This window comes from Pungitius pungitius, chromosome 10 (genome assembly GCF_949316345.1).
Source record: "Pungitius pungitius chromosome 10, fPunPun2.1, whole genome shotgun sequence".
Lineage (NCBI taxonomy): Eukaryota > Metazoa > Chordata > Actinopteri > Perciformes > Gasterosteidae > Pungitius > Pungitius pungitius.
This window is the reverse complement of record NC_084909.1, coordinates 14,933,039-15,077,217: the sequence shown is the minus strand read 5'-3', so window position 1 is coordinate 15,077,217 and position 144,179 is coordinate 14,933,039. Positions and strand designations below refer to the sequence as shown.

Genomic DNA, 144,179 nt, shown 5'->3' with positions numbered 1-144,179 from the left:
CAGAGTTCTTCGTCAGAAGGCAGCTCTCCGTTTTTTCTTGGAGGGGTGGTTTAACCGCAGCAGGCTGCTAGTGAATACGCTGAGGCGCTAGGAGATACGCAGCACGCTGTTTGATGAACCCAAAGAAAAAATGAAAAAAATGAAAATACACAATAGTGGAAAACCCCAGTGCAAATTAACAGCTGATGAGAGCAAACCATTGATTGAGAAAGAAGTGCAGATGCAGCCACTCTGGTGCCCTTTAATATCACCCTCTACAGAGCTCACAGCTCTGTTCCCTTGACAACAGACATCAATCCCATGTACCCATAATGCACTGATGCACGACCCTTCGGAGGGTCAGTTGGATTGGCAGGCATGCTAAGTCCCACTCACCCCTCTGTCCATAGCTCGGTGGTCTTTTGACAGAGATTTGTGAGAATTAGGGGAAAATGACTATTTCCTCACCACTCAAACAGAGTTTGAAATTAAAATTTTGCACTCTTGACAGTGGTTTCCTTCCAACTGGACTTCAGGAACTCTTTGAAAGGAGGTGGGTGGTGGTGAGGAAATATGGTTTGTGCGATGTGTAGGAGGGGGTTAAGCTCTGCTAAGTTGGATGGTTGAGCAGGGTTTGAGGGGGGGTTAGGGTTGAGCAGGGTTTAAGGTGGAGATAGGGGGTCACAAGGTGCCACTGGGCTGACAATTTACTTGGCACATTTCCAGCAGATTAAGGGGTAGATGTTGGCTTTTGATTATGTGAGGCAAAGCCAGGTGTAGAGAGTGTTGAAAGGCCTTACATCGCACGCACACACACATACGTATATACTAAGACTAAGCAGAATAGAATGATTGTAGTTTACGCACACAATATAAGCTGAGAGAAAACCTTGTGTGTGTGCATTGTTTCCTGGATGAATAACTGCCTGTGAACTACTAGACTAACGTGAAAAAATAATTCTGATTCTGTCTGAAATTAGTTGATACCATCAGAAATGTGTTAATTTTTTTTTATGCGTGTTTGTGAAGTGGCCTGAACTGACTGACTGGACCATCACCAAAAAAGGCAGCTATATAAATTACGTAATAAAAATGAAGATTGAATACAAAAAAGATGTATGTTAGGATAGATTTGAGTGAATTAGTAAAGTAGACCAGAGAAGTAAAATTGTGCATAATGTTGAAAATGAAAATGTAATCAGGCACATAATATAGATGTTATTGTGTCCGATGGAGTCTATTAGCACAAATCTTCATTTGGACTCATCAGACAATGGGAAGAATGTTAAATACTTAATTGTTAATGTGTCTTAGTCTCACTCACATACAAATCAAGACATTTTTCCACACAAGACAATAGTGGCCTGTCCTCACATACACATGCATGCACACCTACACACACTCTGAACAATAGATCCACTATGGCACAGTGTACACCTCACACTGGAGAAATAGGACTCCTGTCTAGGTTTCATTCCTGATGACAAAGAGATCAGCAGGCCATTGAAAACAAAAAGAGACAATGTGTGCGGTTATATACATTCACACTTTGTACACACACACACACACACTTGAATTTGTCAGATACAAGACAAGCCCTGTGTTGTGTGGCCGATCATCTGTCAGCCCTAAGGACTCTGGGAACAGTAGGAGATAGCGTTTTGGGAAAGCATCCAACACCCATTGAAGAGGATAATAGGAAAGTATGGATGTGTGCTTATCTCATGAGTATTTATGAGATTAAAGGGAATTTTAGTTAATGAATTGAATTTGCGCTGAGGGGAAAGCATTGACAGTAATCAACCTGACTCTATAATTGACATTTCTGTCTTATTCGTAGCACACACACACAAACACACAGATGCTGAAATTCAAACATATAGGCCCATAGGGGAGTTACTAGCGCACACACACACGCTCATGTGCACACACAGCTCATCGGAAAGCGCACTGCGCATGACGGACAGACATACACTCGCTCACTCTCAGACTGCACTCAGCAAAATAAAAATCTCATTATGCTCATGAACCAGAAGGTATGAGAGCAGTCTCTCATCTCAACCCATGGCCCAGAATATTAAAAGACTTTCTGCTTCTCTACAATTCCCCGGCTCCCCCGTCTCTCTCTGCATACATATGACTGCATCTCTCCATTTCCACACTTGCTCGCCTTTGGGATCAAACGTACTTATGGTTACCCCAGGGGCCCGGAGTGGAAATGAATTACAATTATAGCCCTCTTTTTCTCAGTCTCTTCTTAGTTTTACTTGCTTTCATGTTTCATGTTGTACTGAAACACTGAAATTGAGTATCTATCATCCCTTTATCTGTCCATCTATTCATCCATCCATAGTTGACAATTTTTGTGCGTTAGTGAGGCGACAGTTAGGGGAGGGAGACATTGATCTTATAATGACAGTCAGGCTCTATGATCTCAGCCAGACCACCCCACCCCCTTACACCCATTGAGCAGTCTGAGCTACGGTCAGTCCCCATAGCAACCAAAGTGTATGTGTATGCAACCGTGTGTGTGGGGGGGAGGACATGTCTGCACTGTTGTATTCATACTCCTCCTCTTCTACCTTCATCAGTGGCTCTTCTCTACTCTCTCTACATCACCTAAGGTTCCTGTGCTTAAGAAACCTTGTTACCACTAAGCCCACAGGAACAGAGCTGGGACACAAAGCTATTTTACATAGTGGTGGTGACATGATGCAAAGTGGCCAGATTTATATTTCCCTTTTATTGGGAAAGCGATAACTAAACTTGTACACTACACTAACAGCCAGTAATTTTCCTTCCTTGGTTTATGTGGACGAGCTCAAGAACAAGTTGGGTCTAGGGTATGGGTGGCGCAATGCTTGCTCTTTGATGGACGGAGGATTCAGTGAATTTTATACTCTGACCAATTACATAATAATTTGAATTTTTCTTCAATCAAATGCAAGTTTACGAGATATTTTGAAGCCAACTCTAAATTCACTAGGTTCTTCAGAAGTACAAAACCAGAAAAATGTTCATAAATCTCATATTTACAGTTATCTCATGAGTTACCGGCCTGTTATTCTAGTGTAGGCCTGATGATTTTGAGGGATTTTGTTAGACTACCGAAATGAAAAAGTTCACGAAATCAGCAAAGAACAACAGAAAATCACCTACACAGGGCCACACAGACAACACTGAACTGGACTATGCCACCAGAATAGAGAGGTTCAATAAAATTGGAGATGCATTGCCCGCCAAAAATATTTCAGGGCATCATCCAGTTCCTTAGAACTAACCAAATGATTTGGTCAACCATCCAATAGTTGTTGAGACATTTCACACTGGACCAAATGGACAAAAGCTGCTAACCAACCAACCAAATAGCAACGTTTCTTTGTTCTTTGCCCATCTATTCCCAAAAGTCCTTCACCCACTCTGTCCTCACAGCACAGCCCTGGTGCCCAGTGTACGGAATTGGCTCCCTGTTCTTTTTGGAGGATCAAGAGCCACTTTGTTTCCCTCGGTCGGGACACGGCAGGATTTTCATCTTCCAGGGGACTGGGGCAGATCGCCTTGCAGGGGCTGAGAGGAATCCTGGCACACAAAGGGGATCTTTGTCAAAAGAGACCCTTATCTGTGCACCAGCATCAACTTACTACTACGGGACAGAACCACTCATAGAAACCCCCCCTTTACACTTTAACCACACACACAAGGAAACATGATCAATACGACCGCACACATGCACTGTGAGACTCAAGTACCAAAGCATTGACATACACACATACAGCATGTATGTACCGTATTAAATATGTCTGTTATTGGCAGTCACAAATATTGCACAAATTAGGTATATATTATTAGACAAGACTTATAAACATGATATAGCAGGCTACACAGAAAGCCGTATTAAACAAGTTAAAGCCTATTGTTATACTGCACAAACAATAATTCCTCTCCAGGGTTCATCCGCCTGCACACATTACACCCACACAACCATACCTCTTCAGATGAATGTATATCACCTCACATCTGCATTATTTTCCTGCTTATTGTTATGCTTTGTTTTTAAGTTCATGTCGGTATTGCACCAACACCAGAGAATGTTAATAATTTCCCTGGAGTCTAATGGCACGTTTCCACCGAGCGCTACAGTACGGGTCGGGTCGGTACACTTTTATTTGTGTCTCCACTGCCAAAAATCCGAACCGTACCGTACCACTTTTTGGGTACCCTTCCGTTGGGGTACCTGGCCCAGTTGTTTGGTACTAAAGGGTGGAGCTAGACTCACTGTAGAATGTTTATTGGTTGAAAGAGTGTCGTCATTTCCGCCTGCCGCAAGGGGAAAGACAACACATGAAGCGCCATTTTTAAACTACAACAGCATTTACTTTAACAGCCACATATCGAGAAGCAAGAACAGGATCAGCTGTATGTCCTCCATTGTTGTTTGCGGTCGCGCGATCGAATGACGTCAATCTACTTTCCGTCCAATACCGCGCCTATCAAGTGACGTTACCACTACTTTCTGGAATACACCACGCCTATCAAGTAAGGGTACTGTTGGCGGTGGAAACGCTCGCCAAATCATAGTTAACAGACCTGACCCGTACCGTAACGCGCCATAAGTTGCAATCTGTACTCAAAATAAACTATTGTTAAAAAAAATATATATTGTTTGATCATATTGACTATGGCGGTTTAGACTACAGCCAGCTAATAAAGGTTCCCTCTCAGGGAACTCGAGCTGCGTGGAGACGCTGTGGGAATGCCCCTGCGTGACTGCGTCATGAAGCACGTGTGAAATCTAACCAATGGCGAGCTGGTACGTCATAGGCGGGCGACGCCCGGACCAGGAAGCTATAAAGGGACCCAAAGGGCAAGCCCATTCATCTCTGTGCCTTCATCAAGTGCGTGTGAGGTTAACTATGGCTGAGTTGCAACGATTTGTCCAGCTCCCCCTTGCACCCGATTTATTACGAGCAGGGACTCTCACACTTTGTGTGTCGTCTGCTTGGGTCTGGAGCACGCTCAGCTAGCCCTCGAGGGGGCTGGCTGTGGAGATTGCGAGCGCCTTTCTTGGCGCACGCGTCTCTCTCGTCGATCCCTCTTTGAGGAGGACGGCTCGATGAGGCGCGTTCCTCGCGGCTTCCGGTCCCGCTCGTGCCGAGGCAGAGCGCCGGTTGTGGGGATCGCAGGTGGACCTCATGGAGGGTCTCGGGACGGCCGAGGCACTTTTCCGTCCCTTTGCCGGGGGATCCAAGATCTCGTACCAGGTGTCGGGGGCATGCGCGGCAGGTTCCTCCTATCTGGACGGGCCACAGCTCTCACGGTTTTCCAGCTCCGAGGAATTGGACGTGGTGAGCGTGGAGGCAGCGGAGGTCGAGGACGCGGATCCTCATTCCCCCCCTGCCGCCGCCTAGGAGCTGCGGCGTGAGGTGTCGGCGTCCTGGGGGAAGCCGGTGTCCGGTTGCGTTTACAACCCGCGTACGGCTTTGTATTCGTCACTAGCTGAGGCTAAACGACATGGCTATGTGAGCATGCCGGTCGTGGAGGGGGCCCTGAAGGGCCACTCATCCCCTGCTGCCGTGTCGTTTAGGACACCGGTGTTGCCCACCAAGCCCCTGAGGACTACCACGGCGCTGGTGGGAAAAGCTTATTCGGTGGCAGGGCAGGCGGCTTCCTGCCTGCATACGAGGGCGCTTGTCCAGGCGTATCAGGCGGAGCTGCTTGCCGAAGTGGCCGAGGGGAAGGAGCTAACGCTTGAGGTAGTATGTGAGCTGCGGCACACAGCTGACCTCGCGTTACGAGCCACGGCCAGGTCGCTCCATGGGAGCCCTGGTAGCCACTGAGAGGCACCTGTGGCATAGCCATTCCAGCCTCAAGTCCTTCCTCCTTGATGCCCCTCTCTCCCCGTCATCCCTCTTTGGGGGTGCTATTAGCACGGTCGCGGAAAAGCTCCACGCAGAGAGACGACAGGCTGCGGCGCTCGATGTATTCCGCCGCCAAGAAGGTTTCGTCCAAACGGCCCTGACGCCATAGCTACCAGGGCCCAGAGGGTGATCTCCACCGGGGGGGGGGGTCAGGGTTTCACCGCACTATCCGGTGCTCCCACCCCCCCGGTACTCTCTAGGAGTCAGGCTGCTGTCCGTTTTTGGGGACAAAGCTTACCAGTACCGGGTTCTTCCATTTGGCCTAGCCCGCTTACCCCGTACGTTTACCAAGTGCGTGGATGCAGCTCTGGCACCACTGCGTCTCCAGGGCATCCGCATCTTGAACTACATCGACGACTGGTTGATTTTAGCGCCATCTGAGCGGCCCAACATCGAGATGTTGTGCTCGCCCACATCAACCGTCTGGGGCGGAGACTCAACGCCAGGAAGAGTGTACTGTCCCCATTGCAAAGGACCACCTTTCTGGGCATGATTTGGGATTCGACCATGATGCGGGAACGTCTGTATCCCGCTCGAGTAGCTTTGATCCTCTCTGCAGTCAAGCATGCCAAGCTAGGCCAGCCACTCACTGTGAAACAGTTTCAGAGACTGTTTGGTCTGCTGGCAGCGGCATCCAACATGGTCCCTTGCGGCCTGTTGCACTTGAGACCGTTGCAGTGGTGGCTCAGAGCCAAGGGGTTCTCCCTGAGGGGTTCGTCAGGACGGCGTCAGTCTACTGTTAGTAGCTCTGTTCTAACCGGCCCGAGTATGGTTCGTGGACCTTATATCGCTCCTCGCAGATCCTCCCTTGGAGATTCCCATCAGGGCGGACTTACTGTTACAGGGGGGCCCGCCTCTTAGAATCCGGTCTCTCGACCAAGGTCGTGGAGACCATCCTCCACTCCAGAGCCCCCGCTACAAGGAAGGTGTATGCCGGTAGGTGGAGGGTCTTTGCCACTTGGTGTGGGGAACGACAGCTAGACCTAGTTAACTTCCTGGTCGGTTCAGTATTGGAGTTCTCGCAGGAACGATTCTCCACAGGTTTATCCCCGTCTACTATCAAAGTATATGTGGCGGCCCTGTCGGCAACTCCTGCCCCGCTGGTATCCCGCTTCTTTTGTGGCACCCTGAGGCTGAGGCCAGCAGCCAGCACAAGAGTACCGTCCTGGGACCTGGCCGTCGTACTAGAAGGTCTCTCCGGTGCTCCGCTCGCAGAGGTCGCAGTGAAGTACGAGGCTCTTAAGACCCTCTTCCTGCTTGCTATTTCTTCCCTCAAAAGAATTGGAGATATGCAAGCCCTCTTGGTGGCCCCCTCGTGCTTGGAGTTTTCACCCGGCATGGTGAAGGCGTTTTTACTTCCTTCCCCCGGCTATCTTCCTAAGGCTCCGTCCACCACGGTCGGGCCTATTGTGCTGCAGGCGTTCTGTCCTCCTCCGTTCCTGACGTCGGACCAAGCAAAGCTCAACCTCCTCTGCGCAGTTAGGGCCTTAGACTCCTACGTCCGCAGGACCGTCCTGTGTAGACTTTCCAAACAGTTTTTTGTATGTTTCCGACCACCCAATACTGGGGGCCCTAAGCAGAGGATGAGCAAGTGGGTGGTTGAGGCCATCTCACTTGCCTACGTATCGGCTGTTGAGCTTGCACCTTTGGCTGTCCCAGCCCATTCTACCAGGGGTATCGCGACTTCTAAAGCCCTTTTGTCGGGTAAAGTGTCGCTGCACGACGTTTGTGAGGTTTTATTGTCTAGATCTTAACTCCACGCCTGGAGCGCAGGTGCTCTCGTCTGAGTGTGCGCCCTGACTTCACACTACGGTCACTGGCTCATATGGCGGAGTGGGTATTGGCGTTCCCACAGCGTTTCCACGCAGCTCGAGTTCCCTGAGAGCGAATGTCTCTGGTTACGTTTGCCCTTTATAACTTCCTGGTCCTGCCATCGCCCACCTATGACGTACTTGCTCGCCATTGGTTAGATTTCACACGTGCTTCATTACGCGGTCACGCAGGGGCATTCCCACAGCGTTTCCACGCAGTGTCTCGTTCCCTTCAGGGAACTAAGGTTACATACGTAACCGGATACATTTTCACCTTTGCAATCCTGCTCATTGTGAAACTTAATTGTATTCTTAATCTGGCCCCTTGCCAGATCGCAGTCTCCCGCAGACAGGACATTCAAGAAATCCGACCGGTGCAGGAAGTGAACTTTTGAGTGTTTCTAACAATTCTGTTTTACAATACAGTAAATTGATACGCTAACATAGCCTAAAATCCGAAAAAAACATTTCCCATTACCTTGAACCAGCTACTAGCCACTAGCTGGTAGGCATGAGCATAAAAGGTTGCCATGGCTAAGCAGCAAAAAATACAGAGAGGAGCCTTAGCCCGATGCCCAAAAACATCACCAACCAACATCACCAGGATGAAATTCAATACCATTGTGCGGCACCAAGGAGATTTACTTTTGATTCAAACCAAATTTAGATTTATAAACAAAGCAAAAAAATGTGAGTAAGAATTGAGCACCACTGGTCTCAATAGGAAACTAGAAGTCTCCGTACACATGCACATATATAGCTCTCCAGGATTGGGTTTTATAGTATAAAACCTTGTTATGTGAGTGGGAGAGGGCAACAAGCCCATGTAGGTGTGTACATGCTCTAGCCTGAACCCACAAACACATGTGAGACTGTTCAATGGAATGATTCAGGGGACGTTAGACCTCTGTACAGAAGTTCCTCTCAGCATTAAGAAATTAAAATAATTACTCTTTCCGTATTGTCCCTCTGAGCCCTGTTGATTAGAGGTAAGAATACTTCAAGTTCTGGTTGGAGGAATTTTAGTGATATTTTAGAGCTGAATACCCAATGTTCTCAAAAATTATCCTGTTTTAGCAGATTGATTGGTGGATTATTTTACATTACATGTCATTTAGCTGACGTTTTTATCCAAAGCGACTTACAATAAGTGAATTTCCACAGAGATACAAACTCAGAAGAACAAGTAACAAGAAAGTACAATTTTCATCAAAGCAGTTTCAAAACATGTTATAGAAAAGTGCCATTATAAGTACAATTTAAGTGCTATGATTTGTTAGTGCTACGGTTTGCTAGTTTTTTAGTCAAGGTAGAGTCTAAAGAGGTGTGTCTTGAGTTTTCGGCGGAAGATGTAGAGGCTCTCTTCAGTCCTGATGTCATCAGAGAGCTCATTCCACCATCTGGGAGCTAGGAGAGCAAAGAATTTTGTATCTTGTTCACTCTGAGCCTGAATATTGAATATTTACTAAGTTTATGTAGCAGTAAATCGCTGAAACAAGGATGTTGATAGAGGATGTATGGTAAAAGTACTGGATTCTTCTTTAAATCAAATAGGATTATGGTTAGACTTTCCTAATGGGACTGGAGGGGAAATGACCATCTACTGTGAAGTATTCAAGTAGATTGCTCTTTTGTGAGTATTTGTGTGAGTGTACATTGTTGGACCAATTCAGTAAATTGGCATTTAATTGATTTTGCACAGAGCACACATTTTGGCCGGGATAAACACACTTCTTTGTCTGCCAGCGTCCGAGAAGACAGAGCACAGATAGTCAACTTGAGGTCCATTTGTTCACTTGCACAGTGACTCAAGTTGAGGAAAAACAATCAAGGTACTGATGGCTAATTCAAATGATTTTATTTTGTGTAGCCCAAAATTGCAAACTACAAATATTTCTCAGAGGGCTTTGCAGGACGTGCAGCTTGGTGTGGGTATTTTAGAGAGTGCCAGGCCTTACACTGTTTTTTTTCTAACCAACGACCAAGCCTGTATGTCCACTGTAATGGTACGGGGGGCCCTTATGGCCAGCTAGGGTGGAGCAGTGCATGCGAGTTGACCAATGAAGGCAAAAAAAGGTTTATTCTGTCCTAGCATAGCCAACTCCGGTATGGTGTTTCCCATCAAAACGCCATACCATAAAATATCCAAATACACAACTTAAAGTCATAAAATAATTATGCAAAATATCTCAATGGATCAAATCAGAGTTGTTATACAGTTGTCAAGGCGGGGAGGGTTGCTGGTGCGCAGGGAGACAGGGTTGCACAGAGTTTTGAAGGTTTTCAAGGTGCTCTTTATTCCAAAGGAACAGAAACGAGACGTGCTCCAACAACGGGTAAAACTCAACATAGACAATGACCCGACCAGGGACAACAGGCACACAGGGCTTGAATACACTAGGGAGGTGCAGGTGATTGGACACATGTGGAAACAATCAGGCAATTACAGGACAAGGCAGGAAGTGAAGCTAACCCAGGGAAACAAGAGACATGAAACTGCAAAATAAAACAGGAAGGAGAACCAAACCGTGACAACAGTCAAACATCTTTTTAAAGCAGATGAAGAGGAGCAGCTGTAGTTTTTGGTGCTGCTGAACTTTACAATGACAGCTGTATATCTCATTTGTATTCATATTGGATGGAAGAAACACAAAATGTTACTGAGGTGAACGTTTAATTCAGGGCTGTTGTATTACATCACACTACATTAGCTTTATAATGGTTTCGTAAAAGAGCACCTTGAGTACAGTAACTATTATATAACAATTACACAGTTAATATTTTACTGGATAGTAATACATTCTTGTTATTCAAACATCAAGAGGCTAATAATCAGTGTGGCAGTCCTCCTACTATGAGGGACGATGAGGGACATTATTCAGAATACCCTCTCACACACACTAGTGAAATGTGCTCATGTACACAACTGAAATACTCTTGCATCATATTGTGGAATATAACGGTTCAGTGGTGAACACGGGCATGACAATTAAAAAAGGTCTTCCTTTCAACTGAAGGAAACCGTAAGTCCACACCAGGGAGTGCATGTGCTCTTACTGGATTTGAGCTAGTACTTCAACCACAATGCATGTTCACCTGACTTGAGGTGAAAGGCAATGAAGAGGATATTGTACGTTTTTGATGATGATGGTGATGTGAGTAATCTTCGAGGATCATTGTTTAGATGCTTCCGCAACTTGCTTCATGAACATGAGGCCAGACAAGGATCCAGTGATGTGATCAACAATTTGATATCCCCAACAATTTTGACTGGCAATCCAGGTCGGCCCCGATACAGCCTAGCCGCCGAACAGATTGCTCACTGTGTATCCATTGGTATGACATGGCAGAGATTTGTATCGTGCTTTGGAATCAGTCGAAGAATCCTATACTGACACAGACAAACTCTGGGAGTTGGGCCATTAAGATTTGCAATTTTGTTAAATCGAGCCCTGGATAGCTTTGTGACTGATATACTACAGAACACTCAAAATGCAGGTGAAGCATATGTTCTTGGAAGCCTGAGATCACGTGGCTTAAGGGTTCAGTGTTGGCGCGTCAGACAGAGCCTCGATCGAGTGGATATCATCGGTCAGTCATTCAGACCACCGGTTCTCAACTGGTCTGGCTCCGGGACCCACCATCACCCCTCAATGACAAGCCGCGACCCAAATCGAGTGACATTATCAACTTCTCAAATTTATTCAAAATCAAGTTCATAAGCTGAATTTCATATTTTATATTCCGGATGTTTAATTATCCTAAAAACTGTCTCCTCCATATCAGAATGGTTTGACCCAACCTGGCACAGCTGCTAAAAAACACCGGCAACCCACCAGTTGAGAATCACTGATTTAGACCCCGTCATGCCATATGCCGAAGGGTTTATAGTGTTCAGGCCCCCAACCAATTATGGTAAGTTGACTTATAATATTTTTATTGATAATACAAAACGGTTACATCTCCCAACAGGCATTTTGACAACCAACCACAAGTTAATTAGACGGCGGATGGTCTTTCGTGGCTGTGTCGGTGGCTTTAGCCGGACCCTTATATACGGTGCTTATCTAATAACAGAGCCTCAAGTGTCTTGTCAATATTTTAGGGAGGAGTAGTGAACTTTGGTTTGCCCTTACGGGTCAGATGTGATCACGGTATGGAAAATATACGTGTTGCCCACTTTATGTTAGAAAGAAGAGGACTGAACAGTCATAGTTTAATTACAGGGGTTTCGGTACACAACAAAAGGATTGAGAGACTATGGGCAGAATTGAATGTAGCTTAAGCGCAAGTTCAGTCAGGAAGACAACCAGTCTGACTCTGTTTGCCTCCTGTAATTTCTCTATATCAGCTGTTTGGTTACTAAAATGTGCATGCCCCCAATCAGATTCTACACACTGTTTCCTGAAGCCAATCACGTTGTTGCCGTCAAACTTTTAAAAGTGTTCTCCTCTCTGTTGGCTGTCAGCCCAGCATGTAGCTGAGACCCTCCTCCACCCCAATCACCTCCAGTTGGCATCATTGTTGTTCCTGGTTCGTCATCAGGTTGCTGCTATTCCTTACACCACCACCAGTGTCTGGACTGCAGGGGGATTAGGCCTATTGGACCTCAGTAGCCCTGCCTTCGGGGATAGTACGTCATGATGGAGTCCAATTGCCAAAGACCTTGCACAGTTCATATTTTATGCTTGTGTAATAAATTATTGTTTTACTATTAAATGAGTCTCTCCTGATTGAAATAGAGTTGTATCTAGACACTTTATTAATATTTTTTACTTCACGGAGGAACAGGGTATACTGGATTCATTGAATGAACTACATCTATTTTGTCTGCATTATGTTTATTTACCAAGAATTGTAAGGGCAGTAACAGTATTTATCAACCAGTGGAACAACCACGGCCTGTCCACACAAGGGGGGGGGCGACTCCTCTTCAGCTGTGGCATACAGGGGTCATAAACAATGTAGGAACCCATCCCATTATAAATGACATTTTATATGACAATAACTACTATGGCATTGATGAAGAAGGGCCATTACCTGAACTTCAAACCAATAATAATATTAGAATTTTGATGTAGCCATTAATGAGACTACGATGAACAGTATTCAACAAGTGAATCCACTTGAAAACGATGTTAACCATGGAATAGATGTTTTCTTCTCTTCTGCATTTCCTTTTATAATATTGTTATGTAGGGTTTTTTTAAAACATTGTTTTGTTTACTTCACTTGTGCGGTTTTCTCAGTGAATTACAAGACAGTTATGTTAAAGTTTTAATATTGTTTTATTAAAACGAAATGAACAAAAACATTTGTTCAAAACATTTTTCAAAATGACAGAGACAAGCGCAGACTTGTGAATAGTGGTGGAATTCAAACTATAGAAAGTGAGCATTCAGCAATGAGCAGACTGGGATATATTGGTACTCCCTCAAACAGCAAGAGAATATTGTAATGTAACCTACTTGTAATGCAAGAACTTTAAACTACCAACTGACCTTTTTGACTTTTTCCAAAAGTGCTATGTCTTCTAGCACTGGTTTTGCTGAACCATCAACCAGAAGAGAAAATACTGTTGGTGAGAGGAAGTTTGGTAGCGTACCACCATGTACCAAGCTTACAGCAATGGCTCTGCCAGCTGTGTAGTACCGGTCCTCTCTTCTTCTCGCTTCAAAACAACAGGATAAAAGGAAATGTAATATTGATTAATACATAACTACCACATAAAATCATGGATTTCATTGTGCTATTAAATAAATTGTAAATTAGTTTCAAAGCTAAAAGTTCTATGTGAAAAAAATCTCCATAAATTAATATGATCATTACCAGAGGTGGAAAGTAACTAATTACATTTACTCGCGTTACTGTAATTGAGTAGTATTTTTGTGTACTTCTACTTTTTAAAGTTTTTTTTAAATCTGTATACGAAGCGCTAAATCGGAAGTACGTAGATTTTCACAGTAAGAATTGACGCAACCGTCTGTAATGACAGCGGTTACCAGGGTAACAAGAGGAGAAAAGTTCATTAACGGGTATAAATAGACAGTATGTGTTAGCAGCAGTAGTTGACTACACTCGCTGCTCTTGGCTCTGATATTTATTGTCCACGTATTGTTTTGCTTCATTGAGCAGAGCAGAGACAGTTTAAGGAGATCGCAGAGTAAACGGTCCGCCACTGGAGTGCACACGTCCCGACGTCATGTCAGCGACGCCACCCCCCCGTCAGTTTTTTTTAACCACACTAGAGTCCCGCACCCCACCCAGCTGTTAAAAAAGTAACTCAGTAACTTTTGCTCTGAGTACATTTTTAATGAGCTACTTTTTACTTTTACTTGAGTACATTTTTAGAATGGTAACTTTACTTGTACTTCAGTCAAATTTTACTTAAGTAACAGTACTTTTACTTGAGTACAACATTTTGTTACTCTTTCCACCTCTGATCATTACCAGCACTGTCAAGAAATGCTGAAATGCTTTCCTAATTTCATAATACCTTCCACTAAACAAAGCAGAACCACAGTCAAAGCAACATGAATGAAGCAACATTCCAAGATGGCGCCGCTATATCTGGCTTGCCACTTGCTCCTCTGTTTTTTCATGTTTGTTTTTGCTACTGTCTCGCCGATATATGCGATTTATGATCGCACAACACTGCTGGATTTGTATTTTTCAACTAATCGCCTCCTGAACGCCCAGTCCTTCAAACCACCACCGCCACTGTTGACATTTATTCCTTCTTTCCTGAGACGCATTGTCTGTCTGCTAGCAGGCAGTAAGCGCCGCAGAGGCGGAGTACATGTCAAGCTCAGGACTCACCTGGATTCTCCTGTGTTGCTGTGGAGTGGTGTCCGGCCGGGACCTGGCAGTGCTGAGGGGCTGGTTGGCTCCGACGCTGACGTTCCACTTCCGTGTTTCCGCCCAGGGAAGCCTCCGTCTGGTTCCTCGTGTGACATCGTCGCCTGTCAACTCGACTTTGTTCCGCATGGCACTTTGCCACACCAGATCGCTCAACAATAAGACATTTGTCCTCAATGATGTCATCTCATCTCACAATCTGAATTTGTTTTTCCTCACCGAAACCTAGCTTCCCCCAGGTGAAGTCAGTGCCTTCTCAGAACTCCTCCCCCCTGGCTACCTGTTCCTAAACACCCCGCGACAAACGGGTGGGGGCGGGGGGATAGCTACCGCACACAGACAGTCTCTGACGTGCCGCCAGCTGTCCGCTAGAGGGTATTCCAGCTTTGAGTTACAAGCATTTGTGCTCACACTGCCCTGTCCTATTCTATGTGCAGTAATATACCGGCCACCCAAATTGAATAGGGATTTTTTAAATGAGTTTTCAGAGTTTCTGACTGAGTTTTTGGCAAAGTTTGACAATATTGTGGTCACTTTAACATTCATGTCTGCTGTCCTTCTGAAAAACCTGCTAATGATTTTAAGGCACTTTTGTATTCACTGGATCTGGTCCGGTCCATATCCTGTCCCACTCATAGGTTAGGGCACACTCTTGACCTTATTATCTGCTGTGGGGTGACTGTGTCAACTTGTGAGGTCCTGGATTTTCCAATCTTCGACCACTTTCTTACACGGTTTGACATCCGGGTGTCCTCCTGCACCCACGTCCAATGTTCTCCATCGTCGTCGCTTCATTACCTCATCCACAGTAGATGACTTTGCTGCTGCCTTTTCTGTTTCTGATCTCGCCTCTATTTCTGATTTGTCATCGCCTCTATGTCCTGACCTTTTCCTCTCCTCCTTCCACACCATCTGCTCCCAGATTATGGATTCTGTTGCGCCCTACAAAGTAAAGATGACCAATGGTCCTTTGATCCCCTGGCTCAATGATACAACGTGGACCCTCAGGCGCGTCAGTGTAGGCAGGCTGAGCGAAAATGGAAGAAGGAAAGGCTGCAGGTGTCATTGGAGATGTTCAGAGACGGTCTTGCCACCTATCAGAGAGCAATGAAGGAAGCTAAAGGACAGTACCTCTCCAATCTCATCAATACCAATAGCCACCGCCCTGGAATCGTGTTCAACACCACTAACTCTGTCATAAATCCAATGTCTGTTGCTTTGAATGATGTATCTAATAGTACATGCAATGCATTCAAAGAATATTTTATGGACAAAGTTTTGTCTGTTAGGCAAACCATCACACAACCCTCTACTGCTGCCGTGTTCTTCCAAGAGCTGAAAAGTGTGCTGGAGACCTTGGATGTAGTTACTCTTGCGGATCTCAAAATGGCTGTCCATGAGCTGAAGCCTACCACCTGCCCTCTGGACGCTGTTCCTGCTAGGATTCTGAAAGAGGGTATTGACATCATAGGTCCCTTCCTTGTCTCCTTCATGAATTGCTGTCTCAGTTTGGGAACTGTTCCAACTGCTCTCAAACATGCCATTGTTAGACCGCTGCTCAAGAAACCCAACCTTGATCCTCTCATAGAGTCCAACTTCCGCCCAATATCTCACCTGCCACTTCTGTCTAAATTGATGGAGAAGCTTTTTTTCTCCCAGCTTCAGTCTCACCTCAAACTGCATGACATTGGTGATACATTTCAGTCTGGTTTCAGGTCTTGACACAGCACCGAATCAGCATTACTGAGGGTCCATAACGACATTCTAGGAGCCCTAGATAGTAAAAGCTCTGTTGTTTTGGTGTTATTGGACCTGACCGCTGCATTTGACACCGTATATCATGCCATCCTCATCTCCCGTCTTCAACATGTGCGGTGCTAAATTGGTTCTTTTCATATCTCACAAACAGAACTTTTTCGGTAATGCTCAATGACTTATACTCCTCGACTGCCTCTCTGTTATCCGGTGTGCCTCAAGGATCCGTTCTTGGGCCTATTCTTTTCTCACTTTATATGCTGCCACTTGGTCAACTCATCTCAAATCACAACGTTCAGTTTCACTTCTACGCAGACGACCTTCAGATCTACCTTCCTGTGATTATGAACAATCGTTATGAACAATCGTTCTGCGCTGGACCCTCTCCAAAACTGCCTCCGGGACATCAAACAGTGGCTTTCCCAGAATTTCCTTAATTTGCATGAAGGAAAGACAGAGTACATTCTGTTCAGCCCAGACTCAACAAACGTGCCCCCAGTTTTGGTCGTCTGACAGCTCAGTTCGCACCCACTGTGCGTAACCTGGGTGTTATATTTGGGATGGAATTTCGACAAACAAATCAGTGCAGTTGTGAGGGCAAGGTTTTTCCAGCTAAGGCTATTAAGCAAGGTCAAACCATTCTTGTCCCGAGCTGACCTTGAGAAAGCTATTCATGCCTTCATCAGCTCGAGGTTAGACTACTGCAATGCACTCTACACTGGAATCAGTCAATCACTCATTAATCGACTTCAACTAGTACAAAACGCTGCAGCACGTCTTCTCACCAACACCTCGAAACGCTCACACATCACTCCGGTTCTCCGCTTGCTCCACTGGCTCAGGATGGAGTATAAGGTCCTGCTTTTTGTGTTCAAGGTCATCCATGGCTTGGCCCCCACCTACCTCACCGAATTAGTAACTGTTTACAGTCCAACCAGAACTCTACGCTCCTCTGAACACACCACTTTGGTTACTCCCAAGTTTTAGTACAAAAAGTATGGAGGCCGGTCTTTTGCCATCCAGGGACCTAAGCTATGGAACGCACTTCCAGCTCACCTGCAAAGCATAACGGTGTTAAGTGTTTTTAAATCACAGTTGAAAACACATCTATTCAGACAAGCTTTTAATACGTAGCCTCCGACTGGACTGCTATTGTTATTTTTATTTTTATGTATATCTGAGGTTTTATTTACTGTTTTGTTGTTTTAACTGGAAAGCGCCTTGTGCACCTTTTGGCTGTTTGTAATAAGGTTTGTAATAATAATGATTGCACTTGTTAACCTGTGTTTGTTTTTTTTAAATGTTCTATGAAACGATTTTTATATTAATTACAAAGTAAGAAAAAAAGTCTTTACGTGACATCCTCTGGAATGTGCTCACCAAAACCATCTCTGATGCGTTCGATAACAGTCTGTTGGTCAAAGGCACTGAGGATGTGGCCATGTTTGTGTAACCATAACGTTGTCTGCACACTATTCCCCATGATGGATCGGGAAGCAATATTACGTCCTTGTTGAAATGGTCATGCTGCTGTGAACGAGCTCTGAAAAGAATGTAACTGTTAAGACTAAATGAAAACAGCCAGTGCTCATTAAGTTATGCTACCATGGATCAATACAATTCAGAGATCACAGTCGTAGTACAAACTTGTATAGACAATAGATATTTTAATGACGTCCAGTTTGACAAGCGCAAAATACTAACCATCACTCCTTATAGACCCTCCTCTGGCTGTGAACCAACCTTCCAGCTGCCTAACGTAATATATTTCCTCTCGTTTTCCCGCAAGGATTTTAAAGAGCACTTTTTCATATTTTGGCAGCCAATGAAAGAAAATATAACGTGAGGCAGCAGGAGTTCACAGTCCATGCCAGAAGGGGTTGATTATGGGTGACGATCTGTTAATACATTAGATTGATGTATGTATAAAATGGCAGTTGTATTTAATCAGTGGCCAACAATTATTGACAAACGAAACTCTCATCCGAGAGTTTAAATCCGATCCATTTCAAAATCGGGCAACTTGATCCTGACAACCGTGGGTTCAGAAGTTATTAAAATCAAGAGTTTTCATAAAACTACCCGGGGCGTGATGTTGCGTCGAGTTTGGACAATATTTGACAATTTTCTTAAAAAATATTAAATGTTATATCTCCAAGGAACATTGATATTTTTGGCTAAAAATGTTTATTCATGATGCTTGTGTAGGCCTATGAGTATTCCGATGCAGTGATTTTCTAAAAAGTAGAGCGCCACCTATTGGCTTAGGTCAATGCAAAGTTTCTACATTTAGAAGTCCATCTCCTAGCCGTTTAATCTGATTCACTTCAAATATGGGAATACAAGCCGTAAGACTGTGATGATAGGTCACTGTGAATATTGGGAGCTTTGTTGCCGTGACAACATTATTTTTGCATGAAAGTTCAAGCACATCTTCTGAGCCTTGGCAAACTCCAAAACTCTTGAAAAGCTCTGTGAGTGTCCTAGGTGATGACCTTTACAGACCCGATGTGGAGTTTTGGATAAAAAGTGAAAAATTGCCTGCATAGCACCCCCTGGAAGTTTTCGACGAAACAGCGCCGGCACCGCCTTTGACCTACTTAGAGTACGGTGATTTTTTGACAAATGTATTACAGGGAGACTTAATAAAGTCTCTGAGGACTATGCTCTAAAAGAAACAGGAAGTCAGTCATAATTTTTTTAGTGTGAATATTCCCTGTATTTTTTGCAAAGAGGCGTAAACCCTTTTTGTGTTGACTCATTTATACAGACGCACTCTGGAGAACGAGACAAGTGTTGCTGTGATACTTGCTCTTCAGACTCTACCTTAATTTTACAGGAATACATATTTTCGTTATTGTGGTCATCGTGGCCGAGACCCGTAACAATTACTCTGCGATCTCCATCAACTGTCTCTGCTACATTTCATTTACTTTTTGCAACTCGGCTATACCCTAGTGTTGGTGGATTCCGTTTATGAAACCACAGACTCAGGTTTGAATACCAGCCCCAAGAGTGATTTATTTTGTCTCTTTAGTCTCTTTTTGACCGCTGCCCCCCCGACATGCAAGGAGAGGCGAAGGCCGGTTCATCGCTGCTCGCAGCTTTAATTATATTTACATTCGAAATGCATTAAGCTGCTAAAGGCGCCATATTTCCATCAAGAGTCAGTGACCAAAACAAAGCTAAAAAAACAAAGTGCAAGTTGGTGTTTGCATGAAAATATACACTCACCGGCCACTTTATTAGGTACCCCATGCTAGTAACGGGTTGGACCCCCATTTGCCTTCAGAACTGCCTCAATTCTTCGTGGCATAGATTCAACAAGGTGCTGGAAGCATTCCTCAGGGAGTTTGGTCCATATTGACATGATGGCATCACACAGTTGCCGCAGATTTGTCGGCTGCACATCCATGATGCGAATCTCCCCTTCCACCACATCCCAAAGATGCTCTATTGGATTGAGATCTGGTGATTGTGGAGGCCATTTGAGTATAGCGAACTCATTGTCATGTTCAAGAAACCAGTCTGAGATGATTCCAGCTTTATGACATGGCGCATTATCCTGCTGAAAGTAGCCATCAGAAGTTGGGTACATTGTGGTCATAAAGGGATGGACATGGTCAGCAACAATACTCAGGTAGGCTGTGGCGTTGCAACGATGCTCAATTGGTACCAAGGGGCCCAAAGAGTGCCAAGAAAATATTCCCCACACCATGACACCACCACCACCAGCCTGAACCGTTGATACAAGGCAGGATGGATCCATGCTTTCATGTTGTAGACGCCAAATTCTGACCCTACCATCCGAATGTCGCAGCAGAAATCGAGACTCATCAGACCAGGCAACGTTTTTCCAATCTTCTATTGTCCAATTTCGATGAGCTTGTGCAAATTGTAGCCTCAGTTTCCTGTTCTTAGCTGAAAGGAGTGGCACCCGGTGTGGTCTTCTGCTGCTGTAGCCCATCTGCCTCAAAGTTTGACGTACTGTGCGTTCAGAGATGCTCTTATGCCCACCTTGGTTGTAACGGGTGGTTATTTGAGTCACTGTTGCCCTTCTATCAGCTCGAACCAGTCTGGCCATTCTCCTCTGGCATCAACAAGGCATTTCCGCCCACAGAACTGCCGCTCACTGGATGTTTTTTCTTTTTCGGACCATTCTCTGTAAACCCTAGAGATGGTTGTGCGTGAAAATCCCAGTAGATTAGCAGTTTCTGAAATACTCAGACCAGCCCTTCTGGCACCAACAATCATGCCACGTTCAAAGTCACTCAAATCACCTTTCTTCCCCATACTGATGCTCGGTTTGAACGGCAGGAGATTGTCTTGACAATGTCTACATGCCTAAATGAACTGAGTTGCCGCCATGTGATTGGCTGCTTAGAAATTAAGTATTAACGAGCAGTTGGACAGGTGTATCTAATAAAGTGGCCGGTGAGTGTAATTCTATTAACATAACTTTTGCTAACAAATTAGTCACATCAATTTCTTTTTCGTACCCCAAAATGAAAAAGATTAATGAAGAAGGTTTATACAACAATTAAACCTCAGAGAATCCACAACTTATATTTTTGTTCACTTTTAAGGCTCTCAAGCAGAAAGCTTTAAAAACTGTGACGAGTCGGCCGATTTGAGCAATCGAGCACCATGGAGACCGGCCGCACCCCAATCACGGGTGGATTGTTAACAGCTGGTGACAATTAAGAGCACCACACTTAAGCGGCAGGCTGAGGGCTGGAGCACTTAGCGGCTGAACAGCCGCAAGTTTCACTCAAGAATTGACAGGGACCATACCATAGCAAAAACAGTGAGTCAATAATGGATTTCCATTTGTCAGAGGCAATGACAATCTCTGTCATTGTCTCTGTGTCTGCTTGTTGGGTGAATAACTAACCCCTTTCTAACATGTTAGCTACAGAATGTTAGTTAATAATATGTACATGTTCAACTACAACTGGCACGACTTTCACTAGTAATGGAATAATTTTAAATGGTGCTGTAACAATTCATAGTTATTCCACCAATGGATGTTTGCTAAGGGTCTCGTGGTTAACATAAGCATAAGCTGCTGACTTCTCCATAGCAGAGATGACTGTTTCATTTCACAACTTGAGGGCCCCACAGATTAATTTTCAAAAAAATATATAATTTAAGTGTCATCACCACTGTCTTGTGCACAGAATCTGGACTCACTCTGTACCAAACTCAGTTGTGTTGGATCTCTTTCTCTCTCTGGGCTTCTGAGAGTTGAAGACAGAGTGGGTCTTTGACTGGGGGGGTGGGGGGTTGAAGCTATCACTGCTTGCTGCACAGGCCCGGCTTTGTTTTCTTCCTCCTACTCTCTTCCCGCTCACTTTGCCAGGTTTCCCATTGCTCATGGAATTTACGAAAAATTGAGAAATAAGATGTGTAAATCAAGAGAGAAAATCTGGAAAGTTCTGGAGAGGTCCGAGGCCACAGTGGGAATCCAAGTAGTAACTTCTGCCCTCTCTTTTCGACATCACTTCTAACAAACCATACCGCGTCCATGAGACTTTTTTCAGTTATTTCAGTACACAATAAAACTGGCCCGTTAACAATCCAAGGTGGATGAATCAATGGCCGATAACACAAAAAGCTGAACTAGCATCCTTTCCCAATGGATGAAGAAAGATGACGTCCACGTCACATCTTCCAAAAGAAACAATCATCATTTAATATACAGTATGTCAAGTATATGCAGCGTAGGCTGGTTGGATTGGTAATCAAACGTAACCCTTTCACCCAGGAGGCCGTTGTTAATGTCCTGTGTAAAACTGAGGGAGTCTCGCGCTGGCGCAGGTCCAGTCTTTATATCAACAAAGTCACCTGTTACCCCGGATGACCCGCCCGGCATGTATAAGTGCCGGTGTCATCCTGAGATCAATCCTATTTCATCTTCTCTACCTGTGTCTCTTGAACAAGCTATTACTCTAAAATTGAGTCGTATTTTGGTTTTTCGCGGGTGACCATTAGCCGAGGCTGCGGACCACTCGGCTAATGGTCTACTAGCCGGGGCGTGATGTTGCTCTCTATCGAGAGAGTGGAACCCTGTTCCAACCCGGGGGCTACGTCCAATCCTAGACCTGAGGGGACTCAACAAGTTCCTGAAGGTGTTACTTGTTTCACATGCCGAGCTTCGGACTGTTTCGAAAGGAGAATCAGGAAATGTTTATTTCCATCATATGTCAGACATACATGGAATTTGACTTGGGGGTTGGTGCATGACGAAATTCAATTCAATTAATTTTATTTTGTATAGCCCAAAATCGCAAATTACAAATTTGCCTCAAAGGGCTTTACAGTCTGTACACATGCAACATCCTCTGTCCCGAAAACCCTCACATCGCTACAGGAAAAACTCCCCAAAATATGAAAAAACCTTTCAATGGGGAAAAAAGGGAAGAAACCTTAGGGAGAAGGTCAGAGGAAGGATCCCTCTCCCGGGATGGACAGACTGCAATGGATGTCATGTGTACAGAATCAACCATGTAAAAGATGTACAATACATTCAATTCCTCTAACAGAAATGATACAAGCAATTGCAAGAAGTGTACGGCAGGACCACTGCAGGGACAACCACCATCAACAGAGGCTTCTGTGGGGAGAGAGAGTAGAAAAATGTTGGTTTATGACAGTAATATGAATCATATTTAAAGTAATGATAATGGCAGCAGCAGCAGGTGTCAGCAGAGCCATGCCAGAAGTCAGAACCAGGGTCCGCACGAAACTACGATCCACGGAGACCTGCTAGGCGAGAAAGCACAAAGAACTCCCGGAAAGAAGTTGAATTAGTGATGTACATTAATAAAACATGGATGATTGTGGAAGGAGAGAGTGAGAGTGTGAGCGTGAGAGAGGGGCTCGGTGTGTCCTAAAGAAGTCCCCCGGCAGTCTAAGCCTAGAGCAGCTTAACTAAGGGCTGGTCCAGGCTAACCTGAGCCAGCCCTAACTATAAGCAATATCAAAGAGGAACGTTTTAAGCTTTATCTTAAATGAACTGACCGAGTCTGCCCCCCGGACTGAAAGTGGAAGCTGGTTCCACAAAAGAGGAGCTTGATAACTGAAGGCTCTGGCCCCCATCCTACTTTTTAAAACTCTAGGAACCACAAGTAGCCCAGCATCTACGGAGCGCAGATGCCTTGTAGGGCAATACGGTGTAACAAGCTCTTTAAGATAAGACTGTGCCTCACCAGCAAGTGCCTTGTAGGTGAGGAGAAGTACCTTAAATTCTATTCTTGATTTAACAGGAAGCCAGTGCAGAGAAGTTAATGCAGGAGTTATATGATCCCATTTCTTACTTCTTGTTAATACACGTGCTGCAGCATTCTGAATCAGCTGGAGAGGTTTAAGCGATTTACAAGAGCAGCCTGATAACAAAGAATTACAGTAATCCAGTCTAGAAGTAACAAATGCATGAACTAGTTTTTCTGCATCACTTTGAGACAGGAAGTTCCTGATTTTCGATATATTACGTAGATGAAAAAAGGCAGTCCTTGAAGTCTTCTTTATATGAGAGTTGAAGGACATATCCTGGTCAAAGAGAACTCCAAGATTTCTGACGGTGCTGTTGGATACCAGAGCAATTCCATCCATAGAGACTGTAAAACATGACAGCGGAATTCGAAGGCGCTCTGGGGCTATCATAATAACTTCGTTTTTTTCCCGAGTTTAGCATCAGGAAGTTGCAGGTCATCCAAGTTTTGATGTCTCCAAGACAATCCTAAAGTCTAACAAGCTGGTTGATGTCTTCTGGCTTGATCGATAGATACAGTTGAGTATCGTCTGCATAACAATGGAAGTTTATGTGGCGTTTTCTGATAACGTTGCTGTTACGGGCGGTCGGACACCACCCTTAACATAAAGGAGAGACGCACACAAATTAGCTCGCATCAAACTTTATCTAGGGGTATTTTATTAAATATAATACATATTAACGGACGTTTACTAATGACCCAAAACAAGTCAATAGGTGCGGAACGTTCTCCACTGCCGGGTTGGCGGCTGAACGGAAATCTTAATCAAAAGCACGGTGTGGCTTCGACTCTCGAGGGTTCCCCGTGCAAATGGTCCAGGGAGCCTTTTGTAGCCCTGACACAGGCTCCGCTCAGGTGTGTCTCATCTGTAAATCAACACACACCCACACGCACTCAAACGCATGTAGCAACAAGCACCAGAGCTGGGGGACGTAACAGTCGCCCAAAGGAAGCATATACAGGGTAAATAGAATCGGTCCAAGCTAAGAACCTTGTGGGACTCCGTGACCAACATAAACAAGATTTAAACCAGCTGAGTGCAGTTCCTTTGATGCCAATCAAGTGTTCTAGTCTCTGCAGCAGGATACAGTGATCGATGGTGTCAAATGCAGCACTGAGGTCCAGCAAGACAAGAGACAAGTCCTTGGTCCGATGCAAGTAGAAGATCATTTGTAATTTTCACCAGTGCCGTTTCTGTGCTATGATGCACTCGAAATCCTGACTGGAAATCCTCGAACAAAGCATTGTTTTGTAGAACGTCACATAACTGATTTGTGACAGATTTCTCAATGATCTTAGCGAGGAATGGAAGATTAGAGATAGGTCTGTAGTTAGCCAACACCTCTGGAGCTAGAGTAGGTTTCTTAAGAAGAGGTTTAATTACAGCTACCTTGAAGGACTGTGGTACATGTCCTGTCAACAAAGAGATTCATAATATCCAGTAGGAATGTGCTAATTAACGGAAAGACTTCCTTAAGCAGCTTAGTTGGAATCGGATCCAAGAGACAAGTGGAAGAGTTGGATTTCAAAATTGTAGAAGTCAGTTCATCAAGGTTGATGGAAGAGAAACCATCCAAGTAGGTATCAGGGCCCACGGCTGCGTCCAAAGTTCCTACATCCGAGGACGGGTCGGCTCCGGTTGGGGGTAGTAGACCATCAATTTTCTCTTTGATAGTCAGAATCTTATTATTGAAGAAGTTCATAAAGTCGTTACTACTGAGGTCCACAGGAATACACGGCTCGACAGCGCTGTGACTCTGTCAGTCTGGCTACAGTGCTGAAGAGAAACCTGGAGTTTTTTTTTTTTTTTCTCGATTAATGTGAAATCGTTATGCGTTACGGAGAGCCTTCTTATATGTTTTAACGCTGTCTTGCCAAGTTAGCCTAGATCCTTCTGATTTGGTGGAACGCCATAACCGTTCAAGTTTCAGCACAGTTTGCTTTAAGTTCCGGGTTTGAGGGTTATACCAAGGGGCGAACTTCCTTCTTGTTGCCATTCTTCTTTTGAGGGGAGCAATACCATCCAGCGCCATTCTCAAAGAGCCTGTGGCAGTATCAACAAGATGGTCGATTTGTGACGGACTGAAGTTTTCACAGGAGACTTCTGATATCTTGAGACAGGACACAGGACACAGAACTTAGAGCAGAGGGAATGTCTTCTTTAAATGAGGCTACAGCGAGGAGATTCCAATAGTAGAAATTCAAAGGTTATCAGACAATGGTCCGACAGGAGAGGGTTCTGTGGAAAGATTGTTAAATGTTCTATCACAATACCATACACAAGAACCAAGTCGAGCGTGTGGTAAAACAATGAGTTGGTTTGTTTACACTCTGACAGAAGCCAATTGATTCCAGCAAAGAGAGAAATGAAGTACAAAGGCTGTCGTTATCGACATCCACATGTACATCGACATCCACATGTTAAAATCACCTTGTCCGTTTTAAGGACCAAACTCGTTAAGAACTGTGAAAATTCACATAAAAATTTGGAATAAGGACCTGGGGCCCTGTACACTATTACAAAGAGAACCGGCTGAATTATTTTCCAGGTTGGTTGTGAAAGACTTAAAGTCAGGCTTTCAAAAGATTTATAATCCAGTTTGGGTTTAAGGTTCATTAAAAGGCAGGAGTCATAAATAGCTGCCACTCCACCCCCTCGGCCTGTGCCGGAAGACAGTACAATAATGGACAACAGACAACGTAGTGTAGCAATAAGATGAAAATATAATAAAATATATGCTATGGGATAGTACGCTAAAGCTATAAGAAAAAAAGATCAAATTTGAAATAAAGATAAAGTGCACCAGCTAAACAGAAAGTGACAAAGTGTATGTGCATGTAATGAGTGAGAGTCAGTCAGGAGGGGACCCGGGCTCTGTTGATGAACCCGACTGCCGAAGGGAAGAAACTGTTAGTGTGGCGGGAGATCTTAGTCCTGATGGACCTCATTCTCTTGCCGGATGGAAGGGGCACAAACAGTTTATGTCCGGGGTGAGTGGGGTCGGCTACAATCTTTCTAGCCCGCTTCAAAGTCCTGAAAGCAAACAAGTCCTGGAGATACGGCAGATTGCAGCCAATCACCCTCTCTGCAAGACCGGATGACACGCTGCAACCTGCCCTTGTCCTTGGCTGTGGCTGCAGCGTACCACACGGTGATCGAGGAGCAGAGGATGGACTAGATGATGGCCGTGTAGAAGTGCACCATCATCGTCTTTGGCAGGGTGAATTTCTTCAGCTGCCGCAGGAAGAACAGCCTCTGCTGAGCCTTTTTGGTTATGGAGCTGATGTTCAGCTCCCACTTGAGGCCCTGGGTGATGATGGAGCCCAGGAAATGGACTGAATCCACATTGGTGACGGGGGAGTCACACTGTCTTCACGGTGTTGAGCTCCAGGTTGTTCTGGCTGCACCACTTCACTAGGTGGTCAGACTCCCACCTGTAGGCGGACTCATCCCCACCAGAGATCAGTCAAATGAGGGAATCGTCATCGACAAACTTCAGAAGCTTGACGGACTGGTCACTGGAGGTGCAGCTGTTGGTGTACAGGGAGAAGAGCAGAGGGGAAAGAACGCAGCCTTGGGGGGAACTGGTGCTGATGGACCGAGAGGGGTCAAAGAGTGGTTCAGTGAGGGTCTTCAGGTGGGACAGGACTAGCCATTCAAAGGACTTAATGACGACAGAGGTCAGGGCGACTGCCCTGTAGTCATTCAGTCCTGTGATCCTGGGCTTCTTGGGAACAGGGATGATGGTGGAGGCCTTGAAATAGGCTGGAACTTGGCATGTCAACAAGGAGGTGTTGAAGATGGCAGCTGGTCAGCACAATGCTTCAGGGTGTGGGGCGAGACTAAGTCCAGACCGGCTGCTTTACGGGAGTTCTGTTATTTAAAGAGCCGGTTAACGTCTCTCTCCAGGACAGAGAGGGACGGTGGGGGAGGGGAGGGTGGTGGAGTTGTGGGGGATGGAGTCAGGACATTGTCTTTCAAATCTGCAGTAGAACTCATTCATCAGGCAGGGGTCATTCATGGAATGGGAGGGTTTTGGCTTGTAGGTGTTTAAAGCCTCTCCAAACTGAAGCAGTCATTTGATGAGAACCTGTATTTTGACTACAAGTCTTGTCTTCTCCCTGATTCTTCTGCAGTCGTAGTTTTCTGAGTTCCACTGTGAATCAGGGTTTGTTTGTTGTTATAACTTACCCTGGTGCATGATGACACAGCTTTCCTCACAGAAGGCGATGTAGGAAGTTACAGCCTCTGTGAAGTCATCCAGATTGTCAGAAGCAGTCCTGAAAACATCCCAGTCTGTGCAGTCCAAACGCGCCTGGAGATCCTCTAGCGCCTCGCTGATCCACTTCTTGCCCTCACCACAGGTTTGCAGAGCTTAAGTTTCTGCCTATATGCAGGAATCAGGTGGACTGTGACGCGGTCGGAGTGTCCCAGCGCAGCACGAGGGACAGCGTGATAAGCCCTGCTTACTGTAGTGTATCAGTGATTCAGCGTGTTCTCCTCTCTAGTCGAGCATTTAAATAAACTGTTTGAATTTCGAAAGTTCATGGTGGAGGTTTCCTTTGTTAAAGTCCCCAAAGACAAAGAGTCCAGGTTGATCCGCTCCACACGCCGTATCTGGTCAGCGAGTGTCTGCTGTGCCTCCTGCACGTTGCCCGCCGGCGGCATGTAAACACCAACCAGGATGAATGAAGTGAACTCATGGGGGGAGTAGAAGGGTTTGCAGTTGATGATAAAAGATTCCAGAGCAGGAGAACAGTGTTGCGGGATCACTGTTACATCGTTGAAGTAGAAGCAGATTCCTCCACCCTTCATCTTGCTGGACAGCTCTGTGCCGCGGTCCGCTCTGAGCAGCTTGGAAGCCCGCCAGCTGGAGCCCGGAGTCCGGTATCGATCCGCAGAGCCAGGTCTCCGTGAAGCACAAATGGAAGATGAAGAAAAGTCTCTGTTTCTTTTCACCAGCAGCTGAAGTTTGTCCAGTTTGTTGCACAGTGAGCGCATGTTGGAGAGAAAGATGCCTGGCAGCGGTGTGTGAGAACCACGCTTGCGGAGTCACACTAACGAGCCGGCCCGTTTTCCTCTCCTCCGGTGTCTCACACCGTGATTAAAGGTGAGCGCACCTTTGACTAGAATGTCCAGTAATTCCACAGAGGAGAGAAGAAAAGTTGGAAATAACTCCACTGGAGTTGTTCCACTGATGTTCCAGAGCTCATCTCTGGTGAAAGAGCTCCGGGAATTGCAACAGGAAAACCAATTTACGACAAAAAAAAAAAAAATAAAGAGCACCGAAACACTGAGGCAGCCAGCTGCGGCGCCATCTTGGATAATTTTCTCACGTCATGTATGTAGTTACATACATAACTTTCGCCTTATGTCAATCCCTACTGACCCCCAGAGTTCTTAGTCACTCGGAATCCTGTGAACTCGCGAGAAGATTATCTTGCACTGATCTCAGGATGACACCGGAACTTAAACATGCCGGGCGGGTTATCTAGGGTCACAGGTGACTTTGTTGGTATGAAGAGTCGACCTGCGCAAGCACGAGACAGTGTGATAATCTAGCTTGTTTTCACAATATTACCATGTGAGCAGTTAGAATGAAATTGTGTTGGTGGGATTTGGTCACAATTAACTAGTCTGTGTATGTGTGTGTGTGTGTGTGTGTGTGTGTGTGTGTGTGTGTGTGTGTGTGTGTGTGTGAATGAAGGAACATTTCACCTAGTAATTGTGTGGCTTAATTCATAGGAGCTCTAGAGCTCAATGGAAGAATTCATTTTCGGCTGCTATTCTTTTCCTTACACATTTTAGTAATACAAAAATAACGTAGTAACATAATAACCTATTCTTTTAAATACTTTTGACAACTGCACAGCTACTGTACTTTCACATACACCCCGTGCTCATCTGTTATAAGTAATACATCTTGTTTCTCCCCGGGCTGATTTCAGTACCAATATCAGACTAATAGAGAGAGTACACATAGGCTACCTTTACGTGTAGCATTGCTTTCACTGTCAGTGCATGCTTTTTGTTAGTAATTATCAAAAAAACAGGGTGATGACATCACTGTGACTGAGTTTTTTTGGCATGAGGAATAGATCCACAATTATCAAGACTTGTAGTAACGCGTAAATTGACTTTGACGTGTAAAATTGGTGAACTGCCCCTTTTACAGTGCCGTAGCGAGAGTGCCTGAGACATAAATCAGCCAGAGGATTAATCTCAACTCCTCCTGTCCCAACCTGCATACATTATTATGAAAAAACCTTTGGCCTATAGGTAAGTAGCTATTGTGATAAGTCATGAGAGCTGTAAGGTTAGTATCATCTATCTCTCTTCCTGTACCTCGGTGTGTCTCTCCCGACTCCTCTTCGATGCATACTATGTATTTTAATGTATGTTGCACCTACCAGAGAGCCTTTTGAAATTATACTGAAATCATCATTTCAAAAATATAATTTTTGAATTTCATATTTGAACAGGGTTGTACTAGGCTAATGTCTGCAAAAGCTGCCACCATGTGAAATGGTATTTTTTTCTGGGAATTTTCTTGTCTTTGTTTTCTAGAGGTGGTACACAACATATATATAGTGTAGTCTTAAGAAGTCGGGATCATGAGGTGGGGCGTGCGTGCACAAATCAAGATGAAAAAGTAAAGGATTCTAACTGAAAATTAATTCCAACAAAACATCACCCCAAAAAAATAAACAGTATCTTCAGTTTACTTCTGGTTCATTGTCTTTAACAAAACATTGAAAACCCGCGCTTTTCTCCACACTCCTGTCCTTTTGTTCTTTCCCACACGCCAGCTACCCTCAGGGTAATCAGCCTCATCTCTTCCAGCTGGGCGCAGCCTTCGGCACGGCCGCCCTGCTACGGGAATGGTAGTTCATTCTCCAGATGCCATGGTGGAGTGTAGTCCCTGCTGCAACCACTTAAAGGGGATGTACCTCCCATTAATGACACTCCCTCACATGACATTATAATATGTTTTTTGGGATGAGTCTTATTTTCCTTGCTACTATTAACACGAGGGCAATGTTCTTGTTGGACTGAATTACAGCTTGTGAAATGACTGATCTCCTCTGGGGAAGCAATGCCAAAATATGCAATAGATATTACTGTAATCTATTGAAGGAGACATATCCTGCTCATTTGAAGACTCATACTTAACAGGTCCACATGCTTTGATGTTAAAAAAGCATATAATTTCTCCTGTACCGCCCTGTCTGAAACGTTCTGTTTTAGTGCCTGTCTCTTTAAGACCCCCCCATCCAAACCAGACCAATCTTAGCCCAGGTTAGGAATAAAGTTTGTTTCAAACATTTTTTTGCAAACCCCTCCCGGGACATAGTCTTCATTTATGAATTGATGTGGGATGTGGTGGTAGGCGTGCTAAGGCCATGTGAGGGAGACATCCATTTGGTGTGATGACGTTCCGGAACATCCAAACGGGTTGTATTGATTGGTATTTATTCATTACTGGAATCGGTGGGCCTTTGGGGGTTGGTAGACATGCCAGAAAGCCACATTAACGTGTAGAAGTGTCACACATTTGTCCACATCATAGTTTATTTTCATCTTCACTGCTTGGTATCTAACTCTCCTGTCATTTCAGATACTCCCACATCGTCAGATCATTACCCTCACCTGATTCTGCTTGCCCTCACCTGCAGCACCTCCCCTCTTCAGCCACTCACTATTTTAGCCTGTCACATTCTGTTGTTCCCTGCCAGATTGTCTTGTGTGTTTTGCCAAGTTTTCCCGCGTTTCCATAGTTAGCCTGATTTACCTCTGTTCTGACCTTGCCTGCCTTTCAACCTCGGATTACCTGCCTGCTCCCTTTCGGATTTGTTTGCCTCCCTGATCGCCATCCCTGGTTCAGACTCCTGCCTGCCCTCATCTACGCATCCCCTGCCTGCCCCTCTGGGATTGTTTGCCAGCTGACTGATCCCCCTGCTATGACCTTGCCTGAACTATTGATTAAAGCTACCAGTCTCCCCAACGTTGTTTGAGTTGTGCTTTTGGGTTCCATCGAACACCGGTACCAGTAACCGTTAGAAGACAACTTATCAAAGTGGAATTCTCATTTTCTCCACACCCTTTTAAAGAAACACATGCACAATCTACTGTACATTTTTTTGTATACTTTTGTTTTGGATAGTCACATTAGTCATAGCTTTTTCTTTAACATAATTTTGGCTGAACTAGTATTTGTATTAAGAACAATCAGACTCTTCCATTTTAGGTATTCATCACATACTAAAATACCGAAGACAAATACAGTGTCTAAATTAACTAAATTAGAATCCAAAAAAATCAGGCTTTTTGTCAATGTTCTGTTCTCCAAGCATATCTTGTTAACATCACCGTCAGACTAATATTTAGGTACCAACGTAATAAAAGATAGGGATGCATCAACAAGGCATTTTCATGGGAGAAAATGCCTTGTTGATGCTAGAAGTCGGAGGAGAATGGGCCGACTGATTCAAGCTGATAGAAGAGCAATTTTGACTGAAATTTTGTCTGATGAGTCTCGATTTCTGTTGAGACATTCAGATGGTAGAGTCAGAATTTTGGCATAAGCAGAATGAGAACATGCATCATGCATTGTTACCACTGTGCAGGCTGCTGGTGGTGGTGTAATGGTGTAGTGGATGTTTTCTTGGCACACTTTAGGCCCCTTAGTGCCAATTGGGCATCGTTTAAATGCAACGGCCTACCTGAGCATTGTTTCTGACCATGTCCTTCCCTTTATGGCCACCATGTACCCATCCTCTGATGTCTACTTCCAGCAGACTAATGCACCATGTCACAAAGCTCGAATCATTTCAAATTGGTTTTTTGAACATGACAATGAGTTCACTGTACTTAAAAGGCCCCCACAGTCACCAGATCTCAACCCAATAGACTATCTTTGGGATGTGTTGGAACGGGAGCCCTGGATGTGCATCCCACAAAACTCCATCAACTGCAAGATGCTATCCTATCAATATGGGCCAACATTTCTAAAGAATGCTTACAGCACCTTGTTGATCTGAATGAAAGATCATTAGCGCACTGGTACAGCTCTTCTCCCGGGTGGGATTCCCAGAGGAAATCCTCACCGACCAGGGGACGAATTTCACAATGAAACAGCTTCATCATCAGCTGGGCATCACTACTATCCGGACAACACCATACCACCCACAAACCGATGGGTTGGTAGAACGATTTAATCAAACCCTGAAAAACATGCTGCGCAAATTTGTCAGTGATACTGGGAAAGATTGGGATAAGTGGTTGCCATTTTTTCACACGGACCATTTGGATATTTTGTCTCTGAGAACCTCAAAACAGGCAAATAACTAGTCTGAAAAAATATGGAAAAATATTTCAATTGATTTGACAAAACCCCATTCTCTAGCGGGTTACAATACTACACTTTAGTTTCCCTTTAACTGTTTCTGAGAGCTGCCATCACTGTGTAAATCCTCAAACTGCACAACTCTACTAACACGCAGTGAAACTTTTTTCATGATTTTAGCTCGTTAGCATGTTAGCTTGTTTTGGTTGCTGGTGTTGCCACTAGAGAAAATACGAGCGGCTAAACCAACTTTGCAATAAATCATTTTCTGAACATTTTTCCAAAACCAAAAACCTTTCAAACAGACACAGCTCCTCTCTTGGGCACAAGTTGTGTTGGTGTAGCAAAATTGTTGGGCTGTCTTGGCTGACACACATTTTCAATCTTGAATGGGGGTGGGGATTGGTGCTAAGGTCGGTGGTTCCCATTTTCATAAAGGGGAAAGACTGTGCTCGTCCTATCAGGGTATCACACTGCTCAGCATTCCATGGAAAGCTTATGCTAGGGCAGGGGTGTCAAACTGATTTCAGGTTCGGGCCAGATGATCAAATGTGGGCCAGGCCATTAAAATCATAGGGAGGGGTGCCGTGAACAATCCGGTCAACCTGATTCCTGATATCAATTAATCTATAACAGATCAGTTTTTCTTCAACCATAGCTGAAGAGAAAGACTGTTTGTAAAATTCTTTATCAGTCTTCAACGTTTAGCCCAATGCTTGTCTACTCAAAAAAAGCTCCAAGGAATGGTCAAAGTTAACAGTGTCTTCCCATGAACTAGTTACGAAAGAATATAGTGATTTTGCATGTCAAATTTAACTGGGGCTACAAATCATCGTAACTTATATGATGAGAATGGGACAACGTAGCTAGTTAGACATTCGTCCCTCACCGCTACGTTGGCTAAACACACAAATGACCTCTACAGAAATTAGACAGCAGATTCATTAGATATGCAGCTCACCCCTCTCCAGAAAAACCCTTAGACTACCAGAGACAAGGAACATAGACAGAAGATAATTGTAACATGTAAAAAAGTCTTAACTCATTGGGTTCATTTGGAAGAAAAGTATTACGACTATATAGCGGGTGAAATAAGTATTGAACACGTCACCATTTTCTCAGTAAATATATTTCCAAAGGAGCTATTGACATGAGATTTTCAAGTAATACATACATACATGTATTACTCCTTTGGTGTTCAATACCTATTTCACCCGCTGTATGAGTTGTATTGTACACTATTAGTGATATCCAAGGGAAATGACAAAAGGAAAATGGGACAGTTTGGCCCAAAATTATGAAAAAACTTTCTGTCTGCTGCTATAATAATCTCGAAAAATGTGTCCTTTTGTTAAGAGAACAATCTGGTAGAGGTTTGGAGTCATACTATAATAATTCTAAAAGAGCGGTGGCTGATGGAAAATGTTCTGGGTAAAACAATCAAATTAATTTCAGCAAACATCATTGTGATTTAATTCAAAACAATTATGGGATCAAAAACTCTACTTTGCAGTTAATCATTATTCCAAAATGGAAAAAACCTGTGAATAACACTTTTACAATTTTATTTTGATCACCCTCATAGGCAGTATAATATATAAATATCAAATAATAATCAGAATGGTATAATACTGTATGTACTAGTAGTCCTCTCGTCTGCTTGTATGGCAAAAAAATCTTTAATTCCCCCAGAATATCATAAATATCATTTTTATTTAACCAGCTATTGGCTACAGTGCAATCTTGAGATATCCCCTGACAGGACGTGCGCATAACAAGCAGGGATGTGCAGGAAAAGCATATATTTTGCGGAAGTTGAATCATCCTGAAAGTGCTTTTAATTTCAGGAAAAAACCCCAAAATGTAATTTGTGCAGTGTGCCAATCTTTATTTTGTCTTAACATACATGATGATGACACCCAGATTGTTCAAATAGACTTTATGGTTGCAGAGATGTAACCTTTTTTTTATCAGTGCAACTCTTGAGCAGTGGCCTAAAGAACGGCTTTGTTCTAAATGGTGAGGATCGCATTAGAAGTAGTAGGAGAGGAAGCTGTAGCAAAAGGGATATGATTATGATTGTGAAAAGGGTAGCATTAGGTTCTTTTAAAGAGATGAGTTTTGAGCCTTGTATGATAAAACGAGGAGTGGCTCTGCAGTGCTGACTGGGGTAAGAAGGTAAATCGACTTTGGAAATGAAGGGGGGAAGTGATCAGGAGAAGCAGCAGAGTGAAAGTTAAGTAGTTGAATAGCATTCCTTCTTCCTCCATGCTGTGAGATCATCCTCTCCGTTTCTCTCCAAGGAGATGGAGATTAGTTTTGGAATGCTGATGGGACAAGGAGGTAATTCAGAGACTTTACATGCCAATCCAATATATTTTCCTTCCCAAACCGCAATGAGGTGGTCAAAATTAATTTCACAAACATAGGTTCATAGGCACTAGCAGCTTACGGATTCTCTAAATAAAGTCTTAACATTCACACTGCCATTATATTTCAAATTGTCCTCCTCTCCTTCTGATATGCAATGGTTCTGTTATAATCACCCAGTAGGTCAACAAACACACTTTTCTTGATTAATTCAATTCAATTCATTTTATTTTGTATAGCCAAAAATCGCAAATTACAAATTTGCCTCAGAGGGCTGAACAGTCTGTACACATGCAACATCCTCTGTCCCGAGACCCTCACATCGGCACAGGAAAAACTCCCCAAAATATGAAAAAACCCTTCAATGGGGAAAAAAGGGAAGAAACCTTAGGGAGAACGTCTGAGGAGGGATCCCTCTCCCGGGAAGGACAGACTGCAATGGATGTCATGTGTACAGAATCAACAATGTAAAAGATGTACAATACATTCAATTTCTCTAACAGAAATGATACAAGTAATTGCAAGTAGCAGAACAAGTGTACGGCAGTGTCACTGCAGGGACAACCACCATCAGGTCGAACCACCATCCACAGAGGCTTCTGTGGGGAGGGAGAGCAGAAAGATGTTGGTTTATGATGACAGTAATATGAATCATATTTAAAGTAATGATGATGGCAGCAGCAGGTGTCAGCAGAGCCATGCCAGGAGTCAGAACCGGGGTCCGCACGAAACTATGATCCACGGAGACCTGCTAGGCGAGAAAGCACAAAGAACTCCCGGAAAGAAGCTTAATTGATGTACATTAATAAAACATGGATGATTGTGTAAGGAGAGAGTGTGAGAGTGAGAGAGGGGCTCGGTGTGTCCTAAGAAGTCCCCCGGCAGTCTAAGCCTAAGATTAATTGGCAGTCAGTATGTTTTTTGTCATGAATACTTGTCACAGAACACAGCTATGATATCAGTTAAACTTTTGGAACATGGCTGATGAAATCAATGAATTAGTTAAACAAAATGTAGCCCTCCTTTTGACCTTGACAAAGGCAGGACATAGCTATTCTACTCGTCCTTTTCTTACCTCTGTTCTTTGGTTGCACCCCCATTGGGTGAATGTCCAAATATGCAGCCTTTTTTCACTGAAAGTGATTAAGGATGAAAAAGAACGAAAGTTACACACAGTTCTATGGATCCTGATGACCACCAGAGCTCTTGGTCACTTGGAATCCTGTGAACGTGCAAGAAGTTTCCGTAGTACTGAACTCAGGATGATACTAGAACTTATAGAGAACAGAGATCCTCCAAGGTCACAGGTGACTTTGTTGGTATAAAGACCTGTGTTAGACAGAAGATAATCCAGTGTTAAGTACAGCCTTTGGCGGCCATCTAGCATTCACAGAACTGAAGTTACATACGTAACTTTAGTGTGTGTCTCACCACTCGGACAGGCTCAGAGCACAGCGAATTTCAAACAGCAGTGGCTCCTCAGGTCCATTATGATGGGACTGACATGGTTCTAATGAAGCTGCTGTAACTCTGGGAACAAAGCTGAGCCGGTTCTGTAGAAGAGAGTCTCCTGATACCAGGATGACTGACAGCTCCCGGGTAGTCATAGACAGCGGGAGCAGGGGATTCCAGCACTGATGCACCCTTGATTTGTTTGATGGTGTGTTTATTTGAAACCTCACAATAATATCAAAGTCCCAGTCTCAGTTATAAAACCACAATGTTTAGAATAACTATTGGTGCATATTTTTAAAAGTATATTTTACCTCCAAAGGTTTCACGCGGGTAGATTACGTTTTTTTTCTGTTGTTGTTCCATGGTGCGCAAATAATCCAGTTTGTCTCCAGAAACCACAGCTATGTCATCCAGCTTGTTTTTCTTTAGTAACTCTTTCTACTTCATGAATAGTTCATTTCGATCACACATTCAGTAACTGTAAACATAGGTGTGTGTAATGACTGACATCACTATTATCACCTTGGAAGGCTCCTCTACGTAGAGTGTCACAATGTTGTATGATAAAATCTGAAAATAAATAGAGGATGATTTTGGGTTGTATCTTGAGATTAAAATGGCAGCAACCTGAAAGGATGACAGAGAAAATGTAATTACAGGCTGGGTATAGGTAAAGCCAGATTAAGCGTCATGGTGAGAGGATTAAGGGATTTTAAAGCTTCGTCTTTTGTTCTTTTTTCTACTCATAATACTGCAAGCCATAAACGCTAACACCTTCCATTCATCCACACAAAGGAGAGGGGTGGAGATGGCTGGCTGTCTGTACAATACAAGCAAAGAGCAAAAGGTAAGGGAGACTCTCCATGCCAGGAATAGAAACACATTTTTGTGTGTTGATTAGCTGAAGGTGTTGGCTGTATTTGCATTCCTTTGCAGCAGCTCAACAAGTTTGCCACCACCCAAACATTCATGAGTAAGAACAGTGGTGTCTGTTAATGCCCAGCATCTTGATACTGTAACTGTAACTTCCGGTTTGATGGGGTTAGACATTGCTATACACAGTGCCATCTATCTCCTAGGAGAGCACACCCACAGGCGGAATCCATACTCCTCGATGAGTCACTCAAGACTCAGGTTTCTGTGTGGATTATCTTCCTGTTGTAATCATTCAGTGCACACATATGACAAACAAGGAAGAAATTCACATTTCACAAGAATCCCTTCTCATTCCCGGTGGCTTGTTCAATGACACCCTTTAGCATTACATTTCACACATCACACACATCCTATGTGAATCACTTGTGTCATTATTTGACATTCAGAGCAACTAGTGTTAGAAAATAAAAGACTGTAGGGCCACCGGGAGATAAGGTTGTAGCCTACGGGATAAAAAAACACAGGACATTCACCCACTATTCATGTCCAGTGTGACACGCCCGTTACGCAACAGAGGTTATCATTTTCAACCCAAACCACAATCTTTTCCTAAGATCATTGTAGCAGAGGCGACTCCTCTGCGCGGATTCCCAAAGGAGTGACACACAGACACCAGGCAGGTTTTCGCTCGCTCCTCGGCCTCGCCCCTGAGCGTCGGGTTCAGAACCTCTCCTCCAGTCCTGCTCACTGATTTTAAAACACAGGCTGAGGCTCCTCAGCTGTGCTCGTTAGCGGCCGGCACAGTTCCCTGAACCCCTCCCGCCAGTTCCCCCCCCCCTCTGCAGCTGAGCTAATCACACCCCACCACCACATACCCCCACCGCCCGACTTAGGCCGGGGAGCCCCCCCCCCTCTCCTTTTGAGGGCGGGAGAGGAAGTCGGCCACGACCATCTGCGTCCCGGGCCTATGGATCACCTTGAAGTTAAAAGGCTGTAAAGCTAGATGCCACAGAGTGATCCGAGCGTTGGTATCCTTCATGCGGTGGAGCCACTGCAGCGGAGCGTGATCCGAGCAGAGGATGAATGAGCGTCCCAGGAGGTAGTACCGCAGGGAGTCGACCGCCCACCGGATGGCCAGGCACTCCTTTTCTACAGTGCTGTACCTGGCCTCTCTCTCAGATAACGTCCGGCTGATGTAGAGGACCGGGCGGTCCACCCCCTGCACCTGCTGGGACAAAACGGCCCCCAGCCCTCTGCTCGACGCATCAGTCTGCAAGATAAAAGGGAGAGAAAAGTCAGGTGTATGGAGAAGTGGTTCCCCGCAGAGAGCCTGTTTTACCCCCTCAACCGCCCATTGGCACCGCTCGGTCTACTGGACCGGATCTGAGGCACCTTTCCGGGTTAGGTCAGTTAAGGGGCTGGTCAGCTCCGCAAAGCCCGGGATGAACCTCCTGTAGTACCCTGCCAGCCCCAGAAACTGCCTCACCTCTTTTTTAGTCTTGGGACGTGGGCAGGCCGCAATAGCCGCGGTCTTGTCTACCTGAGGGCGGACCTGCCCACCCCCCAAGTAGTACCCCAGATACCGTACCTCCCTATGCCCAACTGCACACTTCCCCGGGTTGGCGGTGAGCCCGGCCTGCCTCAGGGATTCCAGCACCGCGCCCACCTGCCACACATGCTCCGCCCAGGTGGTGCTGTGTATGATCACATCATCCAGGTAGGCAGCAGCATATGCAGCATGCGGACGAAGCACCCGGTCAATGAGGCGTTGGAAGGTGGCCGGGGCCCCGAACAACCCAAAGGTAAGCATGGCGAATTGGTATAACCCAAACGGAGTGGAGAAAGCCGTCCCTTGGACTCTGGCGATAAGGGAATCTCCCAGTAGCCCTTGGTTAATTCCAGTGTCGTAAAAAAATGTGCGGTGCCCAATCGGTCCAGGAGTTCGTCGACCCGGGGCATCGGGTAGGCATCGAAGCGTGACACGTCATTCACCCTGCGATAGTCCACACAGAACCGCACAGACCCATCCTTCTTAGCGACCAGGACGATGGGGCTGCACCAGGCGCTGTTGGACCCCCATCTCCAGCATCGCCGCTAATTCTCGCTGAACAATTTTTCTCTTGTGTTCAGGTAACCTGTAGGGCCGTGTTCGCACTGTCACGCCTGGGGACGTCTTGATGTGGTGCGCTATGAGGTCCTCGCAACCTGGCAGGAGGGAGAACACATCGCTAAACTGATTTTGCAACCGGGCTAAGTCTGCTTTCTGGGTCGCAGAGAGATGGGCATCGAAATTGAGCCGGGTCGGATCGGTGGACTTTGGGACCTCGGGCCCCAGCTCCTCTCTCTCAGCTACTGCGGACACCAGTGAAACAGACTCCGCCTCCCTGCATCGTTTGAGGAGGTTGAGGTGGTAGATCTGTGTAGCTCCGCCCCGGTCAGATCGCACCACCTCATAGTCGATGTCCCCCACCCGCCGTGTGACCTCGAAGGGCCCTTGCCACCTGGCGAGGAGTTTTGAGCTGGAGGAAGGAAGCAATACAAGTACTTTTTCTCCCGGTGTAAATTGTCTCAGCTTTGCTCCTCTGTTGTACAGCCGTTGTTGACGCTCCTGGGCCTCGAGCAAATTCTCACGTGACAACTCACCCAGTGTGTGGAGTTTGGCTCGCAGGTCCAGGACGTATTGAATCTCGTTCTTACTGGGGCTCGGACCCTCCTCCCAGTGTTCCTTAAGCAGGTCGACCACCCCCAGTACGTTAGCTTTTATTGTAGCGTTGCAGGTTGTCCTCGCTCGCTCCTCGGCCTCGCCCCTGAGCGTCGGGTTCAGAACCCCTCCTCCAGTCCTGCTCACTGATTTTAAAACACAGGAGAGACAATCAGGCTGATGCTCCTCAGCTGGGCTCGTTAGCGGCCGGCACCGTTCCCTGAACCCCTCCCCCCAGTTCCCTCCCCCCCTCTGCAGCTGAGCTAATCACACCCCACCACGACAATCATGTCGTTAGTTGGAAATATGAACGTGTTTGACACAATGGATGCTGCTGAGGAACGTCAAATCCAACGTCCATCTTGAATCACACTGGACTCTTCTTCAATGATCATGACTGATGAATGGTGTGTTGGTAAAACAGTTTTCAGAGGTTCTTTTTACTTTTTTCTTACCCAAAAGGATATGTAAAGTATGTCAACACACAGGTCTGCATTCAGTGCAGCCTCCTTTCTAAACATAATCAGCATAGACAAAAGAATCTTCTGGTTAAGACTCTGCTTCTGCAGAATGTTAAATTACAGACGTCTTGAGAGGCTAACGGCCTAAAAACCTGACTACTCCCCAATGTTAAATCCTTCAGCTTTCTCAAAGCGAAAAAAAACATTTAACACCCCAAACGCCTAGTTGCATCTTAGCAGCAAGCAAGGGAGATAAAACCAAAACGTTAAATAGGACGTTGCCTCCCACCCCTGCTTTTCCTCTTTCTCATTAAAGTGTGTGAGTGAGACGCGATGAAGCAACAGACCACCATGAGGGAGCGATGGGAGCCTTGCTATTGGTTTTCTCTTTCTGTTTTCTGCTTTTGTTTTCAACGGGTTCTCAGGCAGTATTTTCTTCTGATGAACACACAATAACTGAATTGCAGTGGGGTGGTGATGTTTTCAATTTCAGCTGCAGCAGAGGGCTTTGAAGACAATCTGGTTAGAAGTGATGAATTCATAGCCAGGGGCTTTAATATATCTAATATTGGTGATGTGGCAAAGAAAAGTGTGTAGAGTATTCAATAGGAATGAAAAAAAAGAAAAAGATGGTGAGATCTTTCTCGTTTTTCTCTCCATTAAGAATGTTTAACAGCAAATTTTAGCCATAATGTGTCTCCCAGGACTAACTAGATAGCTTTTTACGTTCATGGCCTCATAGTTTGGATGTACTGAATATCAAAACACTGACATTGCAACAAAAACAGGAATACAATGAAACGATCTCTAACAAATAAAGTGTATGCAGGGCTGGACTGGTAATCTGGCATAACAGGCAAATGCCCGGTGGGCGGTCGATAGGCCTATACAATATTTTTATTTTTTATTTTTTGCTTTCGACCGGCCCATAAAGCAGGGACAGCGGCCCATTGGTTCATTTTCTATACTGACACTGGGCTGGCCCAATCATCTCCTAGCAGGCTCCACCCCTCCTTCTCCGTGTGTCAGTCAGATGCATTCAGTGGCTCAGAGCCAGAAAGAAATGTGTGGATTAGGATGGAGAAACAAAAAGGTAAGAGCTAGGGGGGTGCGGGGAAATTGCGGGCCAAAAAAAATAAAAAATCTAGAGGTTGATGTCTCAACATGTTCAAAAATAACTGACATGTTTAGTGCTGTAGCTTCAGTTTCCAAAACTACTACAGTACCTGATGACATGTTGCAGAAACAGCAGGTGATCATAGCACATGGAAGAGGAGAGGTGCCATAGCAATAGCCATAGCCATAGCGGTGCTTGCGGCTCGCAGGCAGCAGAGGAGAAGGTGCAGCAGGTGCCTGAGTCTGACAGTGAAGTCAAGGAGGGACAGAGTGAGCAGGAGAGTGAAATTGAAACGGTAAGCAAGCATGGTAGCTACATGAACAGGGAGGGAGTGTTATTCAGGGCGGGTGCATGAGGATAGTGTGTGTGGGCCTGGCTGGGGCTGGGCCACAACGAAGATGATGTTGATTTAACAGTTACCTAAATTAATGAATATTATAATAAGGCAACAAACATAATCGCCGGTCGTTGCTATTATAAAGTCTGAGTGTCAGGTTGTCATTTGTCAAATTGTCACTTAAAGGTTACTGCAATGGCCACTCAGTTAGCTAAAGTCAAATAACACAGCATAAGCTGTTTTGCACTGTTTTTGTAGCTAGCAGAGTTGAGAGTTCACTTATTCAATTGCAACTTCGGATATTGTAATGTCACCATTTAAAACTTAGAACGGCCGTCGACGGCCTTCTTCTCTAGAAAAAAACTTAAATGATGCCATTTGATTATTTTAATTATTACTCGCCCACAACGAGTTACATGTTAGAAGAGGTAGCTAACGTATGTTATTTGGGGGTTAAAAACCCGCTTTGCATTTTAAAAGCTATATATTCAAATAACTAGATATTTTCTAATGTTTCTTCTAAATTTCCAACATCATCAATATGCAATATTACGGCAAGTGAATTCTCTAAATTTTATATATATATATATATTATCAGGACGATTTGTGTGAGTAATTTGTTTGTATAGGTTTTTTATGGGAAGTATCTCAACATTTAGAGGTAAATGTTGTTTGGTGTCATACTAAAAGAGGGGTTTGTGCTCTTTAAAGGGATAGTTCACCCAAAAATGAAATTGTGTCATCATTTACTCACCCCCAAGTTGTTTCAAACCTGTATGAATTTCTTTATTCTGCTAAACAAAAAAAAAGATATTTTGAAGAATGTCGGTAATCAGACAGTTGATGGACCCCATTGACTTCCATAGTATTGTTTTTTCCTACTCTGGAAGTCAATGGGGTCCATCAATTGTCTGATTACCGACATTCTTCAAAATATCTTTCAATATTATATATATAATAGTTTTGTGTAGGCCCTCCTCCACTGCCAGCTTTGATCACCAGGGACTAGGAGTCAGTCAAGAGAGAGTGAGTACACTGGTCCATTGCACTTACAGTAGTTCTCAGCTTTGTATGGGTTTTTGGGAACGGAACAGTAGATTTGCATATCTACAGGGACCGCAAGGATAGTGTACTGGTTGGTAGTTGTGTCCGACCGATTGTGGTGGGCCGGTCTGAGCAAAAATGCCAGGGCCCTTTTTTTGTCCCAGTCCAGCCCTGAGTGTATGTATGGCACTTGGTTTGTGATGCTCAAAATGCTACAAATACATTGGAATTTCTCTTTCCAGAAATCATGGTGAATGGACTGTCGCCGAAATCATCTCCTGTTTAAGAAAACAGTTATAAACCAAATAATACTGTATCAGTTCAAGGAACCCTCTTCTGATACTTCCAACCTTGGATTCATTAAGGATTTACTCTGAAGGTCAGTGTTTCAAACTTTGGCAGAAAGCAAATACAATACCAATGACATACATAGTCTTGATGCTGATCTAGACTTTGAGAAAGAATGCTGGATAGCTGGATGCTTGGCTGTCACAGGCATCATCTTGCCTGTTCCCTGTTGACTTTCTGGCCTGTAATTGCGGCCAGCTCACAGGCTACAAGATCTGATTTGGCAATTGCCAAATCGAACTATCTAGTATCTCAATGGAAAGCTCCACCTTTAACAGAATTAAGTTCACATGATATAAGTTTTCACTTAACTATTTGAATGCAGAATGTGGTCATTTGGTAATGATTGATGAATAGAAAATATTTGTATGGTTCTTAAGAGCAGACAGAAATTCGTTGATTGGTCCTCAAAGAGTGTGCCTGGTCTTTCTTTGAGGGCCTCAGATATAGATGCGTGCCATGCAGCCCTCATTACTAACCAAGTTGTATTTAGTGCCAGACATCCTCAAATGGTGCAGAGAAGGAGAGTAGGAGGAGAGGCAGTCAAGTCCAACACACACAGGCCTTTTACTCAGGGTGATTTTTACTGATAATGTCTCAAATGACATGACTTTCACATGAAGTCTGGCAGCAGAGCCCATTTACAAACCTCGGGCATAGAGTCTGAAAGACTTGGGTATTTACCGGACAGGGTGAAATTAGGTGGAAAGTGTAGGAGGTTTGACCCCATTTTAGAAGTCAGATAATACATCTTTTGTTTATATCTGATTTTTCAAAACCCCAACTTTACTAAATGAAAATACTCAAATGTTGCTAATTACAAGGGTTTGCTTTTAAAATTGTTGAAACTGCTCCGTAAAGAAAAGGTTCAGTTTCATTCTAGAGTTCTTCTAGTTTAATTGGCCAGCACAGAGCCCTCTCCTCAACCCCTTCCAAAAGTTTTAGTAAGAAATGGAATACTTTATGGAAGGAAAAGAGCAACACAGACATACAGCGCGTCCATAGGAAAAACATTTTATTGAAAACATTTTCAGTTTGTGGAATTCACTGGTGGAATGTCTATCCTCACTTTAAAGTTGTTTTAAATTGTTGAATGTTAAAACCATTTTTTCCTCGCCTGGTCATCTCAAACTGCAAAGAAAGGAAAAACAGGGCAACAGACACCTGGTAACCATGACGTGACTAAAGAAAACAAGGGGTGGACCAACAAAGGATGCAAATATAATACTGTGTTACTTACAAACTGGACTGAAGTTAAATCATAAACAGAACAAAAAAGAAAGGAAATTAACTAATTCAATAAATATTTATGGTACACATTTATGGCACAAATATGCAGCAATCAGTTTGGCAACTTTTCTCTTTTTTTTAAAAACCAAATTACCATGGAAACAGTGCAAAAGGGGAGGGAGTGGGGGAGGACATGGGCTCGAGCGCTAGTTAAAATACATAGCAAAAAATTCGAATTTTATACAAAACATCTGGCTTTAAGAGTTTATAAAAAATGTTTTTATTGGGTTCTTGGGTCAATATGTACATAAGCTATATACCAAAAAAGTAGTATGCTCTGTTTTACTGGTGTATTCCATTTTTCTGCACTATTTTTCTTCATTAACTTTCCTAAAAATGTGAATAAGGCTATTGTAACAACCCAGGATCCATATACAATACAAACATGAATGTATTTACAGTTTCTTACCTACAGAAGTACGGTGCAAAATTACTGAGTCAAGTGACCAAGGGCTTACCATACGAGCAAGGCATTTTACAGTAGCCTGAGGCGCTTCTCGTAGCCTTCAGGGCTAAGACTCTCACAGCATCGCTACAACATTTCATAATAGGTTGAATCAAACCTGGTCAATGTTGGGAGAGCGTTAGTCGAGTGGCAGCTAAGAAAAGGACGTCAGATTCAAATAAACTAATAAGATTGTCATATTCTGCCGCAGACAGAGAAACTAAACAGCCATTTCTTATGTGTGTCTTCTTTTCATCTTTTTTTGAATGCCTGTTCACCTAGGTTTGATATATATATGCTTTTTAATGGTTTCATTTTTCACAGTTTACCATTGTACTACGGCACATAGTTCAAACAGAAAAAGGTTAAAATAACACTACAAATAATGCAGGCTTGTGTGACATACTTTGCTAGTTTGTGTCATTTGTTTGTTGTTACATTGGTTAAGAACACTTTCCTTGGGTATTTTTCTTCTCAGAATCGATTAAAAAAATAAATAAAAATTGCATATTTGCAGATTTTGTAGCCTCTTAGAGGCACAAACCTCAGATCATAAAAGGCTTGGCTTTTCGGTGAGATTTTGAAGTTCTTTATGAACTAATGATGATGATGATGATGGGCTGATGCATCCTCTGGGAACAGCTTACATCATGTTTATGATCCTAAGCCAAAGATATCAATGGATGTAAATTCCCGGAAATATGGACTTCTTCAACAGCGTGTACACACATGGAAAAGAGAACATGAAAGGTGTGTATGAGGAGAGTTGGGTTCACTGGGTCTTCATGAGAATGATCTTTTGGGAGATGCTAAACTGAGTGAGTGTGGGAGACACAACTACTCTGCCCCTGTGTACACTGATGAGAGCTTTTTTGGGACAGAAAAGTCTACTAGAAAAGGGCCCCACCCTCGGTCCTCTTTCCCAAGATCCCAAGTGAAAGCTCATGAAAATATGGGAGATATGATATAATCGAAAACTTAGATTGCATAATGTGCACTTCTAATATAATATATCAACATTACTTCTTATTATTTTTCATCTTCTCCATACGGGCTGACAACACCTGTGCTCTGTGTTTATCTTAAATAAATCCTGCTTTTATTTCTACTTCGTAATGTCCTTTTTTCGATGTACATGAATTATGTGAAAAATGAAAAAGTAAATCAAATAATCACAATATGGAAATGCTAATTGAGAGAAGGAAACAGTGACAATCTAAAAAACGTCTCTGTGCTTTAAAAAAAAAAACAAGAATAGGACAGCACCGGCCATGCTGATTCTGGGGCCTGAAGGCCCCCTTATTCATCATTGGACCCTTGGGGGTAAACATTACAGTACCTAGAGCTGTCTGAGCCTGCTTGCTAACCTCAAATAAATCTCGGGTCTGTTTTTCAACTGATGCGAAAAATGGCAGTAAGGCGAATTGGATTTCTTATTGCCCACAATACTTTCTCATCTGAAAACCCCAGGTAGTAGAGAGGTTGAGGCGTGCCCTTTCTAGTAAATCTGACGGGATTCAGCTGCTCACACATCTCAAGGTATCACTGTGTCTCTCTCCATCTGCTGTGAAGAGTGGAGGTACCAAAAAAGGGTTAAAAGTGCAGCTCTATGCATATGAAAGTCCTCCACTCTTTCCAGGAGCCTCCTGGACAGAGCTGACACACGCCCTATTCCCTGGCGGGGGTGCGCAAAAAAACCCTGCTCACGCTCTTGCCACTCTTGTGTTTCAACATCACATCACGCTTTAACTTGTCACTAAAGAACAAATCTGCATTTGAACTACACATGGATATGAAAACCATATAAGACCAAAAACAAGTTCAGTAAATGCTTACAGTACAAACAATAATAATCTTCCTTCAGACCTTCAAATATCTTTTGAAAGGTGTTATTTGTTGAAACATCTGGGAGGAATGGTACAATCCACACTTAGACCCCAAAAGGTCACTACGACTGGTGGGACAGTGTGTCAGTGCATGTGGGTGAATGTGTGATGGTGATCATGTGGGTGGCAAGTGAATGGTGATTTTTCAGAGTCCGTCAGCAAAGTCAAAGAGAATCTCTCTCCTTCCTCCTTGTCCGACTGATAAACTCACAGAGTCTCTCTGGTAGTGGAGAGGGCGGCCATTTTGTATGTTCATGGTCAGCCCGTATTCTCCTTTGCATCTCCTCACTCATATTTTGTCTCTTTCTCCCTCTTTTTCCAAAGAGTAGTCTCTCTTAGGGTGAAGCCACACATTCCTACACTCCTCTCATGCTAGCAAACCTTTGTTCATACAATTGCCCATTCGTTCCATCCCAGACAAAGAAAAAACAGGCTGCGCATCCATCTAACTCTGATCCCACAACTCTCCCACACACACACAAACAAAAGGGGGAGCAGCATCAGAGAAAGAAGAGATCGTCCTGTCTATTTCCAAAGAGCTCCACAGAGCAGCAGCAGTAGCCTTCTCTTCAGCCCTCCATCCATCCGGTCCACACCAATTGGGGCCAAACCAGAGTGACAAGGTATCAGCATTGAGCTTTGATAGAGAAAGTGGTGACAAAACATCGAGGAGGAGACGAGGAGGTGTTGACAAAAAGATAAGGATCGGGAGTGATTGCGTCAGCCGAAACTAAAAACCTGCTCTGCCTGGGATTGTTCCAGTTTGTATCCTGCTTTGAAAAGTTCCACCTCAGACCTTGTAATAAATGTTGGCTGGGCTCTGTGGCGGCATCTCCTGAACTATGTACACCGGGTGGCCATAGTCACCGCTGACCTTCTCATAGTGCGGGCAGAAGACGCTGTCAGCAGTCCTGAGGGGGATGATGATGTCACTGGGCTCCGAGCCGTTATTGTTCCCACCGCCTCCACTCCGTTTAGGCGTGGCCAGCGTGCTCAGAGACAGTGTGGCCGCATGCTGTGGCGAGTGCTTGCGGTGCCGCCTCCGGTACTTGAGCAGCAGCAGGACCAGCATGATGATGATGATGATGAAAATGACGCTGCCTGAAGCTATGCCAATGAAGATGGCAACCTCAGAGGCAATGATGCTAGAGGACTTCCCGCTGTTGTCATTGTCATTGCTTTCTCTGGGCGCAACACCTGGAAGACAGAGAGGCAAACGTGAGTAAAATTATAAAATGAGCTGTGTGTTCAGTCCTGTAAACCTGTAATTATACACCAGAAGCTGGCCACATATCAACAAGTCAAGAGGGACAACCTCTTATATTAATTACTGCGTAGCGGGCGTGATTTGGGGATTTGGAAAGTTACCAAAATGTTATTCAGTTGCCCAATTCTGACAGATACAGGCTAGTTACAGGATTCTAAAAACACTTCAGCTTAGAATCCTACTGGTGCCTACAAGGAGAGAAAAGGAAGCTGCTTTTTTGTCTGCCTGGCTTTCTCTTCCATTCTTCACAATCTTTTCATCATGTCACAGTTAAGGTTGTCTTAAACTGCCCAGCATCACAGCGTCTGAGACTGCCAATGTAGTTTTTTTTTTATAGAGGTCACATTCGATCGATACCGATTCAAATTCAGCCGGAGAAGACTTCAACCTTGAAACTAAGGCAAGTGCTGCCTGATAGGACATACAATGGCTGGGGTAAGCAAATGGCACTCATGTCAATTATATTATGAAAGAACAACATTTTCTAACTAACTAAGAGGGAAGTCAATTTGACAGAAGGACTTGATGCCATTGCGCCGAATTAATTATGAAACCCAGAATGGGCAATCAGGTTAACATCAAACACCTCAAGGAGGGGTGTGGTTTCTTGTGTCTCCCTGTCTGCCGCTGTTCTCCTGAGAACTTGCTCTGGTTGGGGCAGAGGATACAGGATGGCAGGCGGACTAAAGCAAGAAACCTCCCATTTAACATAAAGATTATGCTCCATCCCGGCAGCTACCAGGAGCATATGAGTGTTGTAGTGCTATGGGCAGAGCTTCAGAGGCATAAAAAAAGCAGGAGAGCAAGATGGTGATGCCTGTGGATGAAAGTTATTATTATGAATGGCCAATCTGCATGCTCAACGTTGGGCCTTTCTTTAGCCAGTACACAAGAGGGAAATAACGGAAGATTGTTAATATAGTTCAGCTTGTGTTTGTTCATGGGCCCTTCCTGTTTCTTTTTTTCTGAGCACAGCTCACTGCAGAAATTGGGAGATTTTTAAATGCATTATGATAACAGAGATAACAGCAATCTGCACTTAGCAACAGTTGTGATTTGGTATATAAACAAGTACACATCTGTAGAAATGGCAATTTGTTAAAAAGATGGCAGACAGTGATCAGATCCTTTACTGAGAATGTCACTTAATGCTGGAATGTGGCCAGTGCAGATACCTTTCAAGTCCTTGAGAGGCCGGAGATACCTATCACTACTATGGGCAACATTCAATTACTGGCTGATGAATAGCTGATCTTTCTTTCCTTCACTTTCTCACACACCGTAGTAACTCTTGCAGTAACATACACACACACAAACCCACGCATTCTTCTACTTAGTGTTATCTGCTCTTAGCATGCCGAACAATCTACCGCCCACATGCAAAACTGTGTCGATAATTCCTCTCTGCAATTACCTATTTCCTTGGATTTAAGCAAGTCTAGGATCTCACCTGGTTTCTCAAGCACATCGTTGGGGTTGTAGGTCTCCTTGCCATCTGAGTTCTTGGGCGAGTAGGGTACCCTAGTGGGGTTGTCTTTGGGTGAAATAGGGTCAGAAGGATCTAAAAGATGTGGAAAAGACACGTCATTATAATGTAGAAATAACTTTCCCCTGAGGATATGGCTATGATGTAAAACCACTGATTTGTGAGAAACTCCTCAAACTGGAGATTCTCTTCACTTCTATTAAGCGGCAGACCCAATTTTCAGCACCTGTTCTTTATTGTTACTTCTTACAAGGGCAGCGGCTTTGACTAATTATCAAGGATGTCACAGTTTAGGATTATTTTCTGTTTTATTTTGTAGTTTCCTGCCTCTTGTGTCCCTGGGTTACCTTCATTTCCTGCCTTGGCCTGTAATCCCCTGTGAATGTCTGCTGTGTTCCTAATTGTTTCCACCTGTGTCCAATCACCTGCACCTTCCCAGTGTAGTTTAGCCCTGTGTGTCTTTTGTACCTTGTTTCGTCATTGAATTTTGTTCGTAAATGGTCTACCCTGTCATCCTGTTTGTTCTAATTGAAGTCTCTTTGTTGGAAATCTGCATTTGGGTCCTGCCCCTGCCTACCTTGATTGCGACAAAGGATGGAGCCAGTCTTGCTGAGAGGTCTGACCCCCGGGACTAATTAATGAATAATTATTGCTGTGATTAAGTATTGGGTCCAGACTGTCTGGGTGTGACTTCATGGGGCTTATAGTGCATGTGTACTTAACACGTAGAGTGTAGATTGCCCATTCGGGGACAATGTATGTGTTTGTGTGCCTGTAAAATAGATTTGCATGTGTAAATCCATCCTAGTTGAAAGGGTGTATAACAGAAGAAGCTTCCAGTGCACATGCGCATGCAAGTGTGTGAGTGTGTTTCCACTAGATTACATCTCCTGGCCCCTCGCAGTCCCAGGTGTCATGGAGACGATGGAGAAGTATGCTGCACAGCCTCCTATGACCTTATTAGGCCAGTCTCACACAGTTTTTCCCAATTTACTAGGGCTGCATTGTGGCTCCCTGCTCACACCCGCAGGCACTCACAACTGTAATTCAATAATACAATACTCACTTTGTCCCACTTTCATGATTATCTTCATGGACTTGGTCTTGCACACTCCCCCCTCCTGGTTGTCAATGCCCTCCATGGTGCCGTTAGATGTAGCTACAGCGGGCAGAGAAAGGTTACAGTTAGCTGTTGCTGCGAGTACCTAGTACAAAATAGCTATGTTGAGGAAAAGCCGTAAGCCTATCTCTGAAAAAGAGCCAGTTCCCAAAGCCAACTGAGACACTGAGAGCTATCCTCTGAGGAAGGATATGATTCATATCCCCTTTCTTAAAATCACAATTCACCTGTTCTTCACCTCAAACGCTCCACGCTACTGGAATATTTCACATCCCCAAAGTCAATTAAGTTGAGCAATTGTGACTGTAATACCTTTTAACTGTGCTGATGGGCCTCATGAAGGAGTTAAGGGAAGTGAGGAGAGGGGAGACTGAGAGAGGCAAACAACAATGACTACCATGATGGCAGCCATCCAGCTACGGGGAATTCAGGGGATTTTGTGCATTTGTGCACACTCCAGGTAGAGAGGTAGCCAGTCATTAAAGAACACCAATTAAAGGATTTTTAACACCTTGAAAAGCTCAGATTGGGGAAAAACTTGCTCAAGAAGAGTGAAAAGCCTGGGGATAACATGACAAAAAATATTCAGGAATATAAACCGGTACATTCCCAGGAGAAATGGTAAAACATGGGCAGGTAATGAACACCTCAATAGGATTCAGATGTAAAGAGCTTAATGGGTCTGATTAAAACATTTAAAGACAGAACAAAGAAGTGAACCCCTAAACACTTGGTTATGGGACCACGGCAGATGTAAGGAGAGTAATCTGGAGGGGTGGAGCAAGACGTCCCACATGTGACATGAGGAACAAAACAGACCCGGTAAGCAGATGCCGAAGAATGAAGAATGAAGGATTCTCTGGATGTATCACACTGTTAGTGATGTGGGCCACACATACAGAAATATGCAAGGCTACCTATTCAAAGCTCAATCAGCTGAATGCTTTCAAGCCCAGTAGCTGCTACTCTGCCTCTCAGCTCTTCTGCTTCTATCTGTGCTGCCCCTTGAGGTGGCTGGTATTAATGCAGCTTGCATGGATCATGAGAGTGACGGGGAACAGGAGCGAAGGAAGGGAGGGAGGGAGCGAGGTGGGGGGAGTAGAGCTTGTGGTCTATCAGGTCAGTAACACAGAGGCTAACGATCTGCCAGAGCTCAGCAGCTTGGCTTCGCACCAGCGCGCACTGGCCCACATTCACTATGACCCCCCCACCACCACACTGGCCCCGATCGACTCCCCTTCCCGCTGCTTCATCTCGAGCCTCTCCTTGTATTTTTCCTCGAACAACACGCCTTCATTCTCTCACACTTCACACTTTGCTGCCACTACCCTCGTCCCTAAACCCATCACCCCATGAACATTCCCGCTCCCCCTCCCCTACGCCACCTCAACATGTTTCTATCCCTGCGGCACTCAAAGCCTTGCCGTTAAGGTCCGGAGGTACTGAAAGGCAGGTGCCAAGGTCTTGACGGAAACATTTTTTTTAATTAAGCATTGCATCGTTTGCTTTCTCTTTCTCCTCCAAGTTGTTGTCTTTTTGCCTACCTTTTCAACTCTCCCCCTGCTTCAATGAGACGATGATGGCATCAGACACAAAGAGCATGTTAACAAGGACTCCTTCGCCCCCTCTCTCCTCCCCACCATGCATCTCTCCCCTGTCTCCTTCTCCAGCTGACCTATGGCTTTTCCAGTGGAGAATGAAAAGCACATTGCAGACAAAGCTCCTTAATGGCTTGTGCTCCTCTGCCTGTGTGTGTCTGTGTGCTTGCATGTATTCATTTCATAAACCTGTTAGCACAACACACATTGGTTTCAACAATCATGTAGGATATTATTAACAAATGTTAAGTGACAATCACTACAAAGTAATGTGTTTGTGTGATGCCATTTTAGACGTGAGGTTCATGAGATGTTGAGGCGTGCATAAAAGCACTTGTGCCTGAGGGGTCAACGTCGGGGGATGTGGAGCACGGTGGACTGCACAGAAGGTACTTTTCTGTCTGCCAAACATTTTTTTGTATAACCGCCTAATTTCTTTGTTCTGTCCTCTCTTGTTTACCTTATCTTCACCTTTAAATGCAGAGTAAAAGATACACTCACTATGCCAATACGGAAGAGCCGGCAAGCCTGACTTTAACAGAATGTAATAGTTGAATGGGCCAAGGCTACCTAGCGCTAGCCATGTGGTTAAGATGGAGTTCTTCGGCTGAGCAAGTGTCCTCCAGACACACACACACACACTCTCAAACAAAGATACATGCAACAAAACAGGCTCTGCAAAAGGACACAGCAGTTATCCAGTAGAATCACTCACCGGCTATGGCAGAACTATGAAAAAGAACTGCACTGTGTTAGAGCCATGTGTAAAATTAGTGCTAGCATTCAACACACATGACCACAACCCCTCCAACCCTTGCATTGTAAACACACAAAAGACCCTTCTCTGCTTCATATACCATTCCTAGCAACATTATCCAATGTCAAATCATGAGAATGGACCGTCTCCCTGTGCAAATTGAGAATCTATTTTTTCAAATCGGAAGAAATAATTGTGCTAGCATTTGAGCTAGTTTCAGAGTGGCAAACGGTGTTTAAGCTAATGTTGCATTTAAAGAGTGGTGTTGGTTAATATCTTTTTGATCCTTTTTATAGGTTGTAAACTTAAAAGTATATTTTAGTTTTGTTTCATATCAAATTGGACAAAAGTGTGTGTCGTATCAAGGCACATGTACAGCTTGAAAGATAACACTTGGAACCCACCTAGCTAACGTTGTTTCTTATGTGGGTATAATTACGTGGGTATAATTAATAGACAATGCTCGGCCACGCATAATGAAACTGAGCAAAGGCATGGCAACAGGGGCCTCAAGACGTTTCTCAGGAAGGTAAGTGCGTTGCACACAGCAAGACAATGCGGGGACAACCAGACGGACAGCGAGAGGATGTGGTCCCGAAAGAGAAGAGGCGAAACAAAGGCTGCTATGATCTAAACACGAGCAATTATTGCCCTCCGATGGGTTGCTGTGGAGCGTGAAACCCTCATCAAAGAGCTAGGGTTACAGGCTGATTAATAGACGCCATCACAGTGTACGCTAATCACTCGAGACATGGGGTGCTTTCGTGTCGACAGACCCCTTGTGACCCCCAGAAACAAGACACAAAGTTGTCTAATAATCACCACTACCGTCTCTCAAAACAAAAACATTTTCAATCCATTATTTAGATCCACTTAAGTTGAAGTTAACTTAAGTTGAAAATGTAATTTTCAAGTTGAAGTTAACTTAAGTTGAAAATGTAATTTTTACAGCAAATATGTTTTACTACAATTTGGGGTGAAAAAAGCCTAGTTTGATTGAGAGTAGGGAAAATATCCAGGTTTTCAGCCACGCAGGCACTAAAAAAGCGCTGACTGCTGCTGAATTAACCTGTCTGCTATTATCATAATGTGATAATAATAACGTCCCCCTAAATTTCATAGTGATGATCTAATGATCTTGGGTGTGTTGGGTGAAAAAAAAAACGTAAGGGCATTTTTAATCCACATCAACTTTAATGAGAATAATGTTCAGCTCAGAGCTCGTGTTAGATTCAGATGACAATCCGAGTAGCACAGACGTAATGGGGCTATTTTCCGCATTAAAAAGGTTCCTGATCAAATTTGCAAATTCATGTTCTTCTTCTGCCCTCTTTAGCTTATCATCCCTCTTTTTCTACCCTTTTTCACTTTCTCCTCTCTATTTCCTCCCCCTAATGCTCTCGTTAGCGCTCATTGGCTTTTGCCATCCTTTCTCTCTGTCTCTCAGTTGCTGAGAGCGTTATAGCGTTTCTTTCTTGATTATTGATCCACTGTTAAACTGTTAAATGAGTGTGTCATATTTGGGGTGTTGGTGTCCCCGTAGTGTGTTTTGGTGCTGATCAGTTCGCGCTGGTCGGCTTGCTAAACACCGACATGGGGCTAACGGAGCCAACGAGGAAGCACGGCGCTGGCGGTGGGGGAGATGGTCGGCCACAGCAACATGAAGTCTGCAGCCCGGATTAATGGGGCTGTGGTCATTTTTGTTGGCAGCGTGGAAGACGCAGACCTCGTCATAGAGTACGGGATTGAGGTGAACGGCAACTTCTTTCCCATTCTGCCGTCTGTAAAAATCATTGTGTCCAACGTTCCTCCGTTTATTTGTGATGAGGTGATAACAAGAGAGCTATCTCGACACGGCAAAAGTGGTGTCTCCAGTGAAAAAGGTGTCGTCCGGCTGTAGGTCTCCTCTGCTGGCCCACGTAGTGTCTCACAGTGAGAGCCATGGAGGTGAGGGAGGAGGTGTTAGATGTGGTACAGACAGTCAAGGCCCCTCAAATGAAGAGAAAGAAGAAAAGAAGAGGAGAAGGCACATAGACTAAAAAGGTTGTCACAAAAAGGAGAAGTGGAGCAGCAGAGTCTGAGTCCGGCATGGAGGAGGACTCTGCTGTTGACAGTGAGTCCTCTGACTACGGGAATGGAAGCTGTAAGAGTTCTGTATGGAATGCCGTTTTAGTCAAAATTAAATAAATGAATAAATACACGGTAATGCATAATGACACTGCATTTCATAATAAATAAATGAATAAATACACGGTAATGCATAATGACACTGTATTTCATAATAAATAAATGAATAAATACACGGTAATGCATAATGACACTGCATTTCATAATAAATAAATGAATAAATACACGGTAATGCATAATGACACTGCATTTCATAATAAATAAATGAATAAATACACGGTAATGCATAATGACACAGTATTTCATTTCACTTTCTTATATGCAAATCAGGGGGCGCGGCTATCTATCACATTCAGAACAGACAACAGAGCCTCAGCCGACACTTGAATTTCAGTGCACGTTTATGCTGAAATTTACGGTATTGAGCAAGTAACCGGACCAAACTTTGAGAAATGGTACCGTAAATGTCAGCATAAACGTGCACTAAAATTCAAGTGTCGGCTGAGTTGACCACGGATATCCGAGTGTGATAGATAGCCACGCCCCCTGATTTGCATATAAGAACGTGAAATGAAATACTGTGTCATTATGCATTACCGTGTCATTATGCATTACCGTGTATTTATTCATTTATTTATTATGAAATGCAGTGTCATTATGCATTACCGTGTATTTATTCATTTATTTATTATGAAATGCAGTGTCATTATGCATTATCGTGTATTTATTAATTTATTTAATTTTGACTAAAACGGCATTCCATAGTTCTGGAGGCTACATTGTGGACTATATGAAGGGGTTCCTGCAGATCACTAAAGGAGTACGTTTGGAGGATTATTTTTCCGACAAAGAGGACTTCGCCAAGTCAATCAGGTCTCACATGAGCAGTGAAGGCAAAAGAGGTCTCACATATCGGGAGATCTTCAGACTTCAGAAACTAAAAGTAAAAAAAGAGACGCAAGAAGTTCAGGGCTCAGCAGCTTGCTGTGCTCCTCCGGATCCAACGCCCTGAGGTCCTGGACTGACCGACACGCCTGCAGTGGACCCTCTTCTCTGGCTGGAGTCAACTTGGCGGAGCAAGGTGAAGAAACTAATGAGGAGAGGAGGCTCCTTATATATTAAATTGTTCCAGTTTTTTGTTTTGGCTTTTATAGTTGAATGTGGTCTTAGAACCACTGTTGAATGACACTAGACTTTGGCAGGAGCATGAATGTTGTGTCCAAAGAAAATACTTGATATTGTGAATTGTTTTTCTTGGAGTGTTAAGAAAGTGTTTTTGAAAAATCCCTGTCTCTCTATCTCTCTTTAGCTTATGTTACTACGTTCTCAGCTGCAGGCCATGCTGCCGCAAACCATCACATCAAACTCATCTGCACATCTGAAAAAAGAAGGCACTCAGAATTACACAAACACGCATACACGTGTTTGCCATGTGCTGGCACAAAATACACAAAAGCGTCCCATGTTTAGCCCTTTGCTACGCACGCGATCCCACAATCACACACATCCACAATCAAACACACACACAAGACCATGTAATTTCAGCATCCTTTTTTTTCATTGGCCGCCTGTCTGCTGCAGGACAGCGCAGGAAGAAATTGTCAATGCTGAGGCCTGATGTCAAAGACGCTTGAATAGGTGGTTCTGAAGTAATGGGGGGGTGGCGTCGAGCATATCCATCTAATCTAGGTCTGACCTCACAATACAACACAAGGCCGCACTAATCCAATTGGTCGAGACTCCACAGTTTTGATGTGGGGGCCTTTTGCAATTGTGAGAAGAAGTGGAGGATTAAACGCTGGTCCACGTATCGAGTGCTTACTCCAAAAGACTAATGAAATCCTTGCGATGAACTTTCTGTAGCAGTGTAACACTACAATGCATCTTGGACAGCACTGGTGGAGAGAAGGCGGGGGCCAGACACACATCAGCATAAGGAGGAGATGCTTCCACATAGCGCTACTAAGGGCAAGTCAAACCCAAAGTGGATATGGAACCCAACAGGTGCATCTTCAGGGAAAGACACTGCAAGGTAAAACCAACCAGGAGTCTAATTCCACATACGCCCACCTCTGCACATTTCTCCTTTTCTGTCTCGTGTGTGTGTGTGTGTTTGTGTGTGTGCTTCACTCCAGGTGTTTACACATGCAAAGCTGGAGCCTCTCCAACCGTTTGATTCAACCAAATAGAAAGAGTACACAAAATAGCGTTGTGATGCAACTGCAGTGGGCTGCTGGAGCAGAAGCAGTGAGGCTAGAGCTAGCCAAGAAGAGGCAATTAACAAAAACTTGACACACTCCACTGGAGAATCAGCTCTCTCTATTCACCCTTTTGGCTACACATTAGCATTTAGGGAGGTGGAATGGCAGTGGTTGGTGGGGGCGGGAGATGTTGATTTTACAACTTGTTTTTTAAAGTTCTGATTTAAATTTTTGCATTGCTTTATCTGTTTAATCTTGTAAACTCTGCAGGCTGATGAAGAGGAGGAGTTTTGACATGAGGCGGTGAAAAATGAAATACTGTCTGCCTAGGCTTTGATAGAGCGAAAGCCATAGAGAGAAATAAGTGAAGAGGACTGCATCTGCATGCTTTGAGCTGCAGCTCCAGATTCCCGAAGGTGTGTGTGCGTGTGTTTACCCTTTCGCACATGCATTAGCCCGTCTCTCCAAACCACACACACCCCTCCATTACTTCGACAACTAATTCAACTTCCTGTCAAGCAATAGACTTTTTGATAAGAAGCGATGTGTCCCGCTCATCCCTCCTCCTCTCTTCACTCTCCTTTCATCCTCTACCTTCTACTCAGTCAGTCAGAATTATGGCCTTCCCCTACTGTGACAGCTCACAGATGGCTGTGGCAGAACCTCACAGATGGTCCTATGAGCGGTACACCAGCGCCACACAGATGGTTCAGTCCACCTCCCATGTTTCAAACCAGGGGGTCGTCACTAAACCCCATCAGAACTTTCTCCCAGAGCAGTGCCAATGCATCACAGGCAATCAGCAATGCAGAGGGGCCACATCTGAAACAGGAGACTGAAGGGTGACTGTGCATAGTATGGTCTCACAGGAAAGGACTTTTAAGAGTTCTGTGTTGGTTTATACACTCTGATTACACTACAGATTCTCTTGAATGGGCTTTCAACACAACTTCAAATGGACCTTACATTTTGACTATAACAGATTTACAGCGGGTGAAATAAGAATTGAACACGTCACCATTTTATGTCAATAGCTTCTTTGGAAATATATTTACTAAGAAAAATGGTGACCTGTTCAATACTTACTTCACCCGCTGTATATTAATAGGTACATGAGCACAGCTTCAGACTCAATATCTCTATCGGTGCGTCGCTTTTAGATAGCTTCAATCTGTGATGATTAATACAATCTGCTAATGAAGTGTCATCAACTTCCCCTAAATATATTTCCTTTATATCTCAACATGTGCATTAACAACATTTAAAGGAGGTTGAAAAAAACGTATATGAAGGTGAGGGTTATATGAAGACCCAAATTATAAACCTTGTACCGATTTTGCACAAAACTGAAGAAAACAATTCATCCCCTCTGTCGACTGGGACGATAAAAATATAAAAACATACAAATACCACAACAATTCAAGGTATGTCACTGCCAGCTGTTTTTTTCCCCCTTAAACAAGCCTAGTTATTCATCCCTTGAGGGAGTGACATGTACTTACAGATGATGTAATAGTCTGTGCCCCTGAAGAACTCCAAGCCCCAAAGGTTGGGGCTGAACTCCTGAAACTTGAGGGTGAACTTGACGTCCTGATCGGGCTTGACGCAGTTGAGCAGGGGTGTGTCGGCCTTGGTGATGGTGCATCTCTCCAGCTGCTCCCTAGGCACCATGTATACCTTGTAATACTCCACAGCATCGTTCATCCCACTGTCCACGCGGGGGCACACAATGTCCAACTTATCCCCAATCTGGGGGTACAATACCACGCCTTGGCCTGGCACAAATCTGAAAGGAGATGCAGGGAAAAAGAGAAAGAGGGTATCAAAACAGATGATGACATTTATTATCCATGGGAGTGTTTGGCATTGAGGCGATATCTTTCAAAAAGATACAAGTCGGCTTAATTATTGATGTGATAATTACTGATTGAGTCCATTCATTTTAGATGATGAAGAATAATCAAATGCGTGATGTGTGTATATGTGTGCGCATGTGGTTCAAAGTGACCCCATATCTAAAGACTAAATCACAGCTCGTTTCCTCAGTATTGTGACAGTGAGAGAAGAATAATGAACCAGATAAATGAGGAGAAGACAACGTGTCGGTGCCAGGGAAATGGCAGAACAGCGCTGGCATACAAAACAGAAAAATGCCCAGTTTATTCACCAATCACAACGGAGCTACAGCAGAAACATACAAACAGACAAAGAGCTTGGAGTGGTTTATCTGGGAGTGCCGTTAAATTTCCCTAAATTCTTCCCAAATGTAAATTAATGTTGCCATTTAGTATCTGACTATTGAGAGCCCCGGCAGCATTCCTGTGATGGCAAACACTCTCTCTCTCTATCACTCCCATACACACATACACACACACATTCACAGTTGGAACTGAGGTAAAAGCTTGTATTCATCTGCTAAACCAATTTTCCCACGCTTAGATACAATTTAAAATATTAACTATGGAACCCTGGAGGCCTTTAATGGCGCATTGTGAATACTAGTGCAGGTAACAGGAATGCGTTGCAAATACGGCTGATACTGACTGACGTATGTACGTTATGTGCTATGCATAATGAGCATAAACAGTGGCGAGTTTTTCTGTGATATAGTCCTGCATCGGTGGGTTAACTAAACTATTAGTTGACTGAAATTTGATGGGAACCTGTTGACGAATTGTTTCCCGTCTTATTGTGTATTTGCTGCCCATGTTTGATGACATCTTATTGGAATTATTCAGATTTGTGACATTTTAAAAAGCCAACAAAAAAACATCCCTGGACCCGATTATATTCTGTGCTTCACAGTAAATTTACTCTAACGGCTAATGCTTGTATTCACTGACTGAGATTTATACTACTCCTCCGATCTGTATTCACACTCATTGTTTTTTTTTCTTTACTCGTCTAATCTCTTCCTTCACTCGAACTTTGTTTTAGGTGTCCGGCTCAGAGTACAAGCCTGAGTAACTCAAATAAGTTATGAAAATGATCAATGGACTTCTGATAATCCCCTGCTCCTTTCATTACTAGTTGGTTCCTTTCCCTCCTTTTCTCTTCTTTAGTCTCTCCCTCACAAACCTTCATCTGTAAACCAGGGATGCAGTCGACCGCGAAGGCAGTACCAGTCGATGGCGATACCTGTCTAACGCAGGAGATGAAACTAATGCTAATGGTAATTGGCGATCCTTGCTTACTAATGGACCGCATTTAATTCCAGAGCAACCCAGGCTGACTCTAGTAAGATAATGACAAAGCGACCATGTGCGGGATGCTTGTGACTGTTTCCTCCTTCTGACAGATGAGAGGCTTGTTGTTTTCTTCATATCGACTCGTTTTTCGGTCACCGCTACTACTTACTTACTTTGCTCCAGTGAGGAGCACCAGAGTGTACGGCTTTTACCCCCCAACTGCAACAGCCACTGCAGGGGCAGCAAGGGAGCCAACACACAGGGGATGGGTGGCACTGGCCAGACACTCTTTGTTTTTCAAAAGTAGGGACACAGATACATGCATTATTTCTCTTTCCTCCTCCGACATCTTCTTTGCTTCCGGCAGGAGCTCAGACACAGAATGGACAAAATACCATGTGCACACGCAGAGGCTAACTAGGCCGGGCAAATATGTTTTCTGCCGCCTGGGGACACACTCAGTGGTGGTACAGTGTACCCAGTGATGGACACTGGAAGAGAGAGGGAGGGATAGGAAGGGTATCTACGGGAACAGCAGTGCCTGCCAGAGGGAGGGGGAGGAGGGGGGTTAGAGAGATGGGGGGAAGTCCTTAGCTTTTTTTTACATTAACATTGTGTTGCAAGATTTCATCCAAACCTCCAAGTGGGCATGTGTGTTTATACGAGGGTGAAAGCATGCGTGTATGTGCTTATTCTATCTTTCAGAGAATACACATGTTAGTGTTAGTGTGTAGCTTAGCTTGTGGTGCCCTTATTTAACTTAATCAAACTAGTGCTTCAGTCAGGGGCATAAATATATACGCCCTGGGACCCATGCGGAGTGGAGGCATAAAGAGAGCGGGGCATACTAACACATTCTAGCATACTATTCAGTATACTATATCTCCAGAATGGAATTATGCCAACAATACTGTATTTTGAGATATGTTTTGAGTAAGTCTGCATTCCAAACAGTGTACAACATTCTACTGATGATGACTGTGAATGGCTTTATTTTGCAGGATACTTGGCCAGGCTTCCAATAAAAAAATATGTATTGCACTGCTGCAATATCATCAAAGAATACAACTTGCTAAGTTTTTCATTGAATTGTTGTTCGTATAACTAGTACTTTATAAGATATTGGGTGGTTTACGCCACCCCTTAAACTGTTTCTTCCAACAGCTCATGGGGAAATGAGACATAAGGTAAATCTATAACATCAACAATGGAATAATGTCAAACTGTGGTTACACTCCGCACTCACACACACACACACACACACACACACACACACACACACACACACACACACAGGCCCACACCTACTGTACACATGCATAAAGGGTGGACAGGTGAATCATTCAGCAACACCTCTGACAATACTATCAACCTGCTGCTCTGCTAGCATTGGGGCTATCACCACTCGCAGGAGATCAAACATGACTAACCCTTCACGAAAATAAAAAACAGGGAGAGCTGGTTACACACACAGGCACAGGCACTTAAGAACATGGCCCCAGCTCTTTCTTAATATAAGATATGCTATCTTCTGTTTTTTCACTGCGTTTACAGTTCAAAATTTAGATCTGCCTCAGCGACACACAGCATCCTCTTTCCTACCCTCTTGTATTTGAGCCAGCTGGTTTACAGCAAAGTGCAGTATAATGAAAACATTCAATAAATGGCAACAAAGAAAAATACTTTGGATGTAGGTTTAAAGGTAAGCTGCCAAGAGGCTGATTGAGGGCAAACATGAGCCGACTCTTCAGAGACAACACAAAGAGAGTGGAATAAGAGAGGAAATGAAGATGGAGACTGTGTGGACATGCATGCGTGTGCCATGCTTTTCTTGATGGTGGAGTATGTGTGTGTGTAATGCATTTGGTCCCCACCTCCTCAGGGCAACAAATCCCCACCCACGCACACACCTAACAGACCCATCTTTAGTTTCCTAAAAAGTCCTGTTTAACAGAGCTGAGAGCCCTTTATCACAGAGATGAGGCATGAGACACATTAAAGGCTGTCATCACAATCACTTTTATGATTTAATATGGAGACCTCCATTTACTCAAGAGTTGAGTTCACAGAGTTGATTGTCTGTTAAATACAGTTAACCATTATCCTCGGTCAGCTGGCTCACACTAGCGCTTTGCAGAGCTTGAAAGTGACATGAATATAAAATGTAAAGCTTATTAAGAGTTGTTCTTCTCTTTCAGCTCACTTATGCCATTTTCAAAATAATACATCGAAGAGTACAAACTCAAAGCCTACAATTCAAATTCTTCACAATCATTAGTCAATCAATAGTCATTTTGCTCACTTGAAGAATGTTGGTAACTGAGGTGGCTGACTGAAGTATTTAGTGCATAAAAAAAAACCAAATATACCAAAACAAACAACAGCTGACTCCTGATTCATTTAAAAGAATAAAACAAAACAATGTGAAAAGTATAAAAATTTTAAAATATTTCATGTGAGTTCATTAGTGCATTTGTTGACCAAGTCAGTTAGTTTCAATTCAGTTCATCAAAGTTTCTGGTGTTTTTTTTATTAATATATTATTGTAATGATTAATCAGTGACAATCAGCGCATGTACATCAATGTATGTACTTTGTTATTAAAGGTAAGAAAGAAATTTTCATCCACATGAAATAGTTAGAAACGACACTCAGGCAACCTGCCCTCCTCCATTTCCCCTTCCAACAGACACACCGCTCCGACAAAGAGCTGCCGGCTCTTGTCTCCAAGCCAACCGCCAGGAAATTGGGTGGAAAGGTGAGGGCCGATACAGGTGCATGAGCTCTCTCCAAACAGTCAAACTGGTTTTATTCAAACTCAAAACTTCAGAATGAACTGTCTATAATCAGACAGCTGCTGTTAATGTAGATTTCCCGGAGTTATGAAGCAACGATGTGTGCTTTGTGATGGCTGGAACATTAAAAAGACAACAAAAGCATTGAAATAGATAGATGATCAAATATGGAGCTGTACATTTTAGATTTTAGTCAGCTTTTAAACCAGGCGTCAGCCTCTTCCTCATGTGTGACTAACCCTGCAGACGCTTCCTGGAGACTTGTAAATTTGCCATGTAACATGTGTTTTCACAATTATCTTCCAACCACCTTCCTTCACCTTTAAGTTTGGTGTCTTTTTTAGAGTGGGTGGGAGGGAAGGCGGGGGCTGAGGTAATGACTGCTGCATCTGTTGCCAGTGAAAAAAATAAAAACAACAAAAGAAGTAGTCCTCTTCCTCGGTCAGCTCGCTTTCAGCTCGCTCGCGTTCTATTTAAACCACTGGATTGCTGGATTTGCGTGTGACACAACAGAGCACCGGAGACTACCCTCGTCTTAAGTTCTCTTCGTGTGGTCCCAGGGTTATGAGAAAACCAAGAGAAGGGAAAGGAGGGGGAATATTTCCTGCAGATCAAGAGCAACTGTTGAATCTGCAGCTGCGGCGCAAGGATTCATTAAGGCAACAGACAAAAGAGGCCAAGCTGGGGTAGAGTGAGGGTTAATCCGGCCGCGGCTCTTCGTGGCGCCCCCGGCTTTTGGCCTCTGTTGGGCGAGGGGACCGGGGTCTTTACGCCAGCCGTCACCCGAAGCCCCCTCGTCCTCATCGTTCTGTCTGCTTCGGCCTACCTTTCATCCTGTAATCCAGGTCTATGAGTTCTGAGCAGGGCTGGACATAATTACCCTCCATGCCCCAAGGGACCCCATACTATCCCCCCTCCCTCTCTATTTTATCCCTTTCACTCTTCTTTCACTACAAAAACATTTCTCTTGGCAGTGATCATTAAAAACCTCTATAACCCTGAGAGTGTGAAAACTGAAACGAAAACGGCAGTTTTTTTCACTTTCTATTTTTTCCCCTCGCCATCTTTGCTGATCGATGTAGCAAAATGAAAGCAACGGATCTCGCTCTCGCTCAGGGCTGGAGAGAAACCGCCAAATTAGAGACAATTAGAGGCGTTATGGAAGGACAGCTAGTCGGAGGAAGAGGGAGGTTTTCTTCGCGACATTCAGCACACGGACTCGTCAGTCATTCAGGATGGAAACCCCGCCTCCTACATTCACAAAAGAGGACCCACAGAGGTGCCCCCTCACTGCCCGATCACAAGGAGCCTTTAGGCTTCTATGTAATCTCTTAATGAACTGCAGTGGAGGAGAGGGAGTGCTCCTTTTACATAAACCATGTAAAGTAGGTCTCTCTTTTGTTTCTCCTACCAACTACAAAACGGATTACCACAAGAAGGAGGTGTGTCTGATGTGATGCTGAGATTGGGGGGAATGAGGTGGTGGGCTCGTTCTCATGTTGTTTTCTTTTGTGGTAGATTCACGCATAATCCAGTAAAGTAGTAGAGCGCAAACAATGATGTTTAAACGACAGGACCGTGTGGAAAAGCTGCACACACACTGGGCAGACACAGACACACCGGGAGAGAGCCGAGCAGTTTCTTTATCCTCTACCCCAGCCTACACATACAAAGCCCTCACATTTCTAACATTCATTCTTCCTTGAATAGTCAAAGAGGGGGACTAACAGGAACTGAAAAAAAGATGCAGAGGCAGGGACAACTTGGGCCAATGAGCATATTGCTGGACTGCTGAATGTAAAGATATTCACTACGACCAACCTGTGAAAAGGGGTATTGCACTCAAAGAAAAAGTTATTCATAGGTTGGCTGTATTAAAAAGGAGAGGCTCCCCCCTGATCTCAAACTGTGACTTGTGTGCTCTTCCTGGTACGGAATAATACAAAGAATCAGTGAGAAAGATAGAGGTCTTTGTGTGAAATGTCCCAAATGTTCTTGCATACAAAAATCATTAATTTCCATTAGAGAACTTGAACCACACAATTATGTAATTGTTTTTGATTCTCTGAAACAAAAGATGGCCCTCATTCGTGGTATTAACCAAAAAAAGACTGAAGTGACCGGTCACACAATGATATCGCTCTCTGGCCTTTTACCTCTGAACTCTTTGCCCGGACAGAACTCAAAGAATGTGCACATGCACACACTTTTTCTGCGGAATGCCAGCTATATTTGTGGCTGCCCAAGTCCTTTACTTGCTCAGAAGCGGGAAGCATTTTTGGTTCTGTCTCATAAAATCCAAAGGAAGGACGCTTTAAATTCCATTAATAACAGCTACAGTGTCAAGCGTCAATGTTTTATATTCTCTCAATGAGGAAGGTATTTTGAAACAACAAAAGGACTCTTGGGCGATCCCTTCATAGAGAGACAGCAAACTGAAATCTATATGTAGAATGTTACATATCAATCATTTATTTAATATTTTTAATATATTCTTTTGCATATGTATGTATTTAGATATGTATGTGTGTATGTATTAATATGTGTATATATAAAATATATTTTCTATATGTACGTATATAAAAAATACATATACAAATATAAATATATATATATATATGTGTGTGTGTGTGTGTGTGCAGGGCCGGCCCTTCCTATTGGCGACCGTCTAGGGCACCAAATTTGTGGGGGGACGCCCTCTAGCATAACACATCTTTCTCTCAACAACTTTGATTAACAAAATAAAACCCAGGTGAAAAAAAAACATGAGTAAAACATATGAACATGGTGCCCTCGCTATATGTTGAAAATATATACGTTCTTTTTGGGAAGTGGGGGCAGAGCGTGACATTCCCGCACTGCAGAGCTTATGGTTGCGTGCGTTGCAAGGCAATGGGCACACTTGGATCAAGCTAATGTAAAATCGAAAGGTCCAAACTCTCCGGTGCAAAGGGTCGAAAACGAAGAAAAGAAGCAGGAGGAGAAGAAAGCCTTGTAAAGAGGTAACATTATGTACTTCCATCTCAAACAAATCATTTCATATACACATTGGCTGCTTTAGATTAACACTGTGGTCGTTTACACAGCTAGTGTTGGCCTTGTTAGCCAAACTGCTTTAAGACTTAAGGAACCTTCCCGCTATCATAGTGATGGTGACACATTCTAATCACTAATCAAAATACATTTCTTCAGGGCTCGACATTGAGACTTGTCCGAGACACTCATTACCTCTATTATACCGATTTTATTTTACCGATTTGAAACTAATACATTCTTCATAAGTGACGTTAGCTAGCGTCAGCAGCTTCGTACTTAGCAAGCAAGCAAGCCATTATTAGCATAATTTATAACGGTTTAATTTAACGTTAGGTACTCAACGTTAAATATCAGAAATTGTAACATTAAATGTTTGAAACATGTTTACAAACACCTTAATTGTTACCTATATTATTTGTACAATATTACAGGCTCAGCATCAAGTGAAACGCTGAAGTAACGTTAACGTACTTGTCCAAATGACAAGTGCCTCAAATCGTTAATGTCGAGCCATTCTCTTCAGATTAGTTTTCCACATATCATTTTATATTTTTCACCCGATAGTAACTGGTTTTTTTTGTTTCAATTGCATTTATTCTTGACAGTTTCATCCTTTTAAAGAACTTCACTGATGTTGTTATTCTCTGTGCTTAAATACAGCTGAGAGACATGTAGGATCACACCTAGCACAGCAGCCAGTGAAACAGAGAGCATGCAGCAGGTAGGTATATTTAATCATCTTTATTTTACTTTACACTTAAAAGCTTACAAAACAATGATTTATTTACACCTAATTCAAATGTGTGAATAATTGTTTACTCTATTGAACACCACGGATCTTGTTAAAGACAAAACTGATTTAGATGTATTTACTGCCTGTCGTATTATATGACTCACAAGAGAAAAGAATCATTATATTGCCTATTGCCATAATGTATCTGTATTAATAGGTGTACATCAATTGTATGTATTTGCCTTCAGGTGAAGGAGAAACAGACATAACCCGCCCTGATTCTGCACTACAGCCTGCAGACACTTTCTCCCCTACAACAAGTTCTGATATCCACGAGTCCGTCAGGGGAAAACCGATTGATCCTGCTGTCTGGCCAACCCTGTCTGGCATAGTGGGAACTGAATTAGTCAGTAGAGGACCATATCATACCAATCCAGATTTCACCTTTCCTAAACAACAGGATTGACAAAGTTTCCCTCACAACTATTTTTACCAATTTTACCTATTTATTTTTAGTTTGTTTATATTTATTGTTTATTTCACGTTTGCACTCACAGCACATATGCCTACATTTTTATAGTATTTCAAATTAAGGTCTGTGCTAAAAATTAAAATGTTCTGAGACCATTATATTGCTTGTAGTACATTTATCAAATATAAATGTACAGTATAATACATACAACATAGTGTATCATAGTGTAATGTATGTTCGAATGATAACATGGAATGGATGTGGATGCGTGCCGAACGTGCTACACGTAGAACCCCAGAGCTGTGTCCCACAGACTGCGGACAAATCCTGTTTCCTCGCGCGGTGACATTCGAGGCTCGACGGACTAATAAGATCCAGCAGCTCTTTGCCACGCATTAACACACACCTGTTAGACAACGACCACAGTCGCATTGTGCGTATTTCAAGAAGGTTTTGGCAGGATACGGCGAGAGTGTGTCTGTGTGGGGGAGGGGGGACTTTCTGGCTGCAGGGGTGAAAAAAAGCTGCATTATTGAGCGAGTTAGAGTTTGGATGTGACGAAATTGCCACAAAGAGGGGCGCCGGGCTGAAACTAGGGTGTATACCAGGAGAAAGATAGCTTTTTTTAGGGGGGGGGGGGTAATTTACTTTCTTGGTCGCCATATGCATATTTGGAAATAGCCGGTCTGACATTATAGGAATATGTCACATGATATGGGAATATTAAGGCCGATGTGTGTCGAAATTATTTTCCAAATAACATCAAAATGATAACCCACCAGTGGTCCGGGGGATGCTGAAGCCATAAAGCCGAGCGCAGCCGCCCGCTTCTCCGCTCACATAAGGATTCTGACCGAAGGAAATGGCGGGTTGCAGTCGGTCTTTTAAAGGTTTTCGTCTCCCCCACTCTATTTCCCATAAAAATGCCGCTTGAATTTATGCTCGTTCATTATTTCATTAATTCCACATTGGGTATTAGAAACCCGCAACAGAGCGTCAAAGGCCCGGCAACGTGACGCCTCGTCATGTCGGACTCAGCAATACCGCTCTCCCTCTGATCTCTTATAAATGATGTGCAATATTACATTGGCATATGGCAACAAAAATGGCGAGGGGAAGGATTGGGCTGGAAGCTCAATGTAGTTTCAAATGTATGCCCTTTTTAATTGATTCGGCCATTTTACAGGTAGATATTAACTATAATACTTTCGGAGTTGTTATTAACCGAGGAACCGAAGTTGTTAATTTACTTTCAAATTGAATTCACGTCAAGCCTCCAAAATTAGCCACACATCCAAAGAATGAAGCACACAAACTTGAGTTCGTGTGATGTTGAGCGCCAGCGTAGCGCACGGCGTAGCGGGCCCTTGCTGAGCTCTGCGCGTAAATATCCCCCAACTGCAAGAACACGAACGGAAAATCAGTTAAGCAGTAAAGCAGTGAGTGTGTCTAAATACAACCTCTTCCACTCATGCTGGTGGTGTGGATGATGTCTGTATCATTTTAGACAAATTACCCGTGTTGTTAACACCAATTCTTCTCAGTTATACCAACCAAAACTCAGATGGAACATGTTGGGAGTTAAGATGCAGAGCAGAGATCGATTTAGGATGTTTACGGAGTATTAGGGTTATCTGAGAAACGCGGCAAACACATTACCAAATATAAACTGTATTTACATTTTTGACAAAATATTACTTAGTATTACCCGTTAAATGATATTACCGCGTTGTGTTGTTGAGGGAAAAGACGGCGATTATAAGAAGCGAATATGAATTCAACTGCAAATCACGCTGCGCTGACTGCTCTTTGTTCCACTCATTATATTCTTAATTGTAAAGATGACGATGTATAATTGTGAATACGAATGTAGTAAAATACCACAGAAGCCGGCAAGTCGACATTCATTTTTTTTCCACGTAGTCTGGCATGAAATCGTCGCACCACGCACGGCGCTACGCGGGCCAGGTATCAGCGTGTCTGTGTCTCACTTACTTGGTATTTGTTGTGTTCCAGTAGATGGACTCCAGGATCAGCGCCCGGCACAAGTCCACTTCGAAAGCAATAAATAAAACTCCAAAATAATATCTCCACATCGAGTCACCCATGGTTAGCCTACGCGCCTCCACTTGGTGCACGATCCTCCTTGAAATCACCAAATATGTCCACAAAAAAATAGAACGGAGGACAAGCGCTCCAGAAAAGGCTGACCGCGGCAATGTCTTCACCTTATATCCCGATCCAGTGGGGAGCGCACGGACCACAAACCCCGAAAAGACCTGCTAGTGCATCTCCAGGAGAGAGACCTGTTCCAAAAAACCAAAAGCGCAAACCAGTAGTTCATTTAGCGGACAGCGGCTTTGTATTCTCCCACCGTTCAGAGCGCAGGCTTCACCTCGCTCTAATATATCCCTCAGCGAGAAAAGGGTGTCGGTGTCTGCTGTAAATCCCACTGCGTTATAGTCCAGGAGTGCACGCCAAAATCCAGAGATGCAGCAGAGAGTAGGACAGTGATGTTGGGGTGGAATGGTGAGATATTCCCCTTTCAGACAGTTCTGCTGCGGCGGCTGGTAGTGAGCAACAAACTGTGGCCGACAGCAGCAGAACAATGACACGCAGGAATCAATGAGGTCGAATGGTAAAAATAAAGGAAATGATTAAATATGAGAATGAACGAAATCAAAGGATCTGAGATGGAAGTTCTCATACTAGAGGTCCTCAACGAGTCATGCGGCTGAATGCTACAGATCCGTCCGGAAACGCTCGCGCACTGCGTAGGGATGGTGCCTCAGGCGCTGCTCTGAAACCTGGATGGAAAGTAACTGCAAGGGACCGCGATTGGGAATTTGGTAGAGCTGGTTGTGCACAGCCCCGCCCCCCGCGGCAGCTGATTGGTCCCTGTGCAGGGAAGTCAGTAGGAGCTCTGTTGTCAGTCAACTGGGCCAACTGGTTCAGTACGGTGACCAGTGGGGAGCAAAATGGGAAGAGTGGAATCGGGAAGATGAATCGCCTGAATTCGAGTGAATGTCACGCTTATCTGGACATTTTGAAAGTGTCCTACATTATAAGGATCTGATTCCTTCGATAATGATAGTAAAGGTTGGGACATGGGTGATGACATGAGCCTATTCCCTCTCAAATATCAAAGCTGAGCACACCACATTACATATAGGTGGCTCGTATTTCTATAGCTCTCAAACAACGACTAACGCGCACTGCTCGCGCGTGAACACAGTCTGGGGTTGGCCCTGTGATGGAAAACAAAGAGAAACATAGGCTGCCAAAACGCTCGTGTACACAGGGCCGTACTGAGGCACGGTGCTGATGCATGCGTCTCCAGTGAGGGGGCTCTCCGTGTTTTTGGAAAGACAAGAGCGCCCACTAGTGGAGGATCCACTGAGGGAAGGCAGAAACGAACGAATAATGGTCCATCCTATGTCTAGATGAAATGTGAAGGCATCAAGAAATCACATAACTGGCGTGTCTATCAATAGAAAATACAATAGAACTTTCTAGTATTTAAACACATTTAGTCTTGACGTACACAGTTCAAATATTTTGTAACTTGAAAAAAGCTTAAGCAGGTTTGTATTTTTTTTCCTTGACTCGGTCACTGACCAACACAGTTATTCAGTTATTACTATTCACATTGTCCTTCTGTTGCCTAATTGAAATGGCGCACATTCACACCTCCGGTTTGTGGTCCCCTCCCTGCAGCTCACAGCAGCACAATGCCGCGTGTCAACCTTTCACACTTCGTAAAGACTTGATTCGATCACGAGCTCTTTTCTGCGCCATGGCTGGCGGCCGTTTGCTTAGCAGATGATCGGGCTGATAGATCTTCGGGAGATAATTGAAGAGTCCGATTCCACTTCTCACACTTCCTGTCGTGGAATAAACACCCGCAGGAGTCGCGGCGTGTTTATTGCCGCGGTGTGGATTTGATACCGAGACGGCTTAACAGAAGAAGCCACCGATGTGCGAATTAGATTACCAGGACTGACACGCGGACCTTACTTAATTAAACGGAGAGCAAGGACAGACTTATATAAAGTTTAAATGTAGTTCATTTTCTCCGTTTTTGTTAATTTGTAAAAAGGGGATTATGAAGATTAATAGAATTCCACAATGTATTTTGTTTCTCAACGTAAAAATACTTTTGTACAAAAAAACACGTTTGTTAAACTCACTCAACTAAAAATGGTGTCATTCAACATCAATCTATTTTGATATAGTTCCTTCTGTGAATAGAATTTGATGGGGGAAGTTAGATAGAAGGAGGGTTCAGTTCCTTTATTTTGAAATGCCTTCCTTCTAAAACAAGTGAGCCAACCTGTTGGCCTGTCTCCCGAAGGATACTGCGGCCATAGGACACACCTCTCTCTCTCTCTTTTTATAATAATTCACATCTCATTAATGCGCATCACTAATTCAGCTTCTTCCAGTTTTTGTGCTTTTTTGCCTTGCAGGTTTCTATGGATCATGGTTGGACCCTCCTGCCATGGATGGAAACATCTGATGGTGGTTGTCACTGCAGTGGTCCTGTCGTACACCTTAGCTTAGTATTCACAATATTTGAATAATTTCTTCCATATGCATGGATGACTAAGTAGTTTAGTATTGTACATATTTTATGTTATGCATTCGTCCATCCCAGGAGAGGGATCCTCCTGTCCTGGTTTCTTCCTTTTTCACCAACATTTTATAGGGAGTTTTTCCTGCGCTAATGTGAGGGTTTTGGGACAGACGCTGTTGCATGTGTACATATTGTAAAGCCCTCGGAGGCAAATTTGTCATTTGTGATTTTGGGCTAAAAAAAAACAGCTCGTGGTGGACTGTGAGAGTGCTAACTCTTTACCGCAGCGGATCCCGATTGGGCCCAGAGCGCCACCTAGAGGGCCTTAAAAAACTTTCAATTTGTTAAAATATTTCCACTCTGGGCAAAAAATTTGCCCGACGCTGTCTTGCGCAAGCCAATCAGCGTTGAGATGCTCTGCTCGTCATCACAGCCGTCCTGCTGCCGCAGCGTGAATACACTTTATGAAACAGCCGCTCACCCGAGACGCACAGGCAGCTGAGACTGAATGCCTGTTAGTTTATTTGTGTCTAACCGAGAGACGCGGCCACCGAGCCGACACAACAGGTCATCAAACTGGCTGCTGGTCAGCCTGAAGCAGCGGTCATCCAGACGCACTTCTTGGAGGAGTCATTCAAGCTGCGTGCGGTGATGGTTGTCATGAACCCGAACACAACACCGTTGGCGGTTCCGACGTTTTTGTAATTCACACAACAAAGAGAATCAGAAATAGTGTTTACTTATTTCCGTGGTGGATAGCGGAAATTATAACTATCTTTACGAAGACAAGTAACGGACGGCTTTTGGGTGTGAACGCAGCATTACTCTCCACCGAAGCTTTGGAGACGTTCAAATTAATGGGTCATGTGGAAACCAAAGATCCAAAAAACGGCCTGCAGATGCAGAAGTCCTTCATCTGCTGCCTCTGTGGATGTGTGCCATGAGACGATCACGTGTGAAGATATATATATATATATACTGTATATATATATATATTTTTACTCCATTATATTAATTCAATTAATATTTTTCTGCAGTAAAAAGAAAGTTGTTTTTGTCTTACACCTTTCAAATTATATTAATCGTGAGGTATAGTGTTGTTTGTGTAGGTTTACATAGATAATAAATGTCGTGATTTTCACTGTATCAGGTTTTTGCTTAAACCTTTATTTTATTTTATTTAGTCATTGAATACAAATCCAACCTATATCATAATAATTAGTTAATACAAAACAGTGTTACTATTTGAACGGCCCCGGGCATATTTGTACTTAAAAGTTGGGTCCCGGGGTCAAAAAAGGTTAAGAACCCCTGCTTTACAGGACGGCTTCACCCACAGGTCTTATGTGTTTAGTCTTTACTTGAGAAAGATGAAAATAGGATTGTAACTCCTATGAGGGTGAAAAGAGTTGAATCATTTATAACATTAAATCAATCATGGCTTCGCTTTTTAGTTGATGTTCACAATTATATTCAGAAGTTTGCAAGAGCCCAGGGCACTCTAACTTCCAGTGCATAAGTAAACATACATTTATTGTCTCGTCATAGAATGGATGTTAGACAATATCAAATTAGCTTTGGATATTCAAGTAGATATTAGGAGATGAAACTTTCATTCAATGACTATTGAATTTCACAAACAGGTTAGAATCAAAAGATTCATGTGACAATACACTGCGTGCATCACATACCTAACTGTAATAGAGATTATCATTGACCAAGTGAGACCCTGACCTGGTTGGAAGGGCCATGTTAAGCAGCTTCAGCACATCACTTCAGCCTAGTAACGAGGAGGGCTTTGGCGCATGCGGACACACGGCATTCAATAGATTTATTCAACTGTTTAGTCCCTTGACAATTGGGGGGATATTACATGACAAATACAAAATCCCACAACATAACAAAAATTATACCCACCTGAGGTCGGACACACACACACACACACACACACAAACAATCGGACACGCACACGACCTCAAACCTTATCTTACCTGAACTTGTCCATCCTATACGATTCAAGACTTACCGAGTGTAGCGCCTTGCCAAGTTCATGTACTACAGCTAAACTGGGTGTGTACCGGGACCTTATGGCCGGGTGTTGTCCCAAAGAGTCTGATAAAACTAAACCCAAGTGTTTACTATTACTGGGACTTTTTGTTAACTTGGGGAGGAGTGGGACTCAGCACATCACAGCAAGGCTAGTAAAATTACATCATACAGGCAACGCTCTCTCTGTCCCCCACCATCCCACAGGCCCCCTTGTCAGAGACGACGCTTCCTGTTGTAGGCTCGTGGTTCAGCCATGGGAGCCCTTCAGATCTAACATAAGCTTTATCATTTCCTCTCAGCTAGAGATAATGCTGTCATTTAGAAAGAAAAAAATATATATATATACATTGTCGACAGAGGTGAAGCAAAAATAAAAAAGGTGTCTGTAGGTGTATACAGTGAAGGAAGTAATGAAGGTGGAAGCCACAGACCGGTCAGCTGGACGGGACATTAACTGTGCTTTGATTAGCTGGGCTGGGATTTGTCACCACAGAATGAAAAAATGGAAAACAGAAAAATCACAGGCCAACTCCCAAGCCATTCATGAGCTTTTACAGTAGACCGAACTAGACAAAATCACACATACTCTTCTACATCAGCGACTGGTAAAGAGTGTGGTCGGCTGGCGGTGTAGACATGTAAGAGCGCAGGCGCACAGTTGCGCAATGTTACAGAGTTAAGACTTCCAGAAAAAGGGACACGTTAAAGCATTCAATATTCTCTAAAGGTTGAGTTCCCTAAAAATGAAAATAAAACTGGAGAGAAAGAAAAGCAGAATTCATCTGTGCGGTGGTGAGGAGGGAGGATGGAAGGAGCAGTCAGGTCTTTTAATGGAGATGAGCTACCTCCTCTTTAAGGCCGGGAGGCTCGACGTGGGCCTTTCACAGGAAAGGGCGAGTCCACACACCTCTTTCCTCTGCCTTCCTTCAGCACTTCCAAAACGAAGCGACCATTCCTCTGAAGAGGGGTGGGGTTGGTTGGTTGATTGATGGAGGGAGAGCTGGGTTGGGGGGTGAAGGCAGGGCGGGGCGGGGCGTGTGGATGGAGTAGTCTTATTCGGTAGCCTTGAGAGAGAAGGACAGCTTGGGCCTGGACTTGCCCTTGCCGAGGATGATTTTCTGCTCTTCCTTCTGCTGCTTTTGTCGGTCTTGCTCCAGCTTCATGCGCTCCTCGTGAATCTTTCTTTGCTCCTCTACAATACGCAACTGCTCCTCAGCCTGTGGGAACAAAGCAGACAGACCTAATGTCATTGGCTCCATGACCCCGGAACAGCCAGCATCAGGATGCTTCTTTCCATATCCTGCCTGAACCAAATAAACAAGCCTGTACAAATCAATCAGACTTATACTGGCAGCAGGAAGAAGAAGCCATTGGGATGTTGGCTCATAAGCAAACAACTCAAGGCACTAGAAGTGGTCATGGGGAGATATTCAGTCATGGTGAAAGCCTTTAGGTCTCAGAGGACATAGACATTTGGAATTAAAGACGCACTTAATAGCATTTAATAGCACAAGTATTTTAAGACGATGAACAGTGATCGTCATTTTGTATGTGATTGAGGCCTATGAATTTGACAGAAATGTGAATGAATGCAGAGCAGCAGCTCCGTGTCCACAGAGCAAGACGTACCAGCTTGGCCTGAGCATCGGCGATCTTGCGGTTATTCTCCTCTAGGATTTTCTCCAGCTCCTCCCGCTTTGATTTTTCTTCTTCCTAGACGGGTGACACGGTTCCATGTTAGTGCACGAACAGGTTACAGCCACAAAGCAGTTTATGTACATACAGACAACTGTCCTCTCATTGGGCACACTCACACAAACACACAAAATGTACTCACTTATGTTTGTTTGCCCTCCCATTACTGCTGTTAATACCCTCCAAGAACAAAATGAAAGTCCTGACACATCTGGAGCACTCGCTGAATTATTGTGAAAGCCATTCAGATTCAAACAAAAGTATTCAACAGGGGGGAAACCCACGCATCACACTCATAAATAAAAGATATAGAGGACAGACAATTCAATCTAGAAGGAAATACAATTGCTGATTTTATAATATCATAAAAAAAGAGAAAAAAGGATACAAATAAAGGAGGGAATAGTTTTGTCTCACCAATGCATGTATACCTACGCATTTTCCTTGCCTGTGTACCTACACAACTGGTGAAAGCATTCGGCATTAAACGGTTGAATATTTACTGTCTCGTCCGGAATGTGTGGCCCCTGTAGAGACAGAAGCGCTCCTGGGGTGGGTGGGTAGGTAGGTATGGGGGGGACTCTGCCATACCGCGCCTGCAGCATTCCTCTTTATTACTCTGATCTGTGTACTGCTTAGCCTGCGCCTGCAGCCACAGCTCCCTCTTTTTTACAGGGGTTTTCTTTTCTTTACAATGGCTCAGTCCTCACTGAGACGATAGCGGGTGAAGGGAAATACAGAACAAAGTGGCACCTGTGTGAGCTCGAGGAGGACCGGACCACTTACAGTACAGGACACAAGTCACAGGAGCCGAAAGGCTGCAGGCCAGCTCAGGTGATAGTTAGGAAGTTGGGTTTCCAAAAACAAAAAACACAAAAATATATTTACTAAAAACAATATCAAACTTAGCAGCAACCCTATGGGAGAAGCAAGTCATGAGTACAAAACACAATACATTTTTTTCTAGGGAACTGCATCAAAATTATTAGAAAAAGAATATCTATAGCTACATATTTAGAAAAAAAGGTTAGACCAGAAATAGTTAACCTTGTCAAACAGGAAACAGGAAATGTAGCGGTCCGTCATTATGTATCCAAGAGCAGATGGCGTCTAACAGAAGATTGTCAACACAAGGATTATTAAAGAGAAGATAAAGGGACAAACTGTCTGTGAATTCAAAAATATGGGATGAGCATTAATACACATCAAATTTGATTTGGAACGTCAGAGCAATAGAGACAGGAAATCTGCACTTGTGTTTCTACAAATTGTGGAAGAGTGATGTGATGGAGCCTTTGGGCTCATCTGCTGCCTGTAGAAAGGCCTGCTGGATGTCTGTCTCAGACTGAGACTAGGAGACTTAGACGAGTAGTGTGTACAGACAAACTATGTCCACAAAGGTAAAGGGGCATGCTGGGACTACATTTCTCCCTGCTATAAGTACCGAGCCACTGGCTGGTCCCTGAGCCGTCACTGGGCTTTAGCTGCCCTTCTCGCTCACAATACAACATTACTGCATAAACAAACCCCCTGCTCATTAGGCCAGGAGATTGTCTGAGTCTACTCTCAAAAACCAAAAAAAAACTGTATGGTAAAGACTGAAGCCTGGCTGACCACAAGAGATTCTTATATTAGAAAAGTATTTGGCTAGTTGAAAAATGGCCAGGGACGTACATTGTTTACAGGAGCTGTTTATTACATAGTATCAAAGATGCAAGCAGAAAAGAAAAGTAAAAGATCAAGCCGAACCAGGGAAAGAAATGATTAGAAAAAAATGACATCAGTCGATAAATTTAACTCTGCCATGGTAAAACTCTCACTGGCAATTTAGGAAATCCCCCTAAGACGCCAAAACGAGGGCTGGTTATATTCACATTCCACTTTTAAGTGTATAAGAGGCAATCATCATCCTTAAAGCCCACATGATGAATGATAACTGCTGTAAGACACCCAAATTCCCTCAGCACAAAAGCTGTTGGGAGCCTGCATGACAGTAAAGGACAGGTTGTGTGGAGCCAAGATCCCATCAAACTGTGCACATAGTGTACACAGTTCCATTATCTTGATCGATGTGTAGCATTGTTGCCCAGTGAGTAAGCTGCACTGCAATTAATGGACAGTTTCGCATCTCACATTTGAAATGACCATATAAACACTGACAATTGAAACCATTGTAATGCGTTGTTGTCATTAGTTCTTCTTTCCCCTGCAGGCTTTTCCACTTCCAGGGCCGGAATGTGCCCTCCCTAGTGTGAAACTTGTACCATGGTCAGATTAAGTTCTGAGAAGTAAATTGAGAGGGGTGGGATGTCCCTCCACCTCCATTGTTCCCAAATGTGGCCGTATTGGGAGATGGGGAGAGGGGTTAAAGGTGTGGGAGCTGTGTAGGACATAGAGGGGATGCGTTCCAAACGACCAAGCGTTACCTCTCTGGCCTTCTGCGCCGCCAACTCTGCCTGCCGCTGCCTCTCCAGCTCCTCCAGCAGCTGCCGCTCCATGATGCGCTTTGCCTCCTCAACGCGCCGGAGCACCTCCCGCTCGATCTCGTCCTTCCGCTTCTCCAGCTCCTCCTCCACTCGCTTGGCAACCAGCTCCTCCACTCTCCGTGCCGTCTCCTCCTCGATCAGCTTCTCCTCGATCTCCTGCTGCCGGCTGCAGAACAGGGAAAAACAAATTGGAGGAGCAACACATTAGTAATCTAGTGGCTGGAACTCCAGCTTCAATGCAGGGCAGTACAAAATAAAATTATAAAGTGCACATGTCAGGACTCAGCCTACAGTGCAGTTAAACCATGACTTAATATTTTCTTTTTTTCAAGTTTGCTGTGAACAAAGCAGTCAGGCCTCTTTGCTTTCTTCCAGCTACTCAAACAGACAAGCCTGTTGACATTTTCAGACAGTCATCCATACCCCCCCCCCCAAAAAAGAAAACGTTAATCTCGCAATAAAAATAATTGACGACGTAAAAATAACATGTTTAACTGACAGCACTAATATATACATACAAAAATCATATATATATCATGTTTCCTGATCTGATGAGACTCGATTTCAGCTGCAACATTCAGATTGTAGGGTCAGAATTTGGCGAAATAACATGAAAGCATGGATCCATCCTGTCTTGTGTCAACGGTTCAGGTTAGTGGTGATGGTGTGGGGGATATCATCTTGGCACACTTTGGGCCCCGTTGTACTAATTGAGCATTGTGTATCTCAAACTGGTACCTTAAACATAACAATGAGTTCACTGTATTCGAATGGCCTCTACAATCATCACATCTCATTCCGACAGAGCACCTTTGGGACTGGTGGAACGAGAGATTCACATCATAGACGTGCAGCCAATAAATCTGTAGCCACTGTAATGCTATCATGTCAATATGGACCAACATCTCTTGAGGAATGTTCCCAACCGCTTGTTGAAAATATGTCACGAAGAATTAAGGGAGTTGTGAAGGCAAAGGGGGTACAACCTTTTACTAGCAGGGCGTACCTAATAAAGTGGCTGGGGAGCGAGCAAGCGCGCGCACACACCTTTTTCGTCCAGCATAACACAAACAGGCCGTGGTCCTCCTATGTGGGAAGTAAATGTGGATGTGCATTCCGTGCAGATGCTAAATGTAATCCGTTGAGAAAATAAAGTGAGCTATCTTGAGCTAGAAATATGTATCCACCTGCAATAACTGTGCCGGGTGGTGCCCATATGTATCAGAACGCATTGTGCATGTCAATAAAGTGAAAATTATAGATTTTCTCATATTACACTATATACCCAATACACTGTTGCAATGTCAGTTAATTCTAAAGTATTATAGCCATACAATAATCATGCTTGTTGCATGTATCTAACGATAGGGATAGTGTCCTTTACATTCCCCCTTTCTGTGACACTGTAGCTCTAGCATAGTCTACTACATAGTAAGCTCAATAATGTGCGGTGACGCTGTCCCCTCTGATGGAGAGAATCACTTTCCATCCAACGTTCTAGCCCAGGACCTGTGGAACCTCGTTGACATTAGCAGACTTTGGCGGCTAGCATGCTAACGAAAGATGCTAACGCTATCTACTCAACCGAATGCAGCTAGCCTAGCATTTAGCTTAGCACATACGACCTTATGTAACATTTTAAGACCAGCTCCCAATGAGTTTAAGATGCACTTACATCTTCCTATGTCTTTCCATTTCTGCCCTTCTTTCCTCCTCCTCCTTCCTCTGCTTCTCGTCCAAAGCGTTTCTCTTGCTCAGAGTCCTGCCGAAGATGTCGATGCGCTCGGGCGGCGAGGCTGGTCTTTCTCTGCGGGATGAGGCTGTAGTGGACCTAGAACGGGATCGAGACTCTCTGCGACGGTTCCTTTTTGATTCTCGGGACTTAGACCGCTTTTTAGATCTCTCCCTATCTTTAGACCGCGACCGGCTCCGTTTCTTGCTGTGCTTGCTGCTTTTGGAGTGTTTCGACCGGGACGAGCTGCGGCTCCGAGATCGGCCCATGTTGCCTACCTCCACTAGCGTTAGCACAGCGCTTACCCCAAACTACTGTGTCTTATGTCTAGTGTTTGGGCAGTATCTGGAGTTCCGTTTCACTCGTATCACTTTACACTTATTATTTACAGTAAATGACGAAGAGGAATTTCTCCAGCATTTCAGTTATGTATAAATGATCATTCAGAACTGGTTGTTATTTTGCCCTGCTAATTCTCCAAAAAGAAAGATGGCGGTTTGTCTAACATGTAAGTTTCCCACAAGCCACCTTGGGTTTCGGTATTCATCGGAGTTCTTCGGGAGAGCCCATTTCAATTCAACGGAAACAGTCACGTTCTTTGAACTTAAATAAAAGAATAAATAAAGAAATGCATGAATACAAGTGATACCTAAACAGAACATAATTAAATAAAATTAATCTCTACAATTCTGTATTTCTTCATTTATTTATTTTTGTGATTCTTTGTCCGTATGTTAATGAGCTGTGCAGCTCGAACCTCATTCTTAAGCAGGATTGGTCAAGTAGGGAACAAGACAGAAGCAATTGATCCCTAGCACATCACTCCTGTAGACCAAATTAAAAGCTGGCTAGCCGCACTCATTCCTTCGACCGGGCGGGATGTAGCTGATAACAGTTTTTACAGTTTTTCTCGATTGTTTAGACACATTTTCTTAAAGCATGCCTCATACTCTCAGAACTCTACACACAAATCAAAAAACACACACACAATGGGAAAAATCCCTCACTACTCCTGCAAAATGAAACTTCTCGATTGTTTAAACAAAAATACTGGTACTTGACACACAATGACCACAACATGTAACTATGCACCAACCCCCTGAACCAATTCTGCTAAACTACAAGCACAATTCTTGCTTTACACTCAAATTGCAGTTCTATAACACACATTTTTCAAAACACTACACACAATTCTCTGCATTTTCTGCACAATTTTCATGAAGAAAATCTTGTTTTCACAAGAAAAACACTGTTATTCAAAATTCTAAAGTCAATTGCCCTACTATTCACACTGACTCGTCATATGGGAAAACACCTGTCACACAGTGTTACAATTAGGAATCAGAGCTTTAGCATAAAAGGGCAACAGGTGAGCTCTTCTGTTTTGGAGCAATGGATAACAACATTAGGAGGAGGACGAGGACGAGGAAGACCAAGGATCATAATCTCCGATGAGATCCGAGCCACTTTGGTTGACCATGTGATCAACCATGGTCGAACAATGAAGAGAGGCTGGGCAACGAGTACAGCCAAATTTGAGCAGGTACACTCTAGGATCGATCATCCGGACTTTCCGAAATGAGAATAGGTAAGACATCTACTTACTAGAAAATTGCAGTACTGCATATCAATACAGTACTCAATGAGCACAGTAGTAAAGTATTGCCTGTGAACTGTTCTGTAGGACTGTAAAAATAAAGTATGTTTCAAGTATTTGGAAAATGTATTCCTACACATTATTTACAGTATTTGACTATTTGTATTGCAGAACTGAAAGACTACCAACACAAGGTGGTTGGAAACGTCTTCTGTCTCCTGAACAGGAAACTGAAATCATAAACATGGTCCTAGAAAATAACGCCATAACATTACGGCAAATTCAAAGAAAAATAATCGAAAACAATGAGACATTTCAGAATATTGATAGGGTAAGCTTATCAACACTGGACCGTGTCTTGCGCAGAAATAATCTGAGGATGAAGCAGGTCTACAGGGTGCCACTTGAACGCAATTCAGACAGAGTCAAAGAATTGCGATATAACTATGTGCAAGTAAGTCCTATACAATCCCACAATTGATGCACACTATCAACACTGCATAAATTATACATATTTCCGTATTTTAATCATAATGATTGTGCTTCAATAATAGTGACCACTCCATGTCTGTTTCAGAGAGTCCTTGAGCTAGAGGTGGCTGCAGTGGAGCACCAGTTCATCTTCATTGACGAGGTTGGATTCAACCTCACAAAAAGACGAACGAGGGGAAGGAACATCATCGGCCAGTGTGCCATTGTTGAAGTCCCTGGCCAGCGCGGAGGGAACATGACAATGTGTGCAGCGATTACCCACCATGGCGTCATCCATCACCATGCTACCCTTGGCCCCTACAACACTGCCCATCTGATCAGATTCCTGGACACCCTACACAACACACTCATTCCACCAGATCAGATAGACGGCCCAGAGCAGCTCAGGTACGTTGTCATTTGGGACAACGTAAGTTTCCACCGGGCTGCTCTGGTTGGTAACTGGTTCACTGCCCACCCACGCTTTTTAGTTGTTTATCTCCCTCCATATTCTCCATTCCTTACAGTTTTTCTCCATTGGTTTGGCTCATTTTTTGAAACAGAAATGACATTCTTAAAACAACATGGACAAACCTCCAAACAACTTAGCAATTTCTCAATACAGAATTGAATTTCTCATTCATTTGGTTAAATTGCAAATGTCTAAGTACATGTCTCAATGTCTCAGTACATCTTTGCAAATGATTAAGTACATGTAGCCTACGTTTAGCACAATTTCCAAGTGAATAGATCTTGTTGATCTAAACTGATTGTTGATTCTCAGTCTAATTGTTTTTCGCTCCAAAACGTCTCAGCGTATTTTCATTGTATAAGTCATCACATGCACAATAGTCTGTTCAATTGTCAAAATTACTCAAGAACATAATACCATGAATACCATATATAAATCCCTTGGAACATTTGATAAATTCACAGTATTGAATTGAAGTAACAATTGACAGTCAGGTGAAACTAGAACTTTATTTTATTTATTCTTCAACCAGCTATATTTACAGCACTGTAGGCCGCATATAATTGTCATTGTTTTTTGTTTCTGTGTTTATTTTACAGTATACTATGCTGTATATATTTTCTTTTTACTTTGATGTATGGAAGTTATTTTATGTTTGTGAATGATAATTGCAATTACAATTTCCGGTAGTATGAGTGTGATGTGTGATGTCAAACCTTGGAGGCTAATCTTACCCTAAAATCCTATTTTATTCTGTTAGCTAGACAAAAAAAACAGTACAGTAACCATTGTCAATGAAGGACTGGGCTAAGACTGGTGGACATGAGGGATTTCAATGGTCCTCTGCCATAGTGACAAAACAACTAAACATTTTGACCTGCAGTTAAACAATGACAAAAGGACTTTTCATTTTGGGGGCACTGACTGTTTGTATGAGAAAAGGAATTCGTTGTGACTGATGAGTTGTCTGTTTTGGGAGAGATATGACCTTTTGCAGGTGTGCCATAGTGTTTTGCTAAACCATCTAGGTTATTTTGGCAAATGTATTTAAAGCTTTGAGAATGTCGTTTTTTCGAGAGATAGATGAGCCACAGCAATCAAGAAGGAAGTTTTCATTTTGGGGGCACTGACTATTTTTATGAGAAAATGATTTGGTTTTGAAGCTTGAGTTAACTGTTTTGGGTGAGATATGACCTTTTGAAGGTGATCTATGTAGTTGTGCTGAACCATATAGGCTATTTTACCAAATGCATTAAGAGCTTTGAGAATGCAATTTCTGTTTCAAGAATTGAGCCAAACCAATGGAGAAAAACTGTAATCTTATTGAGGAATTCTTTTCTACTTGGAGATGGAAAGTATATGATCGAAATCCACAAACTCATGTACCCCTTCTTCAAGCTATGGAAGACGCATGTGGAGATATAGTAGTTGATGCTTTTCATGGCTGGATTCGCCATGCTAAGAGATATCTTCCCCGCTGCTTGGCCAGGGAAAACATTGCTTGTGATGTGGATGAGATGCTGTGGAACAGACCGGAACAGAAGACAGGATGCAGCATAGGTTTTTTTTACAGTATTTTTTTAAATTTTTTTTACTGTAACTGTATAGAGTAAATTCTTCTGTTTTGTATGAAGACCCCTGTATGCAACTTTGTGTTGGTTGGGATGTACACTCTGTACATTGTTTTTGTTGGGGAAATAAAATATATTTGTTACCATGTATTTGTGTGTTCTGAGTATAAAAACAATTTTCTAAAATATTTTAAAACACACGTATGTATGTACTGTCTGTAGTAAGTGTAAAAAAAAAGGTCATTACTGTATGATGAATGGAGAAGAGTTTTCCATTCATCATAGTGTTTTAAATTGAGCACACCAGTGTTCAACTGGTTCTTATGAAAGTCTATTCATATGATGGTTTGTGTTTGTCATTTGAAAACAAAATACCATTTTGAGAAGAAATTACATTGTTTTGAATGTAAAGTTTAATTTTGCAGGAGTACTGAGGGGTTTTGCCCATTGTGTGTGTGTTTTTTGATTTGTGTGTAGAGTTCTGAGAGTATGAGGCATGCTTTAAGAAAATGTGTGTAAACAAAAAAAAACTGTAACAGGTCATGGACTCTGCTCATCAAAAATACTCAGACAAAAGTCAGAAGAAACAGCAAAAATGTGACCTAACTCACAGTACAAATAACACAGGTTGATCACAGGATGTACGTTGAAAAGTCGTAAACTGTAGTTTAAAATTGAGATTATGAATGCAGCACTATCTTAAGGTTCAAACTGATGCAATTGTGCTTAATTAAAAGTGCATGAAATCGGACTCCATTCAAGTTTATTTCATCAAGTAATAGGGTTGCAAATTAGCCAATATACTAAAGAGTTTATTCCATGGCAACCATGTAAAAAGTTCACCAAAGTTACCATCGGAAAATATTACGTACATTTTCCAAAAGATAAACAGCCGCTTGTAATAGATAATAAATTGACACCAGAGAAACAGACTTGACATTATAACCTTATTAGGTATGCACCATCCTCCAAATACCTATGCCATGTCCCCAGCGGTGTACCCTCAAAGGAGATGTGCTTCAATATTATTTAGGGGTCAAATATACAATGAACGTTTTTAAGATGTACAGAATATATTTGAATCCCATTTGAGTGAACAAATAGTATGGGCTTTAATTAATACAATGTGCACACAAATTACACATCTGTAATGTAAATACAAAACAGGCATCATTGATACAAAATCCGCCACATGTAATTTTCTTTAACATGAACTATGTTAGCCTCATATTCTTAGGAACCCTGCATCTAGCCCTCCTGTTCGTATAAATCAATTACTGCTGAGAATTTGAAGTTAGAAGTTAAGTTTGAAATTAACCCCGTAACAATAGTGTTAGAGTGCGTCAGATAATGTCACCGATTTAATTTAGTCCAAATTACTATTAGAACTTGTTTAGATTGGACTCCATTTTAAATTTCCAGCTGGCCACAACCACATATAATGCAATTGTTGTTTTTGTTGTTATTTTCAAGAATGCTTTGAAGGGCTGAAAGGGTGCTGTGCTCGAAATAAACTGCCATTACTATATTCAAAGCACATAACTCAAAAGCCATGTGATTCAGCCTTAAAAAAAGGTTGCACCACTCAAGGTAAAAATGTAAGTGATCCAACTTCAGAAGGATTTTTTTTCTAATTACCTGTGGCTTTTAGCATCTCCAGATCTAATTTTGGTCACATATATAATTTGTTCACATGGAATCATGCTGTGAAGCTTCAATTGTAGATCAACAAAACTAGTTCATGTGAACTGATTACAGTTGTAAGATGCGTCCCTTACCCACACAGATGAACAAGAATTCATAGACGAACCTGTATTGTCAGGTTGAGGGTGAGCACCACAGCCATAGTACTATAAATGCCCAGAATGCTCAGAAAAAAAGAATTTTGTGTAAGTCTGCCTTCATCAATCTAGGAACAGCTTCCCCTGCATGCCCTCCCTTCCCTAATTCTGCTTCCTGTTCTGAGGCAAATAATCATTTTTCTATAACTTGTCATTGTGATTTATTTTATTATGAAATGATCTTCCCATAATTGAGGGGAATTGGTATTAATGAGATGTCTTTTTTTCTCTTGTGTAACAGGAAGGGAGAGATGCTTAAAAGAGGGTGTTAGTGCCATTTTGCATGTTGTAATTTAGGTTTACATTGAGATTATTTTGATTCATGTTTAATGATGATTTATTACATCATAAGTATGATTACGCTATGATTACAAAATTGTATCTATAATTTGCATGTTAGTTAATACATGTTTAATGTACATGCTTTGCTTGATACATACATTCTACCATTGTTCCACTCATTAAACACGCGTAGACTCATTCTTTCTGTTTTAGAGTGGTTAAATGAAAAGAAGCAACTGTCGAATGTAAAGAAGGGAACTTTAGCCACTACATTAAGTAGAAAACAGTCGCAGAGAGCGAGACAAGAGTAAAAAGGAGTTCCAATGTTGGAAAGGCTCATTGGATAATCTTATTTGCATTTAGGTGTGTGAATATGAGAGTGAACGGTTGTTTGTCTCTGTGTCAGACCTGTGACTGACTGGCGATAAGTTAAAAAAAAAACGCATGTATCTGGCGAACAAAGAAATAAACAGAGCCAAATGCCATGTATGCATGAGCCAATTTCGTTTTGTTTTCTTTCGTCCTCTTCTTTCTTAGAAAAAACATTGTCTAGATGTGGTGGGGTTGCAAAGGCAGCCTTTTGGCTTGCTCCTCCCCAACCAAACAGCCAATTAGTGGCAGGCCTTAAAAATCACCGACTGTCATGGCCTCAGTCCCCTTTGGTCTTGTAGTGTACAGGTATGTTTGGTTGCATGGTTTGTTGGTGTTAAATTGTATGTCTTAAATTCTCTATACTAACACAAAGCCCCCCCTCCCCCATTGTTCTTGTGCTGTACAGAGAGAAGGGCACGAGACGCTGCGTGGAAACGCTGTGGGAACGCCCTGCGTGACCGCGTCATGAAGCACGTGTGAAATCTAACCAATGGCGAGCTGGTACGTCATAGGCGGGCAACGCCAGGACCAGGAAGCTACAAAGGGCCCCGAAACACAAGCCCATTCATCTCTGAATGGCTGTATCAAGTGCCACGGGCATGCCGGGAGTATGGCATAGACACGCAGCGTCTCGTTCCCTTCAGGGAACTAAGGTTACATATGTAACCGGAGACAGTCCCTATCAGGGAACTCGAGCTGCGTGGAAACGCTGTGGGAACGCCAATACCCACTCCGCCATATGAGCCAGTGACCGTAGTGTGAAGTCAGGCCGCACATTCTAACGAGAGCATTACATTACATGTCATTTAGCTGACGCTTTTATCCAAGGCGTGGAGTTAAGTTCTAGACGATAAAACCTCACGAACGTGTGGGGAGAGGACCAGCCTGCTGCCATACAAATGTCGTGCAGCGACACTTTACCTGACTAAAGGGCTTTAGAAGCCGCGATACCCCTGGTAGAATGGGCCCGGACAGCCAAAGGTGCAGGCTGACCGATTCATAGGCAAGTGAGATGGCCTCAACCACCCACTTGCTCATTCTCTGTTTAGACACCGGGCCCCCAGTATTGGGTGGCCTGAAACACACAAACGAACATGTAGCCGGGGGAAGGACGTAGAAACGTCTTCACCATCCCAGGTGCAAACTCAAAGCATGAAGGGGCCACCGAAAGGGCTTGCATATCTCCAATTCTCTTGAGGGAAGCAATAGCAAGCAGGAAAAGGGTCTTAAAAGCCACATATTCCACTGTGACCTCTGCGATGGGCTCGAACGGAGCACTGGAGAGACCTTCTATCAGTCGCCGACAAGGCCGCCACGTATACTTTGCCTTCCTTGTAGCGGGGGCTCTGGAGTGGAGGATGGTCTCAATGACCTCGGCCGATAGACCAGATTCTAAGAGGCAGGCCCCCTCAGGGGCCACGGCCATGGTTTCCATAGCTCCGGGCGGGGGTAAACGATAGACCCCGACGCCTGCGACATCAAGTCTGCCCTGATCGGAATCTCCAAGGGAGGACCTACTAGGAGCGATATCAGGTCTGCAAACCATACTCGGGCCGGCCAGTACGGGATTAATATCAGTAGACTGACACCGTCCTGACGGACCCTCTCCAGAACCCCTGGGAGCAGAGCAACCGGGGGAAAGGCGTACAGGCGTGACCTCGGCCAAGCCTGCACCATTGCATCCACCCCTAGCGGGGCGGGATGCGTCAGGGAGAACCACAGAGGACAGTGTGTCGTCTCTCTGGAAGCAAACAAGTCTACCTCGGCACGACCAAAGTGTCTCCACAGGAGCTCCACCTCCTCAGGGTGGAGTCTCCAGTCCTCGGCCCCTGTCTCGACAGGGCGTCTGCCCCCTGGTTTAGGTACCCTGGGATATATACTTTCCCGAAGGACCACAGCAGGATCTGGCGGGCTAGCTTGTATAGCTGCCCTGAGCGCAGGCCCCCCTGATGATTGATGTACGAGACCACCGATGTGTTGTCTGAACGGACAAGAACATGCTGGTACATCAAGGCTGGGCGGAAGTATTTCAATGCCTGAAACACTGTCAACATCTCTAGACAATTTATTTGCCAGGACTGGTGATGATGTTGCCACAGCCCCCAGGCTGAGCGACCACTCATGATCGCTCCCCAGCTCGTGAGGGAAGCGTCTGTCGTGAGTGTGACTCGGCGACAGATCGCTCCTAACACAGGCCCTTGGGATAAGAACCAAGGGTCCCTCCATATAGCCAGAGCCCGCAGGCACCGTTGTGTGACCTTGATCGGACGGCGCTGGTTTCCCCTTGGGGGAGAACCCTTTGGCTCTGAGCCACCACTGCAATGGTCTCAACGGGCACGGGCGCTGCATCACGTTGGATGCCGCTGCCAGCAGACCCAACAGTTTCTGAAACTGTTTCACAGTGAGTGGCTGGCCTAGCTTGGCCTGCTTGACTGCAGAGAGGATCGAGGCTACTAGAGCGGAAGACAGATGTGCCCGCATCATGGTCGAATCCCAGATCACGCCCAGGAAGGTGGTCCTTTGCAGCGGGGACAGTACACTCTTCCTGGCGTTGAGTCTCAGCCCCAGACGGTTGATGTGGGCGAGCACAACATCTCGATGTTGGGCAGCCAGTCGCTCGGAGGGAGCTAAAATCAACCAGTCGTCGATGTAGTTTAGAATGCGGGTGCCCTGGGGACGCCATGGTGCCCGAGCTGCATCCACGCATTTGGTAAACGTACGAGGCGAGAGAGAGCTAGGCCGAACGGAAGAACCCGGTAATGGTAAGCTTTGTCACCAAAAGTGAACCTCAGGAACTCCCTGTGTTGTGGAAGGATGGGTACATGAAAGTAAGCGTCCTTCAGATCTAATGTGATAAACCAGTCCTCGGACCTGATCTGTGACGCGATTTGTTTGAGTGTGAGCCTGTTGAAGCTCAACTGCGCGATTCAGCCGGCGTAGATCCAGTATCGGACGCAAACCCCCATCCTTCTTTGAAACAATAAAGTACAGGCTGTAGTAGCCTGACTGCCTGCAGGGAGCTAGAACTCGCTCTATAGCTCCCCTTTGCAGCAGAGCTTGCACCTCCTGCTCCATTACCAAAGCCTGCTGGGGGTCCCTGTCGATCGTACGCAGGACCCATTGAGATACATTGGGGAGGGCTCGCCACTCTCCCAGAAACTCTCTTAAAAGGTACCAGCCTCTTGAGACTGGTCTCTGGAACTCTCGGGTCTGCAGACACAGTGCCCTGTAATAGCACACTGGCAGGGAAACACTGGTCTAGATGCACCGGGACCCTCCTCGGAGGGAGCGAGCAGCCCTCGGGCTCGCGCATCCTCAGACCAACCCTACCGCGCGAAGACACCGTCTGAGAGCGGCGCGTCCCGGCCCCGCCGAGGTGGTGCGTTTGACGCGCCTCTCTCTTGCTGTGCCAGGTGATGCGCGCTCATCAACGCCCGGGGCTGCCCCTTCTCAAGGACAGCCCCGGGCACGCGGCGTCTGTGGGGAAGGAATTTATGAAATGCCGATGCCTGCCACCTATCCACGACCATGTCAATGGCGTCCCCGAAGAGAGCTGACGGGGAGAGAGGGGCATCGAGGAGGAAGGACTTGTCCTTCTCCCTCATATTCGACTGGCTGAGCCACAGGTGCCTCTCTATGGCTACCAGGGCTCCCCTCGGCCACGTCCGCAAGCACCTCCGCCCGACACGCTTGAACTCACGCCATTGTATGCAGGCAGGAAGCCGCCTGCCCTGCAGCCGAATAAGCTTTGCCAGCGTAGAGGTATTACTCAAAGGCTTGGTGGGCAATGCCGGTGTCCTAAACGGCGCAGTCGCGGGAGATAAATGGCTTGCCGGTACCTCTTCTGCGGCCGGCATGCTCGCATAACCATGCCGTTTAGCCTCAGCTACGAACGAGTAGTGACGTACGCGGGTTATACACGCGAACGGACACCGTCCTCCCCCAGGACGCCGACACCTCCGTGTGGACGTCCGGGAAGAAAAGCAAACACCGACGAGGAGGTACTCCACAGGAAGGCAGGAATCGTTAAGCAACTTACTTGAGGTAGTAGGCTCCTGCCTATCCTCTGGCCAGTGAATGCTGAGCTTCTCAGCAGCTCGGGTGAGTACCTCCAACAGCTCCTCGTATTTTTTCCTCTTTACCTCCACAGCTCCTCGGCCGCAGGGGGGATGCGGTGACGTGCCCTCAGACTGCCGCCTCAACGCTAACCACATCCAGTTCTTCAGAGCTGGATGACTGCGTGATTGGTGCCTCATCCTGGGTTGAAGAACCGCCATGCGTGCTTCCGATGCCCGGTATGAGGTCCTGGATCCCGCAGCTGCGAGAAGCGTTGCTTGCTACTAGCCATCGTCAGAATTACACTCGCACTTGATGAAGGCACATAGATGAATGGGCTTGTGTTTCGGGGCCCTTTGTAGCTTCCTGGTCCTGGCGTCGCCCACCTATGACGTACCAGCTCGCCATTGGTTAGATTTCACACGTGCTTCATGGCGCGGCCACGCAGGGCGTTCCCACAGCGTTTCCTCGCAGCTCGAGTTCCCTGATAGGGAACCTGCTGCTGTTTTGCCACTTTGTATTTTGTCATCTTGTTTTCTTTGGTTTACTTTCTGCTGTTTTCCTCAGTTGTTTTGTTTGCTGTGTTCAACTTGCCTGGTTTTTATAATCTTAACCCCGTTTTAGTGATTTGCACTTACCTTGGTTTTATTGTTTTCTCTAATAAAACCCCTTTGCCTCTCGCGGACGTGGGATGATCACAGGATTAACATCACGTGGACCAAAGTGGACCCTTGCCGACACATGTGTGAAGTAACAATTGGCCTTTTACAGGGACTTTATGTGCATTTTGGTAGTATCCATTAATTTAGATAAACTTCAGTAAATTCACCCGTCTCAACAAACATTTAAGATGTGAAAGATTCTTATTAGGGTCATCGCTACGACTAGTCAAACTCCTCCCAGGGATTAAACCCGATTCTTTTTAAATCCACGCAGTGTGCTCTTGAGACCTTGGGCTCTAAAATTGCATTTTGCTGGAAAAAATATTAAACTATGTGCGTAGGGAGCAATTTACAAAAAACACCGTTAGGTCATGTATGGTATTTTGAGACGCTATTATTTTGGGACGGTACATCAGTATCTCCTGGTTATCACCAAGTCACACCCTAGGGATGTGTACTATAAAGCTGAAGTGGACTTACTGTGTAACTATTTTTAGTTACCTTTTAATTATAACCTGAAAATGACCAAAAGTAGTCTTGTGAATGATTTTGAAGGAAACCATTTAGCTCATTTTTAGCATTTTGAGCGGCTTTCATTTTGGAATGGTAGATCAGAATTTCCTGTTTATATGTTGACAGGAAAGGCCTAAGGCCATGTAAATGTTAAAGATAAAGTTTGCAAAGCGGCATTCCTGGCGTTGCTGTTAATGACCACTAACTTGCGAACACTGCTCGCAGCTTTAATTTCAAATTGTGTTTTAATTATATCCACTCTAAAAAGCAAACTATCCATTCCACATTGTTAGTTGGCCCTCTTTCACGAACACTTGTCAGGTCCCCCGACCCTTCTCTGTAGTTTTTCTTGAGGGGGAAAACATTTAACAAACACAGGATCTCTTTTACAAAGCCCTGCCACATTGTCATGTAAAATGGCCCAGGGATACTGGCATAAAGAGCTATTGCGGAAGGAGACCTGAAAGCAATCTCCCTCCCTCCTCCCCTTGCCTCCACTGCCCTGCGAACAGTTCTTTCACCTCAGGCTGCAGGTTGGGTGACGGAGACATGAGGACCCGAGAGAAACAGAGGGGATGCTGGACGTTTTGGGGGAAGGCGAATACATTGACAAGGTGGAGGGGGGCAAGGGTCAGCCTTTAATTATTGTCCACTGGGGCAAGCTGGTCTAGTCTCTATCTTCATCTCAGATTCAGCTTTGCTTCTCTTGTCTCAATGCTTGTTAGAAAAACTCTTACTTTCATGTAAATTCGTATAACAGGACATTTATTAAATAATACTAGCAAGTAAAAGACATAACGTTTAGGTTCTCAACACACCTGTAATGGAAAATGTCGTATATATTTCTACTTAGTAATTGTGTAAATGCTTAAGTGCTTGTATGTTTGCTCTGAGTCAGCATAAATACATGTAATTATCTTACTGTTTGTTTAATGGAAATTTGGAAATCTTATGTGTATTTTATATTCTCATAACGTTCCATGCCTTAATTGTTCAGTACCCTTAATCACTCTTTATAACGATTCTTAATATGCAGTGCACACTTCTGCAGAATCTTTGACTGCCTTTTCTTGCAAGAATGAAATATAACATTTTAAAGTACTGTTTAACCATATTCTTCCTCAGTTCATAAAGACTCAACAGCAGGTCAAATTATTTTTACAAACAGGGTTCCCTGAACGATTGGTGGGAGCCAATAGCGGCCTGTGAACTGGTCCTCCCTGAAGGAAAGTCCTTCTGCCTTTTGCCTACACACCAAATTAAGAGATGAGAGGACGGCTCTTTGCTGCTTCTCTAGTTACCATGGGCCTGTGGGTTGCTTCGCTGATTAATTTTCTCCTTGTCCGTCATGTTTTTTTTAAGATAGAGTTAATGGTGCTCTGTTAAATGTTAAATGTCTTAGCTTATATTTATTTTTTATAACCTATCCCTGCTTCATATATAATTAGCTACAACTTAATCCTTGAGCTGTTTGAGCTCCTTTGTCTTCATGATGCTCTTTGCTCCGTAATGCTCTAACAAATTCTGAGGCATTCACAGAACTTGGAGACTTCGACCTTATTACTCACTATGTGACCCTGACTACCATAAAATGGACTATGTTGTGTTGGTCCATTACATTATACCGTTACAAAATGTGGAATAGTCCAAGGGGTGTGAATACTTATGCAAGGCACTGCATCACCATTGTTTTGACTCAAGGCACTGCAATGTTGCAATATGTTGATGACCTTTTGATTGCCTCCCCTACACTGGAATAGTGTGCGACAGAAATAGTGATACTTTTGAAAGTTTGTACAGCAACAAGTACAATTTTAAAGACATTGCATCTCCAGTCAATGCATTTCTGCTATTGCAGACTTGTCTAAACTCCTGACTAAGAAACCGCTAATGTCCCTTTTATCTATGGTCCATAGTAAACGCCTGTTCTCACATGACAAACTGATTTGAACTTCCAACACACAAAAACAGCAGAAGCATCTCTTTGTGGTAGCAGTGATACAACTTGCAACTTGTTGTGTTTGAATTGTATATACTGTGATCATGTTTATCAAAGTATGACTAAAAGTTGAAACGTAATGGAAAATGTCTACCTTGTATGTATTTCTACTATTTTAAAGAGAAGTTCTGTTTTGATGGTATTCTTAATTTTAGTTCAGAGACTCAACTGCTGGTAATATTGTTTTTTCAAACACACCCCCGGAGCTCCATCCCTTCCTTTCATTCAGAACTAAAATGAGCAAAGTTGAGGTAAGAGAACAATGCTCAAACAAGCTAAAACAAAAATGTCTGACTTTAGAAATGAAAAAGTCCATCTGGAAACGAATGGACTGGAACATGATCTGGACTGTGTGCCGGCCACCACGTTCATTGTGGAGGTTGGAATTTTGGTCCAAACAAGGGGGCCAGCCAAACTTGAGTTTGTATCAGCCAGTTCAAGGGTAATTTAGTCCTGCGAGTCTTTCATCTTCCTCCTCTCTTTCTTCTTGTGCTTGCTTGTCTCCCACAGCCTGCGCATGTGTTAACTTATGAATATAAGAAACGGAAGCCAAATACAGTTTAACAATATTTATTACAAATAGGTCTAATCCGACCCCACATACACAGACACATCGCAGGCTCTGAGCGCCCCCAAGTTACCCTGCAACACACCGCGGTCAAACCCGCTTAAAACGGCACAGCACACCTGGGTATAAGGCCAACCACGGCAAATCACGGCACACACTGCAAACAACCCCTCCCCCCCTTCAGTTCACACTATAGGTCAGGGGTTTGGGGTAATGGCGGAATAATGCTATGAAACCGGAAATGTGAGACTCTGGAAAGAATTTAGTCAGCAGACCAATCACAGCCTTGCTCACGCGAAGATTTTGAAGCAAGTTTAGAAAAATCGTTCGACACACGCAAGCACGTAAGAGGGGGTGTGTGGTGGCGGGCGTGGTTTTGGCTCGGCTGCAGAGGAGAGAGAGGGGGAACGGCTCAGGGAACGGCTCAGGGAACGGTGCCAGGTGTGAGCAATCATGATCAGGCAGAGGCTGACTGTGGGCTGTGCTTAAAAACCCCAGTAGGAGAGACACCGAGAGAGCGACATCACCGGGGAGAGCCATCACCGAGCGAGCGACGGCACCGAGGGAGATATCGGGCAGAACGGAAAACAATAAAAACTTCCATTGTATAATAACCTGTGCGGGCCTCTTCATTCCCAGAACCCCTTCCCCAGAACCCACACTTGTTACAGGGTGAAAAGGCACGCAAGGGGTGCGCAAGGGGCTCTTGCGTCTGCGTATCCTTCCGTTTCTCTGAAAACATGGAAACATAAACTAGGCTTCACTCTGCTTTGCTTACAACTGTTCCCCAGCGCAACAATGGTTTCCTGCAACAAGGGTCACTATGATGTTGCGTTGTGTGGATGCTCAAAAAACAGAATAGAAAAGAGCCATGGTCTGACTCAACCTTCATTCATCAAACTTGTACACAATTTGAATTTTTTAAGATTATAGTTATAAGATGCAGCTGACTAGCTCTGAATACTGCATGACTCAGTGCAAATGCATATCAATTATTATCTATATGTTTAAGGGTCTCTTAGATATGGACGTACTGGCTGCTGTCAGGAAAGCCCTTCATCTTAACTAGGGGGAGAACATTCACTGACACGTTTGAATCAGGAATCAGGAATCCTTTCTTGCCATAATATGTCAGACATACATGGAATTTGACTTGGCGGTTGGTGCATGACAGCAGACGGTATAATAATGGACAACAGATAAAGTAGAGCAGGAATAAGATATAAAAAATATAAAATATATGCTATGGGTTAGGGCTGGGCGATATAGACCAAAAGTCATATCCCGGTATATTTTGGCTGGATATCGATATACGGTATATATCCCGATATTTTCTCCACATTAAAGGGAAAAAAACCTGAACGCAAATGTCAAAGCAAAGTCAAAGCCAAATATGACACGTCATTAGTCGTTTAATTGAAACCAGCTATTTCAGTAAGGAGTTGCAAAATCAAATAAATAAAAATGAAATTAAACAATAAACAAATGCTCAGCCGTTCAAATAATAATATGTAAACATTAATAGTGTATAACAGGAGTATTTTTTGAAAACAAAGCTCCATAAGGTGCACATATAAATACAAAAATATCTCCCAGTCTTGAATGAAGTGAACTGTCACGCTCATGTAGGGCTCACACGTCCTGCTCGACCACATATCGCTGGTCAATGCAAAATGGGTCACATTAGCGAGCCGCTCTGCCTGACTTCAGTATACATTTTTGGCAGTGCTTCTCTTGCGAGGTAGTTGCGACTGGGAAGCTCATATCTCGGGTCAATCGTTTTCAGGAGCATTTTGAATCCGACTTGTTCAACAGTTGCAACAGGGACCATATCTTTAGCAATGTGATAGGACACCGCCTTCGTTATAGTACACCACGTGTCACTTTTCTTTTCATAAGGCACACTGCGGGAAAATGAGGTTTGCATTGAGCTTTGTTTCGGGGCTGGAGCTTGTTCGGGTTGTTTCTGGCGTGCGGCTTCTGCAGCGCGCAGTTTCACACACGCCGTTGTTTTAGGGGGGGGGGATGCGCACAATGAGCAGCGCCAGCCTCACTGCTCATTTTAACAGATACGTCACAACTTCACAACAACCAGGAGTTTTTCGCGCGTCATTGACTTAGCAGGCTGTGATTGGTAATCGGGACTGGAGCTGTCCCGGCCGGGACAAATCAAAGTTGCCCATAATTCGGGATGTCCCGGGTAATGCGGGACGATTGGCAACCCTACTGTAACCTGTTTATGGCACTCCCTACATATATGGTTGTTTTGTTGCTCATCGGATACTTTAAATCCGAACCATCTTCAAATTTCTGAGCCACTGCTTTTTTTTTAACGAACCAATTCCTCCTCCGCACGCTGCGCAGACGTTGTTGCTTCCTCCATGTTTGTTGACGTGTGTGTCCTTGCCCCTCCCCCCTCTGCGCGTGAACGAGGATGGGCGGGGCGTGGGCGAGAAGCAGTGCAGAGCGCGAAGCCTCCGAAATATATCGATGTATGCGAAATTGTCTAATTCCATATCCCATTAAAAAATATATCGATATATTCGTTTATACCGATATATCGCGCAGCCCTACTATGGGTTCGTAAAAACTAAAGCTATGGGTTAGTAAGTTAAGAAATGAAAATAAAGTGCACCAGCAACAGAAAGTGACGAGTGAAAGTGACAAAGTATATGTACATGGAATGAAGAGTCAGTTAGGGGGGGACCCGGGCTTGGTTGATGAGCCTGACTGCCGACAGGAAGAAACTGTTAGTGTGGCGGGAGTTCTTAGTCTTGATGGACATCAGCCTCCTGCCTGATGGAAGGTGCAAAAATAGTTTATGTCCGGGGTGAGAGGGGTCAGCTACAATCTTTCTAGCCCCTGGAAGCGAACAAGTCCTGGAGAGACGGCAGATTGCAGCCAATCACCCTCTCTGCAGAGCGGATGACACGCTGCAGCCTGCCCTTGTCCTTGGCTGTGGCTGCAGTGTACCAGACAGTGATGGAGAAGCAAAGGATGGACTCGATGACGGCCGTGTAGAAGTGCACCATCAGCGTCTTTGGCGGGTTGAATTTCTTTTTTCCTCAGGAAGAACAACTTCTGCTGGGCCTTTTTGGTGATGGAGCTGATGTTCAGCTTCAACTTGAGGTCCTGGGTGATGATAGAGCCCAGGAAATGGAAGGAGTCCACAGTGGTGAGGGGGGGGGGGGGAGGTGGGGCCGTGTACTTCCTGAAGTCAACAACCATCTCCACTGTCTTTAACGTGTTGAGCTCCAGGTTGGTGGCTACACCACGTCACCAGGTGGTCAGACATGTAGGCCGTCAGAGATCAGTCCAATGAGGGTGGTGTCATCCGCGAACTTTAGGAGCTTGACGGACTGATGACTCGAGGTGCAGCTGTTAGTGTACAGGGAGAAGAGTAGAGGGGAAAGAACGCAGCCTTGTGGGGCAGTGCTGATGGTGTGAGAGGCCGAGACATGTTTCCCCAGCTTCACGTGCTGCTTCCTGTCGGAGAGGAAGTCAGTGATCCACTTCCAGGTGGAGTCGGGCACATGCAGCTGGGAAAGTTTGTCCTGCAGCCAGCAGACGGGATAATGGTGTTAAAGGCAGAGCTGAAGTCCACAAACAGGATCCTGGCATAGGTTCCTGGGGAGTCCAGATGCTGGAAGACGAAGTGGAGGGCCATGTTCAATTCATTTCATTTTGTATAGCCCAAAATCGCAAATAACATTTTTGCCTCAGAGGGCTTTACAGTCTGTACACATGCAACATCCTCTGTCCCGAGTCCCTCACATCGGCACAGGAAAAACTCCCCAAAAAATGTAAAAACTTTTCAATGGGGAAAAAAGGGAAGAAACCTTACGGAGAACGTCAGAGGAGGGTTTCCCTCTCCCAGGATGGACAGACTGATTATTCTGTACACATGACATCCATTGCAATGTGAAAGATGTACAATACATTCTATTCCTCGAAGAGAAATGATACTAGTAATTGCAAGTAGCAGAACAAGTGTACGGCAGGACCACTATAGGGACAACCACCATCCACAGAGGCTTCTGTGGGGAGGGAGAGCAGAAAGATGTTGGTTTATGATGACAGTAATATGAATCATATTTAAAGTAATGATGATTGCAGCAGCAGGTGTCAGCAGAGCCATGCCACGAGTCAGAACCAGGGTCCGCACGAAAATACGATCCACTTCAGGTGGGACAGGACTAGCCGTTCAAAGGACTAAATGACTACAGAGGTCAGGGCGATGGGCCTGTTGTCATTCAGTCCTGTGATCCTGGGCTTCTCGGGAACAGGGATGATGGGAGAGGCTTTGAAGCAGGCATGCACATGGCATGTCTTCAAGGAGGTGTTGAAGATGGCGGTGAACACAGGAAACAGCTGGTCAGCACAATGCTTCAGGGTGTGGGGCGAGACTGAGTCCGGACAGGCTGCTTTATGGGAGTTCTGTCTTTTAAAGAGTCGGTTAACGTCTCTCTCCAGAACAGAGAGGGTCGTTGGGGGTGGGGGAGGGGAGGGTAATCCAAAGGTGTGAGCTACTGATGGGTCCGGGGAAGGAGGGGTGGTGGAGTTGTGGGGGCTATGGAGTTAGGACATTGTCTTTCAAATCTGCAGTAGAACTCATTTAGCTCGTCTGCCAGGCGCAAGTCATTCATGGAATGGGGGGTTTTCGGATTGTAGTTTGTGTATTTTTTTCTTTCATCCATAAACATTCCTGAATTGTTAAATGGGGTTTAAATGATTCTCGAGCCACCCCTCCCCCGCGCAAAGCTCCAACTCCTCTCCCATCATGCCCATTCAGTTTGGTGACTGATGTCCTATTTAAACTGGTGATTGATCCATCATATCCATCACTCTTCTCTGTCTGTGGCACAGTATGGTTCCATCCCTTTACTCTTTTGAGACACATGTATGTGTGGACACGTGTGTCATTTCTAATCTCATTTATTTTGCATATGTCTTCAAATGTTAGGGGACACCATATGTCCACAGTGCAAGTGAAGGTGTGAGGGTTGAGATATTTTGTGTTTGTGTGTCAAACCGTCTAATATGTCAACAGGCTTGTGGACTCTCCATGTACCAGTGCTTCCCCCCTCATCCATCTCACTGACAGTAGGCAACAGTAGCCTCCCCAGGTTCTCCTAGAGGAACCTCTGCTAACAGCAGGAGGCCCTGAGTGCTATGTATGGAGGCCTTGTGTGCTGGAGGAAGCCTTAAATTGTTGAGGACCTCTATGTTGACCTGAGTGGAGCTTTCGGGTCGCAAACCCATTTGTCTCCTGGATGTGTTGACACCTTTTCGCATTCTTTCAGAACTTTCACAGCTGAAAATGATACTATATAACACTATATAACACATATGATCCGGCAAATCCATCCTATGTGCTGTCAAAGAGTTAAATAAAGAATCACTTTGTGTTACTAAGTTACACTCTTCCGAATGTACATTTTAACATTAGTTAAGTTATTCAAATACAACTCTATTTCTATAAAAGCCCTTAGTAATAAACACTCCAAAAGAGACAAGAGACTGAGGCAAGGCACGGCAATTCCAAAATGGTTATTTAAAGGCAGCAGCAAACAGAAAAGGATTGAATCTGGATTTGAAGGAGCTGAAGGACTTAGCAGACCTGTAGCTTTGTGTGTCTTTGTTCCAGAAATGTGGAACAGAAAATCTACACTGCTTCTCCATGTTTAGTTTTGACTCTGGGAAAAGAAAGTAGACCCGTTTGTGGCGGTTCATAAGGTAGCAGCAGTATCTCTAAAATTCCTGAGTGGAGGCCGTGTATGACCCGGAGCACACGAACATGTTGATAAAAAGGCTGCATGCACTCTCAGGGTCAAGTCCATACATAGGACTGGGTGACCATGGCTCACACGCAAAACAGCCTTAATATGGAGTGAACCTGTTGCTAAAGAGCTCCACGCACTCCCAGGGTCAGTTGTAGATAAAACAGAATATTGAGACTAACATGTCTCACACACAAACTGTCTCAAGTATGCAGTGAACTCATGAACAACAGGAGACGTGATGATCCGAGAGCCTGAAGGGATGGACATCCCTGTGCTCCAATGGGGCTCTCCGAAGGTCATAAACAAGGAGCCGCCTCCATCATAGTGAACCAATCAAGAATGCTCTTAAAGACTATATATTCCGAGGCTAGGCGACATGGCTATGCGAGCATGCCGTGTCGCTTAGGACACCGGTGCTGCCCACCAAGCCCCTGGGGACCACCTCGGCGCTGGTGGGCAAGGCTTACTCGGCGGCAGGGCAGGCGGCTCCTGCCTCCATACGATGGCCTTGATACCTTGATGCCCCTCTTTTCCCGGCCACTACGGTCGGGCCTATTGTGCTGCAGGCATTCTATCCTCCTCCCTTTCTGACGTCGGACTAGGCGAAGCTCAACCTCCTCTGCCCAGTTAGAGCTTTAGACTTCTACGTCAGCAGGACCGCCCTGTGTAGGCCCTCCGAACAGTTGTTCGTGTGCTTCGGGCCACCCAATACTGGGGGCCCGGTGTCTAAGCAGAGGATGAGCAAGTGGGTGGCCATCACACTTACTTATTAATTGGCCGGCCAGCCCGCACCTTTGGCTGTCCGGGCCCATTCTACAGGTGCTCCCGTCAGAGTGTGCGCACTAACTTCACACCACGGTCACTGGCTCATATGGCGGAGTGGGTATTGGCGTTCCCACAGCGTTTCCACGCAGCCCGAGTTCCCTGATAGGGAACGTCTCCGGTTCCGTATGTAACCTTAGTTCCCTGAAGGGAACGAGACGCTAAAGTTTTGCCTGCTGACAGATCTCCCGGTTTTGACCTTGCCTGAATTATTTATTAAATCTACCAGTCTCCCCCATCGTTGTCTGAGTCTTGCTTTTGGGTTCCATTGTGTGCCGGTACCAGTAACCGTTACAGAAAGAAAAGTACAAAATAAGTACAAAAAGATAAACATCTTGCCAATCAGAACATTGTATTTGATCAGTCAAGGATCCTCAAACATCCTTTTTTCTTAAAAAAAATGATTTGTGAAATCTTAAAGCAAACATTTCATTTAAATCGTTGTGTGCAACAAAAACACGGTCAGAGGGTGTAAATAACATGTACAGCAAACTATGTGACGGACGCATTTTTCTGAAATCGTGTTGATCTATACATGATCTATCAGTCCAAGAGTATAATAAGTTATTTTAAATGAATGCACCCCCCCTCCTCCCCTCATAAAACAGAAACTAATGACCAAACTTGAGGGAGTATCAGGAAAGATAACAGTAGCTTGAAGTGTTTAAACTTTTTTAATACAGAATTGTAACCTGATAGCTATGTTTCCCTCTACATTAAAAAAGGAGATGGTCACTATTAATAGTGAATATATTTTCACCGGGGAGGAACCCTGGCTTAATACATGCATCGCCCCACCAATGTCGAAAGAAAACTTGAACCCCTGAAATGACACTTCTGCTATTATCCTGCCATAACCAAATCAACATATTCAGAAAAGGCCAATTGTTTTGACCATAAATTTATCATTTCAAAATGTATTAAAACTACAACGTCTACTTTTCTTGGCGAAGCCGGCACATTGTGAATGCCAGTCATTGCTACTGTAAATGCACTGCCACAAAACGTCTCATTCCTCTGTGACTTAAGATAGTTTCTTGCTAGGGGGTAACAACATGCCAGGCAGCTGTCTCTGTCCCTCATTCCTCTCATGTGCCATGGCTTATAAACGGCAAGTCATCGAGAATTTCTTTTTGGTGCCACAGGAGAAGAACCCACAAATTCCGACACCTCTGCTCTTGTAAGTGAATGGAATGAGTCTCACTCCTCCTACTGTGGTCTTATAATACAAAAAGAGCATGTTCCCTGCTGTAAGACAACCCGCAAATATTCCTGTTGCGTCATCCAGTCTGTGACCTTCTGCTGACCCTGTAGCAACAAGTCAGTTGCTCAGCGTTTGGTTCACCCCAACAGCCTTCAGCCGGCTCATTTTACAGGTGTTAAAATTAATTAAGGAGACTGATTCAAAGTGAAATAAATCCCATTTGATTTTTGATAATACAGTTATTAGGACAATCACGATCTAGTTCCCTCTTCAGTACAAACTTTTTTTTCCAGTATTTGGATGTAGGGTTCACATCTCAACAATCTCTCTGCAGAATCGCTGGTTTATCTTTTGAATTAGAAAATAACTTATATTATAAGTCCAGACACACTGACTGGTTTTTAAGCAAGATAACCATCCTGATTTGAATATCAGCACATTAGGACACCCAGTTAAGACCCTCAGCATTCATCCCCCATATTGCGTGAGTTGGAGTGGGAAGAACCGGCACACAGCCATGCGTCATGACTTTCATCAATGTTTGCTAAAAAAATATAATCCTAGCTGAAGGCTAGTTAACAGCAAATTTGATTTTTAAAACCGGCTCCAATGATCGTTATTCTATTATTATTGTACATTATTTTTGTCAAACTTGGATTTTATTTGAATTAAATTTCCTGAAAAGTGGCTTTGGTTTTGAGGATTTTTCTTTTCTTTTCTTATAAATGTAAATACCCAGTGAGCACAAGACGTTATTTCAAAGTTGAAATATGGTTGAAATCGGGTTGAAATGAGGTCTGAACGTCTAAGACCTCATTTCAACGTCTTGTCACTCTTCCCTCCCATACTTCCATCTTTATTCCTTTTACCCTCTTTTTCTTTACGCATACAATCATTTTGACCTACCCATTTTATATCGAAAACACACGCAGTAATGTGAGGGGGGTTAATAACAGATTGGACGGGGAAAAGGGATGATTTCAACACGTGGTGTGTAAAACATATGTTTTGGCCTTCTCATTTTGTTAATAGTAACATACGTTACTGCATGCTAAACAATAAAGTATGATAGTTAGATGAAAGCTGAACATGGCATGGCAAATTTCCTGAAAAGTGGCTTTGGTTTTGAGGATTTTCTTTTCTTGCTCTTTTGCCGAATGGGATTTCTTTCCATAAATTCCACATGTAGTCTGGTTGAGATGAAATTTACCGGCTTCATTGGCCATGTATGTTTATGCATACATGGAATTTGACTCCAGTTTTCACTTTGTTCTCCCAGGTTTTACAATAAACAAGAATAATTAAAATGATGACAAAGACAAACATTCAATGAAGTTAGCTCAGCTTTCATAGTGTTGCGAAGAAAAGTAAATCATAGCATAAGCTTTCAATATTTCTTGTGGAATGTTAAAAGACAAAGCAGACTTAGTAAGCCAATAAAAAAGTGCTGTCGAATGCCAGTCAAACCGATATTGAAAAGTTACGAAATCAATTTATCAATCGTTCAGCGTGAATCAAGAAGGTTGAGGGATTGCTCTTTGACTCTCATTCGTTGGTGCAGTCAACCAAATTGTTGACAGCCTTGACATTTTAGTCTAAAACAGATGGAAGATACAGCTCATGTTAGTTGAATTGATTCACACAGAGTTGCATTAACTGGCATTAAGTCATTATTGATTGTATTGGAGAAGTTTTTCCAGCAAGCTCATCAACGTTCTAAATTTGGCCTGTGATGAGAAAGCTAAGGTATATAGAGAGAAAGTGAGAAATGTAGAGAGGTGATGGATGATGCAAGAAGGACACGCAGAGGAGAAAGAGCTGTGGTAGATAGAGAGGGGCTCAACATGCTGTCCAGAGAGACGGATCAGGATGAAGGGAGCATGCATCATGACAAAATCTTGATACAGCCATATATTAGAGGATAGACATTGGTTTCACAGCTCCAGTCAGGTCATCTTTTTTAAACAGTTAGCCAGCATGAGGGGGTTGTTTGTGTGTGTCTTTCTAAAGGGAAATATTGATGGCATCCTTCATTCCTCCTGGAGTTTCTACGTTGTGCTATCATATTGCCAAATCCTCCACAATTCCTGATTCCTGATCCTGAAAATTTTTGTTTTCACAACCTGAGAATGGCCTCCTCAGAAACAATAACCCGCCACATTAACTAGACAAACACGACCATGTCCTCCCCATTACAGCAACCTCTTGGTTGACCTCCGAGTACACCCCAGAGTGGTATGGCCATTCCTTTCTGAGCTGCTGGACACAGTGTGAGGTGTGGGTGGGTCCTGAGATAACATTCAACAGTGAGGGCTGGCAGCTCACATCTGTGTTGGGTCCCCTCAGTGGTTCACTGTATACACACATAGTTCTCATCATCAAGGTGGGTGGTCATGTTTTCCCCCAATCCAATGTCTCTCTATCATGGCCTTGATTATGTTAAATTTGATTTGTATAGAACTATCACAATTACTAAACCGGCCTTGGAGGCTTAAAAACTGGTCCAATATCCTCCATCCTTTCAACACTTGCAGATAGCAAAGATTTTCTCCAAAAACCCAATAAACAACATAATTAAATTGCTCGAGTAGGCTTTTTATATGTTAACTTGGCACCACTGTTACATACACACTGGATTTCTGTTAAACATATTTAACATTTTTTCAGCATATTGTTTAAGCAATCATTTAATGTGTTGTTACTGTGTTGGCCTCAAGTTATTGAGTGTTTAGTTCCACCGCTGCAAAATGTGTAGTTACTCTTTGAAAAATAATTAAGCAATCCAGCATATAAAACATTAAGAGTTACACTACTGACTGGCCTCCTGTAGTTTTTAATTGACACAGAAACACCTGAAGTTTCTCTAAATTTCATCATTTAGTATATATGCAATCTTTACAGCTGATAGCATTAATAAAGTATATGCATTTTCCCAAAACGGTAGAACTGTATCTTTGAACAATCTCTTGAAAATATGCACACCAATATAATTTCCATGTCGCCTTTTGGCTTTTTTGTGGGTGATGCAACTGTTTTTCTCTTCTTTTTTTTTCATGAAAAAATGTAGAAATGATTTCGGCACACAAGAAAACCATCTCCTACCACTACAATTTAAATGTGAATGTAGAAGAATGTTTTCACAGATATGTTTTACTGTGATAAAATGTGTGAGCAGACAAGTGCAAGCATGGATGCTTCATATATATCGTCTGGCCCCTCGTTATGTTTCATCAAAAGAGTCCATTACATGTATGAAAGCTACATATGCTATATTAAATGTAAATACCCAGTGAGCACAAGACATTATTTCAACGTTGAAATATGGTTGAAATCCGGTTGAAATGAGGTCTGAACGTCTAAGAACTCATTTCAACGTCTTTTCAACCGGCGAAAAAGTGCGTGAAACATCAACCTGCTAGAAACAGGTAAATTTATTGATTATGTGTCATGTTGTAACGTAAGGTTGAAAGAGAGATGACAATATCATTAAGATTATCATAATAATGAATGAACTGGTCGGCGAAATTTGGTCTACGCAAAGATTTCAACGCATGTAAGATTTTTCTTAAAACGTCATGAATATGGAAATACAGAGTGTGTGTTGTTAACAATATGCTTTAAGAACATAATAATGCGGGCCGTTTCAAAGAATTAGTTGAAAACACGCAACGCTGCTCATATCTTGCAAGTTCTTAGGCGCTTAGAGAAGTTTCGCTGCAACGAGGGACTAGTTCCATAACCAAGTATTTAAAAACTAATACTGTAAGTACGTGCGTGTTAAACGAGGCACACATGGAACTATAACCAGTATTTGTGACCCATTCAAAACGGGCTAGGCTGTTTCTGGTAAACTAGTTAGCGTGAACGCAGGTAGCGGGCTAGCTTGTAGTGTGCTAGCTTGGAGTTTGCTAGCGTTTAGCATGTTCCCACAGGACAAAAACTAGACATCTCCACATATTTTGTTGTTGTTTGCTTTCGCAGAGTTTTACTGTACGCATACAATCATTTTGACCTACCCATTTTATATCGAAAACACACGCAGTAATGTGAGGGGTTAATAACAGATTGGACGGGGAAAAGGGATGAATTCAACACGTGGTGTGTAAAACATATGTTTTGGCCTTCTCATTTTGTTAATAGTAACATACGGTATTGCATGCTAAACTATAAAGTATGATAGTTAGATGAAAGCTGAACATGTATGTAATTCATTACAAATGAGTATTGATCTAGTTTATAATGTAATACCTACACAATATTTACTTTGATCTTTTATGTGAGATTTCTTTCATTACTTCTTGCACCTTTTACACACGTTCTTAAGAGTACTCAGGATTTAATTGTATCAAGGTTCTTGAATATAACTAGATTTCATTAGAAAGGGGTCTCATAGTAAATACAAATATCGCCTTTTTTTAACCAAACACCATTTAAAAAAAATATATGTTTAGGTGTATGTTATTCTTTGTAATCACCAACATTTTGATAATAATTGCATTGTTTTCTTCAGTACCTTTTATTAACATTTTACAATATTTTTATTTACAGGAATATTCCATAACACTTAAGAGAGACAACATGCACATTGTAAGTAGACAACCTGAAACATTAATGTACTTTGTTTAAATGAACTGGAATTTTTAAAATGTGAAAAGAAGCCTAATTTAACACAACTACATTTTGTATTACAGTAATTACACATCTACGTCATGGATTCAAATTTTTTGAAAAAATGGCGGGAGCGTAAAGCAAAAATTGACGCTTTAGCTACTGCAAACACAACTGATGATGAACAAGCAGAATCTTTTGCACATGGGGGTTCATCTGTAAAAGAGGGTTCCAACACTTTGTTAAAAGAGGTATCAGCCTCTGCACTTCAGGGGTGTTCTACGATTTCTGACTTCCCTTCTCACAAAGAACCAGCTGAAGAATCAAGTGACGATGAAGGAGATGGAGCCAATTTTGGATATACAGAGTATCCAAATTCAAATGACTCAGAACAAGATCTTGTTGTTACAGAATCTGATTCTGGAGATGAAGATCTAAATTTAGCTAAAGATTTAGCTAATTGGGCTACCAACACAAAGCAAAACCCAAGAAATGTCAACGAACTTCTCCTTGTTCTACGAAAACATGGGTCTCACCTTCCCAAAGATGCTCGCACACTGCTTTCCACCCCACGGGCAGTTACTTGTATAGAAAAATGCAATGGACAATATTTATATTATGGCCTAGAGAGGGGCATCAAGCAACACTTGACACGGTGTCCAAATTTCACAGGACATATTGACTTAGTTTTAAATTTAGATGGCGTTCCTCTTTTTAAATCATCAAAATTGCAGTTTTGGCCTATAATGGCTTCATGCCAAACCATTCCTGGTAGCACTATTTTGTGCCAACGAAAAGCCTCCACAAGTGGATGAATATTTACAGGACTTGATCAACGAACTGAAGTCTCTGCAGCAAAATGGCGTAGTTCATCAGGACACCTTGCATCAGGTCAAAATTAAGGTCTGTGATGCACCTGCAAGGGCTTTCTTAAAGTTTATTACTGGGCATAGTAGATTACAGGGATGCGAGCGGTGTGTGGCAACTGCCATCACTGTCCAGAGAAGGGTCACCTACCCCTCCAAAGACATTTTTGAGTCTAGGTCAGATGCAGCTTTTGATCAAGTATCATATGCAGGCCATCAGAAAAAAACACCTCTAATCAGTGCTGGAGTCCTCTGTGTTAAACAATTTGCCTTGGACTACATGCACCTAATTTGGACTCGGTGTGGTAAAAAGATTACTCATTTATCTTTTGCGTGGACCTGAGAATTGCAGTCTGCCACTAATACTGAGGCAAGAACTCTCACAGCGCATGATAAGGCTGCAGGGTGCCATGCCAACGGAGTTTGCAAGGCAACCGCGTTCTTTGCAAGAAATTGATCGCTGGAAGGCAACAGAGTTCCGCCAGTTCCTATTGTACACAGGGCCTGTGGTTCTGCGGGACATCTTATTGGACAATGTCTATGAACACTTTCTATCTTTGACTGTGGTCATCTCAATTCTCCTGGAGTCGGATTCTCAGAAGAGGGAGGCATATCTTGGTTATGCTTCCACCCAGCTCAAACACTTCGTGGACAACAGTGAATCCTTGTATGGACCAACGTTTGATACAACTGTCTACAATGTCCACAGTGTGCAGCATTTGCATGAGAATGTTTCACACTTCAACTCTTCACTGAACGATGTGTCGTCCTTCCCATTTGAGAATCACTTACAGGAATTGAAGAAAATGGTGAGGAACAGCAAAAATCCAATTTCTCAAGTGACGAAAAGATTGGCTGAGACATCACCAAAGGCACACAGGGCGGCAAAAACAGAAGGGCCGATATGTGTCTACAAAAACACGGGACTGCTGCTTTCTCCTCAAGGATGACCGATGCCTTTGTGTTGGAGAAAAGATCCAACGGTACTCTTGTTGCCGATGTTATTGGGCAGGATGATACACAGGACTTATTTGGGAGTCCCTGCAAGTCAAAGCTCCTTGACATAGTTCATCCAAGAAGCCCCATGGAGAAAGCAAAAAGATGCCTGTTGCGGCCCAAAGACTTGCATAGAAAAGCTGTGTGTCTACCGTACGCAGAAGGGTTTGCGATCTTTCCCCTTCTCCATGACATGGAATGACTGTAACTTGGGGTAACTAAATTATACTGATAAAATCTGTGCAAATTGACTGCAATCATTTTAATGAAACCATTCAGATTATGTAGTCCTTTGTGCTGTTGGAAAAATAACCTGTTTGTTCATGCTATCTGAACGGTTTTTAATAAACCTCCAAACTGTCTAAATGTCAGTGTATATATCTTATAGATGTTTCAACTGATGATGACAGAACTGTCTCAAAAGAAACTGTAGCGAGTCCAAGGGTCCTCGCAAGAAGAAATCCTTCACGTGAGTATTAAATTACTTAACCAAAATTGTATAACAAATTTTCATTTTCATTTACATATGCTGTTTGTTTATTTGAATATTTACATGTATACAAAGTTTACTCGGGCACTAATATACTGTATATTTTTTAATTATATGGTTCTAGTTTTATAAACCAACAATCTTCTATCCTAAACAGAATCAAAATCTCAGCGAACGAATCTGCCAGCAAGATTTCCTACTTCACCACCCACCCCACCCCGTGAGTGATATGGGATATTGCTAAAAGTTAGCTTACCCATGTCAATACTGTAACTATTTTTGCACTTCAGAGTCTTTGTCTCAGCGAAGTCTGCCAGTGCCTCCGAAAAAGTTTTTAAAAAAAAGACACCATCCTCTCCACCAAGTGAGTATTAACGGATATTTACAAGATGTACAAACCCTTTGTCATAACATAATTTCGATTTTTGATGCATAAAAAAATAACTGAAATAGTTTTTACACATATAGCACACAGTCTTTATCCAGAGTCTGAGGACCTTTTCCTGACTACAAAGAGAAAGGCCGCTACACAACTTTCTCCATTTCCTTCATGTGAGTATTGGGACATTGTGTTGATTTATCATGAGATACATTTAAAACATATTTCTTGTTTACACTTAGGAAGTGTTCCATGTTTGTTAATGCTGTGGAGTCTCGGCCCTAAGGTGCCCCCGATCAGGTGAGAGTTTCTATTGCAGCACCGGCGTACGCAGAGGGGGCCGGGTGCAGCTCTTGGGGCGGGTCATTGATGGGAGGTACGTCCCCAGAGTAATCCTCAATCAGGGTGATATGTTCCCAGCCCTGCTCGCAGGAGCACGGCTGTGGTGAGTTGCCAATCAGGGTAGCGGCATAACAGGAGCTGCACCCTGGCCTCTCTGTGGGTGCCCGGCTCATATCCTGAGCGGAACTCTCACCATCGGGCGGTAAGTTGAGACTCCACTTTGTTCGACCCTTTAGAGAAGTTATGTTAAAATCAACCCCTGGCTAACGACCACATTTCTGTCCTAGGCAAAGAAGGAAAACCCAGGACGCTTTAAGTTGGTTTTTTGGATGCGCGTTTGAGCCCGGTGGGACCGGCAGCAAGCAGGACGACGTCCTAACCCAAGAACCCCACAATTGTTTCGTTTTTTTGTAAATAAAGCCACGCTGATGGCGTTAACCCTTCCCCCCCCTAACTTTGTGGTTGGTTTGGACCCAGACGCATCACAATGCATTTGCACAGCCCGTTCGCCCTTACCCAGTGAACATGTTGTTTTTTGGTTGAAAAGACGTTGAATAAACGTCTATGTCTGACGTTGAAAAGACGTTGCAAAATGGTTTAAAAGTGAAAGTTGCATGAAATACTCCTATAAACAAATTAAAAATTTCTAATTTAAGTAAACACTTGGTCTCCCCCAAAAGGCATTGGACCCAGGGTGTTAACAGGTACATCGGGACCACTAACAAAAACACACATGTCATGAATGAATGAGGGCCTTTAGAATTGTTATATTAGTTGTTTGGCATTAGTTTCATTTTAAATTTTCCACCTTGCATTGTGTCTATGATTTGTGGTTATTACTACAGCTGGAAGACAATCCCCCAGTCAAATGTGGAAAGGTGAGACAACACTAATGCTTCACAAATCAACACCTCATAATGCTCATTAAAAAGTTAAGAGGCATGTTTGCAGAATATGTTGATGCTTTGATGAATTGTTTGGCTTTTAAATTTAGCTTCCAGGGTATCACACAGAGTGGCGTGGCATGGTAGCCACCACACTACTCAAGGTAGGACAGTAATAACCAACGTCCTTTTGTCCAGTCTCTTTAAATGAAAATAACATTCGTCATGACAATGTACTGTTCATAGTAATGTGTCCAGATTTTACAGTTTCAAGTTTCTGTTTGCTCCCCCGATTTTTCATACACAGGAAACCCAAGTCCAACCCCCCCCCGTCGTCCCTCCCCACAGAGGTGAGCCTTCACCGCAGGACTGAATATCTTGCGCAACAACGTACTATAGCCTGCCCTTTGATGATAACCTTACACTATCTTCCAATGCCATTGACGTTGAACTTCTTATGACAAACACTATACTCAGTATCATAACATTATTTTTCAATTATTCCAGGCAAAAAGGGTATATTTTTCCCATGTCCACCGCAAGTAAGTAAGCGCTTTGCCAATTCTATATTTGGCTGTAATATATACATCAATGACCATGCAAACATTTGATGAATTTCCAATTTTTTTTAAGAATTCCAAAGGGTGGTCCTTGGTAAGTTGGTGGACCTGACGGAGGAGATCCGAAAAATTCAAAGACAGGTGGAGCCCAAAGGGTTCATCAGAGAGCTCCCAAATTTAAAATGTCCAGAAGACCTTGATGTGCTGGAGGAGACATTAAAAGAGGCAGAGCAGCGAACATCATTGGTAAAAAAAAAGATAATGGTTGAACTTTTTTTAAAGGTATTTTTCATGTAAACAACATTAACACAATTGGAAATACATTAATATTAATATATATTAATATAATTAATATTTTGGACAGGTTCATTTGCTGGCCAAAGTCGGGGGGAAAACAATGAAAGATGCAACCAATAAAATATTGGATAGGTATGAAGATCATACAGACACTAATATCTGCAAACTATAGAAGTTAAAAGATTAATTAATTACAATGTCAATTAAGATTCATTCATTTTTTAACGCGTTAAAGTCCCGGCTCTAGTTAACAATAATGCTCTTCTCATAATATTTTAGAGGCCGTCATGCGGTCATACAGCAGTGCCACTGAAGCGGAGGTTGATAGGCGATATAGGCGGACCATTTGAAACAGGCTCCTGGGAGGTCCGGTGGGGGTGGCTTTTAAAAAAGACATCACAAGCCAGACCTAAATAGTTAAATTGTTTGATCAGAATGTTCTTTTTCAGTTGCCATGTTTATTTCTTTGAATTATTTTTTATATTTTTATTCTGTTATTTAAGAAACATTTTGTATCTTGGAATTATTTTTGTTTTATTGTTAATAAATACTAATTCATCAAATAATGTGTTTTTTTCCCCTTGTGGAGGACAAATGTGACTAAGTACGTAACTTTTGTAGCAAGTAGTGTGTCCGTTGAAAAGACGTTTAAAAGACGACTATGACCCGACGTTGAAGAGGTTGCAAATTGGTTTAAAAGTGAAAGTTGTTTCAACGTCTATTCGTAGACATTGAAAAGATGTTTTGCAACGTCCCATGAGATAAGCCAGCGACTGTAGGCATTCTCATTTAGGGAGTAATAGTGAGTTTACACCAAAGTGACGCAAATGTTTTGCGTTGGTGTGAGCGTAGCATTCAAACACTCTGTCTCTTATTTCTAGTCAATTCGTGCTAGCTGCAACGAGGGGGAGTCACCATTGTTTTTCCTCCGCATCAACCATGGAAGAAATAGCGACTCTGTAACTGTTGTGGAAGTCCTACTCACGTCGGACCACCAAAAACCATTGTGTTTTTGTACAAAATAGCAGCCATAGGCAAAATTCTACTTCTATAGCAACTGCGTCTGGATGACTGCCGCTTCCTATGTTACATGATGCTAGACGTTAACCCGTTTGATATCTTGTTGGCTCGGATCAGGGCATCCAGGCATCTTAACTGACCATTGTTGTCCTGCCTGTCACCTTACAGGGACCTATGGTGGGAATCTCACAGAGAAAGTCACCCTTGTCATCTTCAGACGCCACATTCATCCTTTAGTCAACATGTTATTTTCATTACTGGACTCTCGCCAGCTGGCAACGCATGCAGACAGTGGAAATACACACTCACACAAGACACGGTGGAGCTCCCTGTCCAAAACAATAGACTATATATATATATATATAGCAGCCTCTGGGAAAAAGAACACAAACACTGTCCTTCCATGTATTGAGGAGCAACACCCAGTCCTGCATTTCTTGCTCTCTAAACCCCTAGCAGAGAGTTGCATTTACTCCTCAAGAGCAAGATCCACATGACCGTCCCCTGATTAATAACTACTATTTGGACTAATAAAAAACTTGTTTTGTTAGTAGTTAAAGGGCAAAGCAATATTTTGTGTGTGTGTGTTTGTGTGGCCGAATGTGGTTAAGTCCCCAATTTCGGAGGCTTTACAGCTGGAACAAACTGATCCGATCCGCATCTGTCCCTCTTGGCACATTCCCTTATATATATTATTCTCTCTCTCTGAGTGGAAGGAGTGCGGAGTGAACGGAGCGTGGCGTGAGGTGAATTGTTTGATTGTGATCGTTTGAGCTGGAATTTCGTTTATTTATGAGTCTTTATGGTGTGAATGTGTGTGTGATTTTTGTTTTCTGTCGGTCTTAGTTTGTGCGTGCTTGTAGCCGATTGGCGTGCTGCACGCACAGATGAACCTCACAGGGCTAACGCGGAAGCACGGCGTGAAGCTCGCGCCTCACCAAGACCCAGGCTCTCAACCTGGTGATCAAGGTGAGGATCGAAGGGTTTGACTATGTCATGCTCGCCACATCGGACGATGGGAGGTGTTTCTGGTGTGGTGGAGAGGGACACCTGGCGAGGTCTTGCCCAGTGAAGACTCCCTCCTCTCAGAAACAGAACCGGGAGGGTGCCAGGGAGGAAGGGGGGGCTGGTGAGGCCCAGCAGGTCGGTGAGGAGTCTAATTTGTATACATATGGCTATTCTCTCTCTCTCTCTCTCTCTCTCTCTCGTGTGCAGCGATATGATATAGTGTCCTGTCTTTACAACTTGTTATTTTACCGGTCGATGTTTGTGGGTTGGTGATGAAGAAAAAGAAGGCAACCACTGAGAAAAAGGCTGGCATAGCCAAAGACGAATTTTAATAATAGTTTTATGAAGTTCAGTTTTATCATGTCCACTTTGTCTTTTCTTCTAACCACTCTTTGTCTGACCTTTTGTGTTTACATGAAATATGTGTCAGTGTGTGTTTGCACCTTTGCAAAGTCAGTTACTGGAGTAACTCCACCCCATCTAACGTTTTGTTTCTATCCCTCTGTGTCCCAGTCATAGGAAGGACATTGTGGTCTAAAATAGTCCTTTTGTTGCCTGAGGAAGTGCTATCATTGCGGAGGGGGCCGAGTAAAGAGTGAGGTCATGGGGAGGAGAAATTACCTTGATGACTATGACACACTAAGGTTCCCACTGGCCCACACACAGCAGGGCATACAGGAACACACACTGGCAGGTTCCCATTGCTATACACACAAAAACATATCTAAACCTCAAATCTAGAGATGTATGGGTACATACACAACTAACAAATCAAATGGATTCAGTACAATTTGTAAACTCTTCAATATTTATTGCTTTGTGTAACAATGAACTAAACACATGTGTGCCTGCAAATATAAACAATTCAATTCAATTAATTTTATTTTGTATAGCCCATAATCGCAAATTACAAATTTGCCTCAGAGGGCTTTACAGTATTCACACATGCAACATCCTGTCCTGAAACCCTCTGATTGGCACAGGAAAAACTCCCCCCTGGGGAAAAAAGGGAAGAATCCTTAGGGAGAACGTGAGAGGAGGGATCACTTCCCCAGAATGGACAGACTACAATGGATGTCATGTGAACAGAATGAAAAATGTACAATACATTGAATTCCTATGACAGAAATTATACAAATAATTGCAAGTAGCAAGGCGGGTGTGTGGCAAACACCGTCAGAACACAACCACCACCATCCACAGAAGCGTCTGTGGGGGGCACAAAGACTTTAGGAAAGGGTAATGTTGGTTTATGGTGACAGTAATATGATAAAATATTTAATATCTAAGTTTATCTAAGAATATATATATATATATACGCTCTCTCCAACTTTTTTGGTAAGTGGGAGAATTAAGATCTAGTTTTTCCTGCTAGGATGTTAAACCTGGAAGTGAATGCATCAGGGCCGTTCTCCTCCTCACGTGGAGGAGCTCATTGAGCGTCTCATTTCTCCATCTCACTTGTCTTATGTTGAAATTTTAATTCAGTTATCTTATTTCTCAAGAAATAAGCAGCATCAGAATGGCATCTCAAGTCCAGGCCCAACAGTTCATGTGGAATACAGACTACAACTACTACCGACTTGTAGGCTAAATTCCACAACCCAGACTGCTTTGGTCACAGGAAAACGTTTTATGAAATATACCCAGCAACATGAGTTTGGTGACTGAGCCGGTTTCTGAGCCAACGTCTTCAGAGACTAGAGGAGTGTATGTGTGTACATAATGAGGCTCAAAAAGTTAATGCAAAAATGTTTTCCTGATGCAATATTATCTGCCCAGACAAATCCTGATCCTGGAATGTGTGTAGAGGTCTGTATGGTTATGCAACTAGCCAGGCTTTTGGACTATTATTAGTAATGTAACACTAATTCTGCAGAATACCCTTTTTAGCCTAAGATACTAGTATAAAAGTAGAAGTATAAAACTTTATGTTTAGGAGATGTCCTAGATTCTGGGGAGACACAGGCAGAATCGGAGATTCAATTTTGGAAATACAATTCAACAGATGTTTTGAAAAATGGTCACGAAGTTACAACTATGCTTGAAGTCACAGCTGTGTGTGTATGTGTGTGAGTGAGAGAGAGGTGGGTAGAAAGTGGGTGTGTCCCTATTCAGGACGTTGTAAAGGTATATCGGTTTCCTGTAAAGGCGACAACGTCACCATTTCCTCATGGCACCTGCCATGTTACCAGCATTTACCTGTAATTGCATACACACACACACACACCACAGAGCTGATGGGATATCTGTGCATCAATTTCAGTGGAAAATTATTACATTCCATACAAAGATGATTTCATAGTTCACATGGTTCTTTCTTTAAAAGAAAGTGTTTTGCTCCTGTGGCTTTCATTACACAATAAAAACCAACCATAGAAACTGTAAAATGATAATAAGGTCAGTGATATTAGCAGATAAACAATGCATCTTTATAGATGTTTCATTACAATTCATGTGTTTGCAACAGGTGGAGATTTGTTGTCCACGGTGGGGTGGATGGATTCAGTCGTTTAGTAGCTCTGCATCAATCCAGTATCCGGAATTGATTTGTCTTGACTTGATACACAGGGTAACCAATCAGGCGTTAGGTTCCGCCTACCAACTTTTGATGGGTCAGTTTGACAGTTTTAAGTAATTCATGAAGCACTGCAATGCAGGTTCATGAAATGTAAATGTAAATAGTGAAATAAGTATATATGTATTTTACATAACATTAATCTGTATTTGAATTAATTAATGACACATTTATTAACACATTTATGTATTTAATTCTATTTTTAATTAATTAATCACACATTTAAGTAATTATTTAATGATGTGTTTATTTATTTAATTGTGGCACTTTTAGTCCTCCATATTTACCTACACAAACTGTGTAATGCTAATTTGGGGGGGGGGGGGGGAAAGCTGTGTTATTGTTGACACTAAATAGTAAATAGATTTTCCTTCGCAAGCATTTGGTATACAATTTGATACTTTATGGTAAAATCTCTCACTAAAAGAAAAAACATAATTAGTTATTTTATAGCTATTATTCCCTGTCAAAACAAGCAGATGCACTAAACCATTGAAAATATTGATATATGTTAAATACATATATAACATATTATGTGTCGATTACATTCAGATTTAAAATAAAATGTAGTATTATTGGTATAATACATGATTTAACCCTTTATTTTATGATGACAAACGGCCCCAATTCAACTGTGGAAATACTGGTCGCGTGATTACAACAGTCCTCAGTACCGCGTGTTGCTCAAACACAGTCATACTAAAATACTGGCTGCTCTCACTCAAATAACTGACATTTTACACGCAAGCCCGGAAGATCTATGGAGAGAAATGAGCCGTGATGCCGCTCACTTGATCCGTGCCACAGTTGTTAAAATGGCTTTTACTTGACCATACAGCAGTGATCTTGAGATACTGGGCTTAGCCCCTCCTTAACTCTGCTTTCAGGATGTCGCTAAATGAATCAACATCAAAGGACACACGGCACCCCCACCCAATTATTCACAGATGTTTTTCTAAGTTGTTGAAGTGAATGACAATTTGTTTTTGAATGATTGCGATACTAAGCTGTTCCTTCAAGTGTGCATATTAAAATTACTTGATTTTAGCATTTACATTTTTTCGCTGAAGGGAGGGTTTAGTCAATTTTGGGGGAACACAAGGGGATTCAGAATTTATATTTGATAACATGCGTCCTTGAGATTCATAAAAAGAGAGGTTACATCAACCATTGGATTGTACTACTCTTATTAAAGGAGCCTTATCTGGTCATTTGAAGACTCGTATTTAGGTTTTGAAAAGCATATTTTTCTCATATTGTCTGTTTGAATATCCCTATATTCACCTTTGCTGTAACGTTCCGTTTTAGCGCCTCTTTGAGCCCCATCACTTCCCTCCCGAACTAGACAAATTGTTTTAGTACAGCGTGATATTGGCCCAGGTTGAGAAAACAGTCTGTTTCTAAATGATTTGCGCAAACTCACAGTTGGTGTTAGGGGGATGTGGTGGGGGCAGGGCCATGTAAGCGAGACTCCCCCTTGGTCTGATGTTGTCCAAACATGTTGTATTTATTAGTATTAATTTATTACAGGAATCATACGAAAATTCGCAAGATGGTTTTTTCCGGCCTTTGGGGGTTGGTAGACAGCCACACTAACGTGTAGAAGACCTAAATAATGATAAATGTCTCCTTGAAGGGGTTCTTGTCTGACGACTCTTACACTGTTAACAACGGAAACAGTGCTGACAGTGTTTACCTTAGGGGGAACCGTAGGGTAGATGCTACGATTCCGAAATGACTCCATCAGTCAGGAAGACGTTATCAGCTTGTTACCGCCTGAGTGCAGAGTGATTATCAAGCAATAGAAGGATATAAGAGGCACGAATGACAAACGCTGCTATACAAACAATGCAGAGAAACTGTGATACAACAACACAGAGAGGGAAAGTGTCTTCATTCTCTACTTAGGTAGACATTACTTCACTGTATCCTTGTATAGAAAATATAAATGCACTTAATATAGTTAAGAGAACCTTGAAGAAAAGGAAATTGTAAAATGCATCCACTTCCCCTATTCAGCGACCCCTGAACTCTTATTCTGATATCTATGAGGTAAATGCAGACGACCATAGCCAACTTATTTTTCTAAAACTGGAGACTGGAATCTGTAAAAATTCTTATTTAATGTGTTAGATTGTCCTATTGTTCTTGTTGTTATCCTATTTGCCCTTTTATATTTTTTTACTGGCAATTTCCCTTTCCTCCTCCTCGGGGCTAATGCTGATGACTTAATTGTTTTCTTACTGCCCAACACAATCTGCCCCTGGGAACCCTCCATGTCTACCCTTAGCATGGGATCCGGTGACACAGCGTGTGACTGTGTGAAAGTCTACAAGTAAATATGTCCATGTCGGGGTTTTTTTGTTTTTGGATTTTTACAGCAGGTTGGGTGTGTATTTGTATGCAGTAAGAGGGTGTATGTGTTGTTCATGTGTGAGAGTCAGTGTGTGATAGAGCTGCTCACGCACGTTTTCATACATAACTGGCAGGCATATTTAAGCCCACTTGTAGCGATGTGTGGGAAGCCAGCGGAGAACGCTTCCTCCTAGTGTTCTCAACGCCAGCGATTACCAACTGCGGAAATGCTAATGGCTGTTTTGATAGCCATGGACAGGGGCTTAAGCATTTGTTTGACTAGCTAATCCATGTCTGGCCCACAAAGCCCCAAGCCTGTTGATTTTGTATTATGTGGGGATATTGCTGCCTATGCAAAAATGTCTCCGTTCAAAGTGTGGAGTGATTTTAATTAAGAAACTTAACAAGCAGTTTTGGCTTAGCATTGTTGAGCTGAGAGTACATGATTTATGTATGATGACCTCACTGTGCTTGCCTTTTTTTGCAATCACTGACAAATGCATGCAAAAGCTGCATTGTGTTTAGGTCATGCTTTGTGTTGCTGACCACTTTCAGGCCAACCCCCACTATGCTAACATGAATCTCCTTTGAGGCCGGAGGTGTGAAGTCAAGTTTAGTGACACGTCAAATATAAACAATGAAATGTAGGGGCTTTTCCTCTCTCTCCTCAGAAAGAGTATAACTCCCCGACTGATCACTCTCAGACTACCAGCCTTTGATCAGCCTTTTGTAAAGTGTACAGACCACAATTCAAAAAAGATATTTGTGTCACAGGGCTGGTGCAGGTGGAGGCAGGACTCAGACGCAGAGTTCCAAAAACGAGGCATTCTTTAATAATTAAAAAAAAATGCAAAAAAAACGCCACCAGGGACATTCACCAATGACGTGACATGAAAACAATGACGCGACAAGGGACACAAGACACACAGGGCTAAAATACAGAAGAGTGGTGCAGGTGATTGGACACAGGTGCAAACAATCATGGACACTGCAGACAATCACAGAGGAAGACCGGACAAGGCAGGAAGTGAAGTTACCCCAGGGACACAACCAGGGCTGGACTGGGACAAAAAAAGGGCCCTGGCATTTTTGCTCAGACCGGCCCCCCACAATCGGTCGGACACAACCACCAACCAGTACACTATCCTAGCTTTCCCTGTAGATATGCATATCTACTGTTCCGTTCCCAAAAACCCATACAAGGTTGAGAACTACTGTAAGTGCCATGGACAGTAATGTCGGTAATCAGACAGTTGATGGACCCCATTGAAAAAATACTATGGAAGTCAATGGGGTGCATCAACTGTCTGATTACCGACATTCTTCAAAATATATATTTTTGTTTATCAGAATAAAGAAATTCATACAGGTTTGAAACAACTTGGGGGTGAGTAAATGATGACACAATTTTCATTTTTGGGTGAACTATCCCTTTAAAGAGTACAAACCCCTTTTTAATATGACACCAAACAACATTTACCTCTAATTGTTGAGACACATCCCATACAAAACCTATACAAACAAATTACTCACACAAAACGTCCTGATAATATATACTGTATATACAATTTAGAGTATTCACTTGCCGTAATATTGCATATTGATGATATTGGAAATTCAGATGAAACATTATAAAATTTCTAGTTAGTTGAATATACAGCTTTCAAAATGCAAAGCGGGTTTTTAACCCCCAAAAAACATACGTTAGCGACCTCTTCTAACGTGTAACTCGTTGGTGAGTAATAATTAAAATAATCAAATGGCATCATTTAAGTTTTTTTCTAGAGAAGGGCCGTCGACGACCGTTGTGAGTTTTAAATGATTACATTAGAATATCCCAAGTTGCAATTGAATAAGTGAACTCTCAACTCTGCTCGCTACAAAAACAGTGCAAAATAGCTTATGCTGTGTTATTTGACTTTAGCTAACTGAGTGGCCATTACAGTCACTTTTAAGTGACAATTTGACAAATGACAACCTGACACTCAGACTTTATAATAGCAACAAACGATAATGTTTGTTGCCTTATTATAATATTCATTATTGAGGTAACTGTTAAATCGTCATCATCTTCGTTGTGGCCCAGCCAGGCCCACACACACTATCCTCATGCACCGCCCTGATTAACACCCCCTCCCTGTTCATGGAGCTACCTGCTTGCTTACCGTTTCAATGACACTCTCCTGCTCACTCTGCCCCTCCTGGACTTCACTGTCACACTGCACCTTCTCCTCTGCTGCACCTTCTCCTCTGCTGCCTGCGAGCTAGGTTTGCCAACCGTCCCGTATTACCCGGGACATCCAGAATTATGGGCAATTTTGATTTGTCCCGTCCGGCACAGCTCCAGTACTGATTTCCAATCACAGCCTGCTAAGTCAATGACGCGCGAAAAACTCCCGGTTGTTGTGAAGTTGTGGCGCATCAGATCAGTGTGCGCGCGGGTGCCGGGTGGCCAGAGCGGAGCATGTGAGGTTTTGCAAGCCCGGCCGCCGACTGCTAGCACCCCCCCGTCAGCCCGCGAAAGTGTCCCTGATTTGGGGTTGGGAGAGTTGCCAACCCTACTGCGAGCCGCAAGCACCGCTCTCGCTGTGGCTAGTCACCTCTCCTCCTCCATGTGCTATGTTCACCTGCTGTTTCTGCAACATGTCGTCAGGTTCTGTAGTAGTTTTGGAAACTGAAGCTACAGCACTAAACATGTCGGTTATTTTTTAACATGTTGAGGCATCAACCTCTAGATTTTTTTTGGCCCACAATTTCTCCGCACCCCCCTTGCTCTTACGTTTTTGTTTCTCCATCGTAATCCACACATTTCTTTCTAGCTTTGAGTCACTGAATGCATCTGACTGACACACGGAGAGGGAGGGGTGGAGCCTGCAAAGAGATGATTGGGCCAGCCCAGTGTCAGTATGGAAAATGAACCAATGGGCCGCTATCCCTGCTTTATGGGCCGGTCGAAAGCAATTTTTTTTTTTAAATAAAATGTTTTTTATAGGCCTATCAACCGGCCCCCAAGTGCGTCGGCCCACCGGGCATTTGCCCGGTATGCCCGATTACCAGTCCAGCCCTGGACACAACAGACTAAAAAATGAAACAGGAAGAAAACCCAAACCATGACAATTTATTTTGGATTGTCAAGTTATTTAGGTCTGATCTATGTAACAGTTTACCTGGCGACATTTCAAGAGTATTATGTAGAGATTGCTGCAATGACTATGGTTGTCTAGGTTGCCAGCAATCTAACTTTCACAGCAAACACTACTTACAAACATGTATGTGTTCAGAATTCTGCATCATGAGAGCATTGGTCTTATTTGATTGTGCTCAAACTTCCGTAATTTGACGTCCAGTCCAACTATTCTGTGTGTATGAATGTGTCATTCCAGAAAATATATTTTCTTGTTTGTGCCACGACCCGGCAGAACACAGGACACAAATGCAGGGTTTAAGGGATTTGTAGTCTTTATTGGCAAGACTGAATCTCTCCAAGGTAGAGAAATAAATATGAGCTATCAACATTATCTAGAACACACTTCTTCCAATAAATGGTTAAGGGAGTATGGCTACAAAAATTAGGAAACAAGGTCTGTGTACTTTCTGATCGCCACCTTTTACCGTAAAAACCATAAAATGAAAACACTTGTTTCTCATTTTTTGTTTTAGATCCAAAACATAAGTGGGGGGCCGTTTTCTCCTTTTTTGTTTTTAATCAATAACCAGATAACGTCTCTCGGTTACGTATGTAACCTTCGTTCCCTGAAGGGAACAAGACGCTGCGTAAAACGCTGTGGGAACGCCCCTGCGTGACCGCGTCATGAAGCACGTGTGACTCCGTCCTGACGGACCCTATCCAGAACCCCTGGGAGCAGAGCAACCGGGGGGAAAAGCGTACAGGCGCATGCTTTTTGGCCATGCCTGTCCCAAAGCATCCAAGCCGAGAGGGGCGGGGTCCGTGAGGGAAAACCACCGAGGACAATTGTCTCTGCGGAGGCAAATAGATCCACATCGGCGCGGCCGAAGTGACCCCAAAGTAACTCCACCACCTCTGGGTGGAGTCTCCAGTCCCCGGGCCTCGGCCCCTGCCTCGACAGGGTGTCTGCCCCTTGGTTCAAGACGCCCGGGATAAAAGCCGCTCTTAACGAGCGGAGTTTCCTCACGGACCACAGGAGGATCTGGCGGGCTAGCTTGTTCAGCGGCCGAGAGCGCAGACCTCCCTGATGGTTGATATAAGAAACCACTGATGTGTTGTCTGTCCGGACAAGCACATGCTGGTCCGTCAGGGCTGGGCGGAAGTGTTTCAGCGCCTGAAACACCGCCAGCATCTCCAGCTGGTTCATGTGCCAGGACCGGATATGATGCTGCCACAGCCCCGAGGCTGAGAGACCACTCATGATCGCACCCCAGCACGTGAGGGAAGCGTCTGTCGTGAGGAGGACCCGGCGACAGAGCGCCCCTAAAACGGGCCCTTGGGCTAGAAACCCAGGGTGCCTCCATATGACCAAGGCCCTCAGGCAGCGCCGAGTGACTTTGATCAGACGGTGCTGGTCCCCCCTTGGGGAGAATCCCTTGGTCTTGAGCCACCCCTGTAACGGTCTCAAGTGTAACAGGCCGCGGGGATCACATTAGATGCCGCTGCCAGGAGACCTAACAGTCTCTGAAACTGTTTCACAGTGAGTGCCTGGCCTAGCCTAGCCTGCTAAACAGCAGAGAGGATCGAAACTACCCGAGCGGGAGACAGGTGTGCCCGCATCGTGGTCGAATCCCAAATTACGCCCAGGAAAGTGGTCCTACGTGCTAGGGACTGCACGCTTTTCCTGGTGTTGATACTCAGCCTGAGACGGTTGATATGAGCGAGCCGCCACCTAAACTGGATGGCGTAGCCGACATCGATTGTGTGCAGGACCCATTGAGATACGTTGGGGAGGGCTCTCCACTCACCCAAAAAGTTTCTCAGGGGCTCCAACCCCTCGGGGCCGGTCTCTGGAAGTCCCGGGTCTACACACACCGCGCCCTGTAACAGTATACTGGCAGGGAAGCGCTGATGTAGTAGAGCCGGCACCCTCCTTAGAGGGAGCGAGCGGCCCTCGGGCTCACCCGTAGGTGCCGCTCCGTAGCCACCATGGCTGCCATGGAGCGGCCGACGGACTTCGCCGTCTCTTTGGTGGCTCGTAACGCGAGGTCAGCCGTGTGCCTCAGCTCACTCACTGCCTCCAGCGTTAGCTCCGTCCCCTCGGCCACCAGCTCTGCTCGACACGCTTGGATAAGCGCCATCGTGTGCAGGCAGCACGCCGCTTGCCCCGCCGCAGAGTAAGCCCTGCCCACCAGAACCGAGGTAGTCCTCGAAGGCTTGGTGGGCAATACCCGTGTCCTCAACGACACGGCTGCGGGGGAAACATGGCTCGCCAGGGCCCCCTCCGCGGCCGGCATCCTTCCGTAGCCATGTCGCCTAGCCTCAGCTAAAGACGAGTACAATGCCGTACGCGGGTTGTACACGCGAGCCGACACTGGCCTACTCCAGGACGCCGACACCTCAGTGTGGACGTCTGGGAAGAACGGAAGGCACCGGCGTGAAGGCACTCTGCGGGAAGGTAAAGACCACTCCTGCAGTCTACCGGGGGCAGACGGCTGCTGCTCACCCGCCGGCCAGCTGATGTGTAATCTGTCAGCTGCTCGGGTGAGGACCTCCAGCAATTCTTTTGCGGCAGCGGGGGAATGAGTCGCCTCGGCGTCAGCCTCCGCTGCCTCTACGCTCACCACGTCCAGCTCCTCGGAGCCGGAAAAACGTGAGAGCGGCGTCTCGTCCGGGGTGGAGGAAGCCGTGGAGCGTGCCTCTGCCTCTGGAAACGAGCGCCTGGATCCCACGGTGAAGGGCCGGGAAAAGGCATCAGCCGTCCCGGAATCTTCCGTGAGATCCATTTGTGATCCCTAGGAAGGCAACCGGGGCTCCGCCTCGTCACGAGCCGAGGCGGAGCCGCGGGGAGCACACCTCGTCAAGCCGTCCTCATTGAAGAGAGCTCGACGAGCGATGCAAGATTGCCACGGCAAATGCTCACTGTCTGCACAGCCCCCTCAAGGGCTAGCTGGGCGTGCTCCATGCCTAAGCAGACAACACACAGGTCGTGTGAGTCTCTGCCCGTAATAAATCGGGTGCAAGGGGGAACACACTGGACAAACTGCTCAGCCATTTCTATCTAAGTGGAAAACTTCACACACACTAGATGAAGGCACAGAGATGAATGGTCCTGCCCTTCGGGTCCCTTTATAGCGCCCTGGTCCGGCGTCCCCGCTATGACGTACCAGCTCACCATTGGTTGAATTTCACACGTGCTTCATGACGCGGTCACGCAGGGGCGTTCCCACAGCGTCTTTACGCAGCTCGAGATCCCTGAAAGGGAACTATAATTTCCCCTTGCATGACATAACAGAATACCTTCTGGGGGGATGCCCATGTTGTTGAAAAAGTATTACATACCTGATTGAAAAACAGATTTTCTTTCAACAGGGAATGATCTATTTGTGAATCAAGGTAGGTCCAATGAGAAGTTCACATATGATAGGTGCCACAGGTGTACAAAATGTGAAATAACTTCAAATATATCTATTTCTCTATTTTGCATGTGTTTGTATCTTGTCTGTGAAGCAAACTTGTTTTTAAACATATTTCTAAAAAATATCGTGGAGGAAGTCATTTATTTAAAAAATACAGTGTGTCTGCATTATTATTGAGACTGATCAGACTGCATGTAACCTCAGAATAAAGCTTGAAGTTTGATGAATTTAAGTGCTTACGTGTAGGCTTCTGGCTCAGACTCGAGCATATACCACTGCAATTGTAAAATGAAATACATTACCAGGGAATAGGGTGCAACAATAATGGAAAGAATACAAAATTGTCCAGTTCATGAAAAATACAGTTACAGTACTTCCTTAGGGACTCAAAACAAAAACAAAAACCTAATCCTTTTTCCTTAATGAAAACTGGCCCAACATTTAACTGATTTAAAGAGATTATCCAATTTACTATTTGGATCTCTGCTTCAAATCACATTTTATCAACAATTACATTAAGAGCACGTTTCATCACACTTGTGTACTTCTGTGAGCAGGTGATCAAATAGATAGAAAAGATAATTCTCATTCTCAGTCCTCATCCTCGGCTCATCTTGTCGTATAATTGTGCACAGACAATACATTTTCATTAATTTAGATAAGGACCCATTCTCTAGCAGGGCTTTGTCCATGGTTAGGGGAAGATTGCAGGAAGTTTGCCTCACTTGCAGCCTCGGCTAGATTGTGTATGTGTGTTAGGCCTAAAAATGTCCATTCCCTCCCCCAACTTGAGCCCATAACTGCATGCCCCATTCAGGTGCAAATAGAGGCAGCAAATTTATGGCCAGCCTTTACGACCTATAGTTGTCTTGGTCTCTTTCTCCTCTAGGGCTGCAGACCTTTGGGTGGCACAGGGAAACATCTGGAGGAGACAATGGCCCCGAGACAGCCGCTCCCGGGTGCTTTTTCAGCGACACATGCCGGCGACGCATGCAAATAAAGAGCACATACACACAGTTGCAAAGACTATCAATTCACTGTAGGACACTTTTACGGCCACTCGCACTCTCTCAAGTCAGGTGTGTGTATGTGGCGTGTCATCAGTCTGTCACACTGCAGAGCAGATGTGAATGAGACGTAACAGATTGTTTGAAAAGAAGTCCTGCAAATAAGCATGAAAAGGAAGCATGAGACTTCTTGTTCAAAATGTGTATAGGGAAAGCTCCTGCTAGGGCCCTTAACAAAGACACAGCTCTCAGAAATAATGATGCATCGGTGCAATTGCAATTGGTGATGCAACGTAAAATCCCCCCACAGCTCCTGAACAGCCCTAATGACATTATAAGCAACTCTCTAATTCTTGGGAAGTTCATGGCACATACATATGACCTCTCTAAAGGAGACATCATTTAGAGAGTGCAGAATTCTGACAGGCTATGAAAAGGCATATAAATCACTAAATTACCTGTGAGATACTGAGGTGGAAGAATTTTTTTCGCTCAAGTAAAAGTGGCAGTTATTACGTTTGTACTTAAATAAAAGTATGAACATCAAATTATACCTATTGCACCAAGTAAAAGTACTTACTATAAGGAATGGCCCACAATATTGCTAGAGGAACTGTTGCCTTGCAGCAAGAATGGTCCAAGCTCAATTCATGGGCTAGACGTTCCTTCTGTGGCGCTTGCTTGCATTTTCTCTCGGTGCACTGTGGATTTTCTCCAGGCTTTCTGGCCACCTCCCACCATGAATAGACATGCAGCTCAGGTTAACTTTTGGCTTTGTAGGAGTCATACTTGCCAACCTTGAGACCTCCGAATTCGGGAGATATTCTAGCGGCCAACGGGGGGGCTGGCGGTGTCGACGGGGAAAGGGGGTGGTAGCGGTTTTCTTTGCAGCGCAAGTCTCATCTTTTTCCGTTCTAATTGCCTTGCTTGACTTCAAGGTGTAACCTTTATTATTGTTCGGTCTGAAACGGCGCGTGGAGCAATATTGTTGTCCGGGTGGAAATCGGGAGAAATTCGGGAGTCTCCCGGAAAAATCGGGAGGGTTGACAGGTATGGTAGGAGTGAATGTGACATTGACAGAGTATCTCTCTGTCAGCCCTTTAATGGACTTGCAACCCGTCCAGAGTGAATCCTACATTTGCTCAACGTCAGCTGGCATCTGTTTCAGCCCCCTGCGACATTGAACGGTATATTGATGAATTCTAGAGTACATATCTTTATTGTTGAAACTAGTAATGGTTGAACTAATTGTAATTACTTAATGCGTTGAACTAGCAGCAAATAATCTGTCCCAATTTAACACAACAGGACGCCTGGTCACGAAGTCTTGCCATCCCTTTTTAGTTAAGAATTTTCACCTAGTTATTGTTTTAAGTTCATACTAAACAAAGTGAAGACGACGGATGAAATAGGCCTTGTCTATTATCTCAACACAATGTACCTCAAATAGTTCCTCTTTTGCTTTATCGCTCGACAGCAGCAGCGCCCGCTTGAAAATGATGGCATGCAACCCCTCTCGACCAGACCATCCGCGCATGCACTCCCGCTCCCACCCCCTTCGCCAATGTTTTGTTTCCCATTACTCGGTCATAGACTACCGTATTTTCGCGACTATAAGGCGCACTTAAAATCCTTTTTTTCTAAAAAAACGGCGCGTGCGCCTTGTAATCCGGAGCGCCGTATATATGGCTCAATTGGTTGATCCATACTGGTTAACGAGGATCCATTGGAGGGAAAGTCTGGTGCCAGCAGCCGCGGTAATTCCAGCTCCAACAGCGTATTGTAACGGACTGTGTTTTCATGTTCTGGAGCGGCATTGCACTTTACAGAGTTTTGGGATGGTCAGTGAAGGGCGCACAATGTGACGTCACTCATCTTAGTGCCACCTATGGGGACGCGGGAATTGTTGTTGTTTTGGAGAGCGATGGTGTGTTTTTGTTCGGCGTAGGCTACGGCCGACAGTAGCCTGTTTCTCGACAATAAAACCAGAAGATAAGCACATTGTCCAGAGTCGCTACAGTACATTAAAGCTCGTAGTTGGATGTCGGGATCGCGCTGACGGTCCGCCGCGAGGCTCCACCGTCTGTTCCAGCGCTGCCTCTCGGTGCAAGATGCACCAAAGTATTTGCCAAGAATGTTTTCATTAACCAATAACGAAAGAGATATTGTTAATATCCACATTAACGTTTGAACAACGTTACCATGGGAGTGAAGAGTTTTCAGAACGCTTAATAACATTTGATTTAGCACAGCCCGATCTAGTGGATGCATAACGCAGCCCCAGTCCAGCCCAGCCCCCAACGTTTTACTGCAGTTACTTCTATGCGCCTTGTGATCCGGTGCGCTCTATATATGAAAATAGTTCTAAAATTGGCGATTTATTGAAGGTGCGCCTTGTAATTCAGTGCGCCGTATAGTCGCGAAAATACGGTAATTGAACTCAACTATTGTCGCACACATGGTTACTGGGAGAGCTGTATTTGAATGAAAAGCCTTTGTGAGCAGCAGTGCACTCTGACAAAGCTTGTTTTTCCTTCCCTTTTTGTTATCCAAGGTACCTGGTTTGTGCCGAAGACATGAATGGGGCAGCTGAGTCATACTTACAGATATTTATTCAAATGCAGGGTACTCTGTTCACTGGTGGGAGTGTGCTCGCCTGTGCGTGCATGCACGTATGTGTTTGTGTGTGCTCACCGGGGCACGATACGGAGAGCCGAGGTGTACGACAGGGCCACTGCAGGGACAACCACCATCAGGTATAACCACCATCTACAGAAACCTGTGGGGAGGGAGGCACAAAGACTTCAAGAAAGATGACAGTAGTATGATGACATTAATAGTAATATAATTAATATTAATAATTAACTAAGAGAGGGTGAGGACAAGAATCGTTTGGTGGCGTTGCACAGGGGATCCATCTGAATCCTGAGGAGAGCAGCAGCGTTGAGGGTCATCCAGGCAGTATTGGGTTTCCAGGATGTGGGACTAGAGGGAATAGAAAGCAGCAGCTGAGCATTTAAACTACAATCTGATTTTCTTCCTGTCTGTTTTTCCCTTCTTACTGATTTTATCTGCATTCCACCCTTATATTCAGATTGCACTCTTTCTAATCGTCAGTGGTTTTGTCTCCAATGTGATGTGAGTCGGCAGATGGGGTGTAAAAAGCAGGGTTTTGCCAGTGGAGCCAGGAGAGGCCCTCCTCAGTCTCACATTCAAAGCCAGCTAAAAAAGCCCTTTCTACAATCGCAGGTTCCACAGCGACATCAAGGAGCCTTCAAGCAACGAGATATGAGTGAGACCCAACCAGCCCAAATTGTTTCCTTTCTCCCATTAAATCCTTCAAATTAGATTAAAATGTAGGGAAAAATGGTGATCGGAGCACAAGGGTTTTCTTGATTTAGGGCAGAAAATCTTATTTCATGGTAGTGTGGAACACTGTTCCAAAAAACTTTTAATCAACTCCCTCAATCTTACTTCTTTCTTTTTCTCCCCCGGTAATTCAACAAAGAGTTGAGGGCACAAAACAGCAGATAATACATGATTTCCAGGCATTTGCTTTTAATTTGCAGTCATTGAAGGCTTTCCATTGAGTCAGAGTGGCTTGATTGTATTAACAGGAAATACACAGCAATTGGGGAGATTAAAACATCCCCCATGTCTCATTTGAGAGTCTTTCAGAAACCAAGGAATCTTCATTAGATCTGTGAATATTAGAGAGACCAATCTGATGTTTGTGAAGTTGAGTTTCCTTGTATAGTGCAGTTCTGTGTTTCATAATCTTCTCATTTAAAAAAAGAAAGGAGGATTTAATTTGAATGACATTATTGTCATGTCATGAGGAGTCATCAGACTTCTGGAAGAGCATCAAAGGAATGATGGATTGGCTCTAAGATGGAGGGGAAGCAATAGCTTTGTTTGATGTATGACTTTTAGGTGCTCAACATATGCTCGCCTCACTTCTATAAAAGTCTGAGACATCTTGTAAATGTCTGGTTGTCTGCAGATCCCCAACAAAACCTTAAAATATCTTAATATTTGATTAACTGAATTAAAGGCCTCAAAGTCTTTGGATACACCTGCTAAGAAAGACATCCATGGGTTTACTACTACATGGACTATACTACAGCTACTGCTAGCTTAGGGCCGGGGTATGGTTGAAATAAATTACTTCTTCCCCATTATTTTCGGAACATGTCGAAAGGAAAAAGTGTTTATGGCTGATCCAAACGCCACATGCTATAGTGGGGTAAAGTAACTTTCAAAGAGCGTACTTTTGATATGTTGTTTAAATGGGGAAAACAGCAGAATCTGACTCAATTACATTTACATGGGGACCCCTAGGTTGAGGCAACAAAGCTACCTGTTAAGCTTTGAAAAATATATTGTCCTATGGATTAAAAGGTACACGTTACCCCCACATCAAAAACACACATTTTCTTATCAATCCATGCACAGAAGCAAATGATTGCGAACGTCGCAAATGAAGCCGATGGCTCGGAGCAAATAATTCACCTCATTTGACAAAGTTTAAAGAACTCATCACAGCCTTCCTCCTCTCAAAGCATGAATATATTTTACGCAACTACTCACCAGAGACTGATAGAAAGGTGCTCCAAAGCTCAGATTTGTAGTTGGTGTCCAACAGAGAGATACTGGCACTGTCCCGACCCAATGGGTCATCAAACTAGCTACTGGTTAGCTACAAGTGGAAGTTTGTGAAATTCACGGGCTGTGTGCGGCGACGGATGATGTTATGAACCCATGACATTTGTGTAATTTCAACACTTTCCAAAGTACAGAGCAGAAGTTGTGAATATTTCCATGGTGGATAGCGGAAATTACAACTCACTTTACGGAAACAAGCCACAGATATTAAACCAAGCCTCCTTTTTTTCAATTTACAAGTAGCTGGGAAAGTAAACTCGTACGAGTTAAACATTTAAACATTTTAAAAAATTTGCTTCACTTTTAGAAGGCAGCATTAGAGGATCCCCCCTCATTGAAATACTACGTAATGGTAGAGACATTCAGACAAAGGATAGCAAAATAACTTATTTCAAAAATGGATCACAGCTTTATCTTTAATTGTGGCATTTCGAAGTAGTCAGATGAGATTCCGTAATAATAGCTTCTTGGAATAGCAGGCAATGAGGCCTGCACATTAACCATACACACCACACACACATAGAATATAGCTGTCCTCTACCTGTCCTGTAACTGCTGCAGGACGTTTGACCCCAACTTTGCGGGTTCATGCCGACCAATAATCCTCAGGCGCGCTTGAGCTTGTTCTCTCATGCCTGGTAATGCACAGAAACACCAGCCAACGGATACTCCTGCCCTATTCAGCCCGTCCTTGTTGTCTGAGTACACACCACGCTTTTGTGAGAATAAAGTTATACTACCCAGTGAGCACAAGACGTAATTTCAACATTGAAATATGGTTGAAATGAGGTTTGAACGTCTAAGACCTCATTTCAACGTCTTTTCAACCGGCCAAAAAGTGCGTGAACGATCAACGTGCTAGAAACGGGTAAATTTCTCGATTATGTGTCATGTTGTAACGTAAGGATGAAAGAGAGACGATAATATTAAGACATTAATAATGAATGAACTGGTCGGCAAAATGTGGTCTACGCAAAGATGATTTCAACGCATTTAAGATTTTTCTTAAAACGTCATGAATATGGAAATACAGAGTATGTGTCTGTTACGCCTTCACCCCGGCTCGGGAGAGGAGGTGGGGCGTAACAATATGCTTTGAGGAAATTGTCCTGCCTTACACCTGGCGTACTTCTCTGAATATTTGAATAATTTCTGTCTTAGGAATTGAACGTACTGTACATCTTTAAGTTGTTCTTTCTATACACACCTAGTCCTCCGCTGTTCTCCCTTAGGTTAGTTGAAGGGAGTTTTACGTGTGGTGATGGTTTTGGGACAGGATGCTGCATGTTTACAGACTGTAAAGCTCCCTCAGGCTTATTTTTCATTTTGGGTTAAACAAAATGAAATGAATTGAATTGAATTAACATGTTGACTAGAGGCATCTGCAACTGAGGGGTGTTCTGCGCATTCTGAATCATTGAGTGACGATGAGGGAGACGGATCTGATTTCAGGTATACGATCCGGATTCAAGTGACTCAGAGCCCGATCTTGTTACAGAATCTGAAAATTAAGTGCCAATGATTCAGAAAAATGGTTTAGAGACACAAAATTCTAAACTAACTGGTTCATGTTGTTGCTGCACTTATAATTTCATAGTTTATTTTCACAAAATATATTTTATTTTTGTATTCTGTTTTTTATAGGAAAAGTGTTTAGTGTTATGATTGATGATTCATTTGATGATTTAGTGATATGAATAAATACAAATTAATCGTGGACGTCATTTCTTTTTAAACTTATAAAATAATGCTACAGCAAAGTAGTGGACGACATTTTACCATATTAAAAATCACGTTGATATGGGGTCTAAACATAGACATTGTTTACATTGAAGTTGTTTCAATGTCTACGAATAGACGTTGAAACAACTTTCACTTCTAAACCATTTTGCAACGTCGGGCATAGACGTTTATTCAACGTCTTTACAAACAAAAAATGCTCACTGGGTACAGTTGCCATTTGTTTCCAATTAGAAATGTTGAGGTGCAAATATGGTGTATTATCAGTATTTAGCCCAGAAAGAAGACGAAGAAGTCTTAAAAAGTCCTGGGGAATTTGAATTACATGTCACGCCCGGGAGGAAAATAGGAAGCAGGCGCAGGGTTCTCAGGTAGGTAAGGAGATCTTTATTTATGCAGCCAAGGTCCTCCAGACAGAGTCTAAGGCGGGCTATGAAATTATCCTAGGTCACACTTCTTCCGATAAAATAAACCAGGAAGAAGTGTGGCTATAAAACTATCAAAAAACAAAATCACTCCGCTCTAGGAGGAAAACAAAAAGGCTTTTAAATTTATCTAAATAACAAACGCACTCTATTGACGGAGGCAACGTCTCAAAAACAAAATCACTCCTTATAGAGGAAAACAAAAAAAGCTTTTAATCTTATCAAAATAACAAACGCACTCTTTAGACGGAGGCAAGGTCCCAAAAACTAAATCACTCCTTCCGGAAGAAAAACTAAGAACTATGAAAGATTAACATTGCATCTAACCTAGGTATACAAAACTTTAGCAAAACCGAAAACAACCTGCGTGGAGGTGAAGGCACTGGGCCGATCGAAGATCCTGAATAATAACAAATAAGGAACCTGTGGCGTGGCAGAACAAGGTAGAACTCATGGGTAATGACGAACACACTGGCACAGGACAAAGGGAGACGCAGACTATTAATACACATGGAGGGGAATGGGGAACAGGTGGACACAATCAGCAATCAGGGAAGACAATCAGACTGGTGACACATGAGGAAGGGTAAGTGACCTGAAACGAGAGGAGTTATTATTTCAAAATAAAACCGTAAATGACAAGACAAAATGCCCAACAGAGTAAAACAACAGACAATTTCACTGCGGTGTGACATTACATCCCTATCCCCCAACAGCTGCCTGGTTCTTCCCAGCTAGAACAAATACCAATGCCATCTCAGTCTTCAATGACACCCGATAATACAACCTTCTTCGGGCTCGATATGGATATAATCGATCAAATGTTCACCAATAATCTATTTATTTTTCTTACAATATCCTCCCTTGTAATACAGTTCCCCCTCTTAGTGGTTCTAGATAAACTTATTTAGGTAAGCTCACAGGCAGATCATTGTCCCTTACTTTACAAAACCTTAAGTATATAGTAACTATAACCAGACGTGGATCTTATGCCAGTAATTTGGCAGAACTCTTATGATATGTAAATGTCATTCCAAACATATATGTCTATGTGCACAATGCTTGGTTTGATGGATCCACTGCTCTCAGACCAACTGTGTCCTCCGCTTCCCCCAGAAGTAAACACTGTTAAAGTTAGTAGCATTTTGATCAATGAGCTACCGGATTGATGTTGACATGTCGGGATCCGTTGAGAGGCAATCAAAAAGCTCCCAGCTGAGCTCTTAGCTTTGCCTTAAACACATTAGTGTTGCTTTTGTGCATTAAGTTACATTTGAGATCATTAATGATTACCCACAAGGCAACTATCAGGCAAAGGGTGCCGTTATTGATACAGCCTAATGCAGAAGTGAAGGATTGCTTGGGTGCATGCAGTAGCATTAGTGATTGGGATTAACTCTCTGCTAGGGTGAAGAAACGGAATTGTAAAAGCATTCCAAATAGCCAAGAACTGCCTTTCACCATATACCTGAACTGGGGAAGAGGGTGATGAAAAACAGAGAACAGGAAATCAGGTAGGGGTGTGGTTTACCCGAAGGTAACAGTTGGCCAAGGACGTGTGAAAAGGAGGACTTTTCGATCATATTACATTATTACTGTCACGGTTTGGGTTTATGTCCGGTTTTACTTTGTTGTTTCATGCCTCTTGTGTCCCTGGGTTAACTTCACTTCCTGCCTTGTTCTGTCATCCCCTGTGATTGTCTGCCATGTCCAATCACCTGCACCTCCCCTGTGTATTTAAGCCATACGAGTTGACCCTCGTCCCTCTCTTGTCCCTTGTTGTGTCATTGTGATTTGTACGTGTCGGTAGTCAGCTTAGGATGTAGTCGGTACATGTCCGTAGTCTATAGTATTCATGTCGTGTGCGTAAACTTGTGTCTTGTCAGTCTCTAGTCCTTGTTTTTCTTCCCCTTGGCATTTTGGATTTTCAGGGTCCTCACTACGACTAGTCGTAGAGGAACCTATTGTATTTCAAGGAATTATTATTAGGGTCCTCGCTACTGTCAGGATTCCACCTTCATCCCGTTCAACATCGCCTCCGACTCAATCCCATTCTCCTCCCTCTCATTCAATCACCCGATCCCTGTCACCTGACTACTAATCATCTTCACCTGAGCCCAATCACCAGCACTCCTTTATAACCCAACATGAACGCATCGACGTAACAATAAAACTGTATTTGAAACTCACCCCTCTGTTCCGTGTTTCAAAACCTGACCGCTATGACTAGTCGTAGAGGAACTATTGTATTTCAAGGAATTATTATTAGGGCCTGAGCCGACTGAAAGTTGGGCGAAGCCCTATTGTTATTGTAGAAATTATTGTTTCGCCACTTCAATTGCACTTTTGGTGATAAATGTATATATTCTTGGGATTCCACAATTAGGCAGAGGTGGAAAGAGTAAAAAAATGTTGTACTCAAGTAAAAGTACTGTTACTTAAGTAAGATTTTACGATTTTTTTAAGTACAAGTTACCAGTCTAAAATTTTACTCAAGTAAAAAGTAGCTCATTAAAAATGTACTCAGAGTGAAAGTTACTGAGATACTTTTTTAACAGCTGGGTGGGGTGTGGGATTCTAGTGTAGTTAAAAAAAGACAAGGGAAAATAAATCTCAATCTAGTTGTTTTTTATTGAAGGAAGACTTTTACAAATTAAAGTGTAATAGCAAAAATAATAAAATGAAAATAAAAGATGATTTTAGTGCAGATCATCCATCAACATTTTAAACATTACTACAACCACTAAATATGGCATGAACTGTGGATTCAGTAAAGCAGGGGTATCAAACTCATTTCAGGTTCGGGGGGGTAGCGCTGGCGGTCCGACCGGCGGTTCGCTGACGTCGGGACGTATGCACTCCAGTGGTGGACCATTTACTCTGCGATTTAAACTGTCTCTGCTCTGCTCACTGAAGCAAAACAATACGTGGACAATAAATATCAGAGCCAAGAGCAGCGAGTGTAGTCAACTACCGCTGCTAACACATCCCGTCAGACCAGGATTATTTATTTATATCCGTTAATGAACTTTTCTCCTCTTGTTACCCTGGTAACCGCTGTCATTGCAGACGATTGCGTCGATGCTTACTGTGAAAATCGATGTACTTCCGGTTTAGCGGCCACGCTTCATATTTTCATTCGATTTCAGCTGGGTTTGGGTCTGTTTTGTCCGTCTCCATCATTCTTGTTTAGCGCGTTTGTTCTCCCGCTCATCACTTAATCAGTGCAGTAACGTTAGGTTCCTGTGCACGTTTTTTTTTTTCCTTTTGCATTTTTTTTTCTTTGACTTGATCCTTTGCACACAGGTGCTCTTGGATGTGCGTATGCAAATGCATGCCTACCGATATTTGCAATTTCCATCGTATTTGAATTACAAACAAATGAACTCCCCCGAGAGTTTAAATCCAATCGATTTCAAAATCAGGCAAATTGATCCTGACATTCGTGGGGTCAAAAGTTATCAAAATCAAGAGTTTTCATAAAAAAAACTTGGTCGTTATCTTGCGTCTAGTTTCTTGAAAATGTAAAATGTTATAACTCCAAGGAACATTGATATTTCTGGCTAGAGGTTTTCATTAATAATGCTTGTGTAGGCATATAAGTATTCCCATGCAGTGATTTTCGAAAAAGTATAGCGCCACCTATTGACTTAGGTCAATTAAAAATTTCTACCTGTTAAATGTCTTTCTCCTAGCCCTATAATGTGATGACATCACCTTCGCATGAACGTTCAAGCACATCTTTTGAGCCTTGGCAAACTCACTCTTAAAGTTCTGTGAGTGTATTCCCTTTTTGTCACTTCGCATTTATTGCAACAAAAACTATATTGACAAAAAATGATTAAACTAAATTGACTACGGAAACTCTTAGTCTTAATAGCTCCCACAGATCACATTCTTTGCCTTGACTGAATGGAGGTGGAGGAGACTCGGGTTCAATTCCTGTGTCAGGCATTTATCTTTCTTTAACTTTTTTGTTTTTTAACCACGTGTCCGGCTGATATAACAAAAGTGATCCAGTTTACTCTCCTTGGTGAGGTTAATGACTTAAATGTCGAGGTAAAGCTGATGACTCAAGCAGAAAGTCCCCCCGTAGGTCCGACTGTCCCATGTCAGAGACCGCTCGGTAATTGACTACATAAACTCTTAGTGTTACTATTATATCAACCTAAAGAATTAAACAATTTAACATTTAAGAATGAATAACTAAATAATAACTGCAAATGAATAGCTCCCACAGATCGCATTCCTTGCCTTGACTGAATGGAGGTGATCAAGCATATTTCAGTGAGGTTTTTTATTGCGCAATTGCATGAAAGCCAGTGGCCTAGAGGTTAGCTCCATGCTTAGATACCCGTAGACTCGGGTACAATTCCTGGCTGGCCATTCAAGTTTTTTTTTTTGTTTCTCTCTTTTTAATCACGTGTCTGGCTGATATAAGAAACGCTAAATGATAAATGAAGCAGTTTGCATCAGCTGTGGACTTTGGACTGTGGACTCAATTCCTGAGTAAGGCACTTACTGTTTCTTCTTTTTTTATTTTTTGACCGCTGCCCCCCCTCAACACGCAAGGCCTGTTCACCCCTGCTAGTTTTTATTTAAGTTTTCAACCCCTAGTTTAATTGAAACATTGAAAATCTTGTTTGTGTTTTACTGCAAAACTTTTAGTGATATCCCTTTTATTAAAAGTGTTTCATTGTAATACTACAGGAAAAATCTGTGTTTCTCTTTTAAATTGTTATGGAAAATAATTTTACACTTTTCTGTTTGGCAGCCGCTGCTCCCAGAGTCTCAGGTGTTTTGAGAAGACAGTTAATCCAGGTCATCGATTGGAGATTTCTTTTGAAGCCTCCTTTATGTATAATTATAATGTTTTGCACTCGTGGAACGCAAACAATGTGTTGGTGTGTCCCATTTAGTTTGTCGGCCTGGTGTGTAAACACCTGTGCATGTATGTCTATGTTCCATGTGCGTGTTCCCCCTGCCTTGTGTTTGCTTAGAGATGAGGACCACAAAGCTGGGAGGAGCAAGATAAAGCACGGTCACACCTTGACTACCCATAACTAGCCAGATGTTAAAAGGAGGTCACACATGACGCATGACAAACACATGCAACAACACCAACACAGAAGCTCTCAGATCATCATTTCACCAAGGAAGTCAACCTTTAATCCATATTTTTCGATTGGTCAGAGAGCTGGAGGGTGACAGGGCAGAGCTTAGCCTGTGAGAACTACTCACTGTGACAAGTAAAGACATAGGCCACCGCTGAGATCACTTACTTTAAAGTCAAGCAAGGAGATTAGGTAGTATCCACCCAAGATTCAGTATTTTCAGTTGCCATTTCTTAGTCTGATACTGCCAACCATTTAGCTTAACTTTGTATTGGATTAAAAAGCTATACATTGATGTTGTTACTAAGCAATAAAGAACGTGCGAGCAGACGTGACAGGTGGAGGCTTTTGATAGACTGCTCAGTGCGAGTGAAGGATGTGGTGGCACGGAGTAGAGGAAAAGCCAAAAAAAAAGACTTCAATAAAAAGTGGGGGTCCAGTTGAGAATGGCTGGTTTATATATAAATAAATAAATAAGGGGTCTCCTTTGTTGGGACAAGCAATTTCTCAGTGGAAACAATAAAGGACCATGAGGTTTCCGTTGGCCATGTCAAAAGTATTGCGAGTAAACAGATAAGGACAAGAGTGTGTTTAGGTCCGTGGTTCTCATGAAGTTGGCAAAGCTTTACACCCTTGTAATTTTTTTAATTGCTTTGCAAATAAATGCTTCCCTACAGTACAAAAGCCAAATGCTTTCATGTAATGGTTTTTCACATGTCATTTATATTAGTTCACACAAACACTTCATCCATTTGTTCCTGGCCCAGCCCCTCTGTCAAATTTTAGAACCCATTGTGGCCCGTGAGTCAAAAAGTTTGCTCAACCTGCTATTGACCTATCCTAGGAGGGATATCTAATGAACAACCTAAGTACTGCAAGCTAAACTACTATGCAGTTTCCAGACACAACACAGTGTGTCCCTAGGCCTGAGAAGGGAAGAGTTTAATGTGATTAAAACTAACATGCATTTTCGTCTAAAGACTAAGACTAAGGCTAAATCAAAAATTGCTGCCGAAACACGGGTCTTTACAAAATAAATATAATTGAAGAAAAAAAGAATTAAAGCTGCGAGCAGCGATGAACGGGCCTTCGCCTCTCCTTGCATGTCAGGGGGGCAGCGGTCGGCCGGACTCGCGGGTCAAAAAGAGACTAAAGTGACAAAATAAATCACTCTTGGGGCTGGCATTCAAACCTGAGTCTGTGGTCTCATGAACGGAATCCACCAAGACGAGGCTATTACCGAGCTGCAAAAGACCTGCAAAAAGTATATGAAATTTAGGTTCACCTTCGTTCAGTCAAGGCAAAGGACAACAGCTAATCACACCACTTTTGCTCCAGCAAGAAATATTAACCTTTTAACTACACACACTGATTGACCACGTGGCTGTCTTTCTGAAGAGAGCTTTGCTTAATTAATACTAGGGCCGGGACTCGATTAAAAATATTAATCTAATTAGAGGCTTTGTAATTAATTAATCGCATATATTATACATACAAATATATGACCTGAGAACAGTGAGAAGTCATTTTATTCAACCAATTCCAGTGTAGCAATAGCATATTTAGAAATATAGTACTTTCAGAAATTCAGGTAGCCTATAGGTAAGTAGACCTTCTGTAAACTATGTTTTTTTAAGTAGACCAATACTTTCAAGTACATTCAGAACATTGGTTATTTTTTCAGACGTGGTCTTAGTTACCCTGGTCCTTAAACCAGTCATCTGGTGCAGTGTGGGTCCTTGTACCCGGAGTGGGGCTAACGTCCACGCTAGCTGCTAATTGTTTTGCGTTGAGGTGATACTTGAGGCTCGATGCGAATTCCTTGTTGCGTAGCTTGCATACAAACCATGCTCTTATCAACGCTTCCATCCGTGTGTTTATCATAATAAGATTTCCCATTCACGGGGCCACCCGACACGGTCTCGTCAGCTTCTTCGTTCATGTTCACTGTGGTTTGTTGTTGTCTGAAGTCATGAACGCTAGTTGGTGCTCCAGTATAATCGGTCCCCCCGAAACTAATCCAGTGACGTTCCGCGGTGCAAAAAAAAGTGTGTAATGCGTTATTTTTATGTGTAATTAATCTTAATTCATATTGTAATTAATTAATCCCAATTAACGCGCTAAAGTCCCGGCCCTTATTAATACATTTCGTAAGATACGCTTCTCCTTCAGGACATTATATATTGGTAAAAAATAAAGGTAGAGTCTGAAGAGCAAGAACCACAGCAACACTTGTCTCGTTCTCCAGATTCTGTCTGTATAATTGATTCAACACATATACAATTTACGTCCAGTGCATTTTTCTTGTCCTATTTATCTTATAGATGTTCTTATGTTTTAACGCTGTCTTGCCCAGTTAGCCTAGATCCTTCTGATTTGGTGGAACGCCATAACCGCTCAAGTTTCCGCACAGTTTGCTTTAAGTTCCGGGTTTGAGAGTTATACCAAGGGGCAAACTTGGAAATGAAGTACCAAGGCTGTCGTTATCGACATCCACATGAATGTTAAAATCACCCACTATAATTACCTTGTCCGTTAAAAGGACCAAACTCGTTAAGAACTGTGAAAATTCACATAAAAATTCAGAATAAGGACCTGGGGCCCTGTACATTATTACAAAGAGAACCGGCTGGATTATTTTCCAGGTTGGTTGAGAAAGACTGAAAGTCAGACTTTCAAATGAGTTATAATCCAGTTTAGGTTTAAGGTTTATTAAAAGGCAGGAGTCATAAATAGCTGCCACTCCATCCTCTGCCCGAGGCACAGGCCGAGGGGGATATGAGTATTGACATGACTTAAAGGAGTCGCTTCGTTTAAGCTAAAGTACTCCCCATCCGATAGCCATGTTTCAGTAAGACAGAAAATATCAACATGGTTGTCAGATATTAGTTAATTTACTAAAACAGCTTTAAAGCACAGAGATCCAATATTCAAAAGTCCCCCTTTAATTCTCCTAGTTTGTTGCACTGTTGTATTATTACTTTTAACTTTGATTAAGTTATTAAATATAACTCGTCGGTTGTTTACCTTTAACTTAGATAACTGTGTCCGTGGGGCAGAAACAGTTTCTATAGAGTTAATTACGCTGAGTGACTGCTCGGAATACTGTGCACTTTTTATTTTTATGCACTTTGAGATGTTCCTGCATGGGTCAAATATGAGCGAGATGTTGTCACGGTTTGGTTCTGCTTCCTGTCTTTTGTTGTAGTTTTCATGTCTCTTGTGTCCCTGGTTAGCTTCACTTCCTGCCTTGTCCTTTGATTGCCTGATTGCTTCCACCTGTGTTCAATCTCCTGCACCTCCCTAGTGTATTTAAGCCCTGTTGTCCCCTGTCACGTCATTGTCAATGTCTAGTCGTCGTTGGTGCACGTCCTTTGGCTTTTGATTTTGTTGGTGAATAAAGAGCACCTTCTGGAAACTCCTGCCTTCCGCTGCACCAGCTACGCACCCTGACAGATGTTTTTTTTTAATTCAAAAGGAAACTTAATGATATTGTGAATTGCCTACTGTGCACTTTTTTGATTTATGTACTTTGTGATCAGATATGTCAGATATGTAGCCTAGGTAGTCCTAGGCAAGAGGTGCCTAGGTCAGTTTCTTTTATTTTGAAGTGTAAAAAGTAGGAGCTACCTTAGATTCTGTTCAGTTAGCTCTTTTGTTTTCTATGCACGTTTTGCTGTGCAAAGTCAAAAGAGAAACAATGAATAAATGTTTTTCACTAAATTTGTTTGTGTTGGTTTTAAAATGTGTCATTAAGAGCTGCTTCGCCGCTGAAATGACTGGCCCAACTAACCTTCCTCGATTTGAAGACTGAATTTGTAATTTGAATAGCCCTGCTGTAGGGTTTATTAGGTTTTGGGTGGTTATATCTGTTGGAAAATGTATGGGAATGGGAGTAAGAATGCAACTCTGCTTCCTTGTCCGATCTCTGGATTGTCATGGATATTAGGTCCACTATGAAACTGGGTCAGATTTGTTGAAATGAGTTCTGCTCAATCCTAAGTGGGATTGACTCCTTCAGACCAGTCTCTCCCCAAAACATCTTCCAGTGATCAACAATTATATACTGGACACCACCTCGACAACAACAAAACGTACTGGGAGCATCAGCACATTATTAAATGCTGGATCTTGAGCAGGCATTTTGGTTCATTGAAATGAGGACTAAAATTCAGTTTTTGAAAATAAAGCACAGATTTGAAGTGTCAATTTAAAGTTGCAATTACATTTCAGCAAGTATTCACTAAAATGCAAAAAATAACAATTTGAATATCACGGAGGTTGAAGGTCTGTTTTGTTTTACGGCTTTTCTTTTTATTTTGGGGAATGGTTAAAAAATGTAACCCTTCCTTTGCTAACTTTTTGAGAAATATTAATGCAGACACGCACACACACAAAGGGGCTAATGAGAGTGTTTCTCAGCCCCTGTTTTGTAGTGCTCAGAGCAGCAGAATGGATCTGATTGAGAGAGGAAATCACCAGAGGGGAGAAATAAAGAGCCAAGAGATTGAGGAGCTGGGGTAAATAGCACTGACCCATGGGGGGTCGGCCCCCTTTCACCAGCTCTCTTCCTGGGAATCCACTCTCAGTTATTCAGGCTGTCCCCCACTCTTCACCTCAACGCACCACTATCTCTCGGCCCCTTTGGGATTCAAATTATATCTCATTAGCTGTTATTGGATTGCAATTTTTATGAGATGCAGAAGGTTTCAGATTACCTCTTTTACTGATTGATAGAAAGGACACTGGTGTCTGGAGCAAGACGCTCCTCTTTTTTTCATTGTCTGTTTTGACTAATTTCACTCATGTGCTAACTGTGTCAACCCTCAGGGTTTTTTCAATATCCCTCAGTCCTAAAGGCCAAAGCATTAACAGAGCGAGGGGGCCAGTATGAAAGACAGCATGGAGAAGATAACTTGAGCCAACAGCATTGCTATGGATGTTAAGAAATCCATTGGAGCAAGTATATTGCCTTTAGAGAGAAAAAGCTTTACAGAACAATGGAAACCACTTGGTAAAAGCTCAGTGGTTGGGGCAAGATAAACACAGTGCGTTGAATTTTGTAAATCGTATTACTATGGCTTTGAGTTTCAGTGTGACAATATAAAGAGACAGTAGCATAATGACTTTGAGGGTTCAGGCTATGTGGTAGTGAAGTTAAGAAGTGGCAGTAAAGAATTAACCCTTTATTCCTCTTTTATCTCTGGAGGCTGATCCTCTCCTTTGTTTGGGTTTTTGGATGACATGAGATTATCTGGAATCCATGCTGTTCATGCCACCTCTTCCTACACTTTTTAAATCTATTTCTAGCTCCCACCTCCATTCTCTTTAGACCTTTTAAAAGAAAAGTGGGCAGTCCGTTGTCTAATATTGCTTCTTGTTAGGGATGAAGAGTTCTCTAAACAGACATGTGCACAGATAAGCTAATTGTCCAAACGCTTTGGTCTCCTAATTATGCAGGACATTTATCCCACCAAGTCTTATATTTCCTCAATC

At 43.4% G+C, this 144,179-nt stretch overlaps 2 protein-coding genes and 1 pseudogene across 2 annotated transcripts; all 3 read right to left on the bottom strand.

Annotated features, from left to right (window-relative positions):
• Positions 1 to 23,235: 23,235 nt before the first annotated feature.
• Positions 23,236 to 26,254, bottom strand: LOC119229325 (uncharacterized; annotated as a pseudogene).
• An 18,395-nt stretch (positions 26,255 to 44,649) lies between these two features.
• Positions 44,650 to 70,856, bottom strand: efnb2a (ephrin-B2a). Its single transcript, XM_037488622.2, has 5 exons — positions 70,048 to 70,856; positions 59,331 to 59,614; positions 51,092 to 51,184; positions 49,990 to 50,100; positions 44,650 to 48,469 (listed from the first exon to the last, which is right to left on the bottom strand). The coding sequence occupies exons 1-5, from the start codon at positions 70,158 to 70,160 to the stop codon at positions 48,063 to 48,065; spliced, it is 1,008 nt and encodes a 335-aa protein (XP_037344519.1). The 5' UTR covers positions 70,161 to 70,856; the 3' UTR covers positions 44,650 to 48,062.
• A 3,287-nt stretch (positions 70,857 to 74,143) lies between these two features.
• On the bottom strand, positions 74,144 to 81,117 carry LOC119228544 (arginine and glutamate-rich protein 1-B). The gene is made up of 4 exons (XM_037488251.2): positions 80,534 to 81,117; positions 78,799 to 79,024; positions 76,307 to 76,390; positions 74,144 to 75,894 (listed from the first exon to the last, which is right to left on the bottom strand). Exons 1-4 carry the CDS (start codon positions 80,857 to 80,859, stop codon positions 75,730 to 75,732), a joined length of 801 nt encoding a protein of 266 aa, XP_037344148.1. The 5' UTR covers positions 80,860 to 81,117; the 3' UTR covers positions 74,144 to 75,729.
• Positions 81,118 to 144,179: the final 63,062 nt, after the last annotated feature.

What these genes read in the sequence shown, in the direction of transcription:
- efnb2a (XM_037488622.2), bottom strand. Translation starts at nt 70,160, where the DNA reads ATGGGTGACTCGATGTGGAGATATTATTTTGGAGTTTTATTTATTGCT. An exon ending in AATCATGAAAGTGGGACAAA is followed by an intron (nt 50,101 to 51,091) that starts GTGAGTATTGTA and finishes CACATCTTTTAG; the next exon opens with ATCCTTCTGACCCTATTTCA. An exon ending in CGATGTGCTTGAGAAACCAG is followed by an intron (nt 48,470 to 49,989) that starts GTGAGATCCTAG and finishes TCTGTCTTCCAG; the next exon opens with GTGTTGCGCCCAGAGAAAGC.
- LOC119228544 (XM_037488251.2), bottom strand. Translation starts at nt 80,859, where the DNA reads ATGGGCCGATCTCGGAGCCGCAGCTCGTCCCGGTCGAAACACTCCAAA. An exon ending in ATGGAAAGACATAGGAAGAT is followed by an intron (nt 79,025 to 80,533) that starts GTAAGTGCATCT and finishes CCTGTTCTGCAG; the next exon opens with CCGGCAGCAGGAGATCGAGG. An exon ending in CCGATGCTCAGGCCAAGCTG is followed by an intron (nt 75,895 to 76,306) that starts GTACGTCTTGCT and finishes TTGTTCCCACAG; the next exon opens with GCTGAGGAGCAGTTGCGTAT.